Source organism: Cherax quadricarinatus, chromosome 91 (genome assembly GCF_038502225.1).
Source record: "Cherax quadricarinatus isolate ZL_2023a chromosome 91, ASM3850222v1, whole genome shotgun sequence".
Classification (NCBI taxonomy): domain Eukaryota; kingdom Metazoa; phylum Arthropoda; class Malacostraca; order Decapoda; family Parastacidae; genus Cherax; species Cherax quadricarinatus.
Window position 1 is genome coordinate 1,893,767 of NC_091382.1, and position 113,409 is coordinate 2,007,175.

A 113,409-nucleotide genomic window follows, 5' to 3' on the forward strand; every position below is an offset into this window, starting at 1 on the left:
ATATCACTTGGAAAATCCTAGAGGGACTAATCCTAAATCTACACACAGAAATCACTCCCTACGAAAGCAAAAGACTTGTCAGACGATGCAACATCCCCCAATGAAAAGCAGGAGTGCCATGATTACGCTAAGAAACAACACAGTAAGTGTCAGGGGTCCAAGACTGTTCAACCGTCTCCCAGTATATATAAAGGGGATTACCAATAGACCCCTGGTTGCCTTCAAGGAGGAGCTGGACAGGCACCTAACGTCAGTACCTGACCAGCCGGGCTGTGGTTCATACGTTGGACTGTGTGCAACCAGCAGTAACAGCCTGGTTGGTCAGGCCCTAATTTAAGAACATAACAATGGAGGAACACTGCATCAGGCCTACTGGCCCATGCAACAAAGGGCCTTATCAAACCCAAAAATCACTAATAAAAATATTCAACAGGAGGCCTGGTCATAGACCGGGCCGCGGGGGCGCTGACCCCCGGAACTCTCTCCAGGTAAACTCCAGGTCCAGGTAATACCCATGTCCACCAGTGCAGGTCTCTTAAGTCCAACCTACCCAACATTCTCCACCTGACACTATATGTACCCATGTCTTCTTCACCCAGATAGATGTGTTTGTGACCTGATAAAGTCCACTGTGTGGGCGAAACGTTGTCAATAAGGGATCACATTATACTGCCTTTGTTTATTTTTCCACTGACAAAGCCACTGGAGGGCGAAACGTCTACAAATAAAGATTTTGCACATGTGTCTAATTCTTCTTAACAACATAATAAAACACTACAGTAGGCCTATTGGCCCATACTAGGCTAGTCCTTCTCAAATGACAAGCATTTCCACCCACATGCTTGTCCAGTCAGAGCAACCCAAGACTGCTTCATTATCCAGGGTACGAATCAAAGCCAGTCCTTGTCACGCGGGGCAAGGAGCCATGACTCGACCCCTGCAACCACAATCAAGCGAGTATACATAACTGTATATGAACTGTATACTAACTGTAATGCAGTTACTTAGTCTTAATAACTACGTGCTCCATAATCCGTACCAATGTAGAGTTTTGAATTACTATGTTCCTGGCCCTATATCACTCTCTTATTTACCACTATCTCACCTATGGAATTTGTGCATGGGGCTCAACAACAATTAACCATCTCAGACCATTAATTACCCAACAAAAGGCTGCAGTTAGAATGATAACAAATTCCCACTACAGACAGCACACTCCACCAATATTCAAAACACTAAACCTACTCACCATACAAAACATCCATACTTATTACTGTACCTACTACATACATAGAACACTAAACTCGGATATAAACCCTCCCCTCAAACATCTTACCAACCTCAACAGAACACATGACCATAACACAAGGCACAGATCACTCTTTGATGTTCCTCGTGTCCATCTCACACTATGTAAAAACTCAATGCACATAAAAGGTCCAAAAATCTGGAATTCATTACCTGTGAATATAAAAGAAACACTGTTTATAAATTCAAGATTCTTCTTAAAAATCACTTACTCACCCACAACTAAATAAATACTGAATAATTGTATCTCACAAATTGTATCTCATAAATGTATCTCATTATTGTATCTCATAAATGTCAACCTGTGACCCAATCAAACTTTGTTATTATTTACCTAACAGAAATGCCTAGCCATGCTAAGCGTTCTAGTGGTACACTCTGTAATACCTAGCCATGCTAGGTGTTCTAGTGGTACACTCTGTAATACCTAGCCATGCTAGGTGTTCTAGTGGTACACTCTGTAATGCCTAGCCATGCTAGGTGTTCTAGTGGTACACTCTGTAATACCTAGCCATGCTAGGTGTTCTAGTGGTACACTCTGTAATACCTAGCCATGCTAGGTGTTCTAGTGGTACACTCTGTAATACCTAGCCATGCTAAGCGTTCTAGTGGTACACTCTGTAATCACTATTTTACTACATGTAAACCACACAATAACCAAATTTCTGTAAACTCAGCATTGTAATCCTTATAGAGAATAAACTTTGAATTTGAATTTGAATACTCCATTCTAGTGATTACACAGCAACACAGTAATGACCATATAACCTGTCTTTGTAATACTCATTTGTACTAAATCGTTATCTGTTTTACAATAATTTTTGTACCACTGAATATATCATTGCTTAATTAATCTTAAGTTAATTTTAAGCTGCCCATAATGCTCTACATACAAGGGACTTTGGCAAGTTGCACTTTAAAAATTGTATTCCTTGTACTTCTCTGTATCATGTTCAAATTAATAAATAAATCTCAGGCTGCCCGAAATGCCTAGTCATGCTAGGTGTGATAGTGGCTGTCTCTGTAATCACTATTATATAATATGAAAACCACACACTAACCTATAATATGTAAGCCCCACACTGTAACCTTTATAGAGAATAAACTTGATTTGATTTGTCTAATCTGTGAGAGGCAGTGTAGCAGGTCTACTGGGCAGTGAGAGGCAGTGTAGCAGGTCTACTGGGCAGTGAGAGGCAGTGTAGCAGGTCTACTGGGCAGTGAGAGGCAGTGTAGTAGGTCTACTGGGCAGTGAGAGGCAGTGTAGCAGGTCTACTGGGCAGTGAGAGGCAGTGTAGCAGGTCTACTGGGCAGTGAGAGGCAGTGTAGCAGGTCTACTGGGCAGTGAGAGGCAGTGTAGCAGGTCTACTGGGCAGTGAGAGGCAGTGTAGCAGGTCTACTGGGCAGTGAGAGGCAGTGTAGCAGGTCTACTGGGCAGTGAGAGGCAGTGTAGCAGGTCTACTGGGCAGTGAGAGGCAATGTAGCAGGCCTACTGGGTAGTGTAGCAGGTCTACTGGGCAGTGAGAGTCAGTGTAGCAGGTCTACTTGGCAGTGAGAGGCAGTATAGCAGGTCTACTGTGCAGTGAGAGGCAGTGTAGTAGGTCTACTGGGTAGTGTAGCAGGTCTACTGGGCAGTGAGAGGCAGTGTAGCAGGTCTACTGGGCAGTGAGAGGCAGTGTAGCAGGCCTACTGGGTAGTGTAGCAGGTCTACTGGGCAGTGAGAGGCAGTGTAGCAGGTCTACTTGGCAGTGAGAGGCAGTATAGCAGGTCTACTGGGCAGTGAGAGGCAGTGTAGCAGGTCTACTGTGCAGTGAGAGGCAGTGTAGCAGACCTACTGGGCAGTGAGAGGCAGTGTAGCAGGTCTACTGGGCAGTGAGACGCAGTGTAGCAGGTTTACTGGGCAGTGAGAGGCAGTGTAGCAGGTTTACTGGGCAGTGAGAGGCAGTGTAGCAGGCCTACTGGGCAGTGAGAGGCAGTGTAGCAGGCCTACTGGGCAGTGAGAGGCAGTGTAGCAGGTCTACCGGGCAGTGAGAGGCAGTGTAGCAGGTCTACTGGGCAGTGAGAGGCAGTGTAGCAGGTCTACTGGGCAGTGAGAGGCAGTGTAGCAGGTCTACTGGGCAGTGAGAGGCAGTGTAGCAGGTCTACTGGGCAGTGAGAGGCAGTGTAGCAGGCCTACTGGGCAGTGAAGCAGATCTACTGGGCAGTGAGAGGCAGTGTAGCAGGTTTACTGGGCAGTGAGAGGCAGTGTAGCAGGTCTACTGGGCAGTGAGAGGCAGTGTAGCAGGTCTGTTGGGCAGTGAGAAGCAGTGTAGCAGGCCTACTGGGCAGTGAGAGGCAGTGTAGCAGGTCTACTGGACAGTGAGAGGCAGTGTAGCAGGTCTACTGGGCAGTGAGAGGCAGTGTAGCAGGTCTACTGGGCAGTGAGAGGCAGTGTAGCAGGTCTGTTGGGCAGTGAGAAGCAGTGTAGCAGGCCTACTGGGCAGTGAGAGGCAGTGTAGCAGGTCTACTGGACAGTGAGAGGCAGTGTAGCAGGTCTACTGGGCAGTGAGAGGCAGTGTAGCAGGTCTACTGGGCAGTGAGGGGCAGTGTAGCAGGTCTACTGGGCAGTGAGAGGCAGTGTAGCAGGTCTACTGGGCAGTGAGAGGCAGTGTAGCAGGTCAACTGGGCAGAGAGAGGCAGTGTAGCGGGTCTACTGGGCAGTGAGAGGCAGTGCAGCAGGTCTACTGAGCAGTGAGAGGCAGTGTAGCAGGTTTACTGGGCAGTGAGAGGCAGTGTAGCAGGCCTACTTGGCAGTGAGAGGCAGTGTAGCAGGTCTACTGGGCAGTGAGAGGCAGTGTAGCAGGTCTACTGGGCAGTGAGAGGCAGTGTAGCAGGCCTACTGGGCAGTGAGAGACAGTGTAGCAGGTCTACTGGGCAGTGAGAGGCAGTGTAGCAGGCCTACTGGGCAGTGAGAGGCAGTGTAGCAGGTCTACTGGGCAGTGAGAGGCAGCGTAGCAGGCCTACTGGGCAGTGAGAGGCAGTGTAGCAGGTCTACTGGGCAGTGAGAGGCAGTGTAGCAGGCCTACTGGGCAGTGAGAGGCAGTGTAGCAGGTCTACTGGGCAGTGAGAGGCAGTGTAGCAGGTCTACTGGGCAGTGAGAGGCAGTGTAGCAGGTCTACTGGGCAGTGAGAGGCAGTGTAGCAGGCCTACTGGGCAGTGAGAGGCAGTGTAGCAGGTCTACTGGGCAGTGAGAGGCAGTGTAGCAGGTCTACTGGGCAGTGAGAGGCAGTGTAGCAGGCCTACTGGGCAGTGAGAGGCAGTGTAGCAGGTCTACTGGACAGTGAGAGGCAGTGTAGCAGGCCTACTGGGCAGTGAGAGGCAGTGTAGCACGACCATGCTCCCAAGAATTAGATGAAAAATAAGGAAAACAATGGCCATTTACAAATGGGACCCAGAGGGAGAGACAATGGGAGGAGGAGACAGAGGTAAGATAAGATTTTCTTCAGATTTTTAACCCTGGAGGGTTAGCCACCCAAGATAACCCAAGAAAATCAGTGCATCATCGAGGACTGTCTAACTTATTTCCACTGGGGTCCTCAATCTTGTCCCCCAGGATGCGACCCACACCAGTCGACTAACACCCAGGTGAACATGACAATAAGCGTAAGGAAACACGTCGAAATGTTTCTACCCCGCTGGGAATTGAACCCAGTGTTTATGAGCTTCAGCAGAGCGAGGGGAGGATGTACTGTGAAAGACGGCAAAAAGAAAAACAGGAGATTGAAAACATCATCAAAGAAATAGGCGAGGAGGACATGATGACTATGATAGTAAATTTTCAGAGAATAGAGGGATACTTGAAGGGAAGAAATTATCCAGTCAAGCTGATTTTCAGGACAGAAACAGTGCGAAACAGGATCCTGAAAAGAAACCATGACTGAAGGAATCATCAGCATACAAGAAGGTGTTCCTAGACCGAGACAGAACAAAAACAGAATGACAGCAGCTGAGGGAGAGGACACAGAAGCAAAAGGGGCTAGGGAGAGAGGCAAGGACAGAATCAGCAGAGGACAACCAGAGCAGGGCAGAGCAACAAGCACAAGCACACACAGGGTAACCACTCCTAGAATCTCACAACCAAATACGCTATCCCAACATAAACCACACTTATAGATCCCACCCCACATTATGCCATAGAATTCCACAGCACACCGCCAGGTCCCCCACCCTCACAGAACCCCCCAGAACACAGTATTGGAGAGGAAACTGAAGGCATGATACACCAACTCTGATGAAATAACGAATAAGTGGGAGGAATGGCATGAAAGAGTCAAAGAGGCATCACTAGACATCATAGCTCTCACAGAAACCAAGCTCATAGGAATGATAACAGATGCCATCTTTTCAACAGGATATCAGATCCTGAGGAAAGACAGAGGGAACAGAGGGGGCAGAGGAGTGGCACTGCTCATCAAAAACCAATGGAATTTTGATGAGCTGGAGGATACAGAGGAGAAGCAAGAGACTATATAATAGGAACACTTCAGTCTGGAGGTCCCAAGGTGGTAATTGCAGTAATGCATAACCCACCACAGAACAGGAGGCCAAGGCAAGAATATGATGAGAGTAATAGAGAGATAGTTGACACACTGGGTGAAGTGGCAAGAAGGGCTCATGCGAGCAGGGCAAAGCTGATTATGGGTGACTTCAACCACAAGGAAATCGACTAGGAGAACTTGGAGCCACATGGGGGGCCAAGAAACGTGGAGGGTTAAGATGATGCAGGTGGTACTGGAAACCCTCATGTACCAACACGTAAGGGACACTACCAGAGAGAGAGGATGAACCAGCGAGACTGGACTTAGTATTCACCTTGAGTAGTGCATATATTGAGGACATCACATAGGAAAGACCCCTCAGGACCTGGAGTTTACCTGGAGAGAGTTCCCAGTGACCACGTGGTTCTGAGCTTTGAATACATAGAGTTACAAGTGGAGAGAGAAGCAGGAAGGGCAGGATGAATGAAGCTAAACTACAAGAGAGGAACCCCAATGGAAATAAGTCACTCTGAGTTTTTTTGGGTTATCCCAGGTATTTTACACATATGTTGCTATGTATGATAATCTATGTAACTGTATTTGTGTATACCTGAATAAACTTACTTGACTACACAAGCATGAAGAATTTCCTGAACGGGGTTCAGTGGGACAGAGAACTGGCAGGGAAGTCAGTAAACGAGATGATGGGATATGTGACAACAATATGCTAGGAAGCTGAGGAGAGGTTTGTACCCAAGGGTAACAGAAATAACGAGAAAGCCAGGATGAGCCCATGGTTCACCCAAAGGTGTAAAGAGGCCACAACCAAGTGTGCTAGAGAGTGGAAGAAGTATAGAAGACAAAGGATCCAGGAGAATAAAGAGAGAAGTAGTAGAGCCAGAAATGAATATGCACGGGTAAGAAGAGAGGCCCAACGACAATATAAAAATGACATAGCAGTGAAAGCCAAATCTGACCCGAAGCTGCTGTACAGCCATATCAGGAGGAAAACAACAGTCAAAGACCAGGTAATCAGGCTGAGGAAGGAAGGAGAGATCACAAGAAACGACTGTGAAGTATGTGAGGAACTCAACAGAGGAAACAGAAGGAACTCCAGAAAGACGGAGAGGTGGGGTACACCATCAAGTGTTAGACACAATACATACAACCGAGGAGAAAGTGAAGAGGCTGCTAAGTGTGCTAGATACCTCAAAGGCGATGAGGCCAGATAACATCTCTCCATGGGTCCTGAGAGAGGGAGCAGAGGCGCTATGTGTACCTCCTAACAACAATATTCAACACATTTATCGAAACAGGGCGACTACATGAGGTATGGAAGACAGTTTTAAGAAGAGTTATGATCAAGTTCATGGAGCAGGAAGAGTGACCCAGTAGTGGCCAGTGAAGATGTGGGGCCAGGAGCTGTGAATCGACCCCTGCAACCACATCTAGGCGAGTACACACACAAACACACACAGTAACGTTCACGGAGATTAAAATTGACACTGATAATCATGATTACTGTCACTGATTGAATTTCTGTTCCCTGGAGGAGGGATGGAGTGATGGAGGGAGGAAGGGAGTTATGGACTGAGAAAGGGAGTTATGGACTGAGAAAGGGAGTTATGGACTGAGAAAGGGAGTTATGGACTGAAAAAGGGAGTTATGGACTGAGAAAGGGAGTTATGGACTGAAAAAGGGAGTTATGGACTGAGAAAGGGAGTTATGGACTGAGAAAGGGAGTTATGGACTGAAAAAGGGAGTTATGGACTGAGAAAGGGAGTTATGGACTGAGAAAGGGAGTTATGGACTAAGAAAGGGTGTTATGGACTGAAAAAGGGAGTTATGGACTGAGAAAGGGAGTTATGGACTGAGAAAGGGAGTTATGGATTAAGAAAGGGAGTTATGGACTGAAAAAGGGAGTTATGGACTGAGAAAGGGAGTTATGGACTGAGAAAGGGAGTTATGGACTGAAAAAGGGAGTTATGGACTGAAAAAGGGAGTTATGGACTGAGAAAGGGAGTTATGGACTGAGAAAGGGAGTTATGGATTAAGAAAGGGAGTTATGGACTGAAAAAGGGAGTTATGGACTGAGAAAGGGAGTTATGGACTGAGAAAGGGAGTTATGGACTGAGAAAGGGAGTTATGGACTGAAAAAGGGAGTTATGGACTAAGAAAGGGAGTTATGGATTAAGAAAGGGAGTTATGGACTGAAAAAGGGAGTTATGGACTGAGAAAGGGAGTTATGGATTAAGAAAGGGAGTTATGGACTGAAAAAGGGAGTTATGGACTGAGAAAGGGAGTTATGGACTGAGAAAGGGAGTTATGGACTGAAAAAGGGAGTTATGGACTGAGAAAGGGAGTTATGGACTAAGAAAGGGAGTTATGGACTGAGAAAGGGAGTTATGGACTGAGAAAGGGAGTTATGGACTGAGAAAGGGAGTTATGGACTAAGAAAGGGAGTTATGGACTGAGAAAGGGAGTTATGGACTGAGAAAGGGAGTTATGGACTGAGAAAGGGAGTTGTGGACTGAGAAAGGGAGTTATGGACTAAGAAAGGGAGTTATGGACTGAGAAAGGGAGTTATGGACTAAGAAAGGGAGTTATGGACTGAGAAAGGGAGTTATGGACTAAGAAAGGGAGTTATGGACTGAGAAAGGGAGTTATGGACTGAGAAAGGGAGTTATGGACTAAGAAAGGGAGTTATGGACTGAGAAAGGGAGTTATGGACTAAGAAAGGGAGTTATGGAGGGAGGAATCAAAATATAAGTCAATACCTCTTGTGTTAGCTCCCTGTCTTCATCCTGTCTCTTCTTTCTCTCTTCTCTTCTCCTTTTCTCTTCCTCTCTTCTCTTTTCCTCTTCTCTTCTCCTTTTCTCTTCATCTCTTCTCTTCCCCTCTCTTCTCTTCCTATCTCCTCTTCCTCCATTCTCTTCCTATATTCCCTTCCTATCTCCTCTTCCTATATTCTCTTCCTATCTCCTCTTCCTATATTCTCTTCCTATCTCCTCTGGGTGATAGTTGACTGTTGTGAGTGGCATCCTGGGCAGGGTGATACGTCAGGTCGTTACCTTACACCTATTGTCCCTGTTCACCCAGCAGTAAGTAGGTACATAGATGGTAGTCACCTTACACCTGCTGTCCCTGTTCACCCATAAGTAGGTACCTGGATATTAGTCACCTTACACCTGCTGTAACTGTTCACCCAGCAGCAAGTAGGTACCTGGATGGTAGTCACCTTACACCTGCTGTCCCTGTTCACCTATAAGTAGGTACCTGGATGTTAGTCGCCTTACACCTGATGTAACTGTTCACCTACCAATAAGTCTGTACCTGGGTGTTAGTCACCTTACATCTGGTCTCCTATTACCAGCATCACTTTCCCGAGTCAGCAGGTGATGAAGTGAATATGCACCTGTCACCTTCACCTGCTTTCTCTATCAATGCCCCTAATTACTGCTCCGCCTGCCTCCCACCTCTCTCTCTCAAGGTGTATACCTCAGTGTATATACACTGAGAGGTGTATATCTCAGTGTACATACAGTGAGAGATGTACAGGTGATATGCAGCCTTAATTGGGGAGATTACAACTGACAAGTGAAGAAGTATCTGCAGCAACACACACAACAAGAGACCGTACCACGGGTGGGGTTTGAACCCGCGATCAGTCTCAAAACTCCAGACCGGGTTCAAACCATGGTTTGTTTGCAATCGTGTCATTGGGATTTCGTGAGTCAACAGGAGACAGTCTTGAGCTTTTCCAGTGCTCGGGCTTCGGCCCAAAGCTGGTGTGGCTCCAAAAGGATTCTGTAGTTCTTGCTGCCTTTGCACCTCCTGACATCGTCTGCTGCTATGCAGCTGCCACATCCTTCGAGCCCAGTGTGGGTGGGATCTGTGGCAGCCCAGAGTGCCTAGCTTCTCCCTCGGAGTCCAGTGGGGTGGGGAATGGGGCTAGGCCTGGGGACAGCTGGTCCCAGAATATGAGGACGTCCTTGTACCTCCTCCGATGGCAGACATTGGTCTGAGACACTCCCATGACAGGGAGCCAAAGCCAGGTCACCTCTTGAAAAAGGTCCGGGCCGGGGAATTATATCGGCGAATCTACAACAGTCTTAATGACCCTCGTGTAGTAGACTTCAAACTTCATGGCTTCTATCCACGTCTACGTCTCCCGTAGATTCTATTTTGTTATTGCCGTATTGTACGACACGTTTTTCCCAGTGTTAGCGGCCCAGAGGGAGTGGAGGTTGGGGAGAGAGCCTTCCGCTTTACGTGGTCATAACTCATTAAAGCACTACACAGAGTGAAACATGACCTGATCAAGCTCTACTTAAGAGTGAAACGTCACAAGCCACAATACCCTGGCTGCAACACTTCACAACTAACACACAAGCCACAATACTCTGGCTGCAACACTTCACAACTAACACACAAGCACAATACCCTGGCTGCAACACTTCACAACTAACACACAAGTCACAATACTCTGGCTGCAACACGTCACAACTAACACACAAGCACAATACTCTGGCTGCAACACTTCACAACTAACACACAAGCACAATACTCTGGCTGCAACACTTCACAACTAACACACAAGCCACAATACTCTGGCTGCAACACTTCACAACTAACACACAAGCACAATACTCTGGCTGCAACACTTCACAACTAACACACAAGCCACAATACCCTGGCTGCAACACTTCACAACTAACACACAAGCCACAATACTCTGGCTGCAACACTTCACAACTAACACACAAGCACAATACTCTGGCTGCAACACTTCACAACTAACACACAAGCACAATACTCTGGCTGCAACACTTCACAACTAACACACAAGCCACAATACCCTGGCTGCAACACTTCACAACTAACACACAAGCACAATACTCTGGCTGCAACACTTCACAACTAACACACAAGTCACAATACTCTGGCTGCAACACTTCACAACTAACACACAAGTCACAATACTCTGGCTGCAACACTTCACAACTAACACACAAGCCACAATACCCTGGCTGCAACACTTCACAACTAACACACAAGTCACAATACCCTGGCTGCAACACTTCACAACTAACACACAAGCCACAATACCCTGGCTGCAACACTTCACAACTAACACACAAGTCACAATACTCTGGCTGCAACACTTCACAACTAACACACAAGTCACAATACTCTGGCTGCAACACTTCACAACTAACACACAAGCCACAATACCCTGGCTGCAACACTTCACAACTAACACACAAGCCACAATACCCTGGCTGCAACACTTCACAACTAACACACAAGCCACAATACCCTGGCTGCAACACTTCACAACTAACACACAAGCCACAATACTCTGGCTGCAACACTTCACAACTAACCCACAAGCCACAATACTCTGGCTGCAACACTTCACAACTAACACACAAGCCACAATACCCTGGCTGCAACACTTCACAACTAACACACAAGTCACAATACCCTGGCTGCAACACTTCACAACTAACACACAAGCCACAATACCCTGGCTGCAACACTTCACAACTAACACACAAGTCACAATACTCTGGCTGCAACACTTCACAACTAACACACAAGTCACAATACTCTGGCTGCAACACTTCACAACTAACACACAAGCCACAATACCCTGGCTGCAACACTTCACAACTAACACACAAGCCACAATACCCTGGCTGCAACACTTCACAACTAACACACAAGCCACAATACCCTGGCTGCAACACTTCACAACTAACACACAAGTCACAATACCCTGGCTGCAACACTTCACAACTAACACACAAGCCACAATACTCTGGCTGCAACACTTCACAACTAACACACAAGTCACAATACTCTGGCTGCAACACTTCACAACTAACACACAAGTCACAATACTCTGGCTGCAACACTTCACAACTAACACACAAGCCACAATACCCTGGCTGCAACACTTCACAACTAACACACAAGCCACAATACTCTGGCTGCAACACTTCACAACTAACACACAAGCCACAATACCCTGGCTGCAACACTTCACAACTAACACACAAGTCACAATACCCTGGCTGCAACACTTCACAACTAACACTAGTGTAGTGTATGTTTTGCTCCATTATTGTTCAAATTTCATTGTACAATCTCTTAGTATTTAAATAATCAACTACCTCATTTTGTGATTTTACTAGTAAGCATAAATCACCTTATGTGATTTTCTTATTTACTATTGTTCGCTTGAACATTAGCTGAATTGATACTTTCTCTGTCCATATTACTACCTCATATTTTTTTTAAATACTACAATTGATATTACTTACTAAAATTAATAAATATCATTTTTACTAAAATTTCAATTTACTCTTAACATTTTTGACATTTAATAACCATTACTTGACTAATTACCTTTACCTGTTTTAATACCACATTTACTATCCTAGATTACTCTTAATTACCTTGTACTGCCATATAACCTCAAGTATAACTACCAGTGCAATATTGAATGAAATAAACATTACTATTTCACTTTTTTGTAATCATTATTACTTACTAAAATTTTATTAAACACCATATTTACTACCAGTCAATTTTACTTTTGTACATTAAACATTATTTTATACTTCCCATAACATTTTGTTGCCAAATTTTCAAGTTTTTATATTCAACCCCAACCTTGTATTATCCTTTGTACCTGTGTACCTGGGTACCTGTCTACCATCTTACTATCATATTATAACCAAGACATTACCATTGTGATTTTTTACTATTATTCTTTTGTACTTTAATTGTGAATTTTATTTTGTCAATTTAAATCTATAGTTATAACCTTGATCTTGTCAACAACCCATACCAGACTCTAGTGCAATTGCAAGTACCATTTCAAATTGTATTTTTATATTATAAGTTTATATTATAATTCCTACCATCTGTCCATTTAACTTTGCTTACCATTACTTAATTTTAGTCCCTTTTATATTTTCTCCTTTATTTTAGCTTTATATAACTATCCTAGTTTATATATCCACAACTGTTAAAATAATCAAGGTGCTATTCTCAGGTGCTAAAGTAGAATAAGCTCACAATCTTGCCATTATATTCCAAAGCTCATTTATTCACAACCTATATTAGTCCCTTTTTATTATAATTTTAAACTATAATTATAACTTTAAAAAATTACCTTTATAGTACTACCTACTATCATATTCCCAAGCACTATTATATGATCATCACTTTATTTGTATTAGTCCCTTAGCTCATTATTTTACATTTGTTAAATAATTCAGGTGCTATTTTTTAGCTTAAGACTATTTACTTTGTTTTATACTTAATTCTAACTATAGATTCACTACAAATCTTATGATTACAAGCATTGATCCTGATACCAACCTCTTATTTAATGACTTAAATGAATCAAACAGTTACTGTAATTACTACACTGCAGAACAATCAAAGGCACTTCTCAGTGCCAACAACAACATAACTATCTTTAACTACAATATCAGATCATTAAGCAAGCATTACGATGACCTCATAGCATTACTAAATTCCTTACATGCCAATATGTCCATCATTACACTAACTGAAACCTGGCTAAAGCCTGATAGTACAGATGTCTATGCCATTCCTGGTTACACAGCCATACACAACTGTAGGCCAGACCAACAAGGGGGTGGCACAGCCATATACTACTCAGACCAACTAGAATGTATCACTAATACTTGCACAAGGGATGAACATGGGGAATATATAATAGCTAAATTCAAATCCAAATACCTACAAAAATCTCTCACATTGATAAACATCTACAGAGTTCCACAGTCAAACATTAGCCAATTTAGTCAAAATCTAGGAAGTATGATAACTGATGCACGCATGAACAAAGATCACTTACTACTCTCAGGTGACTTCAATATAAATCTCCTGCAAGACCAGGACCCACACGTTACTGAATTCACAAACACAATGAGTAACTGTATGTTACTACCAACAGTAACAAAACCTACAAGAGTTACAGAGACTAGTGTTTCCCTACTTGACCACATCTGGACCAACACCATATCCCCTTTAAAATCAGGCATAATTACAGATAATACCACAGACCACTACCCTACTTTCCTTATAACAACTCTTGGTAAACTACCCCAAGACACTACTAAAGTCACCTTCAGACTTCACAATGAGGCAGCCATTAATAACTTCGCAACAGCATTAGCAAACATTGATTGGCACACTGAGCTAGAAATCTATACAGATATTGACGAATGTATTAATAATTTTCTAAAAAAGACCCAATACCTCTATAACAAGCACTGCCCTAAAAAAACTAAACAGATGACAGCAAAGAGACTGAACAGTCCCTGGCTAACACCCAGCATTCTCAAATCCATAAATACAAAACACCAATATGAAAAACAGTACAGAATGGGTCACATAACCAGAGACCAAACAAAACGTTACTCGTCAATCCTAACCAGCCTGATAAGAAGGGCAAAAAAATTGTATTATGAGAACAGATTATCCAACTTACGAGGTGATATAAAAAAGACCTGGAAAACACTATCTGAAATTCTGGGAACAAAAAAGATATCACGAAATAGCGAAATAAAATTAGCAAAATCAGATGAACCCCAACTCCCACCAACAGAAACAGCAAACAGACTCAATGATTTCTTCTCCACTATAGGACAAAACCTTGCCCATAAAATCCCAAGCTCAGATACCCCACCAAATAACTACCTCACCGGCAACTACCCGAACACACTGTTCCTAGCTCCGACTAACCCATACGAAGTCTCCCTTATTATCAATGCACTAAAAAACAAGGCAGGAGATTTAAGTACCTTACCACCCTTTATATATAAAAAAGTGTCACAAGTGCTATCTCCAATCATTGCAACACTCTTTAACAAATCCATTGAATCCTCCACCTTCCCTACAGTACTCAAAATAGCAAGGGTCACCCCGATCCACAAAGGAGGAGACCAAACAGAGTTGAATAACTATAGGCCAATATCCAACTTACACCCTCTCTCAAAAATCTTTGAAAAACTAATTCATAAACGAATCTACTCCTACCTTATCTCCCAGAACATACTCAACCCCTGCCAATTTGGATTCAGGCCTAATAAAAATACTAATGATGCTATTATACACATGCTAGAACATATATACACTGCAATAGAGAAAAAAGAAGTCCCACTGGGGATCTTCATTGACTTACGTAAAGCTTTTGATACAGTTGACCATGACTTGCTCCACGTAAAATTGTCACACTATGGTATAAGAGGGCACTCCCTCAATTACCTCAAGTCATACCTCAGCAACAGAAGCCAATATGTGTACGCAAATGGGGCAAACTCTTCTGCGCAACCAATTACAGTTGGTGTCCCACAGGGAAGTGTCCTTGGCCCTCTTCTCTTTCTCCTATACATAAATGACCTTCCAAATGCTTCGCAATTACTCAAACCCACACTATTTGCAGATGACACTACATACGTCTTCTCTCACCCGAGCCCAGTCACACTAGCCAATACTGTAAATACCGAATTACAGAAAATATCTACCTGGATGAGGACTAACAAACTTACACTAAACATTGACAAAACCTACTTCATTCAGTTTGGTAACAGAGCTACAGATGTCCCTCTTAACATAATGATAAACGGATCACCTATCACAAAGCTAACAGAGGGAAAATTCTTAGGAATCCACCTTGATAATAGACTCAAATTTCATACACATATACAACAAATTTCTAAGAAAATTTCCAAGACTGTAGGCATACTATCGAAGATACGGTACTATGTTCCACAGTCAGCCCTCCTGGCCCTATATCACTCTCTTATTTACCCCTATCTCACCTATGGAATTTGTGCATGGGGCTCAACAACAGTTAACCATCTCAGACCACTAATTACCCAACAAAAGGCTGCAGTTAGAATGATAACAAATTCTCACTACAGGCAGCACACTCCACCAATATTCAATACACTAAACCTACTCACCATACAAAACATCCATACTTATTACTGCACCTATTACATACATAGAACACTTAACTCTGATATTAACACTCCCCTCAAACATCTCCTTGCCAACCTCAACAGAACACATGACCATAACACAAGGCACAGATCACTCTTTGATGTTCCTCGTGTTCATCTCACACTATGCAAAAACTCAATGCACATAAAAGGCCCTAAAATCTGGAATTCATTACCTGTAAATATAAAAGAAACACTACCTGTTTATAAATTCAAGTCTCTACTCAAAGATCACTTACTCACCCAAAACCAAATAAATACTGAATAACTGAACCTTATAAATTGTATATCTTAAATGTTTCTCACAATTATATCACATAAATGTTAAACCTAAAACCCAATCTAACTTTATTATTTTTTAAATACACTACCTAACAGAATCCTTCATATGACCTGTCTTTGTAATACTCACTTGTGCTTTATAGTAATCTGTTTACATTAATGTTTTATCACTGACTTCATCATTGCTTAATTAATCTTAAGTTAATTTTAAGCCAGCCCGTAATGCTATGCATAGTATAAGTGGCTTTGGCATACTGCTCTTATCTGTATTTTTTTGTACCTCTGTATGTGTGCACAAATTTATAATAAATAAATAAATAAATAAACACACAAGCACAATACCCTGGCTGCAACACTTCACAACTAACACACAAGCACAATACTCTGGCTGCAACACTTCACAACTAACACACAAGCACAATACCCTGGCTGCAACACTTCACAACTAACACACAAGCCACAATACTCTGGCTGCAACACTTCACAACTAACACACAAGCCACAATACTCTGGCTGCAACACTTCACAACTAACACACAAGCACAATACCCTGGCTGCAACACTTCACAACTAACACACAAGCCACAATACTCTGGCTGCAACACTTCACAACTAACACACAAGTCACAATACCCTGGCTGCAACACTTCACAACTAACACACAAGCCACAATACCCTGGCTGCAACACTTCACAACTAACACACAAGTCACAATACCCTGGCTGCAACACTTCACAACTAACACACAAGCACAATACTCTGGCTGCAACACTTCACAACTAACACACAAGCCATAATACTCTGGCTGCAACACTTCACAACTAACACACAAGTCACAATACCCTGGCTGCAACACTTCACAACTAACACACAAGCCACAATACTCTGGCTGCAACACTTCACAACCAACACACAAGCACAATACCCTGGCTGCAACACTTCACAACTAATACACAAGCCACAATACCCTGGCTGCAACACTTCACAACTAACACACAAGCCACAATACCCTGGCTGCAACACTTCACAACTAACACACAAGTCACAATACCCTGGCTGCAACACTTCACAACTAACACACAAGCACAATACTCTGGCTGCAACACTTCACAACTAACACACAAGCCACAATACTCTGGCTGCAACACTTCACAACTAACACACAAGCCACAATACTCTGGCTGCAACACTTCACAACTAACACACAAGCCACAATACTCTGGCTGCAACACTTCACAACTAACACACAAGCCACAATATTCTGGCTGCAACACTTCACAACTAACACACAAGCACAATACTCTGGCTGCAACACTTCACAACTAACACACAAGCCACAATACTCTGGCTGCAACACTTCACAACTAACACACAAGCACAATACTCTGGCTGCAACACTTCACAACTAACACACAAGCCTCAATACTCTGGCTGCAACACTTCACAACTAACACACAAGCCACAATACCCTGGCTGCAACACTTCACAACTAACACACAAGCACAATACTCTGGCTGCAACACTTCACAACTAACACACAAGCACAATACTCTGGCTGCAACACTTCACAACTAACACACAAGCACAATACTCTGGCTGCAACACTTCACAACTAACACACAAGCACAATACTCTGGCTGCAACACTTCACAACTAACACACAAGCACAATACCCTGGCTGCAACACTTCACAACTAACACACAAGCCACAATACTCTGGCTGCAACACTTCACAACTAACCCACAAGCACAATACTCCGGCTGCAACACTTCACAACTAACACACAAGCCACAATACCCTGGCTGAAACACTTCACAACTAACACCCAAGCCACAATACTCTGGCTGCAACACTTCACAACTAACACACAAGTCACAATACCCTGGCTGCAACACTTCACAACTAACACACAAGCCACAATACCCTGGCTGCAACACTTCACAACTAACACACAAGCCACAATACTCCTGCAACACTTCACAACACACAAGCTACCCTGCTGCAACACTTCACAACTAACACACAAGCCACAATACCCTGGCTGCAACACTTCACAACTAACACACAAGCCACAATACCCTGGCTGCAACACTTCACAACTAACACACAAGCCACAATACCCTGGCTGCAACACTTCACAACTAACACACAAGCCACAATACCCTCTGCAACACTTCACAACTAACACACAAGCCACAATACCCTGGCTGCAACACTTCACAACTAACACACAAGCCACAATACCCTGGCTGCAACACTTCACAACTAACACACAAGTCACAATACCCTGGCTGCAACACTTCACAACTAACACACAAGCCACAATACCCTGGCTGCAACACTTCACAACTAACACACAAGCCACAATACCCTGGCTGCAACACTTCACAACTAACACACAAGTCACAATACCCTGGCTGCAACACTTCACAACTAACACACAAGCCACAATACCCTGGCTGCAACACTTCACAACTAACACACAAGTCACAATACCCTGGCTGCAACACTTCACAACTTGGATGAATATTACGGATATTCTTTGGGTCGTCCTGAACCACTGACAAGTCACAACTGGGCGAGAAACGGCAGATAAAGCAATAAGGCAAACTGGAAGTCTCCTGTTGTTGTATATCTCTTGGCCCCTTCTGTGTGTGTGTGAGAGAGAGAGAGAGAGAGAGAGAGAGAGATAGAGAGAGAGGGAGAGAGAATATCATGTTACATGTGTGTGTGGGAAGACAACAATAGCACTGTATCCAATCCAAAACGGGTGCTATCAGGACGTCAGGTAGACTGGAAGGTCAGGTAGACTGGAAGGTCAGGTAGACTGGAGGGTCACACCTCCACTACAGTTCGTCTGAACAGTTCCAGGAGACTTCGTCAAAGTACTCGTTCACTAGTTGGGACTTCACAACGCTACCAAAGCTGGGAAAGATGCAAGAGACAGAATAGAACACACGTTATTATTTGTTCAGCTACAACACGATACCACTACCTTAAGATATACAAATAACTAGAAAAGTGAATTGTTCCACACTCGTCACCTGAATATAACTGTTCCTCAATCGTCCTCTGAACACAATTGTTCCACAGTCGTCCTCTGAACACAATTGTTCCACAATCGTCCTCTGAACACAATTGTTCCACAATCGTCCTCTGAACACAATTGTTCCACAATCATCCTCTGAACACAATTGTTCCACAATCGTCCTCTGAACACAATTGTATCACAATCGTCCTCTGAACTTAACTGTTCCACAATCGTCCTCTGAACACAATTGTACCACAATCGTCCTCTGAACACAATTGTACCACAATCGTCATATGAACACAATTGTACCACAACCGTCCTCTGAACACAACTGTACCACAATCGTCCTCTGAACACAATTGTTCCACAATCGTCCTCTGAACACAATTGTACCACAATCGTTCCACAAAGTTCCACAATCGTCCTCTGAACACAATTGAATCGTGAACACAATTCCACAATCGTCGTTGTTCCACCTGAACACAATATCGTCCTCTGAACACAATTGTTCCTCAATCGTCCTCTGAACACAATTGTTCCAATTGAACACAATTCCACAATCGTCCTCTGAATATAATTGTTCACAATTGTCCTCTGAACACAATCGTCCTCTGAACACAATTGTTCCAACACATCGTCCTCTGAACCTCTTCCACAATCGTCCTCTGAACACAATTCGTCCTCTGAATACAACCACAATCGTCCTCTGAACACAATTGTACCACAATCGTCCTCTGAACACAATTGTTCCACAATCGTCCTCTGAACACAATTGTTCCACAATCGTCCTCTGAACACAATTGTTCCACAATCGTCCTCTGAACACAATTGTTCCACAATCGTCCTCTGAACACAATTGTTCCACAATCGTCCTCTGAACACAATTGTTCCACAATCGTCCTCTGAACACAATTGCTCCACAATCGTCCTCTGAATATAATTGTTCCACAATCGTCCTCTGAATATAATTGTTCCACAATCGTCCTCTGAACACAATTGTACCACAATCGTCCTCTGAACTTAACATTCTCCTCTGGTGTACATAGTTTGATAAGAAACTTAGTTTTAAGTTAGAATTTACCAAGTTGTTCATTTTGTTTTGACTGGGGGTAATGGTGTTCCGAGGCCAGGTTGACAACGTTCTCGCCTCACAGAGTGTTCGTGGTTCGATCCCCAGCACGAGTGGAAATACTGGGCGTGTTTCGTTACATCTGTTGTCCGTGTTCACCTAGCAGCAAGTAGGTACCTGGGTGTTATTCACCTTACACCTGCTGTCACTGTTCACCTAGTAGTAAGTAGGTACCTGGGTGTTAATGGATTGGTGTGGGTTGCATCCTGGGGGACAAGATTGAAGGACCACAATGAAAATAAGACAGACAGTCCTTGATGACGCACTGACTTTCTTGGGTTATCCTGGGTGGCTAACCCTCCCTACCCTGGGTGGCTAACCCTCCCTACCCTGGGTTATCCTGGGTGGCTAACCCTCCCTACCCTGGGTTATCCTGGGTGGCTAACCCTCCCTACCCTGGGTTATCCTGGGTGGCTAACCCTCCCTACCCTGGGTTATCCTGGGTGGCTAACCCTCCCTACCCTGGGTTATCCTGGGTGGCTAACCCTCCCTACCCTGGGTTATCCTGGGTGGCTAACCCTACCTACCCTGGGTGGCTAACCCTACCTACCATGGGTTATCCTGGGTGGCTAACCCTACCTACCCTGGGTTATCCTGGGTGGCTAACCCTACCTACCCTGGGTTATCCTGGGTGGCTAACCCTCCCAACCCTGGGTGGCTAACTCTCCCTACCCTGGGTTATCCTGGGTGGCTAACCCTCCCTACCCTGGGTTATCCTGGGTGGCTAACCCTCCCTACCCTAGGTTATCCTGGGTGGCTAACCCTCCCTACCCTGGGTTATCCTGGGTGGCTAACCCTCCCTACCCTGGGTTATCCTGGGTGGCTAACCCTCCCAACCCTGGGTGGCTAACCCTCCCCACCCTAGGTTATCCTGGGTGGCTAACCCTCCCTGCCCTGGGTTATCCTGGGTGGCTAACCCTCCCTACCCTAGGTTATCCTGGGTGGCTAACCCTCCTTACCCTGGGTTATCCTGGGTGGCTAACCCTCCCTACCCTGGGTTATCCTGGGTGGCTAACCCTCCCAACCCTGGGTGGCTAACCCTTCCTACCCTGGGTTATCCTGGGTGACTAACCCTCCCTACCCTGGGTTATCCTGGGTGGCTAACCCTCCCTACCCTGGGTTATCCTGGGTGGCTAACCCTCCCAACCCTGGGTGGCTAACCCTCCCTACCCTGGGTTATCCTGGGTGGCTAACCCTCCCTACCCTGGGTTATCCTGGGTGGCTAACCCTCCCTACCCTAGGTTATCCTGGGTGGCTAACCCTCCTTACCCTGGGTTATCCTGGGTGGCTAACCCTCCCTACCCTGGGTTATCCTGGGTGGCTAACCCTCCCAACCCTGGGTGGGTAACCCTTCCTACCCTGGGTTATCCTGGGTGACTAACCCTCCCTACCCTGGGTTATCCTGGGTGGCTAACCCTCCCTACCCTGGGTTATCCTGGGTGGCTAACCCTCCCTACTCTGGGTTATCCTGGGTGACTAACCCCCCTACCCTGGGTTATCCTGGGTGGCTAACCCTCCCTACCCTGGGTTATCCTGGGAGGCTAACCCTCCCTACCCTGGGTTATCCTGGGTGGCTAACCCTCCCTACCCTGGGTTATCCTGGGTGACTAACCCCCCTACCCTGGGTTATCCTGGGAGGCTAACCCTCCCTACCCTGGGTTATCCTGGGTGGCTAACCCTCCCTACCCTGGGTTATCCTGGGTGGCTAACCCCCCTACCCTGGGTTATCCTGGGTGACTAACCCTCCCTACCCTGGGTTATCCTGGGTGGCTAACCCTCCCTACCCTGGGTTATACTGGGTGGCTAACCCTCCCTACCCTGGGTTATCCTGGGAGGCTAACCCTCCCTACCCTGGGTTATCCTGGGTGGCTAACCCTCCCTACCCTGGGTTATCCTGGGTGACTAACCCCCCCTACCCTGGGTTATCCTGGATGGCTAACCCTCCCTACCTCCTCTTCTGTCTTCGACAAGACTAAGGGACTGACTCCTTTCTCTTCCACTGTCCTCTACATAGTTCCGTAAAGCTGGGGACAGACTACCACATCTATCTACTTCTATTCACGTCCGTGTCCACCCGGTGAAGTTGTCAGTCATATGACCACGGTCTTTTCCCTGGCAGATGACACTACATACGTCTTCTCTCACCCGAGCCCAGTCATGCTAGTCAATACTGTAAATACCGAATTACAGAAAATATCTACCTGGATGAGTACTAACAAACTTACTCTCAATATTAACAAAACCTACTTCATACAGTTTGGTAACAGAGCTACAGATGTCCCTCTTAACATAATGATAAACGGATCACCTATCACAAAGCTAACAGAGGGAAAATTCTTAGGAATCCACCTTGATAAAAGACTCAAATTTCAAACACATGTACAACAAATTTCCAAGAAAATCTCCAAAACCGTAGGTATACTATCGAAGATACGGTACTATGCTCCACAGTCACCCCTCCTGGCCCTATATCACTCACTTATTTACCACTATCTCACCTATGGAATTTGTGCATGGGGCTCAACAACAATAAATCATTTCAGACCACTAATTACCCAACAAAAGGCTGCAGTTAGAATGATAACAAATTCCCACTACAGGCAGCACACTCCACCAATATTCAAAACACTAAACCTACTCACAATACAAAACATCCATACTTATTACTGTACCTACTACATACATAGAACACTAAACTCGGATATAAACCCTCCCCTCAAACATCTTACCAACCTCAACAGAACACATGACCATAACACAAGGCACAGATCACTCTTTGATGTTCCTCGTGTCCATCTCACACTATGTAAAAACTCAATGCACATAAAAGGCCCTAAAATCTGGAATTCATTACCTGTGAATATAAAAGAAACACTGTTTATAAATTCAAGATTCTTCTTAAAAACCACTTACTCACCCACAACTAAATAAATACTGAATAACTGTATCTCAAATTTATAACCTGTGACCCTATCAAACTATATATTTTTTTAATTACATCACCTAATATAATACTCCATTCTCTTGAATACTCAGTAACACATCTAATGACCACGTGACCTGTTTCTGCACGACAAATCTTTGATTTTATTCAATTTAACCGGATTATATTATATATTGTGTTACAAATTTGTACAACTTTAATGTTTCTTATTTAAAATACTCATTTGTACTTCATGTTGTAATTTGTTTACTGTAATTTTTACCACTGAATATATCATTGCTTAGTTAATCTTAAGTTAATTTTAATCGTGCCCATAATTTTTTTTTTTTATTCGCCGGTATTCTCCCGGCCCGGGTCTTTTCCAAGTAGTGGTGACCCGGCCTTGGCTCCCTATCTGGGGAGTGTCTCGAGACTTAAGTCTGCCATGGGAGGAGGTACAAGTACCCCCTCATCTTTGGGACCAAGTGTCCCCAGGCCTAGCCACATTCCCCGCCCTCACGGGGCTCGTAGGGAGAAGCTAGGCCTCTGGTCTGCCATCTTCCCCGCCTCAAAGGGGCTCGTGGGGATGGCAGTCTTATGAGCCGCAGATGGTAGCAAGCTCAGCCCTCGTGCCCATAATGTTCTGCATACAAAGGGTTTTTGGCAGGTACAACCAATCACTATGTATAATGTCCAAATAATAATAAATAAAGTAAATAAATAAAGTAAATAAATAAATAAATAAATAAATAAATAAACAAAATAAATAAATTGTTGATTTGTACGGGAGAAATAATTTTGCTCGTTGGTACGACAACTCCACCAACTTCCAGTCTAGACTTTATTTACGATTCACGTAACAAATACTCTTTCAAAGTCTTGAAAAAATCCAGATCTACTTGCAAATTCCATACTATATACATATATTAACACTACTTTAGTTCATCCATTGTTTTTGACTCCAAATTTTGTGTTTTTCGATTAACTGATGCTTGGCAACTCAACTTGGAAAAACAGCGACTGCCACAAAGTTATGGGTCTTTCTTTGTTATTCCTTGCCATGGTAATTAAATATACGTAACACGAAGTAACTACAAAGACTAGGGAATGCTTCAGGGCCACAAAAACTTGATAAAGTGTTGTCGTAAAGTTGCAAAGTGCCAGTAAAGCTTGGTGAATGTTGGGAAGCATGGTGAGGATGGGGCAAGTGAGGTACGTCAAGGTTGAGTTGTGGCTCCCTCGCTAAATGTTAGCTCAGTACCAGTGTGTGTGTTGACATCGCTTCAGTATGTTGATATACTTCCAGTGTTCAGCTCTAAGATCTTGATACCTAGCTGAGAGAGAGCTCTCTAGTAAATCTAAAGCTAGAGGACCCCATCTCGAGTGGTGTTCAGTCTAGAGGAACCCATTTAGAGTGGTGTTTAATCTAGAGGAACCCATCTGGAGAGGTGTTCAACTTAAAGGAACCCATTTACAGTGGTGTTCAACCTAGAGGAACCCACCTAGAACGATACGATACAATTTGGTGTCGTACCTTACCTAGCACTTTTCTAGTATCGTGGAGGGGACTGATCTCCTAAGTGGCCGCAGACTCTTCAGTTCTTGTCTACTGTACAGCGACAGTTAAGCGAGGTAAGTCCATCTAAGAGCATTTCCATCAATTCTATCTAGAAAACTAACCTTCGTGACCTAGAATCCTAGACTTGCAACTTTCCATTGCAACGTTATTCAATCTTGACTTGTTGCACACTAACACCCAGGTACCTACTTAGTGCTAGATGAACGGATAGCAGCTGTAAGGTGACACACCCAGGTACCTACTTAGTGCTAGATGAACGGATAGCAGCTGTAAGGTGACACACCCAGGTACCTACTTAGTGCTAGATGAACGGATAGCAGCTGTAAGGTGACACACCCAGGTACCTACTTAGTGCTAGATAAACGGATAGCAGCCGTAAGGTGACACACCCAGGTACCTACTTAGTGCTAGATAAACGGATAGCAGCTGTAAGGTGACACATCCAGGTACCTACTTACTGCTAGGTGAACAGTGAGAGTAGATGTTAAGTGACTTGCATACAGGGTGAACAGGTATGGGAAAATCTGCCCACGTCGCCACCCGCCCCAGCATTGAATCCAGCTCCTTCGATTGTGAGCTGAACTGCCAGCGCTGACCATACCTGTTACTACAAGCCTGATTATTATTATTATTATTATTATTATTATTGACAAATCGAACCGACTGATTCATCTCTCTCTGTTTCTCTCTCTCTCACTGAGTACAACTTGGCGAGTACATACGGGGAAAGTCCCAGAGGATGTACTTGAGGGAATGATAGCACAGTTTTGGGCAAGTTGGAACCTTGCCCAGAACGAGAGAGAGAGAGAGAGAGAGAGAGAGAGAGAGAGAGAGAGAGAGAGAGAGAGAGAGAGAGAGAGAGAGAGAGAGATACTAAAATCAACAAAAACCTACATAAAGTTGACCAGAGATCACCTACACGCTTCAAAAATTGCAAGAACTTTCCTCTAGCCACAGTACACCAGCGTCGAAAATTTCAATCCGATCGGACTATCTATTCTCAAGTTAAAAATAAAAATAAAAAACACCCCCCCCCCCCCCCCAAAAAAAAAAAGTCCAGCCCAGGAATATTTCCACCCCAAGGACACTTAACAATACACTTACACACAACACTGTACGTTATAACGTACCCTGACCGTCACAATGGCGGCGTATATAAGCACAATTTCGCTGTAAGAGTGCTGTCAGTCAGGGCTGTCAACCTAACTGACAACTTGACACTTAAGTGCTGTCATCAAGCATGTTATAATAGGGTTGAGAGAGACTGTTTTTTTAGACAGGAAGGTGTGTTGTGAGGGTGTACCTGTGTGGGTGTAAGTGTGAGGGGTGTACCTGTTGTACCTGTGAGGGGTGTACCTGTGTACCTGTGAAGGAGCCTGTGTACCTGTGAAGATCACCTATGTACTCATAAAGGTGACCTATGTACCTATGAAGACCACCTACGTACCTCTGAAGATCACCTGTGTACCTGTGAGTCATCTGTATACCTGTGTACCTCTTGTGTACCTCTGAGGAGTCACGTTTGTACCCGTGTGTATCAGAGGTGTCACGCACTACTGCACCTGTGTATGGGACCAGCCAGCGTAGATAATGACAGGAACTACAAAGTCGTGAAGGCAACTGTGTCATCAATGTCTGCTGGAATATTACACCTCCAAGTCTGCTGACATTGTCCAGTATACCTGCTACACTTATTGTTATTATAACTGGTTTGTGTATATGTATTATGTGTCAGAGCATAACGTTACACACACACACACAATATATATATATATATATATATATATATATATATATATATATATATATATATATATATATATATATATATATATATATATATATATATATATATATATATATGTGTGTCGTGCCGAATAGGCAGAACTTGCGATCTTGGCTTAAATAGCAACGCTCATCTTGCCATATAGGACAAGTGAAAATTTGTGTATGCAATAATTTCGCCAAAATCATTCTGAACCTAACGAAAAAAATATGTTTCACTGTGTTTGTTTAGTATTAAATTACTGTAAACAAATCTAAAATATATTTAGTTGGGTTAGGCTAAAATAAATTGTTCTTGTTATAATAAGGTTAGGTAAGTTTTCTAAGATTCTTTTGGTGCAAAATTAAAAATTTTTACATTAACATTAATGAAAAAAATATATCTTTAAACGTATAAGAGAAAATTTCAGAAAGGACTTAATTTTAAATGAGTTCTTGCTAATTGACCAGTTTTACATATTCGGCACGACATATATATATATATATATATATATATATATATTACACACTCATCTGATTCTTCAACTTCTGTGTCCCCTTGTTGCTGTGTCATAAAATCTGGAATATTCTGTCTCTGTCCACCTTGTCAATTCCTCTCAGTATTGTAGATGTCGTTATCATGTCCTCCCTATCCCTCCTGTCCTCCAGTGTTGTCAGGCTGAGTTCCCTTTTAACCTCTCCTCGTAGCATACACCTTAGCTCCGGGACTAGTCTTGTTGCAAACCTTCGCACATTCTCTAGTTTCGCGCGCGCGCGCGCGTGTGTGAAGTGTGGAAATAAGTCAGACTAACCGATGACATGACTTCCCTGGGTTACCCTGGGTGACTAAACCGTCGGGTTAATCCCAACACAATATTTTCCTCCTATGAAGACTAACATGGTAGGAAACACTCCCTCTCTCTCTCTTTGAAACATTTCCGGTTATATTCACTGGCTCTAGCTGTCTACATTGACGGTTCTAACTGCCCCAGGTGGCTGTTAAACAGCCGTCTGGGGCAGTTAGAACCGTCTGCCATTTCTTCCAGTGAAGTTTCACAAAAAATCTTCGTCCCTGTCTTAACATGATAAGAACAAGTAGATGAATGGTTCAGGTAACCGACACGTTGATAAATTAGACACATGTGCAACACTTGGGTATCTTTATTAAGGAAACATTTCGCAACACAGTGGCTTCATCAGTCTATACAAAGGAGAAACTTGAAGAACAGGAGGAGAATGAGATAATCAGTCCCTCAACCTTGAGTCGATGTATTGGTAGGTAAGACACATAGGCAACAGTTAGGCAACTTTATTCCGAAACGTTTCGCCTACACAGTAGGCTTCTTCAGTCGAATACAGAAAGTAGGCAGGAACAGTAGAGATGTGAAGACGATGTAATCAGTCCATCACCCTTGAAGTCGTAGAATTTGGTCAGTCCATCAATCTTGAATAGAATACAGCATATGTGCCGAGAAGTAGCTTATATGATGACAAATTAGACACATATGCAACTCTTGGGTATCTTTATTGAGGAAACGTTTCGCCACACAGTGGCTTCATCAGTCCATACAAAGGAGAAACTTGAAGAACAGGAGGAGAATGAGGTAATCAGTCCCTCAACTTTGAGTCGATGTTATCAGTCCATCAATCCATCAACATTCTTCTAGCCCACTATAAAAATTAAATACTGGAATATTGTTAGTGTCTTCCTGTGTAAAAACTGAGAGAAAATAATTATTTAAAATCGAGCACATTTCATTCTCTTTGTCAGTAAGGTGCCCATAGTTATTTTTAAGGGGACCTATCTTATCTCTAACTTTTGTTCTATAGACCTGGAAAAAACTTTTTGGGTTAGTTTTAGAATCCCTAGCAACTTTAATTTCATAGTCCCTTTTAGCTTTTCTTATCCCCTTTTTAATGTCTCATAATGTCAATATATTGATTCAAAAGATGACCCTCACCTCTTTTGATACGCCTATAAATTCCTTTCTTATGCCCTAGTAGATATTTCAGCCTATTATTCATCCATTTTGGGTCATTTCTATTTGATCTAATTTCTTTATACGGGATAAACGTTCTTCGAGCAGCATGTATAGTGTTCAGAAAACTGTCATATTGATAGCTCTCTTCGTTACCCCAGTCAACAGATGATAAGTGTTCTCTAAGCCCATCGTAATCTGCTAAGCGAAAATCTGGGACTGTTACTGAGTTATCGCTACTATCGTACTTCCATTCAATGCTAAATGTAATTGATTTGTGGTCGCTAGCACCCAGATCCTCTGAAATTTCTAAATTATTAACAAGGGATTCATTGTTTGCCAGAACTAAGTCAAGCAGGTTATTTCCCCTTGTAGGTTCTGTCACAAACTGCTTCAAAAAACAATCCTGAACTACTTCTAAGAAGTCGTATGATTCTAAATTCCCAGTCAAGAAATTCCAATCAATATGACTAAAGTTAAAGTCTCCTAGAATTACTACATTATCGTGCCTTGTGGCCTTAACAATTTCCTCCCATAGTAGTCTCCCTTGGTCCCTATCTAAGTTTGGGGGACGGTATATCACTCCTAAAATCAGTTTTTCATGCCCCTCTGAAAATTCTATCCAAACAGACTCTGTATGTGTTACTTCAGACTTAATACCCGTTTTTATGCAACAGTTCAAGCGATCTCAGACATACAATGCCACCCCACCCCCCTTCCCGATACTTCTATCTACTTGGAACAATTTAAAACCCTGAATGTGACATTCTGCAGGCATGTCCCGACTTTTTGAATTAAACCACGTCTCAGTTAAGGCAAATACATCAATGTTACCTGCACTAGCAACTAAACTCAACTCGTCCATCTTATTCCAAGCACTACGGCTATTAGCATAATAAACATTGAAAGACTCTCCTTTCTCTTTACCCTTCCTGCTCATTTCTGTTTTTCTACTAAACCTATTACTGTCCTTATCACCCAGTGTCACTGGCTTTTCAGTATCTACCGCATTCTGCTTATTACTAGTTACCCTAGAACTCATAATATTACTACACTGGGACTTCACTGATTTCCTGCCAAAATCCATACCACTAACTATTCCTAGTTTAAAGTCCTAACAGCTCCCTCCACTGCAGTTGCCAGTGCTCCCACCCCAGACCTAGATAAGTGAACCCCATCCCTGGCATACATGTCATTTCTGCCATAGAAGAGGTCCCAGTTGTCAATGAATGTTACCGCATTTTCCTTACAGTATTTGTCCAGCCAGCAATTGACACCAATTGCCCTGGACAACCATTCATTTCCAACTCCTCTCCTTGGCAAAATACCACATATGACAGGGCTCCCACCCTTCCTCCTAATTATTTCTATTGCTGACCAATACCTGCTAATCAGGTCTTCACTCCTACGTCTGCCAACATCGTTGCCTCCAGCACTGAGACAGATAATAGGATTGCTCCCGTTACCTCTCATGATGTCATCCAGACGGCTAACAATATCCTCCATCCCAGGCCCAGGAAAGCAAACCCTCTGTCTCCTACTCCTGTCCTTCAAGCAGAACGCCCTATCCATATACCTAACTTGGCTATCCCCAACAACAACAATATTCTTACCTTCCTTGGTGTCGTTCGTCGTGATGTTCCCAGTAGTCGACTCACATTCGTCGGGTAGCACTGAGAATGTATTAGATGTTTCCACAACAGTTTCCATGGCAGTCTCTTTCTTCTTCATCGTTTCTACCTTTCCATTCGTCTTCTTGATCGTCAACTTCGTTCCCTGCTGTCCAGCCACTGACCAGTTTCCTTTCTTGACCTTAGGACTCAAAACAGGAGGACTACTACGAATCTTCTTGTTTTCCTCGGTCAGTCGCCGAATCTCCATCTTCGCCATCCTCAATTCTTCCTTAAGCTGTTGGTAAAGTTGCTCGATGGAGGGCATCTTGCTTAAATTCGTAGAGAGTGCGCAAACAGGTCTTCACAGAGCTAAGTACACGTCACTCTAAGTACACATCCACTCATGTATTTATCCAACCTATTTTTAAAGCTACACAACGTTCTGGCCTCTATAACTGTACTTGGGAGTTTGTTCCACTCATCCACAACTCTATTACCAAACCAGTACTTTCCTATATCCTTCCTGAATCTGAATTTTTCCAACTTAAAACCATTGCTGCGAGTCCTGTCTAGGCTAGATATTTTCAGCATACTATTTACATCCCCTTTATTTATTCCTGTCTTCCATTTATACACCTCAATCATATCCCCCCTAATTCTACGTCTTTCTAGAGAGTGCAGTTTCAGGGTCCTTAGTCTATCCTCATAGGGAAGGTTTCTGATGGTATAAACCTTGGTAATAAATATCGACAAGTTGGTTTAGAAAGACACATAAGCAAACACTTGCACAACTATGACATATTTATTAGAAAACGTTTCGGTCCTGGGACCTTGATCAAGGTCCCAGGACCGAAACGTTTTCTAATAAATATGTCATAGTGTTTGCTTACGTGTCTTTCTAAACCAAGGTTTCTGATACATGGGATCAACTTTGTCATCCTCCTTTGTACATTTTCCAGAGCATTTATATCCATTCTGTAATACGGTGACCAAAACTGTGCAGCATAATCTAAATGAGGCCTAACCAAGGATGTATAGAGTTGAAGAACAACCTGAGGACTCCTATTATTTATGCTTCTTGATATGAAGCCAAGGATTCTATTAGTTTTATTGCGAACACTTATGCACTGTTGTCTTGGTTTCAGATTACTGCTAACCAGAACTCCTAAATCTTTTTCGCAATCCGTAATATTAAGATCTACATTATTTAGTTTATATGTAGCATGGTTATTGTCCTGTCCAACATTTAGAACTTTGCATTTGTCTGTATTAAACTGCATCTGCCACTTCTCCGACCACTGCATCAGTCTATTCAAATCTTCCTGGAGTGCTCGAATGTCCTCGTTAGAATGAATTCGACGGCCTATTTTGGTGTCATCGGTAAACTTGCCGATGTCGCTCTTTATGCCCTCATCTATGTCGTTTATGTAGATTGTGAACAGCAGGGGGCCCAACACTGACCCCTGTGGGACACCGCTCGTGACGCTTCCCCACTCTGATTTCTCCCCATTTATGCAAACTCTCTGCTGCCTATTTGTCAACCATGCCTCTATCCAGGAAAAAATTTCTCCTCCTATTCCATGTGCTTTAATTTTCCTCAGTAGTCTCTGATGTGGGACCCTGTCAAAATCCTTACTGAAGTCCATATACACAATATCATATTCATTACCATGATCTACCTCCTCAAATACCTTAGTGAAAAAAGCTAATAAATTCGTAAGGCAGGAACGCCCCTTTGTAAAACCATGCTGAGATTCGTTGATTAATTTATGCTTTTCAAGGTGGCTACGAACTGCCTCGGCAATTATTGATTCCATAAATTTTCCCACTATGGAGGTTAGGCTTATTGGTCTATAGTTCGAAGCTAAGGATCTGTCACCTGCTTTAAAAATAGGTATCACATTTGCCATTTTCCACTTATCTGGCACCATGCCAGTTTGTAGTGATATGTTGAAAAGATTAGCCAAAGGTTTGCTAAGCTCCTCTTTACATTCCTTTAGAACCCTTGCATACAGTTCATCAGGGCCTGGGGATTCGTTAGGTTTTAATTTATCTATTTGCCTAAGGACCATGTCACTTGTGACCCTAATCGTGCCCAGTTTATTATCGTCCTGTTCTACATAATTTATCATTTCTGGAATATCGCTGGTATCCTCCTGTGTAAAAACTGAGAGGAAGTATGTGTTAAAAATTCTACACATTTCCTTATCACTGTCAGTGAGCTGACCCGAGGAACTTTTGAGTGGGCCTATCTTGTCCCTGATCTTACTTCTGTATACCTGAAAGAATCCTTTTGGGTTAGTCTTCGATTCTCTTGCAACTTTAACCTCATAATCTCTTTTTGCTTTTCTAATTCCCTTTTTTATTTCTCTCTTTAACTGAATATATCGATTTCTTAATTGCCCCTCTCCTCTTTTGATTTGCCTATATATGCCTCTCTTTTGACCAATCAGATATTTTAATCTATTGTTCATCCATTTAGGATCATTTTTGTTTGATCTGATTTCCCTATTTGGAACATAATTTGACTGAGCAGTTAGAACTATGCCCTGGAAAGCTTCATATCGGCAACCATCACCACCTACCTGACCCTTAGTCAGGTCATTCCAGTTCAGCCCACCTAAGTAATTTTTCAGTCCTATGAAATCAGCCAAGCGAAAGTCAGGGACAGAGACTTGATTGCCATTATTAGGAGAATTCCATGATATATTAAAACTGAGTGATTTGTGATCACTTTCCCCAAGCTCATCATTAATCTCAAGATTATTAATTAGTGTTTCACTACTGGCAAGAACCAAGTCAAGGAGGTTATTTCCCCTAGTTGGCTCTGTCACAAACTGTTTTAAAAATCAATCCTGGATCGTATCAAGAAAGTCACCTGACTCTAAATTTCCTGTCAAATTGCTCCAGTCAATCTGTCTATAGTTGAAATCTCCCATTAGCACAACATTTTCGTATGTAGATGCCTTACGAATTTCGTCCCATAGAAGTTTACTGCACTCCCTATCAAGATTTGGGGCCCTGTAAATCACACCCAAAATTAGTTTTTCTCGGCCCTCGAGAAGCTGTAACCAAACAGATTCAGTGGCTGACGCTTCTAATTTTATATCTTGTCTAACACAACAATTTAAATTGTCTCTGACATACATCGCTACTCCACCACCCTTCCTGTTGACCCTGTCAGTGTGGAATAATTTATAGCCTTGTATGTGACATTCAGAGGGCATCTCTCTATCTTTCAGATTGAGCCAGGTCTCTGTTATAGCAATAATATCTATGTTTCCTGCACTTGCAATTAATCTTAGCTCATCTATCTTATTTCTTACACTCCTGCTATTAGTATAGTAAACCTTAAGGGAGCTAATCCCTTGCTGTCCCCCTTTGTTTGCTGACCTCATCTATTGTCTTTATTTATAACTTCATGCTGAATGCCTTTTATACATTTACTGTTTCCAACCCTAGTGTTGCAACCTGCTTGTTTCCCACACACACCCATACCTCTATCTTCTATCAGTTTAAAATCATAGGCATTTCACCAATGGCCTTCTCAATTGAGTTTGCAAGTGCTACCACCCCAGCCCCAGAGAGATGTACCCCATCCCTTGCATACATATCATGTTTGCCATAAAAGTTGTTCCAGTTGTCAATGAATGGGATTGCAAGTTCCTTGCAGTATCTGTCTAGCCAGCAATTTACACCAATTGCCCTAGACAACCATTCATTTCCTACTCCCCTTCTAGGCAAGATGCTACATATGATTGGGACCCCTCCCTTAGACTTAATGAAATCTATAGCTGACCTGTACTTACCTAGCAGCTCTTCTCTCCTACCCTTCCCAATATCATTTCCACCAGCACTGAGACAAATAATGGGCTTGTTCCCATTACCTGACATGATATTATCCAGCCTGTTAACTATGTCCCCAACACCAGCTCCAGGGAAGCACACTATCTCTCATCTTCTTATTCCTATTACAAAAAGCACGGTCAATATATCTTACCTGAGAGTCACCAACCACAAGAATGCGCTTACCTCTGTTAGCAGGGGAAGTAGTACCCTTACCTTCACTGGCCACTGAAGTACATTCATCCTGAAGAACAGAGAAGCGATTTCCTATCTTCAGATCTTCACTCTTAACTTTCCTTATTCTGATTCTCCTCCCATTACTGGTTACCACTCGCCACTTGTAGCAGGTGCTGGACTGCACCTCGCTGCTGGTAGCCGTTGCTACCTCCCCACCTACAGCCTTCTCACAGCGAGAGACAGACTGCACCTCACTGCTAGAAGCCTCATTCCCCACAACTCCAGCCACCTCACACTCTCTCCCAGACCCATTGAGGTGGACCTTCAGCCTCCTAATCTCCTCCTGGAGAAGCAAGACCTCCTCCTTCAACTCTCCAACTTCAGTTTTTAAAACACTGCAGAAGCAAGCCATGCTTTGTAACCGTCCACGCTAATCCCCAAAGCAGCTCAGGGTCTGTGACCTCACGTGACGACTGACCACTGAACACATAAGGAAGGAGGAGCACTGCAACAGGCCTACTGGTCCATACCGGACAGATCCTTCTCAAACCCATTAGCAAATTGCCCAACCCAAGCAACGCTGGTAACAGCGTTGGTCAGTCAACAGTAAATTAAATTCAGGCTTGACAAAGCTCCTGGAGAGCGAAACGCTGCCAGAGTAAAATGTCGCATTAATTGCACTTGTCTCCTTTTACCCAACAAGTTAAAATTCCTTCAAGACTACAGAACTCTTCACCAACTTCAAGACTGAGGGACTGATTATCTCACCTTCTAGTTTAGAAACCACGTAAGCAAACATATTTAGAAAACGTTCGGGTCCTGGGACCCATACACAGGTTAAAACGTATTGTAGATGAATGGTTCAGGGAACCGACACGTTGATAAATCAGACACACGTGCAACATTTGGGTATCTTTAATGAGAAAACGTTTCGCCACACAGTGGCTTCATCAGCCCATACAAAGGAGAATCGTATACGTCACTCACCTCACTCTCCTCCCACATACACTCTTTTCAACCTCTGGTAGAAGTAATCAGGTCTCAGGACCCAGAAGGTTGCTAATAAATATAACCTTGAGTCTGTTGACGTCTTTGTCTAAGCCATCTTGTTGGTATTTATTATCAAGCTTGACCTTGAGTCTGTTGACGTCTTTGTCTAAGCCATCTTGTTGGTATTTATTATCAAGCTTGACATATTATCAAGCTGGAGATACTGTCCTGGTAGACAGTAATGGTGAAGCTGGAGATTTTGTCCAGGTAGTCGGGAATTATACGCAGGAAGGAATACATATAAATGACCTCATAGAGGACAGGAGCCATAGTAGGGAAACAAGTGTAGTCAAAGATAAGATAAAACCAATATTGCAAACCAGAAATACCGCAGGAAATAGCAAACAAGAGGACTCCAATAGCAATAGTGAGGATAAATTACCAAAAACAACTGGTGGGAGCTCCATTGTTGGTGCTAGGGAGGATAGGAATAAGACAGGGAAACATGCACCAACAGGGAATACAGTCACAGAAACCCAAGGCAAACGGAAACCAAGCCTGTGCACATACTATGCACTTGGTATCTGCTGGCATGGGAAATCTGGAAAAACAGATGGGACATGCAACTATGACCACCCTAGAAAATGTCATGCCCATATGACAACAGGAAAATGCAAACTCCCTTCCTGTAAGCTTTTTCACCCTGAAATGTGTACCTCTTCAGTACAGGAAAGACTGTGCTATAACTTAAATTGCCAGGCATACCATCTAAAGGGGACAAAAAGATACAAAACATCCAGGCCATGGGAAAACCTGGGTAGCCACAGCCACTCAAGAGGGAGAGGTTTTTTAGTGCCAGGAAGGAAAAAAAACTGGCAGGAAATGGCAGAAATCGTACACCAAATCCAGTCATTCCTGGAGTGGAACCACAGTCGATGGCCTCCACTCCAAACCAACAGATACAGATACTAATGCCGGAAAAAAAATCCCCCCCCAGTACCAACAATACCACCAGTCCGATAACATTCTTCTTTGCAAATATACAGGGTCTAAAGCCAGCAATAAACAACAAAATACCTTTCATCCGTGGACTGCTTGCAGAGGCAAAGGCAATGTTCGCGGCTTTCACTGAGATCCACATAAAGGATCACTTGGACAACGAAATATGGATCCCAGGTTACAACCTATACAGATGTGACAGAGTGAACAGGCAAAAGGGGGGGGTTGGCCTGTACATTGCAGAGTCACTTGTTTGCACAGAACTGCTTAATGCCTCAAATGACGTAGTGGAAGTTTTAGCAGTAAAGGTCGAGAACCAAAACCTAGTCATTGTGGTAGTCTACAAGCCTCCGGATGCAACATCCCAGCAATTCCAGGAACAGCTGTTAAAAATTGACCACTGTCTGGAAAATCTTCCAGCTCCTGCACCCAACATCTTGCTCCTGGGGGATTTCAACTTAAGGCACCTAAAATGGAGGAATATAGCAAATAATATTGTTGCAGTAATAACACCAGGAGGCAGCTCTGATGAAAACTCACACTCACACGAGCTTTTAAATCTCTGCACAAAATTCAATTTAAACCAGCAAATAATAGAGCCTACTAGACTGGAGAATACACTAGACCTCATCTTCACTAACAATGATGATCTGATAAGAAATGTCACCATATCAAAAACAATATACTCAGATCACAACATAATTGAGGTTCAGACATGTATGCGTGGAGCCTCAGACCGACAAAATGAGACTAGTCACGAGGGAGCATTCACCAAATTCAACTTCAATAACAAAAACATAAAGTGGGACCAAGTAAACCAAGTCCTAACCGATATAAGCTGGGAAGATATACTAAGCAACACAGACCCAAACTTATGCCTAGAACAGATTAACTCGGTGGCACTCGATGTATGCACAAGGCTTATTCCTCTAAGAAAAAGGAGGAGTAGATGTAAAACAGAAAGAGACAGGCGCTCCCTTTACAGGCGACGGAAAAGAATAACAGAGCGGCTAAAAGAGGTCAATATATCTGAAATGCGCAGGGAGACACTGGTCAGAGAAATAGCAAGCATCGAACTTAAGCTAAAAGAATCCTTTAGGAGTCAGGAATCGCGGGAAGAACTAAAAGCCATAAATGAAATCGAAAGAAACCCAAAGTATTTCTTCTCCTATGCCAAATCAAAATCGAGAACAACGTCCAGTATTGGGCCCCTACTTAAACAAGATGGGTCCTACACAGATGACAGCAAGGAAATGAGTGAGCTACTCAAGTCCCAATATGACTCAGTTTTTAGCAAGCCGCTAACCAGACTGAGAGTCGAAGATCAAAATGAATTTTTTATGAGAGAGCCACAAAATTTGATTAACACAAGCCTATCCGATGTTATCCTGACGCCAAATGACTTCGAACAGGCGATAAATGACATGCCCATGCACTCTGCCCCAGGGCCAGACTCATGGAACTCTGTGTTCATCAAGAACTGCAAGAAGCCCCTATCACGAGCCTTTTCCATCCTATGGAGAGGGAGCATGGACACGGGGGTCGTCCCTCAGTTACTAAAAACAACAGACATAGCCCCACTCCACAAAGGGGGCAGTAAAGCAACAGCAAAGAACTACAGACCAATAGCACTAACATCCCATATCATAAAAATCTTTGAAAGGGTCCTAAGAAGCAAGATCACCACCCATCTAGAAACCCATCAGTTACACAACCCAGGGCAACATGGGTTTAGAACAGGTCGCTCCTGTCTGTCTCAACTACTGGATCACTACGACAAGGTCCTAAATGCACTAGAAGACAAAAAGAATGCAGATGTAATATATACAGACTTTGCAAAAGCCTTCGACAAGTGTGACCATGGCGTAATAGCGCACAAAATGCGCGCTAAAGGAATAACAGGAAAAGTTGGTCGATGGATCTATAATTTCCTCACTAACAGAACACAGAGAGTAGTCGTCAACAGAGTAAAGTCCGAGGCAGCTACGGTGAAAAGCTCTGTTCCACAAGGCACAGTACTAGCTCCCATCTTGTTCCTCATCCTCATATCCGACATAGACAAGGATGTCAGCCACAGCACCGTGTCTTCCTTTGCAGATGACACCCGAATCTGCATGACAGTGTCTTCCATTGCAGACACTGCAAGGCTCCAGGCGGACATCAACCAAATCTTTCAGTGGGCTGCAGAAAACAATATGAAGTTCAACGATGAGAAATTTCAATTACTCAGATATGGTAAACATGAGGAAATTAAATCTTCATCAGAGTACAAAACAAATTCTGGCCACAAAATAGAGCGAAACACCAACGTCAAAGACCTGGGAGTGATTATGTCGGAGGATCTCACCTTCAAGGACCATAACATTGTATCAATCGCATCTGCTAGAAAAATGACAGGATGGATAATGAGAACCTTCAAAACTAGGGAGGCCAAGCCCATGATGACACTCTTCAGGTCACTTGTTCTATCTAGGCTGGAATATTGCTGCACTCTAACAGCACCTTTCAAGGCAGGTGAAATTGCCGACCTAGAAAATGTACAGAGAACTTTCACGGCGCGCATAACGGAGATAAAACACCTCAATTACTGGGAGCGCTTGAGGTTTCTAAACCTGTATTCCCTGGAACGCAGGAGGGAGAGATACATGATTATATACACCTGGAAAATCCTAGAGGGACTAGTACCGAACTTGCACACGAAAATCACTCACTACGAAAGCAAAAGACTTGGCAGACGATGCACCATCCCCCCAATGAAAAGCAGGGGTGTCACTAGCACGTTAAGAGACCATACAATAAGTGTCAGGGGACCGAGACTGTTCAACTGCCTCCCAGCACACATAAGGGGGATTACCAACAGACCCCTGGCAGTCTTCAAGCTGGCACTGGACAAGCACCTAAAGGCAGTTCCTGATCAGCCGGGCTGTGGCTCGTACGTTGGTTTGCGTGCAGCCAGCAGCAACAGCCTGGTTGATCAGGCGCTGATCCACCAGGAGGCCTGGTCACAGACCGGGCCGCGGGGGCGTTGACCCCCGAAACTCTCTCCAGGTAAACACTACTTTATCTTTTTATATATTCACATAATCCTTGTGGGAACAAGCACTTAAGCATTATAATGTGATGCTTTGTTAGGTAAGACACATATGCAACAGTTAGGTATCTTTATTTGAAACGTTTCGCCTACACAGTAGGCTTCTTCAGTCGAGTACAGAAAAGTTGATAGAAGCAGAAGATACTTGAAGACGATGTAATCAGTCCATCACCCTTAAAGTTTTGAGGTGGTCAGTCCCTCAGTCTGGAGAAGAGCATTGTTCCATAGAAATAAAGATACCTAACTGTTGCATATGTGTCTTACCTAACAACCTGTCGGTATTTTATACCATTTTAATGTTCAATGTGATGCTTTATTGACAACGTTCCCCTCAAGGAAGATTCCTTGATGTTGGTGAGGGGCTCTTGATTTAGGGAATTGGATCTGTGCTCCAGTTTCCCAAATTAAGCCTGAATGCCTGCCACATCCCCCCCCAGGCACTGTATAATCCTCTGGGTTTAGCGCTTCCCCCTTGATTATAATAATAATAATATTGACAACATGAGAACATAAGAAAGAAGGAACACTGCAGCAGGCCTGTTGGCCCATACTAGGTAGGTCCTTTACAATTCATCCCACTAACAAACATTTGACCAACCCAATTTTCAATGCCACCCAAGAAACAAGCTCCGATGTGAAAGTCCCACTCAAATCCAACCCCTCCCACTCATGTACTTATCCAACCTAAATTTGAAACTACCCAAAGTCCTAGCATCAATAACCCAACTAGGTAGACTGTTCCACTCATCAACTACCCTATTTCCAAACCAATACTTTCCTATGTCCTTTCTAAATCTAAACTTATCTAATTTAAATCCATTACTGCGGGTTCTCTCTTGGAGAGGTATACTCAAGACCTTGTTAATATCCCCTTTATTAATACCTATCTTCCACTTATACACTTCGATCAGGTCTCCCCTCATTCTTCGTCTAACAAGTGAATGTAACTTAAGAGTCTTCAATCTTTCTTCATAAGGAAGATTTCTAATGCTATGTATTTAGTCATCCTACGCTGAATGTTTTCTAACGAATTTATGTCCATTCTGTAATATGGAGACCAGAATTGAGCTGCATAATCTAGGTGAGGCCTTACTAATGATGTATAAAGCTGCAGTATGACCTCTGGACTTCTGTTGCTTACACTTCTTGGTGACGTGTACTTAGCTCTGTGAAGACCTGTTTGTGTGCTCTTGAGTGGTGACCTGTACTTTGAGTGCTGACCTGTACTTAACTCTGTGAAGAAGTGTCTTGTTTGCTCCCGTGGACTGAACCAAGATGCCCTCCATCGAGCAACTTTACCAGCAACTTAAGGAAGAATTGAGGGCAGCGAAGATGGAGATACGGCGACTGACCGAAGAAAACAAGAGGATTCGTAGTAGTCCTCCTGTTTCGAGTCCTCAGGTCAAGAAGGGATCGTGGTCAGTGGCTGGACAGCAGGGGACGACGAAGTTGACGATCAAGAAGACGAATGGAAAGCCAGAAACGATGAAGAAGAAAGAGACTGCTGTGGAAACTCCCGTGGAAACCTCCAACGCATTCTCGGTGCTACCCGACGAATGTGAGTCTACTACTGGGATCGTCACGACGAACGACAACAAGGAAGGTAAGAATATTGTTGTTGTTGGGGATAGCCAGGTTAGATACATGGATAGGGCATTCTGCTTGAAGGACAGGAGTAGGAGACAAAGGGTATGCTTTCCTGGGGCTGGGATGGAGGACATTGTTAGCCGGCTTGACAACATCATGAACGGTAATGGGATTAATCCTATTATTTGCCTCAGTGCTGGAGGCAATGATGTAGGCAAGCGTAGAAGTGAGGATTTAGTTAGAAAGTTCAGGACAGCTATAGACATGATTAGGAAGAAGGGGGGGCGCCCTGTTATATGTGGCATTTTGCCAAGAAGAGGTGTTGGTAATGAATGGTTGTCCAGAGCAATTGGTATTAATTGTTGGCTGGATAAACACTGTAAGGATAATGCAGTACCATTCATTGACAACTGGGACAACTTCTATGGCCGAAATGACATGTATGCCAGGGATGGGGTTCACTTATCCAGGGCAGGTGTGGGTTTTCTTGCTAACTCAGTTGAGGGGGTTGTTAGGACTTTAAACTAGGATTAGTTAGAGGTATGGGTTTTTGCAGGAAAACTGTGAAGTCGCAGGGTAGTAATATGAGTACTAGGAGAACTAGTAATAGGCAAAATGAGGTGGATATTGGAAAGCCAGTGGCACTAATTGACAAGGACAGTAATAGGTTTAGTGGAATAATAGAAAAAAGCAGGAAGGGTAAAGAGAGAGGAGGGTCATTAAAAGTTTATTACACAAATAGTCGCAGTGCTAGGAATAAGATGGGCGAGTTGAGACTAGTTGCTAGTGCAGGTAACATAGATGTATTTGCCATTACTGAGACGTGGTTTAATTCAAAAAGTCGGGACATGCCTGCAGAATGTCACATTCAGGGTTTTAAATTGTTCCAAGTAGATAGAAGTATCGGGAAGGGGGGTGGGGTGGCATTGTATGTCCGAGATCGCTTGAACTGTTGCATAAAAACGGGTATTAAGTCTGAAGTAACACATACAGAGTCTGTTTGGATAGAATTTTCAGAGGGGCATGAAAAATTAATTTTAGGTGTGATATACCGTCCCCCAAATTTAGATAGGGACCAGGGGAGACTACTATGGGAGGAAATTGCTAGGGCCACAAGGCACGATAATGTAGTAATTCTAGGAGACTTTAACTTTAGTCATATTGATTGGAATTTCTTGACTGGGAATTTAGAATCATACGATTTCTTAGAAGTAGTTCAGGATTGTTTTTTGAAGCAGTTTGTGACAGAACCTACAAGGGGAAATAACCTGCTTGACTTAGTTCTGGCAAACAATGAATCCCTTGTTAATAATTTAGAAGTTTCAGAGGAACTGGGTGCTAGCGACCACAAATCAATTACATTTAGAATTGAATGGAAGTATGATAGTAGGGATAACTCAGTAACAGTCCCAGATTTTCGCTTAGCAGATTACGATGGGCTTAGAGAACACTTATCATCTGTTGACTGGGGTAACGAAGAGAGCTATCAATATGACAGTTTTCTGAACACAATACATGCTGCTCAAAGAACGTTTATCCCTTATAAGGAAATTAGATCAAATAGAAATGACCCTAAATGGATGAATAATAGGCTGAAATATCTACTAGGGCTTAAGAAAGGAATTTATAGGCGTATCAAAAGAGGCGAGGGTCATCTTATGAATCAGTATATTGACATTAAGAGGGACATTAAAAAGGGGATAAGAAAAGCTAAAAGGGACTATGAAATTAAAGTTGCTAGGGATTCTAAAACTAATCCAAAAAGTTTTTTCCAGGTATATAGAACAAAAGTCAGAGATAAGATAGGTCCCCTTAAAAATAACTATGGGCATCTTACTGACAAAGAGAATGAAATGTGCTCGATTTTAAATAATTATTTTCTCTCGGTTTTTACACAGGAAGACACTAATAATATTCCGGTAATTAATTTTTATAGTGGATCAGAAGAAGATAAATTATGTAACATCACAGTCACTAGTGAAATGGTTGTGAAGCAGATAGACCGACTGAAGCAAAATAAGTCACCGGGTCCTGATGAGGTTTTTTCAAGGGTTCTTAAGGAATGCAAAATGGAAGTCTGTGAACCATTAACTAATATTTTTAATTTATCTCTTCAAACAGGTGTAGTGTCTGATATGTGGAAGATGGCTAATGTAATTCCTATTTTTAAAACAGGGGACAAGTCGTTACCGTCAAATTACCGCCCAATAAGCCTGACCTCAATTGTAGGCAAGTTGCTAGAGTCAATTATAGCTGAGATTATAAGAAGCCATCTCGATAAGCATAGCTTGATTAATGATACTCAGCATGGATTCACAAGAGGCCGGTCTTGTCTAACTAATTTATTAACTTTCTTCAGTAAAGCTTTTGAGGCTGTTGACCACGATAAAGAATTTGATATTGTTTACTTAGATTTTAGTAAGGCATTTGATAGAGTTCCGCACCAAAGACTGTTGAAGAAAGTAGCAGCTCATGGCATTGGGGGGAGGGTGCTCTCGTGGATCGAATCATGGCTCACAGACAGGAAGCAGAGAGTGTCCATAAATGGGGTTAAATCCGAGTGGGGATCAGTAACAAGTGGCGTTCCACAGGGATCAGTCTTGGGCCCGTTGTTGTTTATAATATATATCAATGATCTTGATGAAGGAATTGCTAGTGATATGAGCAAATTCGCCGATGACACGAAGATAGGTAGGATAATTGATTCAAACGTAGATGTTAGGGAACTTCAGGAGGATTTAGACAAACTCTACTCTTGGTCAGAAAAGTGGCAGATGCAGTTCAATGTGGATAAATGCAAGGTTCTGAAGCTCGGGAGTGTCTATAACCCTAGCACTTATAAGTTAAATAATGTAGAACTTAGCCATACAGATTGCGAAAAGGACTTAGGGGTTATGGTAAGCAGCAACCTTAAACCAAGACAGCAATGCCTAAGCGTACGTAATAAGGCAAATAGATTACTGGGATTTATATCAAGAAGTGTAAGCAACAGAAGTCCAGAGGTCATACTGCAGCTTTATACATCATTAGTAAGGCCTCACCTAGATTATGCAGCTCAATTCTGGTCTCCATATTACAGAATGGACATAAATTCGTTAGAAAACATTCAGCGTAGGATGACTAAACTAATACATAGCATTAGAAATCTTCCTTATGAAGAAAGATTGAAGACTCTTAAGTTACATTCACTTGTTAGACGAAGAATGAGGGGAGACCTGATCGAAGTGTATAAGTGGAAGATAGGTATTAATAAAGGGGATATTAACAAGGTCTTGAGGATATCTCTCCAAGAGAGAACCCGCAGTAATGGATTTAAATTAGATAAGTTTAGATTTAGAAAGGACATAGGAAAGTATTGGTTTGGAAATAGGGTAGTTGATGAGTGGAACAGTCTACCTAGTTGGGTTATTGAGGCTAGGACTTTGTGTAGTTTCAAATTTAGGTTGGATAAATACATGAGTGGGAAGGGTTGGATTTGAGAGGGACTTGCACATCAGAGCTTATTTCTTGGGTAGCATTGAAAATTGGGTTGGTCAAATGTTTGTTAGTGGGATGAATTCTAAAGGACCTGCCTAGTATGGGCCAACAGGCCTGCTGCAGTGTTCCTCCTTTCTTATGTTCTTATGTTCTTATTACGTACGCTTAGGCATTGCTGTCTTGGTTTAAGGTTGCTGCTTACCATAACCCCCAAGTCCTTTTCGCAATCTGTATGGCTAAGTTCTACATTATTTAACTTATAAGTGCTAGGGTTATGGACACTCCCGAGCTTCAACCTTGCATTTATCTACATTGAACTGCATCTGCCACTTTTCTGACCAAGAGTAGAGTTTGTCTAAATCCTCCGGATTTAGGAGAACTAGTAATAGGCAAAATGAGGTGGATATTGAAAAGCCAGTGGCACTAATTGACAAGGACAATAATAGGTTTAGTGGAATAACAGAAAGGAGCAGGAAGGGTAAAGAGAGAGGAGGGTCATTAAAAATTTATTACACAAATAGTCGCAGTGCTAGGAATAAGATGGACGAGTTGAGACTAGTTGCTAGTGCAGGTAACATAGATGTATTTGCCATTACTGAGACGTGGTTTAATTCAAAAAGTCGGGACATGCCTGCAGAATGTCACATTCAGGGTTTTAAATTGTTCCAAGTAGATAGAAGTATCGGGAAGGGGGGTGGGGTGGCATTGTATGTCCGAGATCACTTGAACTGTTACCTATAAACGGGTATTAAGTCTGAAGTAACACATACAGAGTCTGTTTGGATAGAATTTTCAGAGGGGCATGAAAAATTAATTTTAGGTGTGATATACCGTCCCCCAAATTTAGATAGGGACCAGGGGAGACTACTATGGGAGGAAATTGTTAGGGCCACAAGGCACGATAATGTAGTAATTCTAGGAGACTTTAACTTTAGTCATATTGATTGGAATTTCTTGACTGGGAATTTAGAATCATACGACTTCTTAGTAGTAGTTCAGGATTGTTTTTTGAAGCAGTTTGTGACAGAATCTACAAGGGGTAATAACCTGCTTGACTTAGTTCTGGCAAACAATGAATCCCTTGTTAATAATTTAGAAGTTTCAGAGAAACTGGGTGCTAGCGACCACAAATCAATTACATTTAGAATTGAATGGAAGTATGATAGTAGGGATAACTCAGTAACAGTCCCAGATTTTCGCTTAGCAGATTATGATGGGCTTAGAGAACACTTATCATCTGTTGACTGGGGTAACGAAGAGAGCTATCAATATGACAGTTTTCTGAACACAATACATGCTGCTCAAAGAACGTTTATCCCTTATAAAGAAATTAGATCAAATAGAAATGACCCAAAATGGATGAATAATAGGCTGAAATATCTACTAGGGCATAAGAAAGGAATTTATAGGCGTATCAAAAGAGGTGAGGGTCATCTTATGAATCAGTATATTGACATTAAGAGGGACATTAAAAAGGGGATAAGAAAAGCTAAAAGGGACTATGAAATTAAAGTTGCTAGGGATTCTAAAACTAACCCAAAAAGTTTTTTCCAGGTATATAGAACAAAAGTCAGAGATAAGATAGGTCCCCTTAAAAATAACTATGGGCATCTTACTGACAAAGAGAATGAAATGTGCTCGATTTTAAATAATTATTTTCTCTCGGTTTTTACACAGGAAGACACTAATGATATTCCGGTAATAAATTTTTATAGTGGGCCAGAAGAAGATAAATTATGTAACATCACAGTCACTAGTGAAATGGTTGTGAAGCAGATAGACCGACTGAAGCAAAATAAGTCACCGGGTCCTGATGAGGTTTTTTCAAGGGTTCTAAAGGAATGCAAAATGGAAGTCTGTGAACCATTAACTAATATTTTTAATTTATCTCTTCAAACAGGTGTTAGTGTCTGATATGTGGAAGATGGCTAATGTAATTCCTATTTTTAAAACAGGGGACAAGTCGTTACCGTCAAATTAACGCCCAATAAGCCTGACCTCAATTGTAGGCAAATTACTAGAGTCAATTATAGCTCAAATTATAAGAAGCTATCTCGATAAGCATAGCTTGATTAATGATACTCAGCATGGATTCACAAGAGGCCGGTCTTGTTTAACTAATTTATTGAGACACTTATGCAGCATATGGAAATCTTTATTCAGGAAACGTTTCGCCACACAGTGGCTTCATCAGTCCAATACAAAGAGGAAGGCGTAAGGAGAGGAGTAGAATGAGGTAATCAGTCCCTCAACCTGGAGTCGATGTGTTCAGTCCATCAATCTTGTAGAATGTACAGCATAGGGCCGTAGACGTGGCTTATATACTGTAGTGAGGTGAGGTGAAGCAGGCGGAGGCGGGATCATAGTGGTACCATCCACTAGTCGAAGTAGGTCTTGGTCCAAAGGTTGAACAAGTGTTGAAGAATTCTTTGTAACAAGATCCCATGATGCTGCAGTGTCTGACAGTTGTGATGAATGGTTTGAAAAACCGACAAGTTGAAGATTGAGACACTTATGCAGCATATGGAAATCTTTATTCAGGAAACGTTTCGCCACACAGTGGCTTCATCAGTCCAATACAAAGAGGAAGGCGTAAGGAGAGGAGTAGAATGAGGTAATCAGTCCCTCAACCTGGAGTCGATGTGTTCAGTCCATCAATCTTGTAGAATGTACAGCATAGGGCCGTAGACGTGGCTTATATACTGTAGTGAGGTGAGGTGAAGCAGGCGGAGGCGGGATCATAGTGGTACCATCCACTAGTCGAAGTAGGTCTTGGTCCAAAGGTTGAACAAGTGTTGAAGAATTCTTTGTAACAAGATCCCATGATGCTGCAGTGTCTGACAGTTGTGATGAATGGTTTGAAAAACCGACAAGTTGAAGATTGAGACACTTATGCAGCATATGGAAATCTTTATTCAGGAAACGTTTCGCCACACAGTGGCTTCATCAGTCCAATACAAAGAGGAAGGCGTAAGGAGAGGAGTAGAATGAGGTAATCAGTCCCTCAACCTGGAGTCGATGTGTTCAGTCCATCAATCTTGTAGAATGTACAGCATAGGGCCGTAGACGTGGCTTATATACTGTAGTGAGGTGAGGTGAAGCAGGCGGAGGCGGGATCATAGTGGTACCATCCACTAGTCGAAGTAGGTCTTGGTCCAAAGGTTGAACAAGTGTTGAAGAATTCTTTGTAACAAGATCCCATGATGCTGCAGTGTCTGACAGTTGTGATGAATGGTTTGAAAAACCGACAAGTTGAAGATTGAGACACTTATGCAGCATATGGAAATCTTTATTCAGGAAACGTTTCGCCACACAGTGGCTTCATCAGTCCAATACAAAGAGGAAGGCGTAAGGAGAGGAGTAGAATGAGGTAATCAATCCCTCAACCTGGAGTCGATGTGTTCAGTCCATCAATCCTCTCCTTACGCCTTCCTCTTTGTATTGGACTGATGAAGCCACTGTGTGGCGAAACGTTTCCTGAATAAAGATTTCCATATGCTGCATAAGTGTCTCAATCTTCAACTTGTCGGTTTTTCAAACCATTCATCACAACTGTCAGACACTGCAGCATCATGGGATCTTGTTACAAAGAATTCTTCAACACTTGTTCAACCTTTGGACCAAGACCTACTTCGACTAGTGGATGGTACCACTATGATCCCGCCTCCGCCTGCTTCACCTCACCTCACTACAGTATATAAGCCACGTCTACGGCCCTATGCTGTACATTCTACAAGATTGATGGACTGAACACATAGACTCCAGGTTGAGGGACTGATTACCTCATTCTACTCCTCTCCTTACGCCTTCCTCTTTGTATTGGACTGATGAAGCCACTGTGTGGCGAAACGTTTCCTGAATAAAGATTTCCATATGCTGCATAAGTGTCTCAATCTTCAAATTGTCGGTTTTTCAAACCATTCATCACAACTAATTTATTAACTTTCTTCAGTAAAACTTTTGAGGCTGTTGACCACGATAAAGAATTTGATATTATTTACTTAGATTTTAGTAAGGCATTTGATAGAGTTCCGCACCAAAGACTATTGAAGAAAGTAGCAGCTCATGGCATTGAGGGAAGGGTCTCTCGTGGATCGAATCATGGCTCACAGACAGGAAGCAGAGAGTGTCCATAAATGGGGTTAAATCCGAGTGGGGTTCAGTAACAAGTGGCGTTCCACAGGGATCAGTCTTGGGCCCGTTGTTGTTTATAATATATATCAATGATCTTGATGAAGGAATTACTAGTGATATGAGCAAATTCGCCGATGACACGAAGATAGGTAGGATAATTGATTCAAACGTAGATGTTAGGGAACTTCAGGAGGATTTAGACAAACTCTACTCTTGGTCAGAAAAGTGGCAGATGCAGTTCAATGTAGATAAATGCAAGGTTCTGAAGCTCGGGAGTGTCCATAACCCTAGCACTTATAAGTTAAATAATGTAGAACTTAGCCATACAGATTGCGAAAAGGACTTGGGGGTTATGGTGAGCATTATTATTATTATAATCAAAAAGAAGCGCTAAGCCACAAGGACTATACAGCGCTGCAGGGCAGGAAGGAAGTGAGGGCATCAGGTGGCAAAAGGGAGATGGATGAGCAACAGGTTACGGATAACAGCGGGGCAGTGGATGGTGAAAGGGTAAAGGGCAGCAAGAGACTGAACCAGAAAGGGCTGAGGGGAGTGCGAAAAGTATCATCAGAGTTTGTGGAGTAAATCGGACGTTGTCAAGAAGTCAATGAGAGAGTCAGGATTAAAGGAGGGTCCATCAGCAAGAAGGGAAGGTAAAGAGAGAGTAGTAGAACGAAGACGACGTTGGAGGTAAATTCTGCGTGCTCGTTGATAGAGAGGGCAGTCTAACAGAATGTGGCTAATCGATACTGGAACTTGACACTGCTCACAGAGAGGAACAGGGTGCCTCTCCATGAGATACCCATGAGTAAGACGAGTGTGGCTAATGCGAAGGCGGGAGAGAGTGGTCTCCCAACTTCGGTACTGATGACAAGAAGACGGCCAGTAACCTATGCTCGGTTTAATAGAATGAAGTTTGTTACCGAGCAGAGTTGACCAACGTTGTTGCCAACGGGTGCGAAGGTGGGTAGCTATTGCAGCAAAATAGTCCAGAAATGGAACACCTCGATAGGAAATTGGTAGGTCATATACTGCTGACCGCGCAGCAGTGTCTGCCTGTTCATTGCCCTGTACGTCGACATGACCAGGGACCCAACAAAAAACAATATCTTTATGTTTGGTAGAGATACGGCGTAGCCAAAGTTGGATACGGAGAACTAGGGGATGAGATGTATCAAATTTTCGTATAGCCTGTAGAGCACTAAGGGAGTCTGAGACTACTACAAATGATGACACAGGCATAGATGCAATACGAATAAGTGCTGCAAGAATGGCATACAGTTCAGCAGTAAAAATGCTAGCTGAAGATAGTAAATGCCCTCGTACGACGCTGTCCGGAAACACTGCTGCGAATCCGACGCCGTCTGAAGACTTAGAGCCATCTGTGTACACAGCGGTGGCATGAGAATGGGAGTGGAAGTGATCAAGAAAAAGAGAGCGGGAAGCCACCGTAGGCAGTTGAGCTTTCGAGCAAGGGAGTGAGAAAGAACAGACCCGAACAGCTGGAACTTCCCAGGGGGGCAGGGAAAAGTGAGATGCTACATGAACATATAAAGGTGGTAACTGAAGGGAAGACAAGAGTGAATGTAGGCGAAGAGAAAAGGGACGGAGCAAACAGGGGCGGCGAACGAATAAAGAATGTCTACTAATATCGGTGACCATTCTATAAATGGAAGGATTGTGTAGATCGTGAGAGCGTACATAGTAACGAAGGCAATGGGCATCACGGCGATCAGACAAGGATGGAACATTTGCTTCTGCATGAGGCTCTCAACAGGGGAAGAGCGAAAAGCACCAAGGCACAAACGTAAGCCTTGGTGATGGATAGAGTTAAGGCTAGAGAGAGTAGCAGGAGAGGCCGCGGAATAAATCTGGTCACCATAATCGAGTTTCGATAAAACGAGGGCTGAATGTAGGCGAAGCAGAGTTCGACGATCAGCTCCCCAGGAAAGATGAGCAAGGGTTTTAAGAAGGTTTAGCCGGCTGTGACAAGTTGCCTTCAGAGAGGTAATGTGAGGTTTCCAGGTTAACCGACGGTCAAAGAGAAGGCCTAGAAACCTGACTGTATCACGTTCGGGGATACGGGAGCCATAGAGATACAAAGGATGATCGGAGATAACAGAGCGTCTAGTGAAAGTAATTTGGTGAGTTTTGGTACTTGAAAATTTAAACCCATGTGTGGTGGCCCAAGTGGAAACACGGTCGACCGCATGCTGGAGAGAAACTGCAATAAGGTGACAGTCAGCGCCTGCACAAGCAATAGCGAAGTCATCAACATAGAGTGATGACCAAATATTGGGTGGAAGAACAGAGGCCAAATCATTTATAGCAAGGAGAAAAAGTGTTGTGCTTAGAACACATCCCTGAGGGACACCTTCAGCTTGGACGAAGTCCGGGGAAAGAACATTATTGACTCGAACACGGAAATGTCTGTCAGTTAAAAAGTTCTTAAGGAAGGATGGTAGATTGCCTCGGAGGCCTAAGGAATGGGCCTGGGCCAAAATATTATACCTCCAAGTTGTGTCATATGCCTTCTCAAGGTCAAAAAATATGGCAATAACTGAGCGATTATTCGCAAAGGCATTACGAACATACGTATCCAAGCGTAGTAAGGGGTCTATGGTAGAACGACCCTTACGAAAGCCATATTGACTAGCGGAGAGACTGTTGTGAGTCTCTAAATACCACATTAAACGTCGATTTACGAGGCGTTCCATCACTTTGCAAACTGCACTTGTAAGAGCGATGGGGCGATAGTGGGAGGCATCATGTCCTGTAGTACCCGGTTTGCGGAAAGGGAGAACAATGGCAGATTTCCACAGCTGGGGAAGAACTCCTTGTGCCCAAATAAGATTGAAGAGGTGTAAGAGGACTACAAGGGCTGACCGATGTAAATGTTGTAACATACGAATATGAATGTCATCAGGCCCAGCTGCCGATGATCGGCAGGCTGAGAGCGTTGCCTCCAGTTCTTGAAGTGTAAAAGGCACATTATACTGTTCTTCTCCGAGAGAAGAAAAGTCCAAGGGTACTAACTCTCTGGCAGACTTTGAGGAAAGAAACGAGGGGCATAGATGGAGCCCTCGGGAAATACGGACCAGATGTGTGTCAATGGCAACGTCGAGAGGGTTTGCTATATCAACACCAGTGACCCGTAGAACAGGAGCCGGGTCAGGAGAGTATTTACCACTCAATTTCCTCACTTTTTTCCAGACTGCACTCATAGAAGAAGCAGAGGTGATGGTGGAAACATAGTCTCGCCAACAAGTGCGTTTAGCTTCACGGATGACACGGCGAGCGATCGCACGCTTCTGCTTAAAATCAACAAGTCTCTCAGCGGTTCTATTGTACCGGTACCTGCCCCATGCAGCACGTTTCAAACGTACTGCACGAGCACAAGCAGGAGACCACCAAGGCACGCACTTCTGAGAATGCCTGCCTGAGGTTTGGGGTATAGAATGAGAAGCTGCGGTATAAACTGATGTCGAGAAGATGTGTAGGAGCTCATCAATGGAGGATGAAGAAGGAACCTCACTAAAAGCAGTGAGGTGTGAGTAAAGATCCCAATTTGCCCGATCAAATTGCCAGCGAGGGTTACGGGAAGGTGGTGAATAGGAAGGAGAAGTAAGAATGATCGGAAAATGATCGCTGTCATGTAAGTCTGGTAGAACAGACCAGGTGAAGTCTAGTGCAGTGGAGGAAGAGCAGACTGATAGATCGATGCAAGAGAGAGTATGAGTACGAGGATCAAAATGGGTGGGAGTACCCGTATTTAAAACATGGAGGGGGTGAGAGGCAAGAAAAGCCTCCAACTGAATGCCACGTGAGTCACAATGAGACCCCCCCCAGAGGAAATGGTGGGCATTAAAATCACCAAGTAACAGAAGTGGTGGTGGTAAGGATGAAACAAGAAAGGCAAAGTCTGGGATAGAAAATGCTCGAGAAGGAGAGAGATATAAAGAACATATTGTAAACCACTTATTCAAGTGGATACGGGCTGCAGTGTAATGCAGCGAGGTATGGACAAATAGTTGACAGTACGGAATATCATTGCGTAGAAGAAGGGCACTTTCATTAAAGGTCCCATCTGAGAAAGGATCCGAAGAATACAATAAATTATAGCCTGAGATAGGTTGGAAAACAGCCGAGTGTAATTTTGGTTCTTGTAAGCAAGCACCAACAGGGGAAAACCTGGAAAGCAACATCTGAAGCTCACCCCGATTACCCCTGAGGCCGCGGATATTCCACTGTAAATAGGCCATGATTGGCGATGAAGAAAATATCAGGAATCTGTAGGTAAAGGCACCTACGGACTAGAGGGGTTAGAAAAGTCAACGTGTGGTGGCATTGGAAGATGTTCAAGTAGCGAAGGAACGGAGCGTTGCGAAGAATGGGGTTGTGAAGATGGAGGAGAGGGAAGAGAAGGAACAGGAAGTGAATCAGTGTCCATTGAAGGTTTAGTCTCTGCAATATATTCTGAAATGGCTTCAAGTGTTTCTGAATTCAAAGATGTATGGGAAACCATATTGGAGATAGGAGGAGGAGGGTGAGTAAAGATTGGGACAGTAATGGACTGTACCAAAGTAGAGGGGGAGGGAAAAGTGTAAGGGACTGGAGATGAAGTGTGGGGGGGGACAGAAGAGGTAGAAACCTGGGAGGTGACAGAAGAGGGAGAAACTTGGGAGGGGACGGGGGTGGAAGGCATAGTACGAGGAGGAGGGTGAATCTCCACACTTGTAATAGAGCCAGAGAGAGGGGAAGAACTAGGTACAGAGACTGGAAAGGTAACGTGTGGAGGTGGAAGAAGGGAAGGAAGGGGCAAAGAAGATTTGAGCAATGTGGATTTTTTGGACTTCTGAGTAGAGGGGCGATTGGTATTAGGTGTCGTACGAGGTCTTGTCGATACTGGGGCTTGTGAGGAAGGACGCGAAGATGTGAGAACAGACTGAGTTGTAGTCGGGACGTCAGAGCCAAGGACAGCAAAAGGATTAGATGCCGTAGTGGCTATGGGAGGGGTAACAACAGAGGAGGCTGCAGAAGATGGGACCCCAGAAGTGGGGGGACGTTTGGAAACACGAGAATAAGAAACACGGGGTAGTCTCCCTTGGAGGCGGAGATGAGTAACTGCCATAGCATAAGGGAGACCTTCTGCCTCTTTGAGGCAACGGATTTCACGTTCATTTAAGTAGACCTGGCAACGGCGGGAGTACGAAGGGTGAGCTTCATTACAATTAAGGCAAGATGGAGGTTGACTGCAAGATGTATTAGAATGGTTGTCGGCACCACAGACTGGGCATTCGGCCATAGATCTGCAATATTTCGCTGGGTGACCAAAACGCCAGCAATTTCTACATTGTTGCGGTGTAGGTATCACCTTTCGAACTTGTAACCGATGTCCCGCGACATATACAGAGGACGGGAGTTCTCGGCTGTCAAAAGTTAAACGAGCCACATTGCAAGGGTAACGTCTCCGCCCCCGGGCAGGAAGGACATAAGTGTCTACTTTGAGGATTGGGAGATCCTGGAGTTCCAGCTGTTCAAAAATGTCATTGCCACATGACTGGAAATTCTGTTGGACTATGGTATGGGGCAGAATGACAGTACCACTACAAGAATTGAGAGAAAGATGTTTTTCAATAGTGATAGGAGTAGTATCGATATTCGAAAGGAGAGAAAGATCATGAGCTTGGGTAGCATTCTGGACAGTGACGATGCGTGTACCGCTCTTGAGAGCGTGAAATGAAATATCTCTGCCAACATGACGTAGGAGCGCTTTGGCAATACTATGGTCAGAAAGGTAGGCAGAAGAAGTTGGTCTTAAAGTAAAGAATTTAGTCCATTGTGTGGTCCGAAACTGAGCGTGGAGAGGGAGTGCTTGACGTGTCGGTCGTTTCCGAGTAGAATGGGAAGGTAACGACGGAGCATCATCAGGAGATTGACGTTGGCGTTTAGGAGTAGGACCGGAGTTGGTCCGGCAGGAAATGGGTGGGCGATTCGAAAATTGCCGTACCGTAGAGGGAGAAGCCGGAAGCATAGTCAAAGGAGAGCGGAGTTCAGACAAATCGAAGGAGTCAGTCGAAGCCCCGGTACCTGAAGCGGGTGAGGAAACAGCACCAGCAAGAGGTACAGGGGCATCAGGAGTGTCCGAAGAGTGGTCTAAACACAAGGCAGGGTCAGAATGGGGTGCGGTATCAAGAAGGGGCCCGGGGGTAGTGGTTTCATGGACTAGGGCTGCCATGGTTAGGTTACTCCTTTGCTTTTTGTTTTTAAGAAAAAAAAAGAAAGAAGAAAAGAAAATAAAAATAAAAAAAAGAATAAAAAAAGGGGGGAGCGGGGAGGAATAGTTCCCAGGAGGAATGAAAGGGCCGGAAATCCCCCTCCGCGCCCAAGAGGACTCGACACCGCTAGTAGCGCAGATGCAGCATGGAACCCGTGCCATACCCTACCCTTCATGCCAGTAAACCAGCAATCTGGGATAGCAACCTCACATCTGCCGAGCTACCTCGGTGGACAAAAGAGAGGGCGGCCGGATATCCGCCACAAAGCATACCTCCTTCAGCCACCACCCCCGGAATCCGAAAGGTGGCTTCCAGAGATACACCCGTCGCCCAAAAGACACCCAAAGCTACTCCGGGATACCGGAGAGGGATCGGGACATCCCCAGGCAATCCAGATTCCACGGCAAACTACGCCACCGCCAAGAAACCTCAACGGAATGGGATGGACCCCGGTGTCCTTTCCCCTACCTAGGAACTAGTGCGCCTGTGGGAGAAATCACGAAGGCCAAGAAGAGGAAGGGCAAAAGGGAGGGGTGAGGAGGAGGAGGAGGAATGGAAAAAGGGGAGGATGGGGAGGATGGGATAGGGGAGGGGAGAATGGGGGGTAATTAGGTTCGGTCTGAGGAAGAAGACCGACAGGGCTAATTCCTCAGACCAAGAGCCTCTTCACCACGCCAAGGAGCCCCCCTTGAAGAGGTTTATGGTGAGCAGCAACCTTAAACCAAGGCAGCAATGCCTAAGCGTACGTAATAAGCCAAATAGATTACTGGGATTTATATCAAGAAGTGTAAGCAACAGAAGTCCAGAGGTCATACTGCAGCTTTATACATCATTAGTAAGGCCTCACCTAAAATATGCAGCTCAATTCTGGTCTCCATATTACAGAATGGACATAAATTCGTTAGAAAACATTCAGCGTAGGATGACTAAATTATTACATAGCATTAGAAATCTTCCTTATGAAGAAAGATTGAAGACTCTTAAGTTACATTCACTTGTTAGACGAAGAATGAGGGGAGACCTGATCGAAGTGTATAAGTGGAAGATAGGTATTAATAAAGGGGATATTAACAAGGTCTTGAGTATACCTCTCCAAGAGAGAACCCGCAGTAATGGATTTAAATTAGATAAGTTTAGATTTAGAAAGGACATAGGAAAGTATTGGTTTGGAAATAGGGTAGTTGATGAGTGGAACAGTCTACCTAGTTGGGTTATTGAGGCTAGGACTTTGGGTAGTTTCAAATTTAAGTTGGATAAGTACATGAGTGGGAGGGGTTGGATTTGAGTGGGACTTGCACATCGGAGCTTGAACATTAAAATGGTATAAAATGGTATAAAATCTGTCGGTATTTTATACCATTTTAATGTTCATTCTGTCAGACACTGCAACACAAGGGTATCTTGGTACAGACCATCAACTTCGACCTCTACTAGTGAGAACGGCTGGGTTTGAGAGGGACCTGCCCTCCCAAAGCAACCCCCGTCTCACCTCCTGGCACTATATAAAGGCTCCATCCTGTCACTTCAACTTCATATTGTTTCAGACAACGGAACAATGCTCTTCTCCAGACTGAGGGACTGACCACCTCAAAACTTTAAGGGTGATGGACTGATTACATCGTCTTCAAGTATCTTCTGCTTCTATCAACTTTTCTGTACTCGACTGAAGAAGCCTACTGTGTAGGCGAAACGTTTCGGAATAAAGATACCTAACTGTTGCATATGTGTCTTACACATCGGAGCTTGTGCAAGAAAGGTATAAAATACCGACAATATGAAAGTTAAGACACATGTGCAACATCTGGATATCTTTATTGTAGTAGACGTTTCGCCATCCAGTGGCTTTATCAATACAGATTCTAGGACTCTCCTCCACCACGATGCTGTGAACACTAACTCCAAGGCCGAGGGACTGATTACCTCATCTTTTGTATATAGTTCTACTGTCTTCCTATTATGTCCTAGAATCTGTATTGATAAAGCCACTGGATGGCGAAACGTTTACTACAATAAAGATATCCAGATGTTGCACATGTGTCTTAACTTTCATATTGTCGGTATTTTATACCTTTCTTGCACAACTTGTCAGACACTGCAACATCATGGAATCTTGGTTCAGAGGACATCTACAAGACCTTCTTCACGGCTGCTGCAACTAACCCATCTCTTTGGGAAGGACCTACTTCCACTGGGGAATCCCGCCTACCAGTGACTGCCCTCGTCTGCTGCCCGTCCCATTCACTGACGCCTATAAAAAGCGCCAGTCTTCTTGCCTTTGCTCCAGACTCTCCTCCACCACGATGCTGTGAACACTAACTCCAAGGCCGAGGGACTGATTACCTCATCTTTTGTATATAGTTCTACTGTCTTCCTATTATGTCCTAGAATCTGTATTGATAAAGCCACTGGATGGCGAAACGTCTACTACAATAAAGATATCCAGATGTTGCACATGTGTCTTAACTTTCATATTGTCGGTATTTTATACCTTTCTTGCACAACTTGTCAGACACTGCAACATCATGGAATCTTGGTTCAGAGGACATCTACAAGACCTTCTTCACGGCTGCTGCAACTAACCCATCTCTTTGGGAAGGACCTACTTCCACTGGGGAATCCCGCCTACCAGTGACTGCCCTCGTCTGCTGCCCGTCCCATTCACTGACGCCTATAAAAAGCGCCAGTCTTCTTGCCTTTGCTCCAGACTCTCCTCCACCACGATGCTGTGAACACTAACTCCAAGGCCGAGGGACTGATTACCTCATCTTTTGTATATAGTTCTACTGTCTTCCTATTATGTCCTAGAATCTGTATTGATAAAGCCACTGGATGGCGAAACGTCTACTACAATAAAGATATCCAGATGTTGCACATGTGTCTTAACTTTCACATCGGAGCTTGTTTCTTGGTGGCATTGAAAATAGGGCTGGTCAAATGTTTGTTACTGGGATGAATTGTAAAGGACCTGCCTAGTATGGGCCAACAGGCCTGCTGCAGTGTTCCTCCTTTCTTATGTTCTTAACAAAGATACCCAACTGCTGCACATGATTTATTGCTCCCTGAATCCCTACAAGTATTCACTCAAGCACCTCACCACTGCTGACAACAGCAGTGGTGAGAGCCAGTGAAAAATAAATCAAGTCTCATTAAACCAGTGTTGCATCCTTGGCTATATTCCTACCATATGTGTCTTATGTGTCTTACCTAACAACCTGTCGGTATTTTATACCATTTTAATGTTCAATCTGTCAGACACTGCAACACAAGGGTATCTTGGTACAGACCTGCAATCAACTTCGACAACTTCCACTAGTGAGAGGGGCTGGATTTGAGAGGGACCTGACCTCTCAACATCTGAGTACTTACTTCTCCTAGTGGCCTACGTCTCACCTCTTGGCGCTATAAAAAGCTCCATCCTGTCACTTCTTCTCCATATTGTTTCATACTATGGAACAATGCTCTTCTCCAGACTGAGGGACTGACCACCTCAAAACTTTAAGGGTGATGGACTGATTACATCGTCTTCAAGTATCTTCTGCTTCTATCAACTTTTCTGTACTTGACTGAAGAAGCCTACTGTGTAGGCGAAACGTTTCATAATAAAGATACCTAACTGTTGCATATGTGTCTTACTTAACACACTATACATCCTGTGTGTTGATTGAGACACTTATGCAGCATATGGGAATCTTTATTCAGGAAACGTTTCGCCACGCAGTGGCTTCATCAGTCCAATACAAAGAGGAAGGCGTAAGGAGAGGAGGAGAATGAGGTAATCAGTCCCTCAACCTGGAGTCGATGTGTTCAGTCCATCAATCTTGTAGAATGTTTTTCAAACCATTCATCACATCCTGTGTGTGTGTGTGTGTGATGAATGGTTTGAAAAACCGACAAGTTGAAGATTGAGACACTTATGCAGCATATGGGAATCTTTATTCAGGAAACGTTTCGCCACACAGTGGCTTCATCAGTCCAATACAAAGAGGAAGGCGTAAGGAGAGGAGGAGTATGAGGTGATCAGTCCCTCAGCCTGGAGTCGATGTGTTCAGTCCATCAATCTTGTAGAATGTACTATACATCCTGCTCAAAGAACGTTTATCCCGTATAAAGAAATTAGATCAAATAGAAATGACCCAAAATGAACATAAGAACATAAGAATGTAGGAACACTGCAGAAGGCCTACTGGCCAATACGAGGCAGGTCCTTATCAAAACGATCTTGTCGGTATTATATACCATTCGTACACAAAACGATCTCTACCTAAAGCCACCCACGTCTCACCTCCTGGCACTATATAAAGCCCCATTCTGTCACTTCAACTTCATATTGTTTCAGACAACGGAACAATGCTCTTCTCCAGACTGAGGGACTGACCACCTCAAAACTTTAAGGGTGATGGACTGATTACATCGTCTTCAAGTATCTTCTGCTTCTATCAACTTTTCTGTACTCGACTGAAGAAGAGAGTAAGACACATGTGCAACATCTGGGTATCTTTATTGTAGACGTTTCGCCATCCAGTGGCTTTATCAATACAAATTCTAGGACATAACTTGAAGACAGTAGAACTATGTACAGAAGATGAGGTAATCAGTCCCTCAAACTAGGAGTAGGTGCGAACAGCACCATAGTCGTGAATATTGTTTCAGACAACGGAACAATGCTCTTCTCCAGACTGAGGGACTGACAACCTCAAAACTTTAAGGGTGATGGACTGATTACATCGTCTTCAAGTATCTTCTGCTTCTATCAACTTTTTGGGTTTTGTGTGCTCTTGAGTGGTGACCTGTACTTTGAGTGCTGACCTGTACTTAACTCTGTGAAGAAGTGTCTTGTTTGCTCCCGTGGACTGAACCAAGATGCCCTCCATCGAGCAACTTTACCAGCAAGTTAAGGAAGAATTGAAGGCAGCGAAGATGGAGATACGGCGATTGACCGAGGAAAACAAGAGGATTCGTAGTAGTCCTCCTGTTTCGAGTCCTCAGGTCAAGAAGGGATCGTGGTCAGTGGCTGGACAGCAGGGGACGACGAAGTTGACGATCAAGAAGACGAATGGAAAGCCAGAAACGATGAAGAAGAAAGAGACTGCTGTGGAAACTCCCGTGGAAACCTCCAACGCATTCTCGGTGCTTCCCGACGAATGTGAGTCTACTACTGGGATCGTCACGACGAACGACAAGGAAGGTAAGAATATTGTTGTTGTTGGGGATAGCCAGGTTAGATACATGGATAGGGCATTCTGCTTGAAGGACAGGAGTAGGAGACAAAGGGTATGCTTTCCTGGGGCTGGGATGGAGGACATTGTTAGCCGGCTTGACAACATCATGAACGGTAATGGGATCAATCCTATTATTTGCCTCAGTGCTGGAGGCAATGATGTAGGCAAGCGTAGAAGTGAGGATTTAGTTAGAAAGTTCAGGACAGCTATAGACATGATTAGGAAGAAGGGGGGGCGCCCTGTTATATGTGGCATTTTGCCAAGAAGAGGTGTTGGTAATGAATGGTTGTCCAGAGCAATTGGTGTCAATTGCTGGCTGGACAAATACTGTAAGGAAAATGCGGTGACATTCATTGACAACTGGGACCTCTTCTATGGCAGAAATGACATGTATGCCAGGGATGGGGTTCACTTATCTAGGTGTGGGGTGGGAGCACTGGCCAACGCAGTGGAGGGAGCTGTTAGGTCTTTAAACTAGGAATAGTTAGTGGTATGGGTTTCTGCGGGAAAACTGTGAAGTCTCAGGGTAGTAATATGAGTACTAGGAGAACTAGTAATAGGCAAAATGAGGTGGATATCGGAAAGCCAGTGGCACTAATTGACAAGGACAGTAATAGGTTTAGTAGAATAACAGAAAGGAGCAGGAATGATAAAGAGAAAGGAGGGTCCTTAAGTATATATTACACAAATAGTCGCAGTGCTAGGAATAAGATGGACGAGTTGAGACTAGTTGCTAGTGCAGGTAACATAGATGTATTTGCCATTACTGAGACGTGGTTTAATTCAAAAAGTCGGGACATGCCTGCAGAATGTCACATTCAGGGTTTCAAATTGTTCCAAGTAGATAGAAGTATCGGGAAGGGGGGTGGGGTGGCATTGTATGTCCGAGATCGCTTGAACTGTTGCATTAAAACGGGTATTAAGTCTGAAGTAACACATACAGAGTCTGTTTGGATAGAATTCTCAGAGGGGCATGAAAAATTAACTTTAGGTGTGATATACCGTCCCCCAAATTTAGATAGGGACCAGGGAAGACTACTATGGGAGGAAATTGTTAGGGCCACAAGGCACGATAATGTAGTAATTCTAGGAGACTTTAACTTTAGTCATATTGATTGGAATTTCTTGACTGGGAATTTAGAATCATACGACTTCTTAGAAGTAGTTCAGGATTGTTTTCTGAAGCAGTTTGTGACAGAACCTACAAGGGGTAATAACCTGCTTGACTTAGTTCTGGCAAACAATGAATCCCTTGTTAATAATTTAGAAGTTTCAGAAGAACTGGGTGCTAGCGACCACAAATCAATTACATTTAGAATTGAATGGAAGTATGATAGTAGGGATAACTCAGTAACAGTCCCAGATTTTCGCTTAGCAGATTACGATGGGCTTAGAGAACACTTATCATCTGTTGACTGGGGTAACGAAGAGAGCTATCAATATGACAGTTTTCTGAACACAATACATGCTGCTCAAAGAACATTTATCCCTTATAAAGAAATTAGATCAAATAGAAATGACCCAAAATGGATGAATAATAGGCTGAAATATCTACTAGGGCATAAGAAAGGAATTTATAGGCGTATCAAAAGAGGCGAGGGTCATCTTATGAATCAGTATATTGACACTAAGAGGGACATTAAAAAGGGGATAAGAAAAGCTAAAAGGGACTATGAAATTAAAGTTGCTAGGGATTCTAAAACTAACCCAAAAAGTTTTTTCCAGGTATATAGAACAAAAGTCAGAGATAAGATAGGTCCCCTTAAAAATAACTATGGGCATCTTACTGACAAAGAGAATGAAATGTGCTCGATTTTAAATAATTATTTTCTCTCGGTTTTTACACAGGAAGACACTAATAATATTCCGGTAATTAATTTTTATAGTGGATCAGAAGAAGATAAATTATGTAACATCACAGTCACTAGTGAAATGGTTGTGAAGCAGATAGACAGACTGAAGCAAAATAAGTCACCGGGTCCTGATGAGGTTTTTTCAAGGGTTCTAAAGGAATGCAAAATGGAAGTCTGTGAACCATTAACTAATATTTTTAATTTATCTCTTCAAACAGGTGCAGTGTCTGATATGTGGAAGATGGCTAATGTAATTCCTATTTTTAAAACAGGGGACAAGTCGTTACCGTCAAATTACCGCCCAATAAGCCTGACCTCAATTGTAGGCAAATTACTAGAGTCAATTATAGCTGAGATTATAAGAAGCCATCTCGATAAGCATAGCTTGATTAATGATACTCAGCATGGATTCACAAGAGGCCGGTCTTGTCTAACTAATTTATTAACTTTCTTCAGTAAAGCTTTTGAGGCTGTTGACCACGACAAAGAATTTGATATTATTTACTTAGATTTTAGTAAGGCATTTGACAGAGTTCCGCACCAAAGACTGTTGAAGAAAGTAGCAGCTCATGGCATTGGGGGAAGGGTGCTCTCGTGGATCGAATCATGGCTCACAGACAGGAAGCAAAGAGTGTCCATAAATGGGGTTAAATCCGAGTGGGGATCAGTAACAAGTGGCGTTCCACAGGGATCAGTCTTGGGCCCGTTGTTGTTTATAATATATATCAATGATCTTGATGAAGGAATTACTAGTGATATGAGCAAATTCGCCGATGACACGAAGATAGGTAGGATAATTGATTCAAACGTAGATGTTAGGGAACTTCAGGAGGATTTAGACAAACTCTACTCTTGGTCAGAAAAGTGGCAGATGCAGTTCAATGTAGATAAATGCAAGGTTCTGAAGCTCGGGAGTGTCCATAACCCTAGCACTTATAAGTTAAATAATGTAGAACTTAACCATACAGATTGCGAAAAGGACTTGGGGGTTATGGTAAGCAGCAACCTTAAACCAAGACAGCAATGCCTAAGCGTACGTAATAAGGCAAATAGATTACTGGGATTTATATCAAGAAGTGTAAGCAACAGAAGTCCAGAGGTCATACTGCAGCTTTATACATCATTAGTAAGGCCTCACCTAGATTATGCAGCTCAATTCTGGTCTCCATATTACAGAATGGACATAAATTCGTTAGAAAACATTCAGCGTAGGATGACTAAATTAATACATAGCATTAGAAATCTTCCTTATGAAGAAAGATTGAAGACTCTTAAGTTACATTCACTTGTTAGACGAAGAATGAGGGGAGACCTGATCGAAGTGTATAAATGGAAGATAGGTGTTAATAAAGGGGATATTAACAAGGTCTTGAGGATATCTCTCCAAGAGAGAACCCGCAGTAATGGATTTAAATTAGATAAGTTTAGATTTAGAAAGGACATAGGCAAGTATTGGTTTGGAAATAGGGTAGTTGATGAGTGGAACAGTCTACCTAGTTGGGTTATTGAGGCTAGGACTTTGGGTAGTTTCAAATTTAGGTTGGATAAGTACATGAGTGGGAGGGGTTGGATTTGAGTGGGACTTGCACATCAGAGCTTATTTCTTGGGTAGCATTGAAAATTGGGTGGGTCAAATGTTTGTTAGTGGGATGAATTGTAAAGGACCTGCCTAGTATGGGTCAACAGGCCTGCTGCAGTGTTCCTCCTTTCTTATGTTCTTATGTTCTTAAGAAGCCTACTGTGTAGGCGAAACGTTTCGGAATAAAGTTGTCTAACTGTTGCATATGTGTCTTACCTAACAACCTGTCGGTATTATATACCATTTTGATGTTCATCAATGTTGAAGTAGGTCGTGCCCAAGAATTAGGCAAGCGAAGAATTCCCAAGTATTAAGATCCCAAGAAGTTGCAGTGTCTGACAGGTTTGTAGATGAATGGTTCAGAGAACCTTCATGTTGATAAATTAGACACATGTGCAACTCTTGGGTATCTTTATCGAGGAAACGTTTCGCCACACAGTGGCTTCATCAGTCCATACAAAGGAGAATCTTGAAGAACAGGAGGAGAATGAGGTAATCAGTCCCTCAACCTTGAGTCGATGTGGTCAGTCCATTAATCTTGAATAGAATACGGCATACGTGCTGAGAAGGAGCTTATAAACCGTTGGCAGGAGAGGTGCAGCAGTCATAGGTTTATAAGCTCCTTCTCAGCACGTATGCCGTATTCTATTCAAGATTGATGGACTGACCACATCGACTCAAGGTTGAGGGACTGATTACCTCATTCTCCTCCTGTTCTTCAAGATTCACCTTTGTATGGACTGATGAAGCCACTGTGTGGCGAAACGTTTCCTCAATAAAGATACCCAAGAGTTGCACATGTGTCTAATTTATGTCCATGTATTGTTTGTGGAAATAAATGGTATAAAATACCGACACAATGGAAATATCAACACATGCAGTATAATGTGATCCTTTATTGACTACGTTTCGCCCACACAGTGGGCTTTTTCAAGTCACAAACAGATCTGTTTATGACTTGAAAAAGCCCACTGTGTGGGCGAAACGTAGTCAATAAAGGATCACATTATACTGCATATGAGTTTGTATTTCCATGTATTGTTTGTAATGGCTTGATAAAGCTCCTGGAGAGCGAAACGTTGCCACAATAAAATGTCACATTAGTTGCACTTGTGTCCTTTTACTTTACATATTGTCGGTAATTCTACCAACTTTATTACATACAGTCCATACATGCTTCTCCTGTGTATGGACTGATGAAGCCACTGTGTGGCGAAACGTTTCCTTAATAAAGATACCCAAGAGTTGCACATGTGTCTAATTCATCATCTCTCTGGTGCTGTGCAAAGAAAGGTATAAAATACCGACAATATGAAAGTTAAGACACATGTGCAACATCTGGATATCTTTATTGTAGTAGACGTTTCGCCATCCAGTGGCTTTATCAATACAGATTCTAGGACATAATAGGAAGACAGTAGAACTATATACAAAAGATGAGGTAATCAGTCAGACTCTCCAGACTCTCCTCCACCACGATGCTGTGAACACTAACTCCAAGGCCGAGGGACTGATTACCTCATCTTTTGTATATAGTTCTACTGTCTTCCTATTATGTCCTAGAATCTGTATTGATAAAGCCACTGGATGGCGAAACGTCTACTACAATAAAGATACCCAGATGTTGCACATGTGTCTTAACTTTCATCTCTCTGGTGCTGGAGAGTTCATTCACTCACGAGTAAAAACGGGACTCACCAGCCTTACACACGGAAACCTCAGGTTACGAATTTCGTTCCCACAATGTTTACCTTTTTGTTCCTGCAATGTAAGGTTGTTGTTTATGCAATGTAATGTTGTGATCAGAGTGTAATGTTGTTGTTCCTACAGAGTTGTGATCATGGAGAGTCTGGAAAGTGCCGTCAACTCCACTAACTTTGCCGATGGAAGGTAAGTACATGTACTCACTTATCTGTACACATGGAAATGGACCCAGGCATACTCAGAGTTGTACTCACTGTACTACTACTAATCTAATTTGATCAGTAAAATAACATATCAGTACTACAACTACTACTTCTAATCTAATTTGATTAGTACAATACGATGGGAGGGGCTGGGTTTGATTGGTGTTGGGGGGTGCTGGAGTTGTTTCTTGAGTAGCTCTAGGTAGTTGTCGTTTTGATGAGGACCTGCCTCGTATGGGCCAGTAGGCCTTCTGCAGTGTTCCTACTTTCTTATGTTCTTATGATGTGTATTTGTACAGAAGGACGGAAGGAGTGAACGTGGTTGGTCTGGTATCAATCATAATCTTCTATCTGGTTATTCTGGGCATCGGTCTGTGGTCAGCGTGGCGAAGGAGAGGCGTCAAGACCACAGATGAGGTGATGCTGGCTGGCAGGGACATTGGCAGCTTGGTTGGCATCCTGACTATGACGGGTGAGTACTTCCAGGTCACCTTCCTGATTAATTCCAGGTCACCTTCCTGAGTAGTTCCAGGTCACCTTCCTGAGTAGTTTCAGGTCACCTTCCTGAGTAATTCCAGGTCATCTTGAGTAGTTCCAGGCCACTTTCCTAAGTAGTTCCAGTTCACCTTCCTAAGTAGTTTCAGGTCACCTTCCTGAGTAGTTCCAGGTCACCTTCCTCAGTAGTTCCAGGTCACCTTCCTCAGTAGTTCCAGGTCGCCTCTCTACGTGAACAATACCGACAACCTAACAAGTCACATCTGCAACAGTCAGGTAATTTGAATTAGACACATGTGCAACTCTTGGGTATGTTTATTGAGGAAACGTTTCGCCACACAGTGGCTTCATCAGTCCATACAAAGGAGAAACTTTGTAGACGAATGGTTCAGAGAACCGACATGTTGATAAATTAGACATGTGCAGATACCCAAGAGTTGCACATGTGTCTAATTTATCAAAGGAGAAACTTTTCTTCAAGTTTCTCCTTTGTATGGACTGATGAAGCCACTGTGTGGCGAAACGTTTCCTCAATAAACATACCCAAGAGTTGCACATGTGTCTAATTCAACAACATGTCGGTTCTCTGAACCATTCATCTACAACAGTCAGGTAACTTCATTCCAAAACGTTTCGCCCACACAGATGAAACAGAGGCAGTGGAAGCAGTAGGTTAGTACCTGAGGAACTGCAGCCAATTCTTGGGTAACCTTGAGAAAAAGTTGTACACAAAGGTGGGTGGGAAAGGTGCTTTAGAGAAGGACGTGCCTTGTATGGACCAGTAGGCCTTCTGCAGTGCTACTCCAGTTTTATCTCCTTATGTTTAGGTAAGACATATGCAACAGTTAGGTATCTTTATTTCGAAACGTTTCGCCTACACAGTAGGCTTCTTCAGTCGAGTACAGCAAAGTTGATAGAAGCAGAGGAGACTTGAAGTGACCTACGTCTCAGTGATCCGTATTGATCTGGCAGTAGGAGTGATCTGTATTGATCTGACAGTAACAGTAATCTGTACTGATCTGACAGTGGCAGTGATCTGTATTGATCTGACAGTGGCAGTGATCGGACTGTGGCAGTGATCAGACTATGGCAGTAATCTGTAATGATGTGACTGGGAGTGATGAGACTGTGGCAGTGATCTGTACTGATCTGACTCTGGCAGTGGAACTCTTCAGGCATCTCGTTGCCTCCTCTTGTCTTTCAATAAATTTTGAACAGCCGAGTCAATAGGTGCGTAACAGGTGAATCCCACAGGTTATACCTTTTATGGAGTCGTCTGGTGATTGTGTTTTGTGTGAGTGGAGAAAACACTGATGGATTTTTACGTCCCTCTTTCACTACCGTCAGCGTCCACAATCCTTACTCTGTTTTGCTTGTGTGTTAGATGTGGCGCACACATGGCTGTGTGAGTGTCAGGTATGGTGCACACATGGCTGTGTGAGTGTCAGGTATGGTGCACACATGGCTGTGTGAGTGTCAGGTATGGTGCACACATGGCTGTGTGAGTGTCAGGTATGGTGCACACATGGCTGTGTGTCAGGTATGGTGCACACATGGCTGTGTGAGTGTCAGGTATGGTGCACACATGGCTGTGAGTGTCAGGTATGGTGCACACATGGCTGTGTGAGTGTCAGGTATGGTGCACACATGGCTGTGTGAGTGTCAGGTATGGTGCACACATGGCTGTGTGAGTGTCAGGTATGGTGCACACATGGCTGTGTGAGTGTCAGGTATGGTGCACACATGGCTGTGTGAGTGTCAGGTATGGTGCACACATGGCTGTGTGAGTGTCAGGTATGGTGCACACATGGCTGTGTGAGTGTCAGGTATGGTGCACACATGGCTGTGTGAGTGTCAGGTATGGTGCACACATGGCTGTGTGAGTGCCAGGTATGGTGCACACATGGCTGTGTGAGTGTCAGGTATGGTGCACACATGGCTGTGTGAGTGTCAGGTATGGTGCACACATGGCTGTGTGAGTGTCAGGTATGGTGCACACATGGCTGTGTGAGTGTCAGGTATGGTGCACACATGGCTGTGTGAGTGTCAGGTATGGTGCACACATGGCTGTGTGAGTGTCAGGTATGGTGCACACATGGCTGTGTGAGTGCCAGGTATGGTGCACACATGGCTGTGTGTCAGGTATGGTGCACACATGGCTGTGTGAGTGCCAGGTATGGTGCACACATGGCTGTGTGAGTGCCAGGTATGGTGCACACATGGCTGTGTGAGTGTCAGGTATGGTGCACACATGGCTGTGTGTGTCAGGTATGGTGCACACATGGCTGTGTGTCAGGTATGGTGCACACATGGCTGTGTGAGTGCCAGGTATGGTGCACACACATGGCTGTATGTCAGGTATGGTGCACACATGGCTGTATGAGTGTCAGGTATGGTGCACACCTGGCTGCATGAGTGTCAGGTATGGTGCACACATGGCTGTGTGAGTGTCAGGTATGGTGCACACATGGCTGTGTGAGTGTCAGGTATGGTGCACACATGGCTGTGTGAGTGTCAGGTATGGTGCACACATGGCTGTGTGTCAGGTATGGTGCACACATGGCTGTGTGTCAGGTATGGTGCACACATGGCTGTGTGAGTGTCAGGTATGGTGCACACATGGCTGTGTGAGTGTCAGGTATGGTGCACACATGGCTGTGTGAGTGTCAGGTATGGTGCACACATGGCTGTATGAGTGTCGGGTATGGTGCACACATGGCTGTATGAGTGTCGGGTATGGTGCACACATGGCTGTATGAGTGTCAGGTATGGTGCACACATGGCTGTGTGTCAGGTATGGTGCACACATGGCTGTGTGTCAGGTATGGTGTACACATGGCTGTGTATCAGGTATTGTGCACACATGGCTGTGTGTCAGGTATGGTGCACACATGGCTGTGTGAGTGTCAGGTATGGTGCACACATGGCTGTGTGTCAGGTATGGTGCACACATGGCTGTGTGTCAGGTATGGTGCACACATGGCTGTGTGTCAGGTATGGCGCACACATGGCTGTGTGTCAGGTATGGTGCACACATGGCTGTGTGAGTGTCAGGTATGGTGCACACATGGCTGTGTGAGTGTCAGGTATGGTGCACACATGGCTGTGTCAGGTATGGTGCACACATGACTGTGTGTCAGGTATGGCGCACACATGGCTGTGTGTCAGGTATGGTGCACACATGGCTGTGTGTCAGGTATGGTGCACACATGGCTGTATGAGTGTCAGGTATGGTGCACACATGGCTGTGTGTCAGGTATGGTGCACACATGGCTGTATGTCAGGTATGGTGCACACATGGCTGTGTGTCAGATATGGTGCACACATGGCTGTATGAGTGTCAGGTATGGTGCACACATGGCTGTATGAGTGTCAGGTATGGTGCACACATGGCTGTGTGTGTCAGGAATAGTGCACACATGGCTGTATGAGTGTCAGGTATGGTGCACACATGGCTGTGTGTCAGATATGGTGCACACATGGCTGTATGAGTATCAGGTATGGTGCACACATGGCTGTATGAGTGTCGGGTATGGTGCACACGGCTGTATGAGTGTCGGGTATGGTGCACACGGCTGTATGAGTGTCAGGTATAGTGCACACATGGCTGTATGAGTGTCAGGTATGATGCACACATGGCTGTGTGTCAGGTATGGTGCACACATGGCTGTATGAGTGTCAGGTATGATGCACACATGGCTGTGTGTCAGGTATGGTGCACACGGGGCTGTGTCAGATATGGTGCACACATAGCTGTGTCAGATATGGTGCACACATAGCTGTGTCAGATATGGTGCACACATGGCTGTGTCAGATATGGTGCACACATGGCTGTGTCAGATATGGTGCACACATGGCTGTGTCAGATATGGTGCACACATAGCTGTGTCAGATATGGTGCACACATAGCTGTGTCAGATATGGTGCACACATGGCTGTGTCAGATATGGTGCACACCTGGCTGCATGAGTGTCAGATATGGTGCACACCTGGCTGCATGAGTGTCAGATATGGTGCACACATGGCTGTATGAGTGTCAGGTATGGTGCACACATGGCTGTATGTCAGATATGGTGCACACATGGCTGTGTCAGATATGGTGCACACATGGCTGTGTCAGATATGGTGCACACCTGGCTGCATGAGTGTCAGATATGGTGCACACATGGCTGTGTCAGATATGGTGCACACATGGCTGTCAGATATGGTGCACACATGGCTGTGTCAGATATGGTGCACACCTGGCTGTGTCAGATATGGTGCACACATGGCTGTGTCAGATATGGTGCACACATGGCTGTGTCAGATATGGTGCACACATGGCTGTGTCAGATATGGTGAACACCTGGCTGCATGAGTGTCAGATATGGTGCACACATGGCTGTGTCAGATATGGTGCACACCTGGCTGCATGAGTGTCAGATATGGTGCACACATGGCTGTGTCAGATATGGTGCACACCTGGCTGCATGAGTGTCAGATATGGTGCACACATGGCTGTGTCAGATATGGTGCACACCTGGCTGCATGAGTGTCAGATATGGTGCACACATGGCTGTGTCAGATATGGTGCACACATGGCTGTGTCAGATATGGTGCACACATGGCTGTGTCAGATATGGTGCACACCTGGCTGGATGAGTGTCAGATATGGTGCACACATGGCTGTGTCAGATATGGTGCACACCTGGCTGCATGAGTGTCAGATATGGTGCACACATGGCTGTGTCAGATATGGTGCACACCTGGCTGCATGAGTGTCAGATATGGTGCACACATGGCTGTGTCAGATATGGTGCACACCTGGCTGCATGAGTGTCAGATATGGTGCACACATGGCTGTGTCAGATATGGTGCACACATGGCTGTGTGCTTGTTAGCTCCGTCTTGGTCCCTCAACCATCTTTCCAATTTATTGCTAATCACGAGTCTTCTGGCAAGATCTCTGACAACAAACACTTGGCAATACTGCTCTATTGTGCAAGAAATAGATCCTCTTGTCTACTCTGTGTTGTCTCCTGAGGCGCCAGTATTGACGTGTGTGTACTCACCTATTTGTACTCACCTATTTGTGGTTGAAGGGGTCGAGTCACAGCTCCTGGCCCCGCCTCTTCGCTGATTGCTACTAGGTCCTCTCTCTCCCTGCCCCATGAGCTCTATCATACCTAGCCTTAAAACTATGTATGGTTCCCGCCTACACTACGTCACTTTCTAGGCTATTCCACGGCCTGACTACTCTATGACTGAAGAAATACTTCCTAACATCCCTTTGATTCATCTGAGTCTTCAACTTCCAATTGTGCCCTCTTGTGTCTGTGTCCCATCTCTGGAACATCCCGTCTTTGTCCACCTTGTCTATTCCGCGCAGTATTTTATATGTCGTTATCATGTCTCCCCTGACCCTCCTGTCCTCCAGTGTCGTCAGGCCGATTTCCCTCAACCTTTCTTCGTAGGACAATCCCCGTAGCTCTGGGACTAGTCTTGTTGCAAACCTTTGCACTTTCTCTAATTTCTTGACGTGCTTGACTAGGTGTGGATTCCAAACTGGTGCTGCATACTCCAGTATGGGCCTGACATAAATGGTATACAGTCTTAAACGAATCCTTACTGAGGTATCGGAACGCTATCCGTAGGTTTGCCAGGCGCCCGTATGCTGCAGCAGTTATCTGATTGATGTGCGCCTCAGGAGATATGCTCGGTGTTATACTCACCCCCAGGTCTTTTTCCTTGAGTGAGGTTTGCAGTCTTTGGCCATCTAAACTATATTGTGTCTGCGGTCTTCTTTGCCCTTCCCCAATCTTCATGACTTTGCATTTGGCAGGGTTAAATTCAAGGAGCCAGTTGCTGTGTGTGTGTGTGTGTGTGTGTGTGTGTGTGTGTGTGTGTGTGTGTGTGTGTGTGTGTGTGTGTGTGTGTGTGTGTGTGTGTGTGCGCGCGCGCGTGTGTGTGTTTGTGTGTGTGTGTGTGTGTGTGTGTTGGGGTCACAACTGCAATGACCCGGGTTTAATTCAGGGCGAGATGATACCTGTCCTGTTTATCTAGTAGTAAGTAGGTAGCTGGGTGCTACATTCCTTGTATCTACTGCTACTGTTCACTTAACAGTAAGTAGGTACCTGGGTGTTAGTCACCTTACACCTGCTGTCACTGTTATACTACCAGTATTACTACTACTACTGCTTCTCTTCCTTTTTCTCCTCCTCCTCCTCCTCCTCCTCCCCTTCCTTCAATCTTCTGCCATGGAAAGAGTTAAATATCGTTCTTCAAAGAGCTTAGAGTTGACAGGAAATTACCCCATCCAGTCTTGTTGTATTGACCCGCCTCTCATCTCAGAGACTTCCTTGTTTTCTCCCGATGATAGTGCAGTTCCCGACGTTTGATGCCCTTGCTGGGAACGACGGCCCAATTTTCCCAGAATCTCTTGTATTCCGGGACAATTGTCCCTTAATGGACTTGCGTTACACCCTTAAGGGAAAATGTTATGATATTTGCATAGCTGCTGCGCCACTTGTCAGGATTATTGGACTTTAAGTTCCATTATACAGACACAGACAGCTTATTGTGTTGTTATGGGTGGTAATTTAACGTTCTACACACTAAGAATATTATATTTGGTTAGAATGTTAGGTTTTGTTTTTCGAAATCCTCCCGGAAGGATTTTGATACAGGAAAGAGGAGAGGCTAGAAGCCAACATGAACATTATCTTGAAGTAGGCTATCTGTATACCCTCTTAGTGACTCTTAATCATTATTGCAAGCTACCGACTGGTAACACTGTTGTTTTGTTGTTGCAGCAACCTGGGTAGGAGGAGGCTACATCAATGGCACTGCAGAGGCTATCTTCAGCAGTGGTCTTATCTGGTGCCAGGCACCCTTCGGCTACGCTATCAGTCTTACCCTTGGTGAGTACTGTGACATTATTACCTCTGTGCAGTTCTGAGATGTGTATCACACCACTAGGAACATCCTCGGCCCTGACCATTTCTTCACACAATAGGACAGGAAGGAGGCTACAGGACTCCTCAGAGAGTAGACTAGCGAAGAAATCTTTACACAGTGTGACTTTGTCAATGGTCCAAGTCGGACCGAAACGTCGTCGTAAGCTTCTCTCTTTTATGTGTGGGTTATTTGTGTATTGTGTATGTGCGGGTTATTTGTGTATTGTGTATGTGCGGGTTATTTGTGTATTGTGTATGTGCGGGTTATTTGTGTATTGTGTATGTGCGGGTTATTTGTGTATTGTGTATGTGCGGGTTATTTGTGTATTGTGTATGTGCGGGTTATTTGTGTATTGTGTATGTGCGGGTTATTTGTGTATTGTGTATGTGCGGGTTATTTGTGTATTGTGTATGTGCGGGTTATTTGTGTATTGTGTATGTGCGGGTTATTTGTGTATTGTGTATGTGCGGGTTATTTGTGTATCGTTCCAGTCACGGTATTGTGCCTTGTTGTTATTTAAGAAATCTTTCCTGGAGGAGAGGACACTAAGATGGATAATCTTCCAACCAGCTCATTCTTACAACAATGTTCCATAAATACTGCACGAGCATTCTGTTCCAGTGACGCTGGTTCCTTCCTTTATCATCCCCTTCCTGTCTAATTCTGCATGTTCTTGCCTCTTGTAATAAAAAATTAATATAATCATAACCATAATTTTTAAAGTGTTGGAGTGGTAAGCCAGTGGAAGGCCTCGGTCAGATGACCAAAAGCTCCAGCTGGATCATATGACCCGCGTCAGGAAACACTTGTCCTGTTTCCTGACAAACCTTACCTAAGCAGACGATGTAACATCCCCCAATGAAAAGCAGGGGAGCCACTAGCACGATAAAACACTAAGTGTCAGGGGCCCTATTACAACCTAGGATTTCAAATGGCCTGTTATCCCAGGTGTAATGGGAGCAAATAAACACAGTAGAAAAAGTTTAGACTTATATTATCCTTCACCAATTATAACAGCAATATGTACACTATGTACAGTGATAAATATAGTGCACTCCACGGTAAGCAAGGCAGAAATAGAAGCCACAAGATAGCAGACCGTGCTTCAACCAGCTCTAGAGTGGGAATGACAAGGGCAGACAGGAGAGCGGTATCCACATAACCTCTGCGATTGTCAATCCCACCTTCTTATTGGCTAGAACCTGGTCACTAGTTGAACGATGGGGCCCCATCATCAACTCTTAGCAACCTGGTTCGCTGGTTGGGGGAGATAGCCTGTAAATGAGGGTGTGTCCATGCGCCGAATAAAGGTTACGTACTCTTTGCATGCCACACCCCCACCCCCGAGAAGGCTCAGGATTAGGCTGCCACCTCCCAGTGGTAACCGTGCCGCCATGGCACAAAATAATGGGACCGCCTATCCTCTCCACCATCCAACTCTTAGATAGAGCTCAGCTTTCCTAGTGCCTGAAAGCCAAACCCTAAACTCAGAGTGAGACAGCAGTCAGATAAGCCAACATAGGTCCAAGATACAAGCGGACGGTAGCCCGTATCCCCTCACTAAAAAAAACCCCCACATCAGGGGATAAAAAAAAGAGCTTGAAAGGGGTTACCACAAATACATCCTAACCTAAATAAAATAATAAACTAGACTCTTGACAAAGAGTCTGCCAACACATTTTCTTTGCCGGCAATGTAACGAATTTTGAAGTTATAGGGCTGCAGCCTGAGCGTCCAACGCATAAGCCTTGTGTTGTGATTCTTCATGGCTTGGAGATAGACTAACGGGTTGTGATCACTGTAGACTGTGACCACCTGCGATGTCTGGCCCACATAAACATCGAAATGCTCCAAAGCCATTACCAGCGCGAGGGCTTCTTTTTCAATGGTAGAGTAAGCTCTCTGATGTGGCTGGAACTTAGCTGAAAAGTATGCTACAGGCTGCAACTCCTTGTTCCCGATTTGTAATAGTACCGCCCCAACCCCAGACTCACAAGCATCAACCTGTAATGAAAAAGGTTTGGAGAAGTCTGGAGACAGGAGAATGGGTGCAGAGCACAATAATCTTTTTGCTTTATTAAAAGCAGTGTTACAATCTGACGTCCAATTAAAGGGAACTTTATGACTGGTAAGAGAGGTAAGAGGGGCTACAATATCTGAGAAATTCTTACAGAATCTTCTGTAAAATCCTATCATGCCTAGGAAACGTTGAAGAGATTTCCTATCATGAGGAACTGGATAATCTTTAATCGAAAGAACTTTAGCAAGTTTAGGTGCAACATTACCACTACCTACTTCATGGCCTAGAAAAGTGATAGTGGCCTGGCCAAAGGAAGATTTAGACAAATTAACTGTTAATTGGGAATTCTTAAAGGTCTCAAACAGAGCTTTAAGTCTAAGTAGGTGTTGATCCCAAGTATCAGACACCACAACAATATCATCTAGGTATGCTGCCGTGCCTTCAAGTCCTTTAATAGCCTGATGGATGAGTTTCTGGAATGAAGAGGGGGAATTTTTCATTCCGAAGGGGGTAACTGTATACTGATAATGACCTCCTGGAATTACGAAGGCAGAGATTTCCTTCGCCTTATCTGTCAAAGGTACCTGATAGTAACCTTTAAGGAGATCTAATTTGGACACAAAAGTAGCCTTACCCACAAAGTCAATTACGTCATCCAGACGAGGAAGAGGGTAAGCATCTGTAATTGTGACCTCGTTCACTTTACGGTAGTCTGTGCACATACGAAACCCTCCATCAGCCTTCTTTACTAGGATGCACGGTGAAGCCCATGGACTAGATGACTCCTCCACTAAACCATGTTCTAACAAGAAGTCTACTTCCTGCTGAAGTAGCCTTTGCTTTTCAGGATTAGCTCTGTAGGGGGAGAGTTTAATTGGTTTAGATTTTCCCACATCTACATCATGGTAACCTAACGTACATTTTTTCGGCACATCCGAAAAAATATTAGGATATGACTGTAGAAGCTCAGTTAAATTTGTTGCTTGTATTTCAGATAATCCATCCATTAACGGGCTAGGATCCTTGAGGAGGACAGAATTTGAAAGTTTAGTATTAATTTCAGAGATAGAGTGCAAAGAGTCAGAGTCGTCCTCAGAGGTAGAGGACAGAGTCATTACTGGGACTTTATCTGGTGTATGAAAGGCCTTGATTTGATTAATGTGGTAAGTTTTTGTTTTTGAGGTCTTATCAATGGGAGCTACCACATAATTTAAATCAGATAATCTACTTACAATCTGCATAGGTCCCGTATATCTAGCTTTCAAGGTGTGGCCAGGTATAGGTTCCTGCACCAACACCTTGTCTCCTGGATGGAAGGAGCGGAATTGTGCACTTTTGTCATACCTCTGTTTCATCTTACTTTGAGCTATTTTTAGGTTAGCCGTGGCTAACTCACGTGCCACCTGCAACCTTGAAGACGGGTTGTAGAGTGCTGAGCTTACGTCTTCTCCCATCCATCCTTCTTTGAGCACCCGAAGAGGACCTCGTACATTGTGCCCAAAGATCAGCTCAAACGGACTATACCCTGTAGACTCTTGCACCGTCTCTCGTACTGAGAACAGCAACAATGGTAGAGATTCATCCCAATCTGTCGGAAAGTGCATGCAAAAACTTCTCATCATTGTTTTTAATGTTTGGTGGAATCTTTCCAAGGCGCCTTGGGACTGAGGGTGATAGGCAGTGGATAAGTTGTGAATTATCCCTAACCTAGTTAATACTTCCCTAAATGCTTTGGCAGTGAAGTTAGTACCTTGATCACTTTGTATAGTTTTAGGAATGCCAAAACAAGAAATGAATTTTGTTAAAGCTTTGAGAATAGCTTTAGTATTGATACTACGCATTGGGATCGCTTCAGGATATCTGGTTACTTTATCCATAATTGTAAATAAATACTGATTTCCAGACTTTGACTTAGGTAGTGGACCTACACAATCTATAATTAAATCTGCAAAAGGTTCTCCATCAGCAGGTATGGGTTGGAGAGGTGCAGGTTTAATAGAATGTCCAGGTTTTCCAACTTGCTGACATTCTCGGCAACACCTAATATGATTCTTCACATCTTTCTTTAATGTTGGCCAATAAAATTCTTTTGTGATTCTATACAAGGTTTTTGTAATTCCTAAGTGACCTCCTGATGACGTATTATGAGCTATATTTAATATCTGAGGTCTATACTTGGTTGGAACCACTAACCTGTCGTATAATTGCCGGCCCTCTGTCTCCTTACCAGTCTCAGTGCATACCAAATAATCATTTTTAACTTCATACTTGACTGGATGACCCAAAGAGGATTTACCCATGGCTGCCTCAAAAGTGAATTTTAACGAAGGGTCCTTACGTTGTTCCTCCCGGAAGGACAGTCCCTCGGGCATGGAAACAGAGACATCTGGCAATCCTGCAACCTGGGAATAGGAAGGCTTGATCGGGGTCTGTTCACTTGATTTACGAGACTCCGGCCGGTGTGTCTCATAAAACAACGTGGCTATTCCGAGATCGGAGTCGTCCAAGGATAGGTCAACATTCTCCCCAGACAACCCTTGGGATGTTGCCCGAGTTATGGCCAACACTGGAGAAGCATTAATCATTATAGGTTCAGGACACGAAGTAACAGTAGTAATGTTATTACCCAGTAATAACATGGCATTTTTCATGGGAAATCCTTTTGAGATACCTACAGTCAAGTACCCAGTGTAATATTTGCACTGTACATAAATTTTATGCAAAGGAACAGAATATATAGTTCCTCCATAGGCTTCCAATAAAACTGAGGAATTCAAAGAAGTATTCTCTGAAAGGGGTAATATTCCTTCTCTGACAAGTGAGCAATATGCTCCAGTATCTCTAAAGGTATTTACTTTAGTTGGTTCTGAGTTTTCCTGAAGGGAAATAAGACTTTCGCAATAATAAGGGGCCATACCTTTTTCTACTTCTCTAGGGGACATGTTACTAGGGATATTAGAGATTTTCCCGATGGGTTGAGGTTTTTGGGGGCAGTTGGAACTGATATGACCTACTTTATTACACCTGAAGCAGACGACAGGCTTGCCCTTTACTCCCTGATGACGTTGCAAGTGGTGTCGTTCTGGCTGGTGCCTCTCAGAATATTGTTGTCGAGATGCTCCATAAGTAGTTTGCCTCTCCGCAGGGGGACCATATGTTGAGAAGCGTGGCTCACCAGGTGACTTGGTTGGATGTCGTAGACGCTCTCCCTCCGGCTGGCACTTCATTCTCCAATGTTGTCGATCTCTGCTCACGCCAGACTGTTGAAAAGAGAGACGGGACCGCTCGGACAAGGAGCGGTTCGTTTCGAAGGTATCAGCCAACCTGGCCGCCTCCAATGCAGTGGTTAAGTCACGATCCTGCAGAAAGACACGAACCTCTGGTCCCACAGACTCCAGCAGGTTATCAATCAGAATAAGCTGCACCAGCTCCTCAAAGTTAGAGACACCACTCGCTTTATACCAGCTGGTAAAAGCTTTGGTTTGCTGTCTCACAAAGTCCACCAGGGATTGACCAAGCTGCCGCCTGTTCAATTTGAAGGTCTTACGATATTTAGCTGGGATACATGTATATGCTCCCAACACTGTGGTCTTCACTACTTGATAATCAGAGAATTCAGCGTCAGTTAATACCGACGTAAATTCCTGTGCCTTACCCAATAATGCTGTATGAACCAACGCTGCCCAGTGCTGTTCCGGCCACCTCAAGGCTCGAGCCTGATTTTCGAAGCTTTCGAAAAATTGCTCTGGTTCGGCCTCATTGAAGCGGGGAACAAGCTGTACTGCTTTTTGTAAACTGAAATCGTTTACAGAATGCGAAAACTGCCTCCTTTCTCTTTCCCTATCAAATTCTTCCCTTGCGAATGCTCTCTGTTCCCTAGTTTGCTCAAGATTGATTTTTGCCAGCTGAAGTGCCAACGACGCTGATTCACCCTGAGACAACCCATGTGCACTATACTGACCATTTTGCTCCGTAGGTGTATCATCTTCCTCCTGCGAGAACATAGTAGTTTTTTCCCTAGCTCCCGTAGAGGGAGGAGTCTGATGTGCCATCTCTTCTTCAATAAGTATGTCAGCAATAAGTGAACGCAGTTGCGCAGCTGTAAGAGTGCGTTTATAGGGAATGCCAATGGAACGAGCAATTTGCCAACAACGCTGTAGGGACAATTTAGGTAGGTTATGCAAAGTATATGCCGACACCAGGCGTCTGACTCGTCTAGGTGGCATAAGTTATTCGCTATGCACAGTACGAATACCCCAACGTAACACGTTAATTTGCAGAACACGCTTAGCTATGCACAGTACGATTGCAGAATACGCATACAAGCAAAGCCGACTGCACACAAGATTGACCGTAGCGAAGCGAGCACACTGAACAAGCTAGTAGCGAGCTGTTGAACGATCACACAATAGCAAGGCTGATCATAAGCAACTGACACAATGTTCCTGCTACAAGCTTCACCCTAAGCTCAACCGTTTCTCTAAGTCCGGCTCTCGGACAGGCTACCCATATTACAACCTAGGATTTCAAATGGCCTGTTATCCCAGGTGTAATGGGAGCAAATAAACACAGTAGAAAAAGTTTAGACTTATATTATCCTTCACCAATTATAACAGCAATATGTACACTATGTACAGTGATAAATATAGTGCACTCCACGGTAAGCAAGGCAGAAATAGAAGCCACAAGATAGCAGACCGTGCTTCAACCAGCTCTAGAGTGGGAATGACAAGGGCAGACAGGAGAGCGGTATCCACATAACCTCTGCGATTGTCAATCCCACCTTCTTATTGGCTAGAACCTGGTCACTAGTTGAACGATGGGGCCCCATCATCAACTCTTAGCAACCTGGTTCGCTGGTTGGGGGAGATAGCCTGTAAATGAGGGTGTGTCCATGCGCCGAATAAAGGTTACGTACTCTTTGCATGCCACAGGCCCAAGACTGTTCAATTGCCTCCCAGCAATATAAATAGACCCATGACTGTCTTAAAGAAGGTGCTAGACAGGCACCTGAAGTCAGTACCTGACCAGCCAGGCTGTGGTTCGTACGTCGGGTTGCGTGCGGCCAACATTAAAAGCCTGGTTGATCAGGCCCTGATCCCCCATGAGGTCTGGTCACAGACCGGGCCGCGGGGGCGTTGTGGACTTCAGTCCAAAGGTTCTTCTAAGTAGGAAACATCAGCATTTAAGGTTTGAAGTCGATCGAATGAAGCATTCACAAATTATCGCATAAAAATCAATCCAGTTTTCAAAATATTCTTAGCATACACCACTGGCGAAAGTTTCAGTCCGATCAGGTGAAGCATTCTCAAGTTATTGAATAAAAACCAGTTTAAAAATTCTGAGCCGAGCAGAAGAGGCTTTCTCAGCTTATCCAACAAAATCCAAAATCGTAAAAAAATATATATTAAACCGACTACAGGGCCCCCTGCCCATGCCAGTAGCTGCATCAACCTATCCTCTTTGTCCATACGTGGTGCCGAATTAACATACGAAAGGATAATCATACAGTACGGCGTGGAATTACATCAAAATGCTAATTTGCATACAAATCATTCTTTTGTAAGAAATAAATGACAGCATTTGGCATAATTACTTTGTGAATTGTTCCTGGGGACTGAGTACACTTATTCCCTCGTCTACTGAGTACGTTATTCGCTCATCTACTGAGTACATTATCCTCGCATCTGCTGAGTACGTTATTCTTATGTACCGAGTATATTATCTTCGCATCTATCGAGGATAATACTCTGTCATTTCAGCCGGTAGATCGCTTCAACACCTGGGTCGAGTGATCTGCTATCTGAGTAGATTCTACCTACCAACATCTACCCCCATCAACACCCGTGTCATTAGACAACACATGTTGTCGCTGGTGTTGCCCATGTTGCGTGTGCAACTGCAGGGAGTTGAAGAGTGAAAAATTGAGTGCAGGCCCATGTCAACCAGATTTTGTGTCCTGTTGAAGCTGGTGCCGTCAACAGAACTCCCGTTAACGGGATGTAATCCGTTTACCTGTTGAATTTCACGGCATTTACGAGTGAATCTGAGTTGATGGCGTACTGATTTTTTTTTGTGATGGATATCCCCTTGCGGGGTATAACTAAGGGGGTAGGAATCCAGGTAATCGGTTTACATTCCCCTTCTTTATGGGGGTGTACCTCACTGACTCCCATTTCCATGGCGCTTGTCCCATGAAAATGATAATAGTCTCGAGTCTAGTCCCATGAATTGGCTAGTCAGTGCACTTTCAATGGGCAATTTGCCCTTTCTAAAGACCCAGGAATAGGTAAATTTGAAGTTCCAAACACAATGCATCCAGGGGAACCACCTATCCTTCTTGAAGACCCTTGAATAGGTACGTTTCTTACTCCAAACTCTGCATCCATTGGGACTTCCTATCCTCCAGTGAATAGGTCGATTTGCAGGTCCTATTCCTATTCCTCTAAGTGGGCAGAGTCCTTCCCAGCGAGCAGAAACCAGAAGCCAAAATTTAGAAATAAAAATTTGGGAACCGAGTATCATGTTATTCCCCGTGTTGAACGAGGCGAGGACGCCTTTGAGGGCTACTCTGAGAGACGGATTAATATTATTATAATCAAGGGGAAGCGCTAAACCCGGAGGATTATACAGCGCCTGGGGGGGGATGTGGAAGGCATTCAGGCTTAATTCGGGGAACTGGAGCACAGATCTGAGAGACGGAATTGTGCAATTTGTGTCTTGCGGAATATTAATTTCCGTCAACATTGTTTTTTGTTTGTTTTCCCACGAACCTCACTGTGGCTTGTACCAGAATGTTCTCCATATTGTGTACAGTTATTTGTACTGGTCTTCATAGTGTGTTATGTGATGTTCTTTGGACATTGTTCTTCCTGTAGGAGGATGGTCTTTGTGTACAGATTTACAGCTCCCTCATGCATGTTCTTCGGAGTGCACACCTACAGTGTTCTTCCCTCAGGAGGACTATTCTTCGCTAAGAAGATGCGGGAGGCTCGCTACGTGACAATGCTGGACCCGCTACAAGAGCGCTACGGTGCGAGGTGGGGCGCTATGCTTTACCTGCCAGCCCTGGCCGGGGAGACTTTGTGGTCAGCGTCCATCTTGGCAGCTCTCGGTGAGTGCTACAGTAATCCTTAAATCCTTAAATATTCTGGGCATCCTTGGGTAGTAGCGGTGATACCATGCATTCTGGGTATCCTCGATGACCAGTGATCGTTTGCATCCTGGGGTATCCTTGATAAATATCAGGAATCCTTCAATATCCTGCGTATTCTTAATAATGCTTCAATATCAGTCGTCTTCAGGAGAGTTAACCTCTCCTCCCAGGGCCACTATTAACCTCTCCTCCCAGGGCCACTATTAACCTCTCCTCCCCGGGCCACTATTAACCTCTCCTCCCAGGGCCACTAACCTCGTTAACCTCTGCCCTCAGGGTTATTAACCTCGTTGACCTCTGCCACCCACAGGGTCAACACTGACAGTCATCCTGGGCCTGGGTAACACAGTCTCCATCATAGTGTCGGCAGCCATTGCTGTTGTTTACACTCTCTTCGGAGGCCTCTATTCTGTCGCCTATACTGACGTAGTCCAGCTCTTCTGCATCTTTATAGGCCTGGTGAGTCTACCACTTTTACATCTTCATAGGCCTGGTGGGTCGGTGGAAATTGTTGAATTTCCAGGCTAAGAGACGCCGCTCTGCCTCAGGTCGTTGCCTATGGGAGTCCTAATTAATGAGTCCTAATTAATGAGTCCTAATTAATGGGAGTCCTAATTAATGCCTTGAAATTCTGCAATGATGTGAATATCAACTGATTTAGTCTTTCCTACGTAACTGAGCTGTCATCACCAACATTACCACCAGCAACACTACCAGCAACACCACCACCACCACCACCAGCAACACCACCACCACCACCACCAGCAACACCACCACCACCACCAGCAACACCACCACCAACACCACCACCACCAGCAACACTACCACCACCACCAGCAACACCACCAACACTACCAGCAACACCACCAACACTACCAGCAACACCACCACCACCAGCAACACTACCACCACCACCACCAGAAACACCACCAGCAACACCACCACCACCAGCAACACTACCAGCAACACCAACACTACCATCACCAGCAACACCACCACCACCACCAACACCACCACCACCAGCAACACTACCAGCAACACCACCAACACTACCAGCAACACCACCACCACCAGCAACACTACCACCACCACCAGCAACACCACCAGCAACACCACCACCACCAGCAACACTACCAGCAACACCAACACTACCATCACCAGCAACACCACCACCACCACCAACACCACCACCACCAGCAACACTACCAGCAACACCACCAACACTACCAGCAACACCACCACCACCAGCAACACTACCACCACCACCAGCAACACCACCACCACCAGCAACACTACCAGCAACACCAACACTACCATCACCAGCAACACCACCACCACCACCAACACCACCACCACCAGCAACACTACCAGCAACACCACCAACACTACCAGCAACACCACCACCACCAGCAACACTACCACCACCACCAGCAACACCACCAGCAACACCACCACCACCAGCAACACTACCAGCAACACCAACACTACCATCACCAGCAACACCACCACCACCACCAACACCACCACCACCAGCAACACTACCAGCAACACCACCAACACTACCAGCAACACCACCACCACCAGCAACACTACCACCACCACCAGCAACACCACCAGCAACACCACCACCACCAGCAACACTACCAGCAACACCAACACTACCATCACCAGCAACACCACCACCACCACCAACACCACCACCACCAGCAACACTACCAGCAACACCAACACTACCACCAGCAACACCACCACCACCAGCAACACTACCATCACCAGCAACACCAACACCACCAGCAACACCACCACCACCAGCAACACTACCAGCAACACCAACACTACCACCAGCAACACTACCAGCAACACCAACACTACCACCACCACCACCAACACTACCAGCAACACTACCATCACAACCAACACCACCACCACCAGCAACACTACCAGCAACACCACCAACACTACCAGCAACACTACCATCACCAGCAACACCACCACCACCAGCAACACTACCAGCAACACCAACACTACCACCAGCAACACTACCATCACCAGCAACACTACCAGCAACACTACCATCACCAGCAACACTACCATCACCACCAACACTACCACCAGCAACACTACCATCACCAGCAACACTACCATCACCACCAACACTACCACCAGCAACACTACCATCACCAGCAACACTACCATCACCACCAACACTACCAGCAACACCAAAACTACCACCAGCAACACTACCATCACCAGCAACACCAACACTACCACCACCACCACCAACACTACCAGCAACACCAAAACTACCACCAGCAACACTACCAGCAACACCAACACTACCACCACCAGCAACACTACCAGCAACATAAACACTACCACCAGCAACACTACCAGCAACACCAACACTACCACCAGCAACACTACCAGCAACACCAACACTACCACCAGCAACACTACCAGCAACACCAACACTACCACCACCACCACCAACACTACCAGCAACACCAACACTACCACCACCAGCAACACTACCAGCAACACCAACACTACCACCAGCAACACTACCAGCAACACCAACACTACCACCACCAGCAACACTACCAGCAACACCAACACTACCACCAGCAACACTACCAGCAACACCAACACTACCACCAGCAACACCAACACTACCACCAGCAACACTACCAGCAACACCAACACTACCACCACCACCACCAACACTACCAGCAACACCAACACTACCACCACCACCACCAACACTACCAGCAACACCAACACTACCACCACCACCACCAACACTACCAGCAACACCAACACTACCACCACCACCAGCAACACTACCAGCAACACCAACACTACCACCAGCAACACTACCATCACCAGCAACACTACCACCACCACCAGCAACACTACCAGCAACACCAAAACTACCACCAGCAACACTACCATCACCAGCAACACCAACACTACCACCACCACCAGCAACACCAAAACTACCACCAGCAACACTACCAGCAACACCAACACTACCACCAGCAACACTACCATCACCAGCAACACCAACACTACCACCAGCAACACTACCATCACCAGCAACACCACCACCACCAGCAACACCACCACCACCAGCAACACTACCAGCAACACCAACACTACCACCAGCAACACTACCATCACCAGCAACACCAACACTACCACCAGCAACACTACCATCACCAGCAACACCACCACCACCAGCAACACCACCACCACCAGCAACACTACCAGCAACACCAACACTACCACCAGCAACACTACCATCACCAGCAACACCAACACTACCACCAGCAACACTACCATCACCAGCAACACCACCACCACCAGCAACACCACCACCACCAGCAACACTACCAGCAACACCAACACTACCACCAGCAACACTACCATCACCAGCAACACCAACACTACCACCAGCAACACTACCATCACCAGCAACACCACCACCACCAGCAACACCACCACCACCAGCAACACTACCAGCAACACCAACACTACCACCAGCAACACTACCATCACCAGCAACACCAACACTACCACCAGCAATACTACCATCACCAGCAACACCAACACCACCAGCAACACCACCACCACCAGCAACACTACCAGCAACACCAACACTACCACCAGCAACACTACCATCACCAGCAACACCACCACCACCAGCAACACCACCACCACCAGCAACACTACCAGCAACACCAACACTACCACCAGCAACACTACCATCACCAGCAACACCACCACCACCAGCAACACTACCAGCAACACCAAAACTACCACCAGCAACACTACCATCACCAGCAACACCAACACTACCACCACCACCAGCAACACTACCAGCAACACCAAAACTACCACCAGCAATACTACCATCACCAGGAACACCAACACCACCAGCAACACTACCACCACCACCAGCAACACTACCAGCAACACCAAAACTACCACCAGCAACACTACCATCACCAGCAACACCAACACTACCACCACCACCAGCAACACTACCAGCAACACCAAAACTACCACCAGCAATACTACCATCACCAGCAACACCAACACCACCAGCAACACTACCACCACCACCAGCAACACTACCAGCAACACCAAAACTACCACCAGCAACACTACCATCACCAGCAACACCAACACTACCACCACCACCAGCAACACTACCAGCAACACCAAAACTACCACCAGCAACACTACCATCACCAGCAACACCAACACTACCACCACCACCAGCAACACTACCAGCAACACCAAAACTACCACCAGCAACACTACCATCACCAGCAACACCAACACTACCACCACCACCAGCAACACTACCAGCAACACCAAAACTACCACCAGCAATACTACCATCACCAGCAACACCAACACCACCAGCAACACTACCACCACCACCAGCAACACTACCAGCAACACCAAAACTACCACCAGCAACACTACCATCACCAGCAACACCAACACTACCACCACCACCAGCAACACTACCAGCAACACCAAAACTACCACCAGCAACACTACCATCACCAGCAACACCAACACTACCACCACCACCAGCAACACTACCAGCAACACCAAAACTACCACCAGCAACACTACCATCACCAGCAACACCAACACTACCACCACCACCAGCAACACTACCAGCAACACCAAAACTACCACCAGCAACACTACCATCACCAGCAACACCAACACTACCACCACCACCAGCAACACTACCAGCAACACCAAAACTACCACCAGCAACACTACCATCACCAGCAACACCAACACTACCACCACCACCAGCAACACTACCAGCAACACCAAAACTACCACCAGCAACACTACCATCACCAGCAACACCAACACTACCACCACCACCAGCAACACTACCAGCAACACTAAAACTACCACCAGCAACACTACCATCACCAGCAACACCAACACTACCACCACCACCAGCAACACTACCAGCAACACCAAAACTACCACCAGCAACACTACCATCACCAGCAACACCAACACTACCACCACCACCAGCAACACTACCAGCAACACCAAAACTACCACCAGCAACACTACCATCACCAGCAACACCAAAACTACCACCAGCAACACTACCATCACCAGCAACACCAACACTACCACCACCACCAGCAACACCACCACCACCACCAACACTACCAGCAACACCAAAACTACCACCAGCAATACTACCATCACCAGCAACACCAACACCACCAGCAACACCACCACCACCACCAACACTACCAGCAACACCAAAACTACCACCAGCAATACTACCATCACCAGCAACACCAACACAACCAGCAACACCACCACCACCAGCAACACTACCAGCAACACCAAAACTACCACCAGCAATACTACCATCACCAGCAACACCAACACCACCAGCAACACCACCACCACCAGCAACACTACCAGCAACACCAAAACTACCACCAGCAATACTACCATCACCAGCAACACCAACACCACCAGCAACACCACCACCACCAGCAACACTACCAGCAACACCAAAACTACCACCAGCAATACTACCATCACCAGCAACACCAACACCACCAGCAACACCACCACCACCACCAACACTACCAGCAACACCAAAACTACCACCAGCAATACTACCATCACCAGCAACACCAACACCACCAGCAACACCACCACCACCAGCAACACTACCAGCAACACCAAAACTACCACCAGCAATACTACCATCACCAGCAACACCAACACCACCAGCAACACCACCACCACCAGCAACACCACCACCACCACCAGCAATACCAACAGTACCACTACTACTAACACTACCACTACCACCAACGCTGCCACTACCACCACCAACACTACCACCATAGCTATACATAAAACACAATAATAATTGACGTTCTCGAAAAACAAATGAATTCCTCGTAATTATAGTCATTGTGTGTGTTAAAAATGGTGCAAATCTAGCTCCACATGGAACCATTACTCTAATATATCGTAGAAATTAATAGAGTATACCTGGAGAGGCTTTCGGGGGTCAACGGACCCGTGGCCCGGTCTTTGACCAGGCTTCTTACAATGTACAATTAATACTGTTTCTCCAGGCTGAGCTCTCTCTCTCTCTCTCTATTACAGTGGGTTACGGTTCCATTCGCTATGCGCAACGAAGCGGTGGGTTCGCTGCACCCTGGGTTCACTGACTGGCTGGGTTCCATACCCTCAGACACACCCTGGGTGTGGGGAGAGTGGACTGACTTCGCTCTCCTTCTTATCTTCGGTGGTATACCTTGGCAGGTGTGTGTGTGTCTTTGTGTACTCACATATATGTAGTTGCAGGGGTCGATTCGTAGCTCCCGGCCCCGATGTGTGCCTCTACTGTAACCCACTAAAGATTTATCTTCCCACAGGCGTACTTCCAGCGTGTACTGTCTGCTCGCACCAGTAAACAAGCCCAGGTACTTTCCTTCGCCGGATCGTTCGGCTGTTTCTTCATGGCAGTGCCAGCCTGCGTCATTGGTGCCATAGCTAAGGCCACTGGTCAGTAGACACTTTCCTGTGTTATGACACTCGCCACTCACACACACCTGGTGCGTGCCAGGAGCTAGCTCTCAACTCCCAAACATAACTCGGTAATAGCACTCCTGGCGCCAGGAGCTAGCTCTCAACACCCCAAACATAACTCGGTAATAACACTCCTGGTGCCAGGAGCTACCTCTCAACACCCCAAACATAACTCGGTAATAACACTCCTGGGGCCAGGAGCTAGCTCTCAATCCCCCAAACATAACTCGGTAATAACACTCCTGGTGCCAGGAGCTACCTCTCAACACCCCAAACATAACTCGGTAATAACACTCCTGGTGCCAGGAGCTACCTCTCAACACCCCAAACATAACTCGGTAATAACACTCCTGGGGCCAGGAGCTAGCTCTCAATCCCCCAAACATAACTCGGTAATAACACTCCTGGTGCCAGGAGCTACCTCTCAACACCCCAAACATAACTCGGTAATAACACTCCTGGTGCCAGGAGCTACCTCTCAACACCCCAAACATAACTCGGTAATAACACTCCTGGGGCCAGGAGCTAGCTCTCAACCCCAACATAACTCACCAACAACACTCCTGGGGCCACAAGCAGCAGGGTACTCCCAAGTAAGACCATGGGGGTGAGAGTAGCAGTAGCAGGGTACTCCCAGGTAAGACCATGGGGGTGAGAGTAGCAGTAGCAGGGTACTCCCAGGTAAGACCATGGGGGTGAGAGTAGCAGTAGCAGGGTACTCCCAGGTAAGACCATGGGGGTGAGAGTAGCAGTAGCAGGGTACTCCCAGGTAAGACCATGGGGGCGAGAGTAGCAGTAGCAGGGTACTCCCAGGTAAGACCATGGGGGTGAGAGTAGCAGTAGCAGGGTACTCCCAGGTAACACCATGGGGGTGAGAGTAGCAGTAGCAGGGTACTCCCAGGTAACACCATGGGGGTGAGAGTAGCAGTAGCAGGGTACTCCCAGGTAAGACCATGGGGGTGAGAGTAGCAGTAGCAGGGTACTCCCAGGTAACACCATGGGGGTGAGAGTAGCAGTAGCAGGGTACTCCCAGGTAAGACCATGGGGGTGAGAGTAGCAGTAGCAGGGTACTCCCAGGTAAGCCCATAGTGCAGTGGTTCCCAAACTTTTTCAGCTTGTTACCCAATTTAACATGCCACGTAAAGCATGTTACCCCTTTCACAAAATGTTGTTATTATTGATATATATGGGTAAACGTGAACGTATACAGCCTCGCATACTCTGCTAATCCTAGCAAAACCATTGAAAACGTAAGAACCACACATACATTATATATAAGAACATAAGAACATAAGAACATAATAGCTACAAATTCACAGTAACAGTGGGTAAATACTAACTATATACTGCACAGGGCAGTACACATACATACCAGCTTATGTCTACCTCGGCTGATGCTCACAGATAAACTGACAGTGTGAAATAGAGGCAGCCTCAGGAAGTGAGTGACGCGTACTGGACAGGTCGATCTGGGCTACTGAGTGACTTTTGTCCTGAAGCATACTTGTCAAAATACTTTTGGATTTCCACACACTTAGCTATATATTTCTTCTTTTCTAATACTGCATATTAGTTTTTGATGTTTATTGCTATTTGGTTTAACTTTATTACTTACTTATAATAGGTTTACTTTACAACTTTATATACTAAGACAAAGTTAACAATAATCCTCATACCGGGTACCGCATTGTTTTCTTGATTTTCATAATTCATAACTTTTTTTCTGTCACCCCTCCATTACCCCCCAAAAATGGTTAAATTACCCCCAGGGGGTAATTTACCCCCAGTTTGGGAACCACTGCCATAGTGGAAGATATGTGGGAGATAGGAAGGGTAAGAGAGTGAGGGAGAGAGCCGAGACTAGACCCATCTAAGACCTGCGTCAAGAAACAGGACAAGTGTTTCCTGACGTGGGTCTCAGATGAAGATCGGCAGCTGGAGCCTTTGGTCACCTGACCGAGGCCTTCCGCTGGCTTACCGGTCCATTCCCTTAAAAATTATAGTTCTATTTATAACCATATAGTTAAAGTGGATATATTGGTGACTGTGCTGACCGTGTGATCACGACTGTAGAGTTGGTCCAGACTCTTGGTGACTGTGTTGACCGTGTGATCACTACTGTAGAGTTGGTCCAGACTCTTGGTGACTGTGTTGACCGTGTGATCACTACTGTAGAGTTGGTCCAGACTCTTGGTGACTGTGTTGACCGTGTGATCACTACTGTAGAGTTGGTCCAGACTCTTGGTGACTGTGTTGACCGTGTGATCACTACTGTAGAGTTGGTCCAGACTCTTGGTGACTGTGCTGACCGTGTGATCACTACTGTAGAGTTGGTCCAGACTCTTGGTGACTGTGTTGACCGTGTGATCACTACTGTAGAGTTGGTCCAGACTCTTGGTGACTGTGCTGACCGTGTGATCACTACTGTAGAGTTGGTCCAGACTCTTGGTGACTGTGCTGACCGTGTGATCACTACTGTAGAGTTGGTCCAGACTCTTGGTGACTGTGTTGACCGTGTGATCACTACTGTAGAGTTGGTCCAGACTCTTGGTGACTGTGCTGACCGTGTGATCACTACTGTAGAGTTGGTCCAGACTCTTGGTGACTGTGCTGACCGTGTGATCACTACTGTAGAGTTGGTCCAGACTCTTGGTGACTGTGTTGACCGTGTGATCACTACTGTAGAGTTGGTCCAGACTCTTGGTGACTGTGCTGACCGTGTGATCACTACTGTAGAGTTGGTCCAGACTCAGGAGTCAAAAACAACAATACGTGTCACGTACGCGTCATACGGCAGACTCGCTATTAGAATATTTCTCAATGCTATTTTTCGTCTTCAAGGTGCACCTCTACAGAGGTTAGAGCAGAAAGAAGAGTTAGAGGTCAGGTATAGAGAAGAGGAGGAGCAGGAATATATAGAGACTGGAAGAGAATTAGTGTTATGTGGCCGTCTTATGGGTTCGTTTAGGTAAGCTTTCCACGGGGGTCACTCCATTTATTTTCCAAATATAATGACACACACACACACACACACACATATATATATATATATATATATATATATATATATATATATATATATATATATATATATATAGATATATATATATATAATTATATAATTATATATATATATATATATATATATATATATATATATATATATATATATATATATCTATATATATATATATATTATGTCGTGCCGAATATGTAAAACTGGTCAATTTGCAAGAACTCATTTAAAATTAAGTCATTTCTAAAATTTTCTCTTATACGTTTAAAGATATATTTTTTTCATTAATGTTGATGTGAAAATTTATAATTTTGCACCAAAAGGAACTTAGAAAACTTACCTAACCTTATTATAACAAGCGCAATTTATTTTAGCCTAACCCAACTAAATATATTTTAGATTTGTTTACAATAATTTAATACTAAACACAGTGAAATATATTTTTTTCGTTAGGTTCAGAATGATTTTGGCGAAATTATTGCATACACAAACTTTCACGTTGCTATTTAAGCCAAGATTGCACGTTCTGGCTAGGCCTGGGGACACTTGGTCCCAAAGATGAGGGGGTACATGTACCTCCTCCCATGGGAGACTTGGGTCTCGAGACACTCCCCAGATAGGGAGCCAAGGCCGGGTCACCACTACTTGGAAAAGACCCGGGCCGGGAGATACCTGCGAATAAAAAAAAAAAGTTCTACCTATTCGGCACGACATATATATATATTTTTTTACAACAGATTGGTCTGCCACCTCGTTCGGGAAGGAGGTACCTGCGGACCAGACCAAGATGATACTTCCTCTGGTTATGCAGCACCTAACTCCCCAGGTCAGTGGTACCTGACCACTAATTATGCTCCTCGTACCTTTATTTTTCAAAAAATATACTTATGTACGTCACACACTCATTATGTAACTCACACACTCATTTCATACCTCACACTCATTAGGTACCTCACACTCATTAGGTACCCCTCACACAGGTGGGCATAAAATAAGGTTTAGGTGACATGTCAGATGCCACCTAAACCTCAACCCTTTTCGGAATTGCTTGGTTGGCAGTGTGTGTTGTGGATGGCAGGGAAGGCAGTGTGTGTTGTGGATGGCAGGGAAGGCAGTGTGTGTTGTGGATGGCAGGGAAGGCAGTGTGTGTTGTGGATGGCAGGGAAGGCAGTGTGTGTTGTGGATGGCAGGAAAGGCAGTGTGTGTTGTGGATGGCAGGGAAAGCAGTGTGTGTTGTGGATGGCTGGGAAGGCAGTGTGTGTTGTGGATGGCAGGGAAGGCAGTGTGTGTTGTGGATGGCTGGGAAGGCAGTGTGTGTTGTGGATGGCTGGGAAGGCAGTGTGTGTTGTGGATGGCAGGGAAGGCAGTGTGTGTTGTGGATGGCAGGGAAGGCAGTGTGTTGTGGATGGCAGGGAAGGCAGTGTGTGTTGTGGATGGCAGGGAAGGCAGTGTGTGTTGTGGATGGCTGGGAAGGCAGTGTGTGTTGTGGATGGCAGGGAAGGCAGTGTGTGTTGTGGATGGCAGGGAAGGCAGTGTGTTGTGGATGGCGGGGAAGGCAATGTGTGCTGTGGATGGCAGGGAAGGCAGTGTGTGTTGTCAATGGCAGGGAAGGCAGTGTGTGTTGTAGATGGCAGGGAAGGCAGTGTGTGCTGTGGATGGCAGGGAAGGCAGTGTGTGCTGTGGATGGCAGGGAAGGCAGTGTGTTGTGGATGGCAGGGAAGGCAGTGTGTGTTGTGGATGGCGGGGAAGGCAGAGTGTGTTGTGGATGGCGGGGAAGGCAGTGTGTTGTGGATGGCGGGGAAGGCAGTGTGTGTTGTGGATGGCGGGGAAAGCAGTGTGTGCTATGGATGGCAGGGAAGGCAGTGTGTTGTGGATGGCAGGGAAGGCAGTGTGTGTTGTGGATGGCGGGGAAGGCAGTGTGTGCTGTGGATGGCAGGGAAGGCAGTGTGTGCTGTGGATGGCAGGGAAGGCAGTGTGTGTTGTGGATGGCGGGGAAGGCAGTGTGCGCTGTGGATGGCAGGGAAGGCAGAGTGTGTTGTGGATGGCAGGGAAGGCAGTTTGTGTGGATGGCGGGGAAGGCAGTGTGCGCTGTGGATGGCAGGGAAGGCAGAGTGTGTTGTGGATGACAGGGAAGGCAGTGTGTGTTGTGGATGGCGGGGAAGGCAGTGTGTGTTGTGGATGGCGGGGAAGGCAGTGTGTGTTGTTGTGGATGGCAGGGAAGGCAGTGTGTGTTGTGGATGGCAGGGAAGGCAGTGTGTGTTGTGGATGGCAGGGAAGGCAGTGTGTGTTGTAGATGGCGGGGAAGGCAGTGTGCGCTGTGGATGGCAGGGAAGGCAGAGTGTGTTGTGGATGGCAGGGAAGGCAGAGTGTGTTGTGGATGGCAGGGAAGGCAGTGTGTGTTGTGGATGGCAGGTGTGGCATACAAAGAGTACGTAACCTTTATTCGGCGCATGTACACACCCTCATTTACAGGCTATCTCCCACAATCAGCGAACCAGGTAACTAAGAGTTGACGATGGGGCCCCGTCGTTCAACTAGTGACCAGGTTCCAGCCAATAAGAAGATGGTTTTGGCAATCGCAGAGGTTATGTGGGTACCACTCTCCTGTCTGCCCTTGTCATTCCCATTCTAGAGCTGGTTGAAGCACGGTCTGCTCTTGTGGCTTCTATTCTACCTTGCTTACCGTGGAGTGCACTGATACTTATCACTGTACATAGTGTACATATTGCTGTTCTAAATTGGTGAAGGATAATATAAGTCAAAACTTTTCTGCTGTGTTTATTTTGCTCCCTTTACACCCAGGATAACAGGCCATTTGGACTCCTGGGTTGTAATGGCAGGGAAGGCAGTGTGTGTTGTGGATGGCTGGGAAGGCAGTGTGTGCTGTGGATGGCAGGGAAGGCAGTGTGTGTTGTGGATGGCTGGGAAGGCAGTGTGTGCTGTGGATGGCAGGGAAGGCAGTGTGTTGTGGATGGCAGGGAAGGCAGTGTGTGCTGTGGATGGCAGGGAAGGCAGTGTGTGCTGTGGATGGCAGGGAAGGCAGTGTGTGTTGTGGATGGCTGGGAAGGCAGTGTGTGCTGTGGATGGCAGGGAAGGCAGTGTGTTGTGGATGGCAGGGAAGGCAGTGTGTGCTGTGGATGGCAGGGAAGGCAGTGTGTTGTGGATGGCAGGGAAGGCAGTGTGTGCTGTGGATGGCAGGGAAGGCAGTGTGTGTTGTCAATGGCAGGGAAGGCAGTGTGTGCTGTGGATGGCAGGGAAGGCAGTGTGTGTTGTGGATGGCAGGGAAGGCAGTGTGTGTTGTGGATGGCAGGGAAGGCAGTGTGTGTTGTGGATGGCAGGGAAGGCAGTGTGTGTTGTGGATGGCAGGGAAGGCAGTGTGTGTTGTGGATGGCTGGGAAGGCAGTGTGTGCTGTGGATGGCAGGGAAGGCAGTGTGTTGTGGATGGCAGGGAAGGCAGTGTGTTGTGGATGGCAGGGAAGGCAGTGTGTGTTGTCAATGGCAGGGAAGGCAGTGTGTGCTGTGGATGGCAGGGAAGGCAGTGTGTTGTGGATGGCAGGGAAGGCAGTGTGTGCTGTGGATGGCAGGGAAGGCAGTGTGTGTTGTGGATGGCAGGGAAGGCAGTGTGTGTTGTGGATGGCAGGGAAGGCAGTGTGTGTTGTGGATGGCAGGGAAGGCAGTGTGTGTTGTGGATGGCAGGGAAGGCAGTGTGTGTTGTGGATGGCTGGGAAGGCAGTGTGTGCTGTGGATGGCAGGGAAGGCAGTGTGTTGTGGATGGCAGGGAAGGCAGTGTGTGTTGTCAATGGCAGGGAAGGCAGTGTGTGCTGTGGATGGCAGGGAAGGCAGTGTGTTGTGGATGGCAGGGAAGGCAGTGTGTGCTGTGGATGGCAGGGAAGGCAGTGTGTGTTGTCAATGGCAGGGAAGGCAGTGTGTGCTGTGGATGGCAGGGAAGGCAGTGTGTGTTGTGGATGGCAGGGAAGCCAGTGTGTGTTGTGGATGGCAGGGAAGGCAGTGTGTGTTGTGGATGGCTGGGAAGGCAGTGTGTGCTGTGGATGGCAGGGAAGGCAGTGTGTGTTGTGGATGGCAGGGAAGGCAGTGTGTGTTGTGGATGGCTGGGAAGGCAGTGTGTGCTGTGGATGGCAGGGAAGGCAGTGTGTTGTGGATGGCTGGGAAGGCAGTGTGTGTTGTGGATGGCTGGGAAGGCAGTGTGTGTTGTGGATGGCTGGGAAGGCAGTGTGTGCTGTGGATGGCAGGGAAGGCAGTGTGTGCTGTGGATGGCAGGGAAGCCAGTGTGTGTTGTGGATGGCAGGGAAGGCAGTGTGTGCTGTGGATGGCGGGGAAGGCAGTGTGTGCTGTGGATGGCAGGGAAGCCAGTGTGTGTTGTGGATGGCGGGGAAGGCAATGTGTGCTGTGGATGGCAGGGAAGGCAGTGTGTGTTGTCAATGGCAGGGAAGGCAGTGTGTGTTGTAGATGGCAGGGAAGGCAGTGTGTGCTGTGGATGGCAGGGAAGGCAGTGTGTGCTGTGGATGGCAGGGAAGGCAGTGTGTGTTGTGGATGGCAGGGAAGGCAGTGTGTGTTGTGGATGGCAGGGAAGGCAGTGTGTGCTGTGGATGGCAGGGAAGGCAGTGTGTGTTGTGGATGGCAGGGAAGGCAGTGTGTGCTGTGGATGGCAGGGAAGGCAGTGTGTGCTGTGGATGGCAGGGAAGGCAGTGTGTGCTGTGGATGGCAGGGAAGCCAGTGTGTGCTGTGGATGGCAGGCCCCTCAAGGAAGGTTCCTTGATGTTGGTGAGGGGCTCTTGATTTAGGGAATTGGATCTGTGCTCCAGTTCCCTGAATTAAGCCTGAATGCCTTCCACACTCCCCCCCAGGCGCTGTATAATCCTCCGGGTTTAGCGCTTCCCCCTTGATTATAATAATAATAATGTGGATGGCAGGGAAGGCAGTGTGTGTTGTGGATGGCAGGGAAGGCAGTGTGTGTTGTGGATGGCAGGGAAGGCAGTGTGTGCTGTGGATGGCAGGGAAGGCAGTGTGTGTTGTGGATGGCAGGGAAGGCAGTGTGTGCTGTGGATGGCAGGGAAGGCAGTGTGTTGTGGATGGCAGGGAAGGCAGTGTGTTGTGGATGGCAGGGAAGGCAGTGTGTGCTGTGGATGGCAGGGAAGGCAGTGTGTTGTGGATGGCAGGGAAGGCAGTGTGTGCTGTGGATGGCAGGGAAGGCAGTGTGTTGTGGATGGCAGGGAAGGCAGTGTGTTGTGGATGGCAGGGAATTCAGTGTGTGCTGTGGATGGCAGGGAAGGCAGTGTGTTATGGATGGCTGGGAAGGCAGTGTGTGTTGTGGATGGCTGGGAAGGCAGTGTGTGTTGTGGATGGCAGGGAAGGCAGTGTGCTGTGGATGGCAGGGAAGGCAGTGTGTGGTAACAACGTTACAACAATAACAATGGCTGGCTTAGTCATTTAATTCAGGTAGACCTCCTGAATTAGGATTATGACATTACCTGTGAGCGACCTGCTCTTAAAAGATCCAGCAGCCACTTAACCTGATTGTTATTTTCTCCAGAGTACTCCGTGACTGTCCTCTCTCTCTCTCTCCCTCTCTCTCTACTTTCCTCCCAATCTGTGAGAGCTCTCAGGGAGATTTTTTAGGATTAAGGATTACATTCCCCTACTCGTGTATATTGAGTATTTCCTCTATACATCTGTCAACTTTACAGCCATACTCTAACCTTGACCATTTTCGAAATAGCCACTACTAGCCTAATTCAGGCGTTTCCAAAATACCACTAGGAGGGACAATTATATTCTATACAATTTTTTTCGGGGTAATGGAAGAAAATCAGTTTTATAAATAAATATAAATTACATCGACTCCATTCTGGGGGACTGATTCCTTCAAACTCCTTCTATCTTCACAGTTCTTTTTTCACTGGACTGATGAAGCCAGTCTGTGGCGAAACGTTTCCTCAATAAAGATACCCAAGCGTTGCACATGTCTAATATATCAACTTGTCGGTTACATGAACCATTTATCTACATTCTTGTGTGTGTGTGTACGGAGGATCAAGCCTACACTAATTCTAACACGAATTCTTTTCTTCCTTCAGTCACACACTCAATATTTTAGTTGTGTCTTCTAGGTTCAAGATAATTTCCCCGTAGACTTCCATTAACTAATTTGTAACCTTCAGGTCCGCGACTTTTATTACACCACGACTGCTGTGGTGGCCACCACCACCAAAATATTTAGTGGGCAGTATATTTTTTAAAAAATAATTTTAGTGTGGCAGAAAGCCAGGAGCTCGCTGCCTGATTTGAAAATTTCCGTAATAAACTTTTTGGTATGGTCATGGAGAGGTTTGGAAGCCTTTTAGCATATATTAAGTTTTTGGGATGGTTATAATAGATACTGCTACTATTACTACTGTGGTTACTACTGCTATTACTACTACTACTAACTCTTCTACTGCTACTATTACTACTGCTATTACTATTGTCACTACTACTACTACTGCTGCTACTACTGCTAATTCTACGACTACCACTGCTACTACTACTACTGCTACTACTACTACTACTACTTCTAATAAGAGTGGAGTTTTTTTTCAGTGGGTGACATTCTTGGGTCTTGGAGCTGTCAGCGCTGCTGTCATGTCGTCAGCGGATTCTTCAGTCCTCTCAGGCTCGTCAATGTTCGCTAATAACATCTACAAGAATGTCATTAGACGTTCCGTAAGTAGAGAAGTAGTGGAGTCTTAAGCTTCCCTGTGTTGATGTTTTTTTGATGTTGTGAGAGATGAAAATGGTGGATCGAGACGACATTTAGGTCACTCCTGGACCGAAATAGTTCAAGGGGGATAGAAATGTTGTAGATTTCCTTTCCTGGTGAAGTGTTGCAGCCAGGGTATTGTGGCTTGTGTGTTGTGAAGTGTTGCAGCCAGGGTATTGTGACTTGTGTGTTAGTTGTGAAGTGTTGCAGCCAGAGTATTGTGGCTTGTGTGTTAGTTGTGAAGTGTTGCAGCCAGGGTATTGTGGCTTGTGTGTTAGTTGTGAAGTGTTGCAGCCAGAGTATTGTGGCTTGTGTGTTGGTTGTGAAGTGTTGCAGCCAGGGTATTTTGGGTTGTGAAGTGTTGCAGCCAGAGTATTGTGGCTTGTGGGCTAGTTGTGAAGTGTTGCAGCCAGAGTATTGTGCTTGTGTGTTAGTTGTGAAGTGTTGCAGCCAGGGTATTGTGACTTGTGTGTTAGTTGTGAAGTGTTGCAGCCAGAGTATTGTGACTTGTGTGTTAGTTGTGAAGTGTTGCAGCCAGGGTATTGTGGCTTGTGTGTTAGTTGTGAAGTGTTGCAGCCAGGGTATTGTGGCTTGTGTGTTGGTTGTGAAGTGTTGCAGCCAGGGTATTGTGGCTTGTGTGTTAGTTGTGAAGTGTTGCAGCCAGGGTATTGTGGCTTGTGTGTTAGTTGTGAAGTGTTGCAGCCAGAGTATTGTGGCTTGTGTGTTAGTTGTGAAGTGTTGCAGCCAGGGTATTGTTGCTTGTGTGTTAGTTGTGAAGTGTTGCAGCCAGAGTATTGTGCTTGTGTGTTAGTTGTGAAGTGTTGCAGCCAGGGTATTGTTGCTTGTGTGTTAGTTGTGAAGTGTTGCAGCCAGAGTATTGTGCTTGTGTGTTAGTTGTGAAGTGTTGCAGCCAGGGTATTGTTGCTTGTGTGTTAGTTGTGAAGTGTTGCAGCCAGGGTATTGTGACTTGTGTGTTAGTTGTGAAGTGTTGCAGCCAGGGTATTGTGACTTGTGTGTTAGTTGTGAAGTGTTGCAGATAGGGTATTGTGACTTGTGTGTTAGTTGTGAAGTGTTGCAGCCAGAGTATTGTGGCTTGTGTGTTAGTTGTGAAGTGTTGCAGCCAGGGTATTGTGGCTTGTGTGTTAGTTGTGAAGTGTTGCAGCCAGGGTATTGTGACTTGTGTGTTAGTTGTGAAGTGTTGCAGCCAGAGTATTGTGGCTTGTGTGTTAGTTGTGAAGTGTTGCAGCCAGGGTATTGTGGCTTGTGTGTTAGTTGTGAAGTGTTGCAGCCAGAGTATTTTGGGTTGTGAAGTGTTGCAGCCAGAGTATTTCGGGTTGAGAAGTGTTGCAGCCAGAGTATTGTGCTTGTGTGTTAGTTGTGAAGTGTTGCAGCCAGGGTATTGTGACTTGTGTGTTAGTTGTGAAGTGTTGCAGCCAGAGTATTGTGACTTGTGTGTTAGTTGTGAAGTGTTGCAGCCAGGGTATTGTGGCTTGTGTGTTAGTTGTGAAGTGTTGCAGCCAGGGTATTGTTGCTTGTGTGTTAGTTGTGAAGTGTTGCAGCCAGGGTATTGTGGCTTGTGTGTTGGTTGTGAAGTGTTGCAGCCAGGGTATTGTGGCTTGTGTGTTAGTTGTGAAGTGTTGCAGCCAGGGTATTGTGGCTTGTGTGTTAGTTGTGAAGTGTTGCAGCCAGAGTATTGTGGCTTGTGTGTTAGTTGTGAAGTGTTGCAGCCAGGGTATTGTTGCTTGTGTGTTAGTTGTGAAGTGTTGCAGCCAGAGTATTGTGCTTGTGTGTTAGTTGTGAAGTGTTGCAGCCAGGGTATTGTTGCTTGTGTGTTAGTTGTGAAGTGTTGCAGCCAGAGTATTGTGCTTGTGTGTTAGTTGTGAAGTGTTGCAGCCAGGGTATTGTTGCTTGTGTGTTAGTTGTGAAGTGTTGCAGCCAGGGTATTGTGACTTGTGTGTTAGTTGTGAAGTGTTGCAGCCAGGGTATTGTGACTTGTGTGTTAGTTGTGAAGTGTTGCAGCCAGGGTATTGTGACTTGTGTGTTAGTTGTGAAGTGTTGCAGCCAGAGTATTGTGGCTTGTGTGTTAGTTGTGAAGTGTTGCAGCCAGGGTATTGTGGCTTGTGTGTTAGTTGTGAAGTGTTGCAGCCAGGGTATTGTGACTTGTGTGTTAGTTGTGAAGTGTTGCAGCCAGAGTATTGTGGCTTGTGTGTTAGTTGTGAAGTGTTGCAGCCAGGGTATTGTGGCTTGTGTGTTAGTTGTGAAGTGTTGCAGCCAGAGTATTGTGGCTTGTGTGTTAGTTGTGAAGTGTTGCAGCCAAGCCAGGATATTGTGGCTTGTGTGTTAGTTGTGAAGTGTTGCAGCCAGGGTATTGTGACTTGTGTGTTAGTTGTGAAATGTTGCAGCCAGGGTATTGTGGCTTGTGTGTTAGTTGTGAAGTGTTGCAGCCAGAGTATTGTGGCTTGTGTGTTAGTTGTGAAGTGTTGCAGCCAGGGTATTGTGCTTGTGTGTTAGTTGTGAAGTGTTGCAGCCAGAGTATTGTGAATTGTGTGTTAGTTGTGAAGTGTTGCAGCCAGAGTATTGTGACTTGTGTGTTAGTTGTGAAGTGTTGCAGCCAGAGTATTGTGACTTGTGTGTTAGTTGTGAAGTGTTGCAGCCAGGGTATTGTGGCTTGTGTGTTAGTTGTGAAGTGTTGCAGCCAGGGTATTGTTGCTTGTGTGCTAGTTGTGAAGTGTTGCAGCCAGGGTATTGTGGCTTGTGTGTTGGTTGTGAAGTGTTGCAGCCAGGGTATTGTGGCTTGTGTGTTAGTTGTGAAGTGTTGCAGCCAGGGTATTGTGGCTTGTGTGTTAGTTGTGAAGTGTTGCAGCCAGAGTATTGTGGCTTGTGTGTTAGTTTTGAAGTGTTGCAGCCAGGGTATTGTTGCTTGTGTGTTAGTTGTGAAGTGTTGCAGCCAGAGTATTGTGCTTGTGTGTTAGTTGTGAAGTGTTGCAGCCAGGGTATTGTTGCTTGTGTGTTAGTTGTGAAGTGTTGCAGCCAGGGTATTGTTGCTTGTGTGTTAGTTGTGAAGTGTTGCAGCCAGAGTATTGTGCTTGTGTGTTAGTTGTGAAGTGTTGCAGCCAGGGTATTGTGCTTGTGTGTTAGTTGTGTGACTTGTGTGTTAGTTGTGAAGTGTTGCAGCCAGGGTATTGTGGAAAACTGAAAGTCCTGGTGGTGGCTTCCATCTCTACTGTAACTGCCATCGTAGTCAATTCCATCTATGAACTATTGTAAGTAACTAGAAAACCACTACTCAGGAAATCGTAATAAATAGGTACCTGGGTATTAGTCGGTCATTTTACACTTGCTGTTCCTGTTCACCTAGCAGTAAAACAGGTACCTGGGTGTTATTTACCTTACACCTGCTGTTCCTGTTCATCTAGCAGTAAGTAGGTACCTGGGTTTTGGTGGACTGGTGTGGATGGCATCCTGGGGATAAAACTAACCTAAGTTGCGAGAAATATAGTATGTCACTGATGTCAGCTATGGTCTGTATAAGTTGTATCATGTACTGGTAGAAATAAAGATTATTATTGTCATTAGGGAACGGGTAGGGTTTAAACCCATGGCACGGAGTCTTAAAAATTCACAGGCCAGTGCGTTAACCACTAGGCCAGCTGGCTTTGGTGAGAGCCATCCAGCTGGGTATATTGCTATACACCATAGGGAGAATAGCATGGGCCACCAATATGACCACACCAGCGTGGCTGTAGTGAACTCTAGTTCAAGTCCCCTGCTGGCCCAGTGGTTAACGCACCGGCCTGCGAGCCTGATGACTCACTTGCCATGGTTCAATTTCCGCTTCAATGTGCGAATCTCAACCATTCTTCTAATTCAGATTTCTGATTTTTATCCAATGTTTCAACTAATTTTTCTGAGTTGGCTGTTATGGTCAGGATAGATTACGTTAATTTTGATTAGGCTGGGTTAGATTAACGGGGGAAACCATGCAAAAAATTGATGGGGTGGTTTAACATTACACTACTGAGGTCGTTGAACCTTACGAACATTGATGGGGTCGTTGAACCTTACGAACATTGATGGGGTCGTTGAACCTTGCAAACACTGATGGGGTCGTTGAACCTTACGAACATTGATGGGGTCGTTGAACCTTACGAACATTGATGGGGTCGTTGAACCTTACAAACATTGATGGGGTCGTTGAACCTTACAAACATTGATGGGGTCGTTGAACCTTACAAACATTGATGGGGTCGTTGAACCTTACGAACATTATGGGGTCGTTGAACCTTATAAACATTGATGGGGTCGTTGAACCTTACAAACATTGATGGGGTCGTTGAACCTTACAAACATTGATGGGGTCGTTGAACCTTACGAACATTATGGGGTCGTTGAATCTTACAAACATTGATGGGGTCGTTGAACCTTACAAACATTGATGGGGTCGTTGAACCTTACAAACACTGATGGGGTCGTTGAACCTTACAAACATTGATGGGGTCGTTGAACCTTACAAACATTGATGGGGTCGTTGAACCTTACAAACACTGATGGGGTCGTTGAACCTTACGAACATTATGGGGTCGTTGAACCTTACAAACATTGACGGGGTCGCTGAACCTTACAAACATTGATGGGGTCGTTGAACCTTACAAACATTGATGGGGTCGTTGAACCTTACAAACATTGATGGGGTCGTTGAACCTTACGAACATTGATGGGGTCGTTGAACCTTACGAACATTGATGGGGTCGCTGAACCTTACGAACATTGATGGGGTCGTTGAACCTTACGAACATTGATGGGGTCGCTGAACCTTACGAACATTGATGGGGTCGCTGAACCTTACGAACATTGATGGGGTCGCTGAACCTTACGAACATTGATGGGGTCGCTGAACCTTACGAACATTACTCTAGAAATCGTAATGACATGATTGCAAACAAACCATACCCCCGGCCGGGATTTGAACCCGCGGTCATAGAGTCTCAAAACTCCAGCCCGTCGTGTTAGCCACTAGACCAGCTAGCCACAATAAGATTCATCCAACTAGGTATATTTCTACACCATAGGAAGGTTAGCACAGGCACCTCTGTGACCACAAATGCAAGTTTTTACAGACGAATCTCCAGCTAGCGTGGCCGTGACGAACTCTAGCTCAAGTCCCTTCACTGCCGTCAACATGACTCTAGAAATCGTAATGACACGATTGCAAACAAACCATACCCCCGGCCGGGATTGAACCCGCGGTCATAGAGTCTCAAAGCTAGAGTTCGTCACGGCCACGCTAGCTGGAGATTCGTCTGTAAAAACTTGCATTTGTGGTCACAGAGGTGCCTGTGCTAACCTTCCTATGGTGTAGAAATATACCTAGTTGGATGAATCTTATTGTGGCTAGCTGGTCTAGTGGCTAACGCGACGGGCTGGAGTTTTGAGACTCTATGACAACGGGTTCAATCCTGGCCGGGGGTATGGTTTGCTTACGAACATTGATGGGGTCGCTGAACCTTACGAACATTGATGGGGTCGTTGAACCTTACGAACATTGATGGGGTCGTTGAACCTTACGAACATTGATGGGGTCGTTGAACCTTACAAACATTGATGGGGTCGTTGAACCTTACAAACATTGATGGGGTCGCTGAACCTTACAAACATTGATGGGGTCGTTGAACCTTACGAACACTGATGGGGTCGTTGAACCTTACAAACATTGACGGGGTCGCTGAACCTTACAAACATTGATGGGGTCGTTGAACCTTACAAACATTGATGGGGTCGTTGAACCTTACAAACATTGATGGGGTCGTTGAACCTTACGAACATTATGGGGTCGTTGAACCTTACAAACATTGATGGGGTCGTTGAACCTTACATTGATGGGGTCGTTGAACCTTACGAACATTGATGGGGTCGTTGAACCTTACAAACATTGATGGGGTCGTTGAACCTTACAAACATTGATGGGGTCTTTGAACCTTACGTTGATAGGGTCGCTGAACCTTACGAACATTGATGGGGTCGCTGAACCTTACGAACATTGATGGGGTCGCTGAACCTTACGAACATTGATGGGGTCGCTGAACCTTACAAACATTGATGGGGTCGTTGAACCTTACGAACATTGATGGGGTCGTCGAACCTTACGAACATTGATGGGGTCGCTGAACCTTACGAACATTGATGGGGTCGTTGAACCTTCCATTCATGGGGTCGTTGAACCTTACAAACATTGATGGGGTCGCTGAACCTTACGAACATTGATGGGGTCGTTGAACCTTACGAACATTGATGGGGTCGTTGAACCTTACGAACATTCATGGGGTCGTTGAACCTTACAAACATTGATGGGGTCGTTGAACCTTACAAACATTGATGGGTCGTTGAACCTTACATTGGGGGGGGTCGTTGAACCTTACATTGATGGGGTCGTTGAACCTTACAAACATTGATGGGGTCGTTGAACCTTACAAACATTGATGGGGTCGTTGAACCTTACATTGATGGGGTCGTTGAACCTTACATTGATGGGGTCGTTGAACCTTACATTAATGGGGTCGTTGAACCTTACATTAATGGGGTCGTTGAACCTTACATTGATGGGGTCGTTGAACCTTACATTAATGGGGTCGTTGAACCTTACATTGATGGGTTCGTTGAACCTTACATTAATGGAGTCGTTGAACCTGACATTAATGGGTTCGTTGAACCTTACATTAATGGGGTCGTTGAACCTTACATTGATGGGGTCGTTGAACCTTACATTGATGGGGTCGCTGAACCTTACGAACACTGATGGGGTCGTTGAACCTTACAAACATTGATGGGGTCGCTGAACCTTACATTGATGGGGTCGCTGAACCTTACATTGACGGGGGTCGTTGAACCTTACAAACATTGATGGGGTCGTTGAACCTTACAAACACTGATGGGGTCGCTGAACCTTACAAACATTGATGGGGTCGTTGAGCCTTACAAACATTGACGAGGCCGTTGAACCTTACAAACAAGCGTTTAACCCTGCCAACACTGATAGGGTCATTGAACCTTGCTCATACTGAAGAGGGCATTGAACCTTGTTAACACTGGGTAAGAGAGAAATTAATTAAACCTGTGGTGGGGCATACTACACAACAAAGCAACAAAGGCTACAGAAGCCAACACAACCTAACTAATACTAAGATAACACCTCTCCAGTGAGTCAGACCCCAGGACTCACACCTACACCTTGCTAACACTATAGCAACACCTCTCCAGTGAGTCAGACCCCAGGACTCACACCTACACCTTGCTAACACTAAAGCAACACCTCTCCAGTGGGTCAGACCCCAGGACTCACACCTACACCTTGCTAACACTATAGCAACACCTCTCCAGTGAGTCAGACCCCAGGACTCACACCTACACCTTGCTAACACTATAGCAACACCTCTCCAGTGAGTCAGACCCCAGGACTCACACCTACACCTTGCCAACACTATAGCAACACCTCTCCAGTGAGTCAGACCCCAGGACTCACACCTACACCTTGCTAACACTATAGCAACACCTCTCCAGTGAGTCAGACCCCAGGACTCACACCTACACCTTGCTAACACTATAGCAACACCTCTCCAGTGAGTCAGACCCCAGGACTCACACCAAAACCTTGCTAACACTATAGCAACACCTCTCCAGTGAGTCAGACCCCAGGACTCACACCTACACCTTGCTAACACTATAGCAACACCTCTCCAGTGAGTCAGACCCCAGGACTCACACCTACACCTTGCTAACACTATAGCAACACCTCTCCAGTGAGTCAGACCCCAGGACTCACACCTACACCTTGCTAACACTATAGCAACACCTCTCCAGTGAGTCAGACCCCAGGACTCACACCAACACCTTGTTAACACTATAGCAACACCTCTCCAGTGAGTCAGACCCCAGGACTTACACCTACACCTTGCTAACACTATAGCAACACCTCTCCAGTGAGTCAGACCCCAGGACTCACACCTACACCTTGCCAACACTAAAGGAACACCTCTCCAGTGAGTCAGACCCCAGGACTCACACCTACACCTTGCTAACACTATAGCAACACCTCTCCAGTAAGTCAGACCCCAGGACTCACACCTACACCTTGCTAACACTATAGCAACACCTCTCCAGTGAGTCAGACCCCAGGACTCACACCTACACCTTGCTAACACTATAGCAACACAACTCCAGTGAGTCAGACCCCAGGACTTACACCTACACCTTGCTAACACTATAGCAACACCTCTCCAGTGAGTCAGACCCCAGGACTCACACCTACACCTTGCTAACACTATAGCAACACCTCTCCAGTGAGTCAGACCCCAGGACTCACACCTACACCTTGCTAACACTATAGCAACACCTCTCCAGTGAGTCAGACCCCAGGACTCACACCTACACCTTGCTAACACTATAGCAACACCTCTCCAGTGAGTCAGACCCCAGGACTCACACCTACACCTTGCTAACGCTATAGCAACACCTCTCCAGTGAGTCAGACCCCAGGACTCACACCTACACCTTGCTAACGCTATAGCAACACCTCTCCAGTGAGTCAGACCCCAGGACTCACACCTACACCTTGCTAACGCTATAGCGTTAGCAAGGTGTAGGTGTGAGTCCTGGGGTCTGACTCACTGGAGAGGTGTTGCTATAGCGTTAGCAAGGTGTAGGTGTGAGTCCTGGGGTCTGACTCACTGGAGAGGTGTTGCTATAGCAACACCTCTCCAGTGAGTCAGACCCCAGGACTCACACCTACACCTTGCTAACGCTATAGCAACACCTCTCCAGTGAGTCAGACCCCAGGACTCACACCTACACCTTGCTAACGCTATAGCAACACCTCTCCAGTGAGTCAGACCCCAGGACTCACACCTACACCTTGCTAACGCTATAGCAACACCTCTCCAGTGAGTCAGACCCCAGGACTCACACCTACACCTTGCTAACGCTATAGCAACACCTCTCCAGTGAGTCAGACCCCAGGACTCACACCTACACCTTGCTAACACTAAAGGAACACCTCTCCAGTGAGTCAGACCCCAGGACTCACACCTACACCTTGCTAACGCTATAGCAACACCTCTCCAGTGAGTCAGACCCCAGGACTCACACCTACACCTTGCTAACACTATAGCAACACCTCTCCAGTGAGTCAGACCCCAGGACTCACACCTACACCTTGCTAACACTATAGCAACACCTCTCCAGTGAGTCAGACCCCAGGACTTACACCTACACCTTGCTAACACTATAGCAACACCTCTCCAGTGAGTCAGACCCCAGGACTCACACCTACACCTTGCTAACACTATAGCAACACCTCTCCAGTGAGTCAGACCCCAGGACTCACACCTACACCTTGCTAACACTATAGCAACACCTCTCCAGTGAGTCAGACCCCAGGACTCACACCTACACCTTGCTAACACTATAGCAACACCTCTCCAGTGAGTCAGACCCCAGGACTCACACCTACACCTTGCTAACACTATAGCAACACCTCTCCAGTGAGTCAGACCCCAGGACTCACACCTACACCTTGCCAACACTAAAGGAACACCTCTCCAGTGAGTCAGACCCCAGGACTCACACCTACACCTTGCTAACACTATAGCAACACCTCTCCAGTGAGTCAGACCCCAGGACTCACACCTACACCTTGCCAACACTAAAGGAACACCTCTCCAGTGAGTCAGACCCCAGGACTCACACCTACACCTTGCTAACACTATAGCAACACCTCTCCAGTGAGTCAGACCCCAGGACTCACACCTACACCTTGCCAACACTAAAGGAACACCTCTCCAGTGAGTCAGACCCCAGGACTCACACCTACACCTTGCTAACACTAAAGGAACACCTCTCCAGTGAGTCAGACCCCAGGACTCACACCTACACCTTGCTAACACTATAGCAACACCTCTCCAGTGAGTCAGACCCCAGGACTCACACCTACACCTTGCCAACACTAAAGGAACACCTCTCCAGTGAGTCAGACCCCAGGACTCACACCTACACCTTGCTAACACTAAAGGAACACCTCTCCAGTGAGTCAGACCCCAGGACTCACACCTACACCTTGCTAACACTATAGCAACACCTCTCCAGTGAGTCAGACCCCAGGACTCACACCTACACCTTGCCAACACTAAAGGAACACCTCTCCAGTGAGTCAGACCCCAGGACTCACACCTACACCTTGCTAACACTATAGCAACACCTCTGCAGTGAGTCAGACCCCAGGACTCACACCTACACCTTGCTAACACTAAAGGAACACCTCTTCCTCGAGTCGTATATTATCACTCCTCAGGCACAACATTAATAATACTAGCAGTAAGTAGTTATAATAGTGTAGTAGCAGTAGTAACTTAAATAATAGTGTAATAATATGCAAGACCCGCGGACAAGCGACACAGGATGTGAGACAACCATAGACGAGGGGCCCCCTGGCATCCCTCGAAACGAATTTCCTGAGTTTACTTACTCATTTCTGCAACTTTGCAAGCTCCTGATGTGTTGACTGCAACACGAAAGGCCTAGAGCTATTATTCAACTCCCCCTGTGGTTGTTTTGCATAATAATTTACTGCACAGGCAGGATAGATAATCTGCATTTTTATGAACTTCCAGAAGGGCGTAGACACTGTATCACATAAGTATATTATTAATTTGATTAAAGTCATGTGCAGGCGTTAAATGTGTAAGGGCCCTACAACACCTTGACCAGCATTCCTTCCACAGTTACCTGTGTGGCGACCTGGTCTATGTGATGCTGTTCCCACAACTGGCACTGGCTGTACATGCACCCGAGTACGTCAACACCTATGGCTCCATATGTGCCTATGTGCTGGGATTTATCCTCAGGATACTGGGTGAGTTCTAGGTGAATGTGTAGTCACATATTTGTGGTTCGAGGCGTCGAGTTATAGCTCCTGACTCCGCCTCTTCGTTGGTCGCTACTAGGTCCACTCTCTCCCTGCTCCATGAGCTTTATCGTATCTCTATGTATGGATCATGACTCACTACATCACTCTCCAGTGTTCCACTTCCTGACAACTCTATGACTGAAGAAATACTTCCTAATATCCCTGTGGCTCATCCGAGTCTTCAACTTACAGTTATGACCCCTTGTTGCTGTGTCACATCTCTGAAACATTGTCTATCCACCTTGACAATTCCTCTCAGTATTTTATATGTCATTATCGTGTCCCCCCTATCTTCAGTGTCGTGTGTGTGTGTGTGTGTGTGTGTGTGTGTGTGTGTGTGTGTGTGTGTGTGTGTGTGTATGTGTATGTGTGTGTTTGTGTGTGTGCGCGCGCGCGCGTGTGTATTACGAAGATTACTCTTGGCTGCAGGGTGGGAATATCACACACACACACACACACACACACACACACACACACACACACACACACAGACACACACACAACCACACACACACACACACACACACACACACACCACACAGACACACACACACACACACACACACACACACACCACATAGACACACACACTCCACACAGACACACACACAACCACACACACACACAACCACACACACACACAACCACACACAACCACACACACACACACACACACACACACACACACCACACAGACACACACACACACACACACACACACACACACACACACACACACACACACACACACACACACACACACACACACACACACACACACACACACACACACACACACACACACACACACACACACACACACACACACACACACACACCACACACACACACACACACACACACACACACACACACACACACACACCACACACACACACACACACACACACACACACACACACACACACACACACACACACCACACAGACACACACACACACACACACACACACACACACACACACACACACACACACACACACACACACACCACACACACACACACACACACACACACACACACACACACACACACACACACACACACAGACACACACACAACACACACACACACACACACACACCACACACACACACCACACACACACACACACACACACACACACACACACACACACCACACACACACACACACACACACACACACACACACACACACACACACACACACACAGACACACACACAACACACACACACACACACACACACACACACACACCACACACACACACACACACACACATCCCACACACACACACACACGACAGATGAAAGTGTTGTATAACGCAGTAAAAGCTATTAGAGTGAAGAGGTTGAGCGTCACAGAAATAAGAGTCCGGCCACCAAACAGAATCCCACTCAACAAAATACTATAAATCTATCAAAATGAAACCTCTGCGATAGTGACGATAGTCAGGATAATCTACGTTAGTCACAAAACCATTAGAGAAATTAACGGGAGCTCAACACACATCTATATGTCCAAAAAAATGGCCTTTTGACAGAGTTACATATGAAAAAGTAATTTAGAAGGAGCAAATCAAAACAGAAATAAAATCATTGAAGATTTACTTTTGCAAAAGCGAGGAAATTCAACTGGTGACAAGGATATAACTGGTGAATGGTGACTAATGGGGTGGCGCAAGGATCAGCACCACCGCTGAGTACTTCCATAATGTAGGGAAATAAACGGCCCTCACGGTATAAAATCTATGAGGATGTGTTTGGGACAATGAAAAAAACTATTGTTTAAACGACAGAAAAAAACGAGAGTAAATCTTCACTTAGGAAGATCAATAAAATAAGGTAATAGTATTTAAAGATTATTGATGGGTGATATACGTAATTGATGGGATGAGTGAGGACGTTACAGTGCTGGAGGTGGGAAGTACAGTACCTACACTCTGAAGGATGAGTGAGGATGTTACAGTGCTGGAGGTGGGAAGTACAGTACCTACACTCTGAAGGATGAGTGAGGATGTTACAGTGCTGGAGGTGGGAAGTACAGTACCTACACTCTGAAGGATGAGTGAGGATGTTACAGTGCTGGAGGTGGGAAGTACAGTACCTACACTCTGAAGGATGAGTGAGGATGTTACAGTACTGGAGGTGGGAAGTACAGTACCTACACTCTGAAGGATGAGTGAGGATGTTACAGTGCTGGAGGTGGGAAGTACAGTGCCTGCACTCTGAAGGATGAGTGAGGACGTTACAGTGCTGGAGGTGGGAAGTACAGTGCCTACACTCTGAAGGATGAGTGAGGACGTTACAGTGCTGGAGGTGGGAAGTACAGTGCCTGCACTCTGAAGGATGAGTGAGGACGTTACAGTGCTGGAGGTGGGAAGTACAGTGCCTGCACTCTGAAGGATGAGTGAGGACGTTACAGTGCTGGAGGTGGGAAGTACAGTGCCTGCACTCTGAAGGATGAGTGAGGACGTTACAGTGCTGGAGGTGGGAAGTACAGTACCTGCACTCTGAAGGATGAGTGAGGACGTTACAGTGCTGGAGGTGGGAAGTACAGTGCCTGCACTCTGAAGGATGAGTGAGGACGTTACAGTGCTGGAGGTGGGAAGTACAGTACCTGCACTCTGAAGGATGAGTGAGGATGTACAGTGCTGGAGGTGGGAAGTACAGCGCCTGCACTCTGAAGGATGAGGGAGGATGTTACAGTGCTGGAGGTGGGAAGTACAGTGCCTGCACTCTGAAGGATGAGTGAGGATGTTACAGTGCTGGAGGTGGGAAGTACAGTGCCTGCACTCTGAAGGATGAGTGAGGATGTTACAGTGCTGGAGGTGGGAAGTACAGTGCCTGCACTCTGAAGGATGAGTGAGGACGTTACAGTGCTGGAGGTGGGAAGTACAGTGCCTACACTCTGAAGGATGAGTGAGGATGGTACAGTGCTGGAGGTGGGAAGTACAGTGCCTACACTCTGAAGGATGAGTGAGGATGGTACAGTGCTGGAGGTGGGAAGTACAGTGCCTACACTCTGAAGGATGAGTGAGGATGTTACAGTGCTGGAGGTGGGAAGTACAGTGCCTACACTCACTCTGAAGGATGAGTGAGGATGTTACAGTGCTGGAGGTGGGAAGTACAGTGCCTACACTCTGAAGGATGAGTGAGGATGTTACAGTGCTGGAGGTGGGAAGTACAGTGCCTACACTCTGAAGGATGAGTGAGGATGTTACAGTGCTGGAGGTGGGAAGTACAGTGCCTACACTCTGAAGGATGAGTGAGGATGTTACAGTGCTGGAGGTGGGAAGTACAGTACCTGCACTCTGAAGGATGAGTGAGGATGTTACAGTGCTGGAGGTGGGAAGTACAGTGCCTACACTCTGAAGGATGAGTGAGGATGTTACAGTGCTGGAGGTGGGAAGTACAGTACCTGCACTCTGAAGGATGAGTGAGGATGTTACAGTGCTGGAGGTGGGAAGTACAGTGCCTACACTCTGAAGGATGAGTGAGGATGTTACAGTGCTGGAGGTGGGAAGTACAGTACCTGCACTCTGAAGGATGAGTGAGGATGTTACAGTGCTGGAGGTGGGAAGTACAGTGCCTGCACTCTGAAGGATGAGTGAGGATGTTACAGTGCTGGAGGTGGGAAGTACAGTGTCTACACCCTGAAGGATGAGTGAGGATGTTACAGTGCTGGAGGTGGGAAGTACAGTGCCTACACTCTGAAGGATGAGTGAAGATGTTACAGTGCTGGAGGTGGGAAGTACAGTGCCTACACTCTGAAGGATGAGTGAGGACGTTACAGTGCTGGAGGTGGGAAGTACAGTACCTGCACTCTGAAGGATGAGTGAGGATGTTACAGTGCTGGAGGTGGGAAGTACAGTGCCTGCACTCTGAAGGATGAGTGAGGATGTTACAGTGCTGGAGGTGGGAAGTACAGTGTCTACACTCTGAAGGATGAGTGAGGATGTTACAGTGCTGGAGGTGGGAAGTACAGTGCCTACACTCTGAAGGATGAGTGAAGATGTTACAGTGCTGGAGGTGGGAAGTACAGTGCCTGCACTCTGAAGGATGAGTGAGGATGTTACAGTGCTGGAGGTGGGAAGTACAGTGTCTACACTCTGAAGGATGAGTGAGGATGTTACAGTGCCGG

General features: G+C 45.2%; 1 protein-coding gene across 1 annotated transcript; it reads left to right on the top strand.

Moving 5' to 3' along the window:
- The first annotated feature begins 24,518 nt into the window (after positions 1–24,518).
- Positions 24,519–109,531, top strand: ChT (choline transporter). Its single transcript, XM_070104318.1, has 12 exons — positions 24,519–24,875; positions 65,239–65,298; positions 65,615–65,787; positions 72,602–72,709; positions 81,725–81,880; positions 82,233–82,381; positions 88,109–88,267; positions 88,381–88,510; positions 92,288–92,376; positions 98,148–98,282; positions 101,482–101,570; positions 109,077–109,531. The coding sequence occupies exons 2-12, from the start codon at positions 65,249–65,251 to the stop codon at positions 109,216–109,218; spliced, it is 1,380 nt and encodes a 459-aa protein (XP_069960419.1). The 5' UTR covers positions 24,519–24,875; positions 65,239–65,248; the 3' UTR covers positions 109,219–109,531.
- The last annotated feature ends 3,878 nt before the right edge of the window (positions 109,532–113,409 follow it).

What these genes read in the sequence shown, in the direction of transcription:
- ChT (XM_070104318.1), top strand. Translation starts at nt 65,249, where the DNA reads ATGGAGAGTCTGGAAAGTGCCGTCAACTCCACTAACTTTGCCGATGGA. An exon ending in TCGGTGGTATACCTTGGCAG is followed by an intron (nt 88,268 to 88,380) that starts GTGTGTGTGTGT and finishes ATCTTCCCACAG; the next exon opens with GCGTACTTCCAGCGTGTACT. An exon ending in GACGTTCCGTAAGTAGAGAA is followed by an intron (nt 98,283 to 101,481) that starts GTAGTGGAGTCT and finishes GAAGTGTTGCAG; the next exon opens with CCAGGGTATTGTGGAAAACT.